This window comes from Panthera leo, chromosome C1 (genome assembly GCF_018350215.1).
Source record: "Panthera leo isolate Ple1 chromosome C1, P.leo_Ple1_pat1.1, whole genome shotgun sequence".
NCBI classification, from domain to species: Eukaryota; Metazoa; Chordata; class Mammalia; order Carnivora; family Felidae; genus Panthera; species Panthera leo.
The window spans coordinates 206,108,473-206,252,341 of NC_056686.1; the positions used below are offsets into that span (position 1 = coordinate 206,108,473).

Genomic DNA, 143,869 nt, shown 5'->3' on the forward strand with positions numbered 1-143,869 from the left:
AGAGGGTAGGAAAGCCACCAAGTCAAATGCTTCAGGTTTATCGTCACTCCGCCGTGTTCTTCTTGGCAGATACCTTGAGTAGGTCCCGCCCTCTTTTGGGGAAAGTTCTGGAGTGCCAAGCCTTTTTGGTCCATCCATAAGTAGATTATATCCATTATCTCCAGGGACCACAAATTGGCTTTAAAAGCATCACTACATACATAGTACCAAGAGTGGTCTTCCCTATCGTCTTTTCTGGACATGCTGAAGGATTCATACAGACACGTCAACACCTCGCTCCATATGTGACGTTATTCCAGAACGAGACGAATGTCTCTGCGGTGACCTGCGTCTCTGCCTTAGAGTTGTAATCATCTATCCAGATGATGTATATACCAGTGCATACTATTCAAGTGTTACTTCCTCACACTGTAGACGCCAGATTTTCTTTAGAAAACGAGCGTGAAGCATGCATCTCGTGTGTGTGATTATGCAAAATGCTTCCTGATGGCTCTTGCATTCTGAGCCGTAGTCTTTGGGAATACACAAGACTTACTGAAGATATCAGACGACGTATGTTAGGAAGCCAACAAGGTCTTTCTCTCCAATCATAATGGTTATCTGGTTAAGGGCCAACTGAACTAAAATGGGTCGGATGGGGCAGCTCCTGGGTTTCTCTTTTGAGTTGTCAAATATGAGATACTTCAACAAGGCAGGCTGATGGTTATCGTTGCTACACCGGAAAGAAAATGGAATCCAGCTGAACCCTGATACTGGCTGGCAGTTACAATCACCATGAAAAACGCAGACTACGTCAGCGCGCAGGTGAGACCGGGTACCTCCGAAAGAACCGAGACGTTCACGTGAGGGCTAGCCTTTGATTTGATCAGTGCGGGTTCTTAGGCTCGCCTTCCCCACTCTGGGTCCTGGTAGAAAAGGGTTGGCATCATTCCTGGCTGGTGCATTCCACGTTTGTCTGGTTTTTGCCACCATTTCCTCCCTACTCATATCCACCCTACTTTGGAATTCTGAAGATTCAAACAATCAAACGATGGCCACACCCCCGGCTGCTCAGCATATCCAGTGCTGACACTGATGAATTACCCAAGGCATAGATGTGACATTGAGGGGGCCTGATTTATAGCTGGGTAGGAGGAGATACCCTCGTATTCGAGAGGCCTTCAGGTTGGTCCGAAACTTGAGGCCACACTGGTGTCCTATGTTCCCAGCCTCCGGACTCCTACAGAATATGCTGAACTCCCTGGTTGATATTAATTCATTAATTTATTAATGAATTTATTTATTTAGAGAGACAGAGCATGAGCAGGGGAGGGGCAAAGAGAGAAGGAGGCACCGAATCCAAAGCAGGCTCCAGGCTCTGAGCTGTCAGCACAGAGCCCGACACGGGGCTCAAACTCACAAACTATGAGATCGTGACCTGACCTGAAGTCAGGTACTCAACCGACTGAGCCACCCAGGTGCCCCTCCCTGGGAGATACTTAAATTTCAACGTCAACCAGAGAACTGTTAGCCCTGGTGCCCCTGATGAACAGCAGTCTTTGGTTCTATAGCTTTTAGTTGTAAACTCCCCATGCAATCCTGTGACCATGCATAGACTGAGCATAAGTACAGAGTCCCTAGATAAATGTATATGTTGGGAAAGGGAACTAAACCTCTAGGCTGGTGATTCAAAATTTGGGGCAGGGAGCAGGAAGGGCGATGGAGAACAGATGGAGAACCTAGACCTCGAGTGAGTTGGGACAGGCAAAGTTTGAGAGTTCACCCCTGCCCACGGAAACATGGCCGCAGACCTGCCTGAGTGCTGGGACTGACTTACAGGAGGAGAGGAGATACAATCAAAAGTCCTGAGTGCCGGCCTGGTTCCTCCTCCTACAAGCCATGTGACTTTGGGCAAGATGCTTAACCTCATTGTGCCTCAGTTTCCTCACCAGTAAGATGGAAATAATTCTTATGTTTCCTTAAGATGCTGCCAGGATTTAAAAGTCACTACTGAATAATTACAGCTCTTCTCACTATTAGTAGTAAATTTTCATTTGTGTGAACGTTATTACAAAAGCAGCTTGGGACGCCTGGGTGGCTCAGTCGGTTGAGCGTCTGACTTCGGCTCAGGTCATGATCTCGCCATTCCCGAGTTCGAGCCTCACGGCAGGCTCTATGCCAGCAGCTCAGAGCCTGGAGCCTGTTTCAGATTCTGCGTCTCCTTCTCTCTCTGTCCCTCCCCTGCTAGCACTCTGTCTCACTCTCTCTCAAAAATAAATATCAAAAAAAATTTTTTTAGAAAGCAACCTTGCATACTCACGGACCTAAATACTTTTTCCAAAGCGTGTTAAAACGTGACTCCCATGTTTCAAAGCAAGGGAGAGAGCTGAGCAGGAAGGCAAGGTAGCTTGATGGCCCCAGCATGCCACAGGCCAGGGGAGGCACACGGAACTCGAGAAAGAAGTGAATGGTGCAGAACGGTGATCTGCACACACAAGCGGGGGGCATGGGTGACCAGATGGTCCCAAGGCTCCGTAGGGGGAATCATGTGAATGCACACGGGTGCAGAAATTGTCACCTGAGAAAATGACAGCAAGCTGCCTCCTACATTCAGAATCCCGTGTGAGACAATACTTCCTCTTCTGCTGCCGAAAGAGCTCAAGAACTTTATTTCCTTCTTATTTCTGTCCTTAACAAACACTTTGCCATCATAAATATCCAGCTTCATACTGGCTCTTCTCTAGTATGGGTCAGTATTCTAAAAGCAGTGTTAATGGGTAATAGATGCTAGCTGTTAATCTTATCTTTAAAGCAAAACATTCTGCCCTTTTGATCTAGAATTGCAAACAATTGGCAGGAATTCACTCAGCAGCGGAGGTTTTCTGTGCAGGTCTATCCTCTCGTTCTTTTCTTTTTAATTTTTTTTTTTTAAATGTTCATTTATTTATTTTAAGAGAGAGAGAGTGGGGGAGGGGCAGAGAGAGAGAGAATCCCAAGCAGGCTCTGTGCTGTCAGCGCAGAGCCTGATGTGGGGTTCGAACCCACACACTGTGAGATCATGACCTGAGCCGAAGTCAAGAGTGGGACACTTAACTGACTGAGCCACCCAGGCGCCCCACTCCCCGCCTCTTTATTTTCTTAATCCACATTCTTTTCCTCTCACTTGTTTCCTCTCTGGTTGAGACGAAACATATTTTAGAAAATACTGAGGTTGCTGCCGATGTTGTGTACAAGTCATTATCCCTCTTGTATAGATGAGGAAACCGAGGCTCAGAATGGTTAAGCTTGTGAAGGTCACCCGCCTTGTAAGGTGCAAAGCTGGAACTCAGATGGGCGATCTGAACCCTGAAGTCCGTGGTCTTTCCACTACGGTTGTCGTTCAGCACCCAGCACCCTAGCACCCAGACCTAGCTAAAGTCTTTAGCTACACTTTATCAAACTTTCCTTTATTCTCATCCTCTGCATTCCCACCTTACTGGGCTGCATTTATTCTGGCCAAACCTTGCAACATTTGTAAGAGTCTGAGGAGGGAAGGGGCGCCTGGGTGGCTCAGTCGGCTGAGCGTCCGACTTCGGAGCAGGTCACGATCCTGCAGTTTGTGGGTTCAAGCCCCGCGTCAGGCTCTGTGCTAACAGCTCAGAGCCTGGAGCCTGCTTCGGATTCTGTGTCTCCCTCTCTCTGCCCCTCCCCACTCACGCTCTGTCTCTCTCGCTCTCAAGAATAAATAAACATTAAAAATAAATAAATAAATAAATAAATCATTAAAAAAAAAAAAAAAGAGTCTGAAGAGGGTTCTCTGTCCTGCACACAGTGTTCATACTTCTGTCTCCAGCCTGACGTTTAGAGTCACCACCCTCAACACGGGTTGGGGTCCTACTGATTAGACAAAAGTCCTCCCGAGACCATGGGAGCTGTTAGAATTCTAGACCCCTCTCACTAGAGCCAGGGGGCCTCAAACTTGGGTGCACACAGAATCGCCAAGGAGCATGTTAAAGATAGGCACGCCCAGCCCTGCCCAGAGAAATGCTGATCCAGAAGATCTCTTCAAGGGCTTCTAATGAGATAGGTGCAAGCGTAGATTCTACCACAGGGCTTTGATTTAATAAGTAACCTCACCACTTCTTAACTCTGCAACCTTGAACTGATTACCTAACTTCTCTGTGCCTTTTCCTCACCTATAAATGGAGATACTATTAACATGCAAAGTTTTGTAGTGAGAATTAATCACAACAATAATACCTAAGGGGCGCCTGGGTGGCTCAGTCGGTTAAGTGTCTGGCTTCCCCTCAAGTCATGATCTCACGGTTTGTGGGTTGGGGCCCCGCATCGGGTTCTGTGCTGATGGCTCAGAGCCTGGAGCCTGCTTCCAATTCTGTGTCTCCCTCTCTCTCTGCCCCTCCCCCCACTCACACTCTCTCCGTCTCTCTCAAAAATAAAGATTAAAAAAAAAAATTTAATAATACCTAAAAATTATTTACATGGTGCCTATACGTAGTAAGTGCTTAAGGAAATTGAACTGCTTTTGTTGATACCAAAGTTTGTGAACCTTTGTCGGAGGCAAAAACAAAGATCTCACTCGGACTGTTGTCTCCCTTGAGGCCAGTAGAGGAGCTGTAAATGGAGGTGATACGGAGGTGATATGTAAATGGAGGTGCACAACTCATATTTTGTTGTGAGAAGTAACCAGCAGGAAACCAGTACCCCAGCAAAAGCAGTAATAAAGCATAATTGGAAACTAGGAGGAGTTCCATGGTGGATAAAACCAGGGACCAGCAATGGAGAATAAGGGGGAATCTACTTAGAAGGGGCCTAAAGGAAGGGGCGTTGAATCTGAAGGCTGAAAGGGATTGGGAGACTTGGATTGGAGTCAGCCAGGTGACCAGGATGGGAGAGGACAGGTGAGTGGTTGGCAGAGTGGAAGGAAGGAGGGTGAGTCGGAAGCATATGGGGAGCAGAGCACTCCAGAAGATCTTGGTTCCAGGTGGGGCAAGTCTTGTCGGCTCTGCTAAAGACTTGGAATGTTTTAAGGAAAAGAACCTCCTTCCTTCTTTTAGCTTTCTGAGCAAACCGGCACTCGTGAGCTCCCCTTATTAAGGAATGCATGAACAGAACACTTGTTCAATACTCCCTTCTCTCCTCTCTGAATCCTATGTTCCATGGTGTCATTTAAGCACCTGGGTGGCTCAGTCGGGTAAGCATCTGACTTCAGCTCAGGTCATGATCTCACAATTTGTCAGCTCGAGCCCTGCTTTGGGTAAACATAAGCCCTGCTTCAGGTGAGCCCTGCTTCTCTCTCTCTCTCTCTGCCCTTTGCTCACTGTGCCCCCCCACCCCTCAAATAAATGGTGTCATCTTTCTCAGGTCATGGCAGCGTGGTATCTGCCTACCTGAGCCCCCCAACACAAGAAATCGTTTTCCTTGGAATGTGGTGGATTAGGAGTGTTCCACATTTTCCGTTGCTCCCATTTAATAACTACTGAACATTTGCCTAGATAGTCCTCTGGCGTTAAACCTATATACTTTCAGGCAAAAGGAAAAGTCTGAATGTTAACTCAGAGCTGCATTTCTGGTAACATGAAGCTCCCAGAGCAGTAAGTAACCTCTTCTATCCCTGCCAGACTTAAAGACTAGATCCTAACAGTTTTGTGAGAGGTGTAGGAAGGTTTTCAAGGAAGACCAGAAAACTGAGCTATTTGTAGGCCCAGACATGGCAGGGGAGACCCCCTGTGTTCAGTCTGAGTAATAGCTACCAGAATGAACTTTTTTCCTCCCATCTAAAGGTGTTAAGTGGGAAAATGTCCTTTATGCACCAGGCCCATTCTTAGGAACTTATTTATTCTATAATCAGTGGCCACCTTTCCCAATACAACTTAATTAACAAGAAGTCAGCTTAGATTCAGTGGAGCTAGGAAGTAGGACCAGTAAGCAGCGTCTTTCAACATCACTGAGCCTTAGTGTTATCATCTCTAAAAACAGAAAGTTTGGGAGCGCCTGGGTGGCTCAGCTGGTTAAGTGTCTGACTCAGTTTTGGCTCAGGTCATGATCTCATGGTTCGTGGGTTCGAGCCCCATGTCGGGCTCCTTGCTGACAGTGCAGAGCCTGCTTGGGATTCTCTCTCTCTGCCTCTCCCCTGCTCACTCTCTTTCTCTCTCTCAAATAAATAAACATTAAAAAAAAACAAAACAAAACAGAAAGTTTGGACAGTACACAGCCCAGGGGCCTTTTCGATTCTATAATCCCAGGAGACTGGGATCAGAACCGGGGACTGGCTTCTGGCCTTGCCTTTGGCTTGGGTGGTCGAGTCACTGACCATCACCAGGTTCCAGGGTCACAGAAGAGGCACGGGAGAGGATTCAGGGCTCTCTTGGGCACTTTTCAGCTACTTTAGCTCGTAACTTTCAAAACTTCCACCCAACTTCACAGGCTTGAAAGAGTCACCATATCACCTCATCCAAGCCCATAGCCTCCCCCAAGCTCGGCCCTCCCATTACACTGTGGGCGGTAGAAAAGATATGGGTCCAAAAGACCAGTCAGGAACCAGGGGAGAATGATTCTGACCTGAAGCCATGGGGTGCCACCTGGGCTTTTCAAACAGCACCTCATCAAAGCAGGGCTGGGAACTGGGTTTGGCATGTGCCCGACCCTGTCTTTGCCTTGACAAGGATACCCAGATTCCCCCTGCTGGGATGAGGGACCTCTAAGTGCCTTGCAGCCCTCCGGAACTTACCAGTCTTCGAAATTCCGTCTTCTGGCCCAGCTTGACATATCAAAATAGGTCAAATTTACTGGACATTGAGTATGTGGCAGGCAGTGTATGTGTTACTTCGTATGCATTGACTCATTTAATCTTCACCACGAGACTCTCTAGAGGTCACTACTCTCCCCACTTCACAGAGAGAGCAAATCCGAATCCAGAGGTTAAATGGCTGCTCAGGGGCCACACAGCTCCTAAGGGTCATTCCAGTAGCTGCTGTACAGCGGGTGCCCGACGAACACAGGCTCAGTGAATCAGTGTCCAGTGAAGGCTTGTATGAATCAAAATAGAACTCACTTCAAGATCCCACTGAGAAACATTCCCAGGCTGCAGATTCTTCTAGCACTTTCCCTTCCTTTCTAGACATTAGGAGACTCTAGGTCAGCAGCTCTATCCCTGGCCCTTGGGGCGATTTTCCCCTCCTTGACTACAGGGCACTCTTTGCTTCCCTTGGGAAGTCAGCCTTACCCACATCCCCAATCCTGCTCATTCAGACCTTCTTGTAAGTTCCTTCTTTAACTGGTAACAAGAGCCGAAGAGACTGGGCCAGAGAACTGGTATTGCCCAGTATCAGCCTTTCTTAAAAGCCGTGCACCAGGAACTCCAATGGGATCAGGCCACACACCCCAACTCCACCCTGCAGTGAGCTTTGCCTCAAGGGGCACATCCCACACAGCGCTCTCTCCTCCTCCATCAACGTCCCCAAAGTAGGTTCAATCCCTGCTTCATCTGCATCATTTCTAATTGAAGGGAGGCAGAAAAAAGGAACTAATATTTTTTTATCTACTGTGGATACTAGGCTATCCTGCTTTAAGTACCTTAATGTTTACATACACGATATCATTGTACTCATGTGACAGGTAACGAAAGCAATGAGTGCCCAGAATGTTTGCGTAAGTTGCAAGTGTTAACTTGGCCCGTGAGTAGCCGCACTGGAATTCAAACCCAGATAAATGTGGAGCCAAAGTCCATGCTCTTTCTACCCTACGCTGTCCTGAAGGCATTCGTTAGCACTTTCTGTTGGCCTCCTCTGGGGGTCCTGCAATCAACATTTGGGCAGGAAGTGGGAGGGTGTTTTAGAAGCAGAAAATCTGGAATTTGAGGACCTTTTCTACAGAGCCCTTAAAAAGTTTAAATCAGGGGCGCCTGGCTGGCTCAGTCGGTTAAGTGTTCTGCTCAGGTCACGATCTTGCAGTTTGTGGGTTCGAGCCCCGCGTCAGGCTCTCTGCTGTCAGCACAGAGCCCGCTTCGGATCCTCTGTCCCCCACTCTTTCTCTGCCCCTCCTGCCCTCTCTCTCTCCAAAATAAATAAAATATTTTTTAAAAGGTTAAATCAAATAACCCAGGTGAAGAATTTAGCACCTTGGTCAGAAAAAAAATAGGCACTCACTGCGTATAAGCGATCCTTCCCCTCAAACCAGAACCGAGAACGGTGAAGAAAATACCCAAATGAATACGTAAATGAACAAATGATTCAATATTTATCCTCTTTGAAACCGGTTCTTCAATACTCTACCTCTTAATCTGTGTTGAAATAATCAATCGGCTCTAAGTAATAACCCAATTTTCCTAAAGTTCACCAGAGATACATAGAAAAATATAACAAGATATATTTCTTTCATTGAATTAACTCTAAGATAGCCCATGATGCCAGAAGAAAGCGGCTGCAAGGCTTACACGAGGCTCACACCCTTCCTTTTGTGTTCCTTTCAACATTCGATTTCCAGGCACGAAGTGCAAACTGGCATCAGTTCTATAATGGTATTTTATGTTGTGGGATGTATATGCCCCTGTGGATCCTGCTGTGACTCGCTTTGGAGACCTAGGCCATAGGTGTAAATAAATTATGCACTTAATTAGAAGCTTCCACTGCGTTCATTAGGAATGAGATGAATATTTTCAGTAGGAGGGGCAAGGGCATTTGAAATGATTATGGGAGCACAGACACAACTTTGCAACTAGGGAGAATTTTCCTAAATGTGCAATTGCATTCTCAACACAGTTAGGTGCTTAATTGGGTACTAGCCTTAGTTAATACATTTCAATACATTAAACATCAGATTGGTTTTTTTTTTTTTTCTTTTTGAAGCTACTTTTGTCTACTTATTGCTTTTGGAAATCAGAAAAGTGTACGAAGGCTTCTTCTTACCCTCTACCCCAATACATCACTAAAGTTTTAAATGGTTCATAGTTACACAAGTGTAATTGACTTGATATTTATAAACAATGTTTCAAGTTGTTCTAAGAAAACTGGTAAGGAGCCCAGTGAAAAAAGTATACCTCGCATTACCAGATACCAGCCACAAATTTGACTTCACTGCATAATAAGGACTTTGAAAGTTTTTACCATAATTAAATATGGAGATTTGAGATTTTTAGTTTTTTTAATGTTTATTTTCAAGAAAGTGCATTTCTTTTTTTTTTTTTTTCAATTTTTTTTAATGTTTATGTTCAAGAGAGAGAGAGAGACAGAGAGCAAGCAGGGGAGGGGCAGAGAGAGAGGCAGACAAGCAGGCTCCAGGCTCTGAGCTGTCAGCACAGAGCTGGACACAGGGCTTGAATTCACAAACCCACAAGATCATGACCTGAGTTGAAGTCGGACACCCAACCGACTGAGCCACATATCATATCATAGTATCATATCATATCATATCGTATCATATAAGTATACAGACCTCTATTTACCACAGCAACAAAAACGGGGGCGGGAGGGGAAATCACTTGGGAATAAATTTAACATGAAGTGTTTTAAAACCTTATTGGAGAAAAAAAATTTTTTTCCTGAAAGACACAAGAGAAGATTTGAACAAAAGGACACACATACTCTGTTTTGCATAGGATTACTCAACATTATAAAAATGTCAGTTCCAATAAAAATACCAAGACATTGTTTATGGAGCAGGACAAGTAGAAATAAAGTTTATATGTAAAATAAACATGCAAGGACAGTTAAGAAACATTTAAAAAAAACATTTAAAAAACAGAGACACTTCTCTGTCTCTCAGAAACTTAAAAAAAAATTGTTTTAAATAAATAAATAAAAGAAGAAAACATAGAGGTTTCTCTTTAACCTGTGTATAGGGAAGGGATTTCTTTTTTTTCTTTTTTTTAATGTTTTCATTTATTTTTGAGAAAGAGACAGAGCACGAGCAGGAGAGGGGCAGAGAGAGGGGGAGACACAGAATCTGAAACAGGCTCCAGGCTCTGAGCTGTCAGCACAGAGCCAGACTCCGGGCTCGGACCCAGAAACCGTGAGATCATGGCCCGAGCCGAAGTCGGACACCCAACCAGCTGAGCCACCAAGGCGTCCCAAGGGATTTCCAAAAAGAGCTAGAGTCGATCAAAGAAAAGATTGATAAATTTGACAAATAAGTATTTTTTTTTTAAATGTTATGACAGGAAACAAAAAACCACCACTAGTCAAAGTCAAAAGACAAATGAAAAACGGGAAAAAATATTTGCAACATATGCCATAGATAAAGGGCTAGTTCTCTGACATACAAAGGACTCAGGTTTAAGAAGGAAAAGATCAAAACACTTGATAGAAAAATGAGCAAATGGCATAAACACACACGTGCGCACACAGAAGCTTAAGTGACCCTTAAACATATGAAAAGATGTTCAACTTCACTCAGAACATGAGAGATGCAGATTAAAATTACAGAGATGCCATTGCTCACCTGTTAGGTTAACAAGAATTAAACAAAACTTAAGGAGCGTAACAGTGTAACAAAAATGAAGCCGTATAAAAAGAGCGTTTCTGATATTAGAAGAAATTAACATTCAGATGCTCGTGTGAGCCCCTGAAAGCATCACGCACTCTGTGCACTGTGTCCCCGAAACCTACGGGATTTGGAGGCCCTGTGTGTCAGAGGTTATGTTTTCATGGAGCTTTGTAGTCTGATGGGAGAGAGAACTATTTCCCATTATTCACATCAGTAAATAAATGAAGCGGATAGTTTCCGATGACGATAAATACAAAGAAAATCAGGATAATGTGACTCAGGGTTGGATTAGGGTGCAGCCTGTGAGTCTTGGTGGACAGAAAATTTAAGGAGTCAAGGCCAAGTTAAGTATCAATCCTGCACTTGCCCGGCCCTGGGGGTGAGTGTCTCTCACATTGTTTAATGACACCAGAAAGGGACTGAAGGCCAACAAGCTTCCATTTCATTTAAATTATAATTGGAAACAGGGAACCAAGATTAAAAAGCCCACAGGCACAGTCTGGAGCAGCTGTGACATTGCATGCATCCCAGGAACCAAAGAGTGCTTATCAGTCAGTAACGATCAAGGAACCGGGGAGCCTTCCAGATCTAAAATGGTATATTTGCGGGCCACCTGACTGGCTCAATCGGTTAAGCATCCAACTCTTGATTTCGGCTCAGGTCATGATCTTCTGGTGGCGAAACTGACCTCTGCAGCTCAGCATGGGGCTCCGTGCTGACCATTAAGCCTGCTTAAGATTCTCTCTTTCCCTCTGTCCCTCCCTTGCTTGTGCTTGCTTGCGAGAGCATGGAAGGAAGGAAGGAAGGAAGGAAGGAAGGAAGGAAGGAAGGAAGGAAGAGAAGAGAAAAAGAAAAGAAAAGAAAGAAAAGAAAAGAAAGAAAAGCAAAGCAAAGCAAAGCAAAGCAAAGCAAAGAAAAGAAAAGAAAAGAAAAGAAAAGAAAAGAAAAGAAAAAACAAACAGTATATTTGGAATGGCTATTCCACAATGGGATAATTAAACACCCGCAGCTCCCTCTTCTCCAACTGAGGCCTCTGAGAAAATAGTCCGGAGAAGTCCCCACCCCCACTCCTTCCCTAGGGCTGACATTCCAGCAGGCATAGGGATTACACAGCAGTAATAATGCTGTCATTTCCACATTTCACCAGTTTCCTTCTTCTGTGGATATCCGCATATAATAGAAGTCTAGCAAGATGTAAAAATGTAGTGTCTCAAGCATTCCTAATTAACAGATCATTTGGCACCTCTGTGAATCCAAATATAAAATGGTTCCAAAGTCAACACAACAAAGACACAGAGAAACTATAGGTAACTCACATACCTATGCTCGGAAACCATAAGGACTTACCAGGAATTAGAAATTCTGTATCTATAATTAGAAAACTATAGGTAGGACCGAAAGCTATCTGCCTTAACAGTCTTTGGCGGCAACGGTGTCAGCCGTTTGGAAGCCATATCAGATGACAAACAAAAGAACAGAGGCCATTCAGATTGAACGAGTAAGGAAAACCAAGTCAAGTGGATTTGTAGGTATAAAGATACTGAAGTATCTATTGACTCAGGAGAGAGGAACTTTAGAAAGCAGTGACACTCTTTGAGAGACAGAAATAATTTTGTCTTCTACAGCAGCTAGACAGTTAAGTAACATATTATGGAAACAAACAAGCAAAGAGTAACAAGGAGTGAAGAATGACAGACGCAGGGGAAGGAAGGGAATTGAGTCCTGGTTCCTCCACGTACCAGGTCAGGCAAGTTCTCTGAGCTTGAATGTATCAGAAGCTCACTAAACTGTAGTTTTCCTTCACTGTAAATGGTAGATCCAGCCTCATTCATTCATTGGGTGAAAGAAAGAAAAAACAAATGCATGTGGAGAAGTGGAATGTTAGCTTGGCGTTTGATCGGTTCTGGATTTGCTGGGTTCTTTTCCTAGTACAGGTTGAGACCAGGGTTCCAAGGCATCTACTTAGCTCAACAACTGATCTTTGTAATCATTCTGAGCTATATGGCGGTTCCACCCTTCCAGGTGCTTGGGGCAAACCTTGGAATCGGTTTTGACTTGCTGATTTCCGCTGTACCTCACACCCTGGGCATGAATAGTCACGCTGGCTCTTCCATCAAAGTATGTCCAGAAGATGACCACTTCTCACCCTCTCTGCCATCACTACTCCTGGCCAGGCTGCAATCATGTCTCCTGGGTTACCCCCACAGCCTCTCCAGGGGGCATCCTGCTTCTACTCTTGCCTCTGCAAGGTATGCACAGCAGGGCAGAGGGACCTTCCTAACGTGCAAGTCAGATAATGTCACCCCAATACTCACAGCCTTTGCATGGCTCCCCCCTTCACTCTTAAAAGCCAAGGTCCTTCCAATGGCTTACCAGGTTCTACATGATCCAGCCCCCAGTGAGGTCTCATACTCTGTGCTAAAACTCTTGCCTTCCCTCACTCTCTTGTAGCCACTCTGGTCTCCTTGTTTTTCCTCAGACGCATCAAGCTCACTCCTGTCTTGGAGCATTTTTGTGGAGCTATTCTCTTTGCAGGGGACCTCTTTCCTTGATTTTCACTGTTATCTTCTTCACCTCTTCCAAATTCTTTGAACACGTATCACCCCAATCTCTCTATTCGGCAAACTGGCCCCACTCACGGTAGCCTGCTTTTTCTTTTCTCCATAGCACTCATAACCTTCTGACACACTACATAATTTGTCTTTTTCCTAGACTTATGGCGTATTGCCCTCCTCCCTGTGCAAGAATGAGAACGCCACAAGAATGAGGATCTGTTTTGTTCATTGATGTTCTTTTACGAATCTCAAACGGTACCTATATATCAGTTCTTGATAATCTTTCAATGAATGGTGTTACATCAACAAAAGCACTATAAACGAAATAATACACATCATCTACATCAATGCTTGGAAGCTGAAAATTTCCACAACTCAGAAGTTTCCGTGCCCTAATCATGGTACCCAACTTGCATCTACATAATGGGCAGAAATGTGGAAAAAATTGAGCACCCTTAAATATGGCCAAAATAAGAATCTAATATGCTTAGTCCAGACTGGGTTAGTTCAAACCAAATTCAATGTGGCCAAAAGGAAACGGTCAAATAAAAACTTGTAGAGGAGGTAGGGGGTTGGTGGCCTTGGTGGACAGAAACATGGAGGAAGTCTGAAGTGGATAATGAGGACCGTGACCCATTGGCTATAGGCTCTTAGAGTACCCTTATGGAAAAATCACTTGCTTCTGAAGAAGCTCACCGGTAGGGTATCGCCTTGTGTTCACATCACTTCTCTTGCTTGGAGATGGTGGGGAAGGGCCGTGCTCTGCCCTTTGGCTCCCGGATGAGTTGAGTCCAGTGGGTGGCCCTCTGCTCAGGTTACCATTGCCATGTAACAAACCATTCCACAGCTTAGCAGCTTGAAACAGCCATTTTATTTTGTTTGAAATTTGGGTGGGTCAGAAATTCAGGAAGGGCTCACCTGGGCAGCTTGGGGCCTCACCCGGGGCCTCTCCTCTCACAGCTGTGGGCTGGATCTGCAGGCATCTGAAAGCTCAACTGGGCTGAACATCCAAGATGGCGCACTCACAGCAAGGTCAGTGCAGCTGCTGACCAGAACCCCTCAGGCGGCTGGTTTGCCACAGAGAACCAGGTAGATGCTGCTTGGCATTTTCTGATCTAGCCTAAGACATTGCGGAGCCACTTCTGACATATTTTCTTTTTAATGTTTATCCTTGAGAGAGAGAGAGAGAGAGAGAGAGAGAGATGGGGAGGGGCAGAGATAGAGGGAGACAGAGGATCCAAAGCGGGCTCTGTGCTAACAGCAGAGAGTCCGATGCAGGGCTCGAACTCACGAACTATGAGCTCGTGACCTGAGCTGAAGTCAGACGCTCAGCCGACTGAGCCACCCAGATGCCCCTGCCATATTCTATTAGTGGGTCACTAAGTTTGGCCCAGATTCAAGGGGAGGGAGCATAACTCCCACTGCTCGATAAGAGAATTTACAGAAATATTTAAAACCCCTACACCCATCAACCACGAAGCTGTGAAGTAGGCTGTCTTAAAGGAGGCCTTAGGATGATCAGACACCCAGAACGAGTGCTTGAGGTTTCAGGAAGACAAGCACATCGCATCGCACCCCTTGTGTGTATATCCACTATAACCTCACTACCCTTTTTCCCATCTGCTCCTTTCAGCCTGTGGAAACTGAACAGTGGCTAGGTAGATGGGATGGGGTGGGTACAGGTGAGGGTGGTGGAGGGAACAGCCATCCCCCACCACAAACTCACGAGGATGATTCACACACGTTCCTTTTCATTTTTGCACGTAATTCCCCAATTGTACACACACGGGCATTCCTTTGCTAAGTGCCTACTATGCGCCTGACACTGAGCTCAAGACTACTGTATGAGCAACTTCCTCGTCCCAACAGAAACGAGGAGGAAAGCAAGAACTGTGGGGGCGGATAGGAGTAAGCAAGAACACAGACATTGGGGGAGGAATGACGGGACCTGGACTTAGAACCTGGGCTTCTACTGAGTGAAGAGCTGTGAGGGTTTTGTGCACAGGAATGGCATGATAAAACTTGTCACCTTTTAACAAGTGTGTTGGGAACAGGCCGACAGGGGCCGGGGCAGGAGCAGGGAGACTGGTTAGGAGGCTACTGGAATCATCCAGATGACCCTGGACTGAACCATGGCAATAGCAGCTCAGTGATGCAAAGGGACCATGTTGGGATACATTCTGAAGGTACAGCCCATAAGCTTGTACCGAGGTTTGCGTTTGCAAACTTGCCCATGTTTCCAGCACACATGTGCAACTTGGGATCCATCTGATAGATTAATAGCTGATAGAACTCCAGAAGCAAGATATTAGATGTCGTTATCTGTTACAGACTTCCACTTGAACTCTAGGCTGTGGGAAGATATGCCACATTGCCCTGCTGATGCTGTAAAGAAATTTCCATTACTCCTTCTCCAGAATGTCAAATTCAGGATCTAAGATGTCTTCAAATCTGAAAGAGCCAGATGGGGTAAGACAAAAGGAGCCTGGGCTTTGAGGTCAGACACACTGGGCTGCAACCTTCAGTTTTGCACCCGGGTTTGCCTTGGGGCATCGTCCCAGGCCCCACTTTATACCACAGATGATGACCCCGAAGGTGGTCCCAGAATGTGCTTTTCGGCTTTCATGAGAAACCGTACGGGCCAGTATGTAATGAGGCTCCTGAGGGATGGTTTGTATGCCCAGTGCAAAGATTTAGAGAGAGATCTCAGGTATGGCCAAGGAGACTCAGGGCCTCAAGAATGAAGGAGAGGAAGGTCGGAAACCAAGTACTTGAACTACCCGCCTGAGAATGCTTTTGACGTAACGGTAAGCTAGGTGAAGTCTAAAGAGGCCAGAAAGGAAAACGGGCTGGTGTCTCTACTTTCCCAGTGCGAAGAGATCAGTCGACTCCCCAGCACCCGTGACGTCAGCTTGTCGTGATGGCATTACAGTCATCCCAGCCGACCTCTCTTCCTCTGTGTCTTTGGCTGCTAAGCAGCCTTCAGTGGTGATGTGGGTTCTAACTAGAAAGAAGTCCTAAAGAAACTTGGTCTGCTTGGCAGACAGAATTCTCATTGTAAACAAACTGAAATTCCACATATTAATTAAGCCACTAAGATACACGTTTTTATTCCCTATTCAAAGGGGGAAAAAAATCAAATGTTGGCAATGGTGTGAGATTAGCAATAGGAATAAAATAACGGGGCGCCTGGATGGCTCAGTCGTGTCCGACTCTTGATCTCTGCTCAGGTCATGGGCTCACGGTTCATGGGATCGAGCCCCAAGTTGGGCTCCACGCTGACAGCTCAGAGCCTGCTTGGGATTCTCTCTCTGCCCCTCCTCCTCTCTCTCTCTCTCTCAAAATAAACAAACTTAAAAAAAAAGAAGCATAAAAAGCTTAAAATCTACATCTTCTTTCGGGGCACATGGGTGCCTCAGTCAGGGTTAAGTGTCCAACTCTCGGTTTCCACTCAGGTCATGATTTCTGTCTCGCGGGTTTGAGCCCCACGTCAGGCTCTGTGCTGACAGTGCGGAGCCTGCTCGGGATTCCCTCTCTTTCCCTCTCTCTTTCTGCCTCTCTCCCCCATGCTGTCTCTCTCTCTCTCAAAATAGGTGAACTTAAAAGAATATATATGCATCTTCTTTGACCTAGTAATTCCTACTTTTAAGCATTTATCCTGAGAAAATACTTGCAAAAGTGGGCAAAAACGAGCATACAAGCGTGCTGAGGTTAGTATTTTTTTTTTTTAATGTTTTATTTTTTGAGAGTGAGCCAGTGGGGGTGGGGGGGAGGGTAGGATGTAGGAAGCAGGCTCCGAGCTGTCAGCACAGAATCCAGGCAGGGCTCACCTTCAGGAACCACGAGATCATGACCTGAGCTGAAGTCAGATGCTCAACTGACAGAGCCACCCAGGTGCCTGAAAGTCTTTAAATAGCGTATTCATGAAAATTATATTCTAAACATCCATAACCTAACTTCAGCATGGTAAACGTTGGTAAAATAGCCGCATGATGGAACAAGGGGATACTGCAGCCCAGGCTGGACTATGTTCCACTGCACACACGCGCTCCCCGCCCCCCACCTCAGTGGGCTAGAACAAGGATTTATTCTTCCCTCATAAAATGGCTCCACGGGACGTTCTCCGTCAACACGTACTTCTGAGACCGCCGTGGGCCACCCACGGGGGCTGAGCCGCTTACCTGCAGTTCCCTGCTTCTGCAAGCACTTTGCCGGCTGAGGCAGGTCACGCGGCCTCACCTAGGCCGCAGTCGCGGGGCGCGTCCCACGCGTCCCACGGCCCAGAGCGCCTGTCCACCCCAACTGTGCAGCAAGTAAAAAGGCTAACGTGGGACTCCGCTTTTGATACAATAAGCTGTCCGTAATACAGTACAGCAGGTGGGAAAATGGCATGGCCCCTTAAAAATGGGTGCCCCGGTCAGTGAAGGGTCGGGACTCTTGACTTGGGCTCAGATCACGATCTTGCGTTCGTGAGTTCGAGCCCCGCGTCGGACTCTGTGCTGATGGCCTAGAGGCTGCCTGGGATTCTGTCTCCCTCTCTCTCTCTGCCCCTCCCCCGCCTGCTCGCATGCACGCACTCTCGCTCTCAAGATAAATAAACTTAAAACAACAACAACAACACTGGAAAGACGTGCAGCATAAGGTTGACAGTATTTTCTTTGGGCGGTGGTAGGACAGAGGCTTTTAAAAAAAATCTCTGTTAGACTTTTTGGTGTTATCTGTTTATTTTCCTTTTCTGTTTATTCCTTTCTATTATATATTATTTTATTACATATTATTTATTCAATAAAGGTATATACTGCTTTGAAAAAAGCACAGTAAATGAATGCCTTGCTGGTTTCTCGATCAACTCATCAGTTCTCTTGGGTCTGAACCACGCTGTTCCTTCGCAAAACTGAGCTGTTGACGTGGAGAACTAGGGCACGGAGGCCGGTGTCTCCAGGGAGTCTAGACATGCTGAGCGATCTGACTTCAAGGCCGCACACACTTCAAAAGAGATGATGATACCTAACCCCTAACGCTTACCTGACACACTCATTACACGCTAGCACATCAGAGCACGCGGTATGGAGGAGGCAAGGGCTTTCAAGTCACATAGACAGACAGGATCTTCTCGCTTTCCTCATCTGTAAAGCAGGGACAATAACGCCCTGTAGGAATGTTGGCAGATCAGAGAGCGTAACGTAGGCAGAGCTCCCCGCACGCACGCGCAGTGCGCTAGTAAGTAGCATTATTGCCCTATGTCCAGACCAACTATAACAAAAGCTGAATTAAGCAACAGGGTAACAAGCAAGGAACATTTTATTGTGTATGCATAGTCTCAAAAATAACACAAAAAAACAGAACCCACAAACAGGAGCAAAGGACAAAGTTTTCTAACTCTCTGGGACACACAGGGCACCATGTCTTATAGAAACGTAGCTAGTACAAGACAAAATGTACTAATCAACATTGCCCTTTGCTTCCCCAGTCAAAAAGGCTATAGAGTAAAACACTTTAAATTGTATTCTAATATAAATTTGTTGCACAATTAAACCTCAATTTACTCAAAGAGTTACTGTATAGTAAACTACAGAAAATAGAGTAGGCATTCAAATAATCTGCTCACAATTAACAATTAAGCAATAGACACTCGAATAAATACAGCATGTATTACTTATTTGTTAAACCTCACACTGATAATGAGCAGATGCTTTATCATTAATAGTAACTGGTTCCTTACATTTTAGGAGACACCAGATCCAGTAACGGAAGTAGAAAGTAATTTAATGAAAACTCATTTTAGAAAATATTTCCTTGGGTCTGAGTCACTATGGTATTTATTACATATTCAGGCCAGTTTCAACAGTTTAAAAATGTAGGTACTAGCAAACTGAATTCTTTAGGGACAGAACCAAGTGACGCATTCGAGAGCACTATTTTTTGTTTACGTCCTCCAGGCAGCAGGACAGAAGCAGGACATAGTAAACAGAGATTTACAGCGTACTGAATAACGTTTCCGGCTAATGCTACGCCGGTGTTTCTATCATTTGCGTTCAACAGGGCAATTTTAGAACACATCTAGAATGAAGAATTGACATTTCCTTATCACTTACATAACTAGATCTAAACGTGAGGATTTTCTCTAACATTCTGTACTTTTGAATCCCATTTGTAGAAATTAGCGTGAGTATTCAGGAATGGAAAAACCATAAACTGTTACTTGAAGAACTATTTTAAATGACCTGTTTAAGAGCAACGCAGTCAAAATAAGGCAATAACTAGAAGTCTAGCGGTATTTTCCTTATGTGCCCAGTCAGCAGAATTGAGAAAATAATTTTTGCCCACCTCTATAAAAATATTACCCCATTTGCACCCTAGTAAGTAGTAGAGACGAGACAAGCCTGCCATGTGTGTTTTTAAAAAGGAAAGTGATTAACAGACTCTGATGGAGACAGAAGTCAATCGAAACATTCCTTCCTTTTCTGGATACCCCTCTCTAGTTCTTTGTTATATATGCTTTTCCTCCTTGGCGTATATTAGCTTAACCCCTTAGCAGGTGCTCTCACAACCTTATATTCTCTATAGAACACTGGGTTTTCCATTAAGAATTTTTTACAGTTAAAAAAAAAAAAAAGGCTGAAAGCTATGGTGTGATATTGTGCTGTCTACCATGGACACGATAAAACCACATTGGACAGAAGTTAAAGGCAAACAGAACCACAGTTCAGTACTCTTTAACACGGCCAGAAACAGATCATATACTATTTTCCTTTCAGGACTTCATGAAATCCCCAGGATAGCACCTTTGTATGAGCTGGACCATTAACTGAACGAAATCTAACCTTCAGTGCTGCCCTTTAAGATCCCACCACTCAAGCTTTCTTCCAGGCTGTGTATCATATGTTTTGGAAAGAGCTTAAGAAATGTTATTAAGGTCATATAACACAAAAATTATAAGGAGCAACAAAATCCTTCAGTAGTATTTCTGAAGGCAAGTCAATTTTTAATGCAGATCATTCTAGATCATTCTAGAATCCTTTCCTTATTATTTGCGTCACTTGGCCATTAAGATATCTTAGTTTAACTGCCTGCCTTAAACATTATAGTCCCTCTCAGCCGTTGTGAAAAAACAGATTTAGTCCCTTCATGGTATGGCTCAGAACAACCACGCTGTCTTGATATCATCCCAACACAGTGACGCAGTAGTTTCTATCAGTATCCACCAGTAAGACTAACAAAAACACTGTTGCTCTCTACTTTAAAATCTGCCTTTCAGAAAAGTAGGCCTCTCTCCACTCGCACAGACCTGAACAGGTACGTGTACTACTGTAAAAACAAACAGTCCAAGAAATAAATACTGGAATATTAAAAGACAGGCTCCCCCTTCCCCACCTCTTCCCCACCTCTTCCCCATCCTGGTACTAAGTGGCCACAAACTTTTAAAATGCCATTTGACACGAGAGAATTCGCTGGTTGTTATGAACGTGATTTACAAGGTAGAAATGACTGTGCAGGACCTGGTGAACAATTGCTGCTCTGGGTTGCCCATTCCCTTCTATGAAATATTAACAGTATTCCTCACAGCAAAGAGTCAACACAGTTTAAAAAGCTCTGGAGTTCTTTTCTGCGGTGTATATCAAATTGCCACAATATCACAGGGGCTCATCTGGGAACTACAAACCGAACGCATGTGTCTTTTCGGAGGACTGCGCCGTTCCGTGGAACAGAACGATCGCTTCCCTTCGCAGTCATGCTGGTAGCTGGGTGGGTTTTCCATTTTCCATTGGTCGTTTCTGACTGTAGTCAGGGAGTCAGGCGGCTCGTGTGACTCCCACTGTTAACAGCACCATAAATACGTTTTGTCCTCAGAGCACGTCTGGGGGAAAGGGAAGAAGGTGGGCTGCCCGGGTTAATCTAGAAATTTCACAGCTCGCTTAGTAACAACCGTGAAGGTTGGCCGCGGCATACGGTCTGGGAAGAGGAAGCAACGAATGTGCCAAACACCGAGGGCAGATAACGGCCCTACCTGCCCAGAACAGGGATCCTTCAGAAGTCTGTCCATAACTAAGTGCACAGGATCCTCCCACGCGGACAGTAAGGAAGGAGGGGCCCTCTGGGCTCGTGAGTTCCTGCTGCGCCCCTCAAGACGGAGAGAGCATGTTCTCCTCCCCCTGCTCCCTGCTCTGACGACAGAGCCACCGAAGCCGACAGAGCCACCGAAGCCCGCGGAGGGCCCGCGAGCCTGACGGAAGGGGGCTTGCACCCGGAACTGCTTTAACAAAGCTCTAAGCATTGGCGCCCTTTTGTTCAATAGTTTTTCCTCTGAAACTCGCATTTGCCCGGTCGCTCCTTCAGCACACACGAGCTCCCTGTTCACGAGGGAGCCTTACCGAGGTCACTTCGTCCCCACAGGTCGTGCCACAAGTGCCCCCAAACACAGGTGACATGTTTTTCTTTTTTAAAAAAATGTTGCTTTGTCGTTTTGGCGGCTACTGGCCATTCCCGTGACGGGGACGGTGGCGCCATGGGGAACGGCTGCATTTGGTGAAGGGCGCCTCTGGGAAGGTGCAGGCCTCACCCGGCTCCCGGATCAACACGGAGAAAACCCAGTTGCCAGACTGCAGCCCACCACAGGCGTCATGTCCCAAATCTGCAAGAGAGAGAAGACGCCAGCGAGGCAGCGCTCGTCACGGGCTCCCGAAGCAGAGCTCACACTGCAAGCGGCTGTTAAACTGGGAAAGGGGTCAAAGGAACTCACTCTCTCGTTCTTCTGCTATGAAACCTTCTCAAGATCTACAGTGACAAAAGCACACAAACCGTTCACTAAGATGTGAAAAAAGCTTGTAAGCGCTCTCCTGTCACCTGAAGATTCCATCACAATGTTTGCTAGACATTTATTTTCATTTTTAATAAAAAGCCGACTGGGGAAAGCCCCTATTTTGAAGAATTAAGAGATAAAGCGTGTCATGATTTCACAACTCCAGAGCGGCACTGAGTCTAAAATGCTAGCTTTTAGTATCTGTGTTACCGACCGAGGGATCGTAAGAAACAACGTGTGGTTATTTCTTACAAGTAGGAAACCTTCTGTCCAGGATCCCAGGACCACCAGCAAGGGAAGGACGACCGGCGGCAGGGGTCGGCTAAGGGGTCGGCTAAGGCGCAGACGAGCTACGAGGCAGGAACCCTGGGCAGATGGCCACACTGGGTGCCAGGCCCCACCAGCTACCCCGAGGACGGATGTGGTACAGGGAAACACCACTGGAAGGAGCCACCACCAAGGGCCTGGGGACTCACAAACATGCGACTTGTTATTCAGGGTTTTCAACCCCTGCAGGTAGCATGGCTGCTTGTAAAAAGGGAAGGCGAGCCGGCCGACCAGAAATGGGACGGACTAGAAGTCTTCCGTCCACGGCACGACCACGGAGCCATGTGCACGCACACGCTCGTCGGGACAACCAGGCAGGTTACCTTTACGATGCGGTCGGTCCCACAGGTCACCATCAGTCCCCTGGCAACGTCCATGGACATGTGGGTAATGTTATGCTTTCCTTCATGGAAGGTTGCTAGAGAAGTCCGACTGACCAAGAGAAAAGAGACCACTGAAAGCTCAGCTGTTTCTAGAGCTAAGGAAAGAGTCTTCTTAGCAACATAAAGGAAACACAATGATAGTGTCCACATTTGTTCCTCAAAATGTGCCTACAGTGAAGTTTATAATTAAAGGATGACAGAAGGCACGATCAGCTGCAAGACTGTTCTATAGAAGGTTTGGCAGAACTCCCCAGATAATGGATATGTATTGTTTTAGTGGGAAGGCTTATATATTCCTAGGCACTAAAAAAGCACTTTTAATAACGGCAGAGGAACTAGGGGCACCTCGGTTGGGCGTCTGACTTCAGCTCAGGTCAGGATCTCACGGTGCGTGGGTTCAAGCCCCGCGTGGGGCTCTGTGCCGACCGCTCGGAGCCTGGAGCCTGCTTTGGACTCTGTGTCTCCCTCCCTCTTTGCCCCTCCCCCACTCACGCTCTGTCGTCATCTCTCAAAAATGAATATACGTTAAAATTTGTTGTTATTTTTTAAATAACGCAGAGGGACTACACTGCATGAGATCCTGTCCTGTGGGTAAGACCCTGGCAGGGAGGCTGCAGGGGTCGAAGCTTCTCTGCAACTGGGAGCAGCCCTCGGGCGCTGGCTCTCACTCTGCCCCTGTGCCCGCAGCCTCAGTCTCCTTGGGAACGAACTGACCCCAGCAATGCTGCACTCGCCTTTCAACTTGGGGCTCTGCCACGGTTTGCCAGTCTAGAACTTTCTAAGACGATTCAAAGGTAAGGGAAAGAAGATTAAATTTCCAAGCACAGGAGAGCAAAGCTTGCAGCACGGGATGGACCGGCTCAGCCACCGCATTAGTGCGCGCGTGGCCTTGACCCTGCGCACCGCCCTGCGTGGTGCGGGGACTCGAGAACGTCCCTCTGCTCAACTGCTCAACTCCCACGGTGTTTGGGAGAAATCTGCCTAGGGTCGTAGGGCGAGGGCCGACGGGCTTCCTCAGAAACTCTTCACGGAGCTGGGAAGGGGCGAACATCTCTCAGGCTGCTTCCCCCTGCAGGTGCACAGTAAGACAGAGACACGCGAACACTCACTCCTCGTCTTTGATGGAGTCGTAGCAGGAATCGCACACGCGGACTTGGAACTCGAAGCCCATGACGGGGTAGCTGGAGCGCTTGCTGCTGCACTTGCCGCAGACAGCCTGCCCGCACTTCCTGCAGTGATGCTTGGGGCGGGGTGGGGGGGGGGGGACCGGGAGGAGGAAAAGGAGGAGGTTAACGTTTGCTTCCGCTTCGGGGCTCCCGGTTTCCCTTCGGGGGAGGGGGATGGGAGCGGGGTAGACGGGCCAATCTCAACACTTGTCAAGGAATTCCAAATCTCCTTGCTTTACTGGTCAAATACAGCTTTCGCCTCAGTCATATCATCTGTCTGGATGTCAACAAACGACATTACTAAAACCAACTTCGAGTTCGTTTAGGAGCTTAAACGACTAGAGGTTTCAGAGGAAAAACAAAATCTACTCCTACATCAGTCAGAGAAAAGCTTTCAAATAAGGTAACGTGCCCTCATTAAGAAATAAATATCCATAATCATATGTTTTACTACTTCTTTTAATCTTCCAAACTGTGATTCTGGAAATAAGGCTCGAGAACATTCAAAACAGACCAGTTATTATTAACTTCGACATACTCTCTTCCTACTAAAAGCTTAGTGACCTGTACCTTTCCTCTCTCCATTCATAAGATGGAAATTAATGTCTTCACGTTTCCTGTAGAAGGAGGGGTTATCTATCTCCCCCATCAGTTACAACACACTAGTTACCACCAGACACTTGTTGTAGGAAACAGGCCAAAGATGGAATTCAGATTCCATTTCAAAGCATCAGAATGTTATCCAAGTGCTAAGATCACCCCTGTGTTACCTGCCAGTCTCATAATAGACCTTGCGGCAGCGTAGTTTTCTAAGTAAAATTAAAGAAAGTTCATTAATACACACAAACTTCAGGCCAATCCCTCATAGAGGTGCAAAGAAATAAAATCGGCATTCTTTTTTACTTACCTGCACAAATTCATATTCAATCTTAGTGCACTACCTTCGAGGTTGCTGTAGAAATATGGTTTTTTTGGTAGAACTTTAGAATTACATGAATACTCAGTGATAAGAGCATCTTTGAAAGCTATAGGCTATTCAGGACATGTTTCTTTAATTAGGAAAAAAAAAAAAAGTACCAGAAACATGTTTAGTAAAAATGTTCCGGGTACACTTATATGGGACAATTTATGACTAATTTAAATTCCTAGTGTCAGAGTATTCCAATGAGGGCCAAACTGTCACATGTCTTTAACAAACCGCAGAAGCATAAGGCTTCCAGTCATATGACCTGCTTCATTCTAATTCTGTGCGTGGCTCGCATGGGATGCTGACGTAACAAGCAATTCTCCTAGACTGAAGGATCTCTCGTGTAGCTACAAGTAGGCACTCAGTGTTTTCTTGGGCATTCCTGATTTTCCAACGCAGGATAAAGCGACAGCACAGCTGGCCCCAGGAAAGGTCCCACTCGCTGTGAGTTACACAGAGACCGTGATATCAAAAACACAGGGGTTCGCAGCGTTTACAGGAAGAAGCAGGATTCCAAACAAAATGACTGACTAATACCACAAATAACAAGATGCACGATTAACCTAGCGACATCTCAACGTTGGCTACTCACCTGTCTCAACCCCAGCGTCTTTGTGTCCCACATCTGTTTTATGTTCCAGAAAAAGGGCTGCTCGCATTTCTGACAAGAATCACTCTCTAACCACTGAGGAGCCTGGGGGAGGAGAAAGTCAAAGCCACCATTAGAGCATCTCCATGTTGACTAGGATTTCTCAGGTTACTGATACAACAGTTCTAGACCTTGCTGGTGCTGGCCAACAAGGAATTTAAAAAAAATTCCTCAATACATCATAGCGGTTGCCATATTCAATACTACCTGTGTTCAGTAATCTTTATCATCTTGGCAATGTTTACAGGACTGTCCGGTTTTTAATCTGTAGACAGGAAGGGGTAATTCAGTTTTCATTGGGAACTCCTAAGGGATGTCTTCGTAGATTTCTGTGCCAGAGTTGCTGAATATCGAAATCCGGTTGAGTGAAAACCCACTTCTTACAGAATCTGGGGGATGACCACCTGGGAAGTCTTGTGGGGTCACATCTCCCGGGGGCAGCTCCTGTCAGGCAGATTTGCCAGCCGGCCCCTCCGGCTCCCGTGAGCGGCTACCCTCCCTCGGGCACACGCACCGTCGGCACACCTCCGCCCCAGCACCGTGCTCTCTGGACTGTAATCCTATATGCACGTCTCGTTTCTCCCCACGAGCCTGTCATTCACTGCTCTTACTCGTCCTGATGTATGGATAGCCTGTCCCAGAGCAGGTCCCCAATGAATTGTTATTAAAACGGGACGATTAACAGTCTTGATGTCACTTGAACCAGAACTTAGAAAGTACTGCTCTAGACAAACCATTAGATTGCACCCGATTACAAGATGAAACTGTTAAAAGCCATTTATGAACCTCAATCACTTGTCATTACATATGTGCGATACAAAGAGGAGAGAACACGAATTTCTGTCAGGCCAAAGACTGCGAAGAAATGATTCTTTCTTGATCTTGAAAGTGCACACTCCAGAAAAATACACCTGGTGAGAGGAGACCATGATGGGAGAACGGCGGCCACCGCATTGCACCGGCCCCACCGACCCTTCTAAAACCGTCAGTAAGACGGAGAGCCTCCAAGATTGAAGCCGGGACTTCGGGGGGCTAAGAACAAGTGCCTCTGCGTCCTTCTTTTGCTTCCTATTGCTTCAGGACTTTGGGCTTTCCTGTTTCTTACTTTAGATACGTCGTGAGAAACAACTTCTGCAAAGGACTTTCTGGGGGATGGGGAGCACCACAAATAGCACAAAGTGGGCTCGGACAGAAGAGAGGTTTCTCTGGATAACCGGAGAAATACTGGAAAGAAGGGAAGGCGAAGAAAAGGGTGACAGAGACATGCACCCACGTGGGAAGGAGGACGGCCTTGCTACAGAATTACCTCTTCCGCTTCTGTGATCAACAGAAGTGGCGGGGGGGTGGGGTGGGTATGGTGGCTGGGGAAGGCTGCTCGGGAACAAGGCCCCTGAGGGAGGACACGGCGGGTCGTGCCACCCACGGCATGGCGATGTCTGTCCGCGGGGAGGGGAAGCAGGTGCCGCTGCCTGGGCTCGGGTCCGGGACGCACGCGGCACCACACACCCGTGGAAGAAAGCTCAGGGTGTCTTGACAGCAGCAATATCCAATATCCCAGCAGGAGCACCCGCCTCGTGAGGTGGGGGAGGGGGGCGAGTCCACGCGTGGGAAGCGTGTGCATGGGGCCTGGCGTCCCAAGTGCCCCAGGAGTCCGGGCGGGGCACCAAGTATTTCTTGTGCCTGACGCCACCTGATTTTCAACACAACCCGAGGAGACACGCGGCAGCGACACCCCCACGGTGCGAGCAAAGAGACCGTGGCTCTGGCGGCAAAGCGGCCGTAGGGGACTAGTGCGTAGCCGGCCGTCTAGGAGACCCTAGCTCGCCGGCCGCACTCGACACAGCATCCCCGAATGGGTCTTCTCTCTTTGAACGTGAGGCTCTCCGCACGTGGTTCTGGGGCGTGGCCACACTCCAGCCGAGCCCTTACCCTCAGGAACATACAATTCCGTCTAGGGGCTTAGGAAAGAACATTCCTTGACTGAGCTGGGGTGGGGAGAGGGGCTCCAGGGAAGAAAGGTACGCTTTCCGCAACTTCAGATGACACACAAAAGACAACATCAGAAGTAAACAGGCTTTCTGGAGCGTTTTGTTGTAAGAAGCACCCGCAACTTTCTTTCTTTTAATAGGATACAGTGCTATGCTCCAAGCTATCAGGAACCATCCTGTTCTGTGCTTATTCTCTAAAGGGAATTTTTTTTTTTCTTTCCTGAGAAGAGCAGAAGAGAACGCCAATCAAGCACTGTTTCGCTCTTCCTTACATACTGTCCCATCTGCCTGTGCCGCACAAAAGGGGCGACGTAACGAGAATAATCCCCCGCACAGCTATTACCAACTGTTGCAATAATCTGCATGGTACTAATGTGCACCATATTGAACAGCCCGCGATCTACTAGTTTAAAATAAGGTTCTCTCTTGAAGTGGGTTCATTCTAATTATTACTTACTCATTTATATTGCAGGTCAACTTCCAAAAAGGAGCCCCGCTAATTATGAGCTAGCAAGGGGGCAAATTTGCTTTCAGCCTGCCCCAATCAGTATTTCCCAGTGACTCAGTAAGAAATTCCAAGCAGCGTGGGGCTAGAGAATCTGGGACTAATTCTGTGTGCCCTTGCCTAAGGAAGACCTATAAATTGTACAAACCCTAACTCCCAGGCCAGAACCTTCTGTATCTGTGGGCTGTTTCCCTTTGCAATATACTCAGCTGGTTTAAAAAAAAAAAAAAAAAAAAAGAGAGAGACAGAGACAGAGACACTACTAAAAACAATGCATCTTTTTGACCCAATTTGCTTCCCCACCAACACTGTCAACTACTGAGAGAGAGAAGCTTGCAGAGCGTGACGTGGAACCCGCCAGCACGCATGTGATCGGGGGGAATCTTCCACAAATGACTGAAAAGAGACGCGCCTACAAAGGAAGCATCCTGGGCGATGTGTTTTCTTTCCCTAGACGTACAAATGAACTCCACAATCGTGTACCCTTGAAGGGGGGAATCCTGCTTTTATTTTGTTAACTACTTTTTTCTAAAAGAATTTGCCAAGAATGAGAATAGTGGACTGAAATCCAAGCGGATGAGCTCTTAGAAGACGCTCCAGCAGCACTGGCCCCAGGCGTCGCCCTCCCACGCGACCCCGGGAACACAGCCTCTGAGCGGTCTGTGTGCTCAGAATAAGACTGAAATACAACGGGCCAAGAGTCCAGGAAATTGAGCAGTATGCTAGGTGTTTGCTCTTGATGCCTGCGAGAGCAGCTACTGGAAAACACAGTTAAAATAAATCTTTGCAAGGAAAACTGTATGTAATATTACGCCAACGTGATAGATAATTAATAACAAGTCAGCTTAAGCCTTACCAAAATATTTTGCCGACTCTTAAGATTTTCTGTTTGGTCTCACAAGTTTACTAAAAAAGGTGACAATCACTACTTCACGTTACGAACTTCGTTTTATTATTTACGGGGGTAGTCTGTTTCCTTCAGGAGATTCCAAGCTTCTTGCAGGCAAGAAGACATCGAGAGCATGGCAGCCGTGAAGTCTGGAAACGAGTCACGTCGTGACTGTTTTTTTAATAAACTGAACCCCCCGGATTACGTCTTCTGTGGCACGTGTGGTACAAGTCACGCGCAGAATCTGGTGGGACGGTGGCATCCCAACCAACGGGGCCCAGCACGCGGGCCTCCGCGCTGGATACAGGACAGCGCCCTGAGCAAACCACGTGACCTCACGCCACGCAGTAGGCAGTGCCACGCAGGAGCGGCAAGCCCTTGTTTCCAGGCATCGGAGCCACCCTCGAGGGGCTCAGTAAATGTTTCTGAAGTTGAAACGGAGTCCTCGGTCCCTCAACTCTAAAATCTTCTCTTTTGAGTCAACAAAAAGTCAGCTCTTCTGCTACTTACATCCCAGGTTGGAAAAGACAGGTAATACCCACGCTGGCAGACGTGAGAATGGAAATCCTGCCTGGAAGTCATCTGACAACATCCATAAAAAGCATGGAGAACGTACACATCTCCTGTCCCGCAGGGTCTACTTTCAGAAATTTGTCTGAAAGAAATAGCTGAACAATCATACAATGACGAGGTCATGAATGCTCACTGCAGCATTGTTTAAAATAGAAAAAAAAAAGACAGAGGTGCCCACAGGTGAGAGGACAGACTGGCGGTTGCCAGAGGAGGTGGTGGAGGGAGGGTGCGACGGGTGACGGGGGTCAAAAGGTACCGACTTCCAGGTTGTCAAAGAAGCAAGTCCTGGGGGCGTGAGGTACAGCCAGGAGGCTGAAACCGCGCTGGGTACTTCGAAGTCACTGACAGGGTGACTCGCGAAAGTTCTCATCACAAGAAACAAAGATTTGCAACTGCGGTGGCGGATGCTAACCGGACTCACTGCGGTGATCGTTCCCGGTATGTGCGAATGCCCAATCACTACACTGTACCCCTGAAGCTAATACAGTGATATACATTGACTATTTCTCAATTAAAAAAAAAAAAAAAAAAGACAAAAAAAAGACAGCGAGTTTGTTTAGACAATCAGAGTATCCGTCCAAAGAACCAGAAGCGGCTTTACAAGGTGTCATCGGATGACTCTACTTCACGGAAGAGTGAACAGACAGAGAAACGACGACACTCCTCTAAACGAGGCCCCACAACTCGTTAGCCACGCAAACCAATCAGAACTCAGGTCTGCTGAAAAGAACACTACGTGGACACCACCCGGTAGAAAATAAAAGCAGAGAACAGTGACATACTTCCCAGGGAGACGAAAAGCACCTTGCTGCATCCCTCTCCCAGCATCCGCTGACAGGGACGCTGTGGGGCCCACTTCGCGCCCAGCGGCACCGGGGACCGTCTCCAGGCTGAAAACAGCCTTCGTGCAGTCTGCGGGCAGTGCCGGTCGCCGTGGAAGCCCTCTAACGGGCAGGGGTGCAGTGCCAAGTGACACCCTGGAGCCCGTCAGGCGACAACCAACGAGCATGAGGGCGCAGAGCGGGGCTGTGCTAGTCGGCACTGACAGCCGGCAGGGTGGGAACCCAAGAAGCCAGGTTGTGGGGGGGGCCCCTCCACACCAGCCTCGTCTTGCTCGTTCCCTTACCTCCTCTCTGCTAACGTCCATGTTCCACACTGCGATTCCGCCATCCGACGAACAGGAGACGAGCTGCCTTGTGAGCTGAAGGTAACACAGGGACTGCACCCTGTCACTGCAAACAACACACATCGGTCACTTGTCTCGACGTGGAAAAACACAGGCTCAAATCTCGCCCCTTGTTGGAACCAGCAACCGGCATTCTGCCACTTTCAGGTACGGTAATGTGGCCTCTGGCATACACTTTAGTCAGATGATGTGTAATGACTCTGTAACTTACTATACGGCATCAGAGTTTCTACGAAAGAAACACTACTTTCAAATCAGTCATTCAGCATCGCAGGCCACAGAGAAGACGATGGCTACAGCCCTCTGGGCCAATCCCTGTGGTCCATTCCTTTTCGGGTACGCAAGATTCACCTACTTGTTCATAACGAAGAGCAAGGAGGGGTGACGTCCTTACTGGAACGCAACCCGGAAACAATCTCCTGATCTACAGACTTGTGTGAAGGATCGTTCCTCGGCTACTTTGCAACCTGACTCTGCTTACAGTGGACAGCAACAGCCTACCCAAGAGCGAGGAAAGGAAAGGCCAATGTCCTCTTCCTCTGAACACTAGAAGGCAAGAACCTGAGTAATGCGACATCATGGCTCAGGTGACAGGGCCTGTGTCAAACCACACCCGCACATTACTTTTCAGAATAACCAAACCGGTTAGGCATCCAGTTCCAGACTGGCTTAGCATGGCATTCCGTGCAAGCTTCCCCGGCCAAAGTTCTCACCCGCAGTCCTTAACCCACCTGTGCCCTAAGCAGATATTTCAAGAGGATGACTCCTTGGGACAGACAGGTGGCAAGTGCTCTTTGGACAAAGAAGGAAGAAGACTCTGGGCTCTTTTTTTTGGGGGGGGGGGGGGCGTCTATAATACCAGACACGCAGGGCTAACAGAAAAGCAGTCCAAGTTAAAGGTGGACAGAGTGAGCCCCAGCATATGGCTGCCTTCACAGACGGGAGTTTGGAAAACAGAGTATCAGAATACTAATACTGCCCCGCCTCCCCCACACTCAGATTCTTTCCCCACCCCCACCAACAGTCACGCACTGGTGGCCCTGCAGCAGCAGTGTGCGGCCTTTCCTGCCTCCGATGTCCCACATGATGATGCTGTTGTCAGAGGCTCCCGAGAAGAGTAACCGCTGAATAGGGTCCCACCAGAGGCAGGCGATGCTACCTACGGTGAGAAAGAGGAGAGGTTAAGTACAGCCCTGCACCTGCGCATACACGCTCAACAGCCAGACCGAACCAGGCCCGGCTGAGCCCCTGAGTAAAACTGTATCTTTGTTGTGCGAAAGGGCCTTCAACACTTTATCACGAGTCACGGAGAAGACACGGCACACGTATCACCCAGAGTTATGAGACAGTGATCTGCAGGTGGACATCAAACTACTTTGAACACAAAGATGTTTAAGGAATTTTTCTTCGTTCTGTACCAAAAAAAAAAAAAAAAAAAAAAAAAAAAAGATACATATTTATGAAGGGTTAGTTCAGAAAAAGCTTTTGAGGGGAAAAAATAAAAGCGGACAATATTCAATGACAAGAGACAGTGAAGATTACTGTGGTCAACTTAGGGAAGATAAATATCTAGATTATTCCAGGTTGCCGGGGCCTTGCAGGTGTCTTACCTCAAGATGCATATGTGTAAGGAAATTAAGTTAAGGGTCTCAGAAAACAAAATGGTCTGCACACAATTATGCCTTCTATCTTGGCTAAACTTGACAAATTTGATACCCTTGAGAAATCTTTCTACAGTTTTCTCTTTCAACAGATTTCTCTCTCGGTGGTTCTATTGATCACTGCTTGCCTAGAAAAAGTTGTCAATAAAACCGAGCCAGTCACCCAAGTTAACACTTCTGGCAGGTGTAGAGAAAACCGATGAAGTCACATTCAAAAGCAAACAACGGAAACTAGTTTCTCACAGAGACTTAGCATAAGGGAAAAAAAGAAGCGTTCTGCAAAACTGGCTTCAGGGAACAACTGTGCATAACTCCTGACCCTATTTAATGCTGTGCCCTGTACACTTCACTGGAGGCCTGACAGCAGATAAACATGGTCCTTCGCTATAAACACTACTAAGCAGTCCCCAGAACCCCGTCTGTCCTTAGCAACCCAGAGAACACTCAGGAGCCTGGGGACCATGAGACCATTAGTCATAAACACAAGTGGTTTCCTTAGGGGCTGTGCCTTCCTGCCCGAATACGTTCTAACTTACTTACCCCCCTTTGCTCTACAAGATCCCCGATCTGACAGACTCGTTTTCACTCAAATAGATTCTCTAGAAAGCACAGAGTATAGAGTGTATTGAACGTAGGATACCTAAAACACTATTTTCATAAGTAAGTTCATCATTAGTTCTTTCAACAAATCCCCCATTCTTCCATCGAAACCAGACGGTGCTCAAGTGTCTAATTTGTTACCCAAAATGGCCAAGTGAGTTTTAGAACTCTTCCTAGAGCCTGACCAACTCACCGCACTGGAGAAATGATAAAATCCCACCCATTCTTTCCCCTCCGTCGCTAACCAAGCAGAAGCAGAACAGCCCAGACATCTCTCCTAATTGTATTGTCTACCAGCTCTTGTTCAGTGTCCTAGAAACTGACAAATTAAAAAAAAAAAAAAAATACAACATTCTTCCAAAGGTCTTACCATTTGTAAGAATTTTAAAAGATCTTCTGAAAATAATTTAATTTAAAAAGACAAAATAGACAGTATTATCCACATGAACCATCTGGACAGGGTTTTGACGACACGGAACCCAGCCCAAGAGCCTACTTACAGTTAGCCTTCACTCTTTTAGATCTATATCCCCCATCTGGCTAATCAAACCGGAACCGACAGGTCATAGGAGCTGATCATTCATGAAGCCCCAGGGCCGAGAACTAAATCCGGATGCCCAGATTAGGTGAAGAACCCGTGGGTGATCACACAGCCTACCTTCATGTCCTTTGAGGGTTGTAATAACTGAACAGGAGTTCTGTTCAAGCTTCAGCAGGGTGATCTGCCCAGAGTAATCGCCAACAAAAGCATACTGAGTATCGTAATCATATCTGTGGAGAAGCAGTCAAGGATATATAACACAATCCATCCGAAAGTTGTAAAATTGAAAAATGTGCCCTTTAAGGAAGTAAGCACAAGCCTAAAACTATGAGACAAAGAAATACCCAACTGAAATTCGGGCAACACATATTTAAAAAAAAAAAAAAAAAAAAAAAAAGGCTTTTCAAGGCGGAATTCTTGGGAAAATTAATACTCATTCATTTGACAAGAATTCACTGAGTACCTGTTACTATTCCAGCCAATACTCTAGGGTATTGAAAAAAAAAAGGTAAGAGCTGACAGAGAAGACAGACATGAAAACAGGTAGTCATAATCAAACTGTAATTAAGTACAAAAAGGAAAACACTCAATAATGAAAACAGCAAGAAAGAACTGGAACAAAATGGCTATTTATGAAATATCTCTGGAAATAATGCAAAACTGGTAGCAAATACAGACGCGAACCCATCTTTCTTTTGGCCTGGATGAGACAGCTTGAGGTGCAGAGGATGACTCATTTTAAGTTGCCGTGGAGGGTTTTAATCATCCAAAATGCAGTTATTTGAACAGCAGTAAATTTAAATTTTAAAAATACACGAACCATTGACAGCAACTCACTACTTTCTCGGTCACTTAATGGCCATAGAAACTGGTGGCCGAGCAGCCGTTTAAAACACATCAGGCTGCCCATTGCTTCAGTGCCAAAACACAGGTCAAGAAGAACACCACAGCCTGGGCTGTGCCTTTGTGCTTCTGCACCATTTTCTCTCAATCCATATGAGAAGCCTACCCATGACAGAAACACTTCCTTAGCACAGGACGAATCAAAGTATTTTTCCCTTATCTGAATCTCAAATGTATGGTACTGCTTTGAATGCTTATTGTAAAGACCTCATGCTGTGCATTCATTTGTAGCAAACATTTTTCATAAAGGCTTTCCGTGGAAAAAAGGGATTTACCGCGCCAGACATCCAACTCTGGAAAAGGAACTACTCTGGGGGTATTTGCCTGTTGACAGCCTTGAGCGCACCGTCCCTGAGATACACCGCTGCCACGGGTCGCCTTTAAGGGCAAATTCTACAGGAAACAAGTTCCAGACAGTAGTAGAAAACTGTGAAAGCAGCAATTTGTTAGCGTTCTGAGGACCCTAAGGCATCTCTGAGAATATTAAATGGATTATGAACCCCCTCCACATACACGCCGAGCAACTATAAAACTCCTTTAAGTCCATTTATGAACTCCAGGGTCACAAATCCTTATTATATTCTTTCAGGGTCTGCAAATGATCGAATAAAAGATCGACCCCCTTTTTGTTTTTCTTTATTCAACAAAAAGGTCTTTATTCTCACCTTGAAATGCAAAGGAATGAGGGGGTGAGGGGGGTTGATTAAGGAGGTTTAGGTTTCCAAGGTTTTGTATTAAAAACAGACAGTACTTCCCGGCAGAGAACGGCAATTCATCTGATAATGATTTTTAGTAAACCAACCAACTCTATACCAAAGAAACGCGGACACAGAACTTCTTGGATTTTATGTGAAGTACGCAGGAATCGCTCAATCCCTGGATCTCAACCGCCAATTCACGATCAGATTCGAAAGGAACGGCCGCGACAAGAAGGCGCCGGGCAGGGGAAGGGCCGGCCCGCTGAAGGATACTGTAAACACGAAGCCCAGGAAGTGAAGAAGTGCCTCCCGAGCATGTTCCCGCTGCGGGTGCACATCCAGCTGACGCACTTGTCGTGGCCGGTGCTGATCACCCACTCGGCAGCCACGCTGAAGATAATCGCAGACACTCGGTTCTGATGAGCTGCGGGAACACAAAGGGAAGTCTGCGCCCTTCACGAAGAAACGTGACCTTCCGAATCCCAACGGAGGCGCGCGCCTTCTCGAGCCGGCTGGCCTGGGGGCTCACGGTCTCAATTACCCTACCACGGAAACGCCCGGGGTTCCGCGAGCCAGCTTTCGGATGACCTTCCCAGCCCCAGCTCAGCACCACACGCTTTCTTTCCGTGGCCCAGCTGCCCTGTGTCCCTACTTGGGTGGACGATGGGAAGCACAGCTCACTGAAGACTGATGCTCAAGAGGGATTCCAACAACAGATCAAAGAACAGACTTTTTTTTTTTTTTTTTTTTTGGCTGTACTCGAGAGAACAAACATTTTTCCTTTGCTATTAATTATCAGTCCCATATGGAATGCGGTAGTCTTTTCTTAAAGGAACAATTTTTTTTTTATAGTCTATCACTTTAGTACTTTGACCTTTTAGAAAACACTGACATTGTGAGCAGGAGAAGTTCAATTTTCTGAAATTAAAAAATAGTACAAGCATTTTGATTCTGGAATATTTTCTGTTTGTCTGAAACTTTTTGTTATTTATAAAGACAAAGTGTGGAGTTCTGTATTCCAAAATAACAGCTGAGAAAAAGGAAGGCATTCTATCATGTGACCTGTCAAATACTTTCGTTTCCAGGTTGATTGCAAGCCACACTAGGGCAGTAACCTGTCTAGTCTACTTCATCTAGTATAGGACCTGGCATGCAGCAGGTGTTTAATAAATGCCCAGTCTGATGAATGAAGTTAGAGGCTGGACAGAGAAACTGTTTGACCTTGCTCTCAGCTGTACAGGCTGCTTCAAAAGAATTGAGGGACTCTTTCTCATACATTAATTCGAAAACACTACAACTCTATGAGTATATGGGCAAAATCATCAACAGACATTCATAAAAGATCACAAATGATCAACACTAAATAAAGCTTAAGTAACTTTTAAACTGAGAACTTTTTGACTATCAAACTGGCAAAAAACATTTGTAAGAGCAACGTTGTACAGATTTGATGAGCAGATACTTTCAGCTACTCGTGGGATTGTAAAAATTCACACTATTGCTGGGAAGAAGTTTATAAAAGAAATCTAGAGCATTAAAAAACTTGTTAATGTTTGAGCCAGCTACTCCATTTTTAGGCATCTGTCTTAAATAGAAGTAACCCAGGGCTAGGGGATTAGAGTCAGAATAACAGTCAAGACACACACACACATACACACACACGCACACATACCTGTGTATGTGTGTGTGCGCGTGTGAATGTTTCATACGCTTACCTATGTATATATACACTGTCATACAGGTCAGTGTGTGTTAGCGAAAAATGGAAGCACTACCCATGCTCCAAAATAGAAGAATGGGTAAATTAAATCCGATCATGCACCCAATGGAACAGTATAGAAAATTTTGAACGGGGATAAGCAGGAAAGGATGGCAAATATCTCTAAGACTTAATAGCCTCCTGTATAATTGGGGAAACACCACTAAAAAGTTCACGTGAAACCTAATTTTGATCATAAGAGGCAGTGTTCTAGTTCTGTGTGTGTCTATCTACACACATATATATGTAAGTATGTGTGTGTATCATAATTACCTGGGTAAGTCTTGATAAAGTTCATTTTATTAAAATCTTCAGAAACATGAAATTCCTAAAAGTAAACACATGCAATAAGAAAACAGTCATGGTTTTAAAAACAGGAACTTAACTTTCAAAACAAAGGAAAATCCAAACCTAGCTATGGCCAGAGGTGGGACTCAAGATTAACTCTAGAAGAATACTATGGAACTGCTTCTTTCATCAGGCTTGTCCTCAAGCCACTAGTTCTTTTGGGGACCAGACCGAATACGGAAGGTGCTGCGGACCAGCACAGTACTTTTCTGCAGTTCTCCCTCTGCGAGTGAGAGCTTTGTATTCCTTCTCCCTCCACTGCAGAGGAGGGCTTGTTAATTTTGCAGTCCTGGTTAGGCTGAGCATTCCTCAAGATGACGTCCGTAAAGCAAAATTACAAAGACCCATTATGAACAGAGTTCTCAGCTACACTGAAAATATGGCATTGGGTACCTCAGCAATGTAAGGGGGAAATTACGTATATTTCATACAGAACACGTACAAAAAAAAAAGGAAGTGTAGAGGTTGTGGGTGGTTTGCTTTTTTAAAATACCCTGTATCTTCCTAATTTTTTATAGACAGGGCAATACTTTATAAATAGGAAAAAATAAAAGTATATACTTGTTAATGAAAAAATCAGCTTCAGCATAAAACGAAGACACAACTCTAAAGAAAAAGCACTATGAATTCTATTGATCGATGCTAAGTGATAAGTTCTTAAGACTCTAAGTAACATGGACATTGTGAATTGTTGACAAAAAGAAAAAAAAACTCACAAAGGAATACTGATCCCTTGCTCTCCATCTTGGTATTGGAAAGTACAAAAATGTACCAGTATATATTACCATATATATGTGTGTGTGTGTGTTCATATATGTACTATAATATATATTATATATCCTCAGATGTAAGATAATATATATAATATACAGTATATATGCCCAGTATAAATGTACTAGTATATATCACTGTATATATACTCATCTGTATTGGGTGGAAAATCTACAGATCATGTGCTAATGAACAGTAAACCAGATTCACATTGCCCCTTTGCACTGAAGAGCTGTGTGTTTTTTCTATGTTGTTCTATAATCTACCCCTGAACCGGGAGCCACAAGAAGGGTCCCTGGAGAAATCAATGCGCAACCACTGCCACCACTGGAGAAATTATTTGTGCTTCGTGGCTTCTGGTTACACACGTGCATGCACATTGGCACGGCATTCCTATAAAATTTTCAGGAGAGAAACGAGAACATTTGCATTTACGGCTCCGTGAGGCATTCACCGCAGCCCCAGACTGACGGGCGAGGAGCTGAGCAAGCCTGACCCTGCCCGCCGCTGAGTGAACTGCTTGGGCAGGGGGCCTGTCCTTTCCACCGGCTTCTTCCTCCCTGGCTCTTCCACACACTCGAGGCCTCTTATCTTTTCGCTTCAAAACCAAAACAATCAAAAAAACCAACAAAACTGTTTTCAACAATCCTCCGACTTTCTTCGGCCCCTTCTCTGAGATCAGCCCACACTGGCTGCCCTCGGGCCCTCCAGCTGCTCTCTCCTGGTCGTTCTTCCACCCACCGCCCGCACGGCGCTGCCACTACTGCAGAGAAAGGGCTTTCCCTTCCTGGGATGTCCCCAGGGTCATCTTCCAGGCCTGACCTCATCCTCTCTCTGCTGCACCTGACAGTTACTCACCCCCACGTGAATTTCCCTGCCTCTCTGGCTTCCACGGCCACAGCGTCCTCGCTGGCTGTCCTCCGGCTCTGCCCATTCCGCCTCCGTCTCCCCCATGGGCTCGGAGCCCTCTGATTTCCCCTCCTGCTATTCCCAGGGAATGTGACCTTGGCCCTCGGCTCTTCTCAACCCACCTGTTGGAGCCGCCCGGCCACTGTTAGCAGTTTCCGCTGACACCTATGTTCAGAGAACTCCCAATTCCAGACCAAACCCTTGAGGTTCAGGCCCACGGACCCAACTGTCAAAATGGACCTCATCAACTTCCCCTCTGTATCAGCATCTTTTCTTAGAGGGCAGCTGACCGCTCACCACCACCATCCTGGCTAAAAACCTGGAAGCCATTTTCACACAGCTCTGTTAAGCACCCACATCCCACCAGACATCAAGCCTGCTGCCCAGACAGTTCTCGAAGCCATCACCTCTTCTCCAGCACTGCCCCCAGTGTTTCGCAGCCTCACGTTGGGGTCCTGAAGTAGCCTCTTAGCCGGGCCGGCTCAGTTTCACCCTTGTCCCCCTGAACTCCACATACAGGCACGCTAAGCTCACAAAAATAGAAACCTGACGAGTCTATGCTCCCCGGCTTATTGCTCTTCAACGGCTCCCCTTCGTGCAGTGATGACCTAATGTACTTGACCCTGAGGTTCGCTGTCGAGAGAGGTCACTGAGAGGACATGACCACCAGCTGGCCGGTGAACTGGGGCCCTGGCAATCAGCAGTCAGAGGCCCCTCACCCTTTTCCCTGGTCTCTGGTAAGCGTGTGTCACTTGGCCTCCCCTGTTCCCAGAGGCTGTCCCAAGGACACAGCCTTGATGGCGACGTGCTGTTGGGACCATCTGGACAGTATACGTGACTGAACCCAGTGAAGGCCACTATTTAAAACTTTTAAGATTCGGGGTGGGGGGGGGCAGAGACTTCCTCATCTTGCAGCCATTTAAGACAAGCCTTGTACGTAGCCCCCTGGCTTCTTAAACCTGCTCCCCACCGCTCTGGAATGGCTCACCTCTTTCTTCGATCTCTCCCTACCTTCTGCTCATTCTCTCCCCAGGTAAACACAGCCATTCTTACAGCTGAAAAAAAAAAACACCCTCGATGCTGAGGACTACAGCCGAGGCTCCCAATGGGCTCCAGGCTTGCATATCTGATGCTAACTTGGCATGGGCGGCCACTGCTTATCCCCCTGGTCTCTCAACTGTACGGCTGGGTTCCTCGTTGTCCTCTCTCCCTCCAAATGTCCCCTCCCCACACGCCCCCAAGCCTTTGTCTTCTCAGTAAGTGATACCACTGTGTACCCAGTGACTCGAGCCAGAAACCTGGCTATCACCAGCCTCCTCCTCTTCTTCCCCTCCCCACAACCGACCTTTCCCAGACACACCTCAAATCCACCCACTTCTGTCCACTGTCCCTGTCACCGTCCTCTCTCCCAGGGTCACAGCCTGACCGTCCAGCTTCCATTCCTGCTGCCCCCCCAAACTGATCCATTCTCCACCAAGCAGCCACAGGGATCATTTGAGCGCATAAATGATATCCTGTCACTTGCCTGCTGAAAGCCCCGCAGAGCTTCCCACAGAGTCGACAACAAAACTTAAAACTTTATCCAGAACCACCAGGCCCGACACGACCCGGCCTCAGACTGCTTCTCCCATCGCCCCCCAGCCCCTCCCTGGTGCTGAGCATATTGTTATCACACCCAAGGATGAAATCGTGGATGTTCTCACTGGCTCCAAGGTGGTGTCAAAAATATCAATCCAGCAAGCTAAACCCAGAGCAAACAGAAGGAAGAAAATAATAAAATTAGAGTTGAAATAAATAAACGGACAATAGGAAAAACAAAAGAAAAAAAAAAAAAAACAAAACACTGAAACCAAAACCGGTTCTTTGAAAAGACCAAGGAAATGGACACCCATTCAGCTGGAGCCAGGAAGAAACAGCGAGGACTCCAACCACTAAATCCAGCAACGGAAGGGGGACACGACTGCCAGCCTTGCAGAAGAAGCACAAAGGCTCGTGAAGGGCTGCTATGCCCACGTGACAGAATCCCATTCCACCATAAAAGGAATGAGCGCTAATTCAAACCGCAACACAGATGAACCTTGGAAACATGCTGAGTGAAAGAAGCCAGACACGAAAGGCAACGCATCCTATGTGACTGTTTACATAAAATGTCTAAAACAGGCAAATCTCTGCACTCGGAAAGCAGATTTGTGATTACCAGGAGCTGGGAGAAGGAGGCGTGGGAGTGACTGCTAACGGGTACGGGTTTCTTTGGTGGGGGTGGTGAGAATGTTCTGGAATTAGAGAAGGTTAATGGTTGTATAATCTTGTGAATATACTACAAAACCAGTGAATTACATACTTTAAACTGGCGAAATTTCATGCGAATTATACCTCCATTAAGAAAATACACATACATACACCCACGCAATTAGAATCGTAAAAATACCTACAATCTATACTAACTTGAAATTTTGAATATCTAGCCCTTCGCCACAGGTAGTTTGAGAAGCGCTGCCTTAAACGGTCATATGAGCTGTTGGCTCAATGACCAGTCACCAACCTTGCCCTCTGTCCCTCTCCCCGGTTACACTTACATACACGTGCACGCGTGTGCACACAGGCCGTCATGCCCACCCCCCGCCTGGCCCCCTTCACGGTTCAAGGATGGGGCTGCTGTAGGCCTCACATTCACCTTAGGAAAGCTGTGCTTTGTGGCTTAGGCTGAACACCAAACTATCAATCATGAAAACATTCTGAGCTCCGTGACCAGTTTAAAAATAAGCACTAATTAAAATTAATCCATTTTTAGGCCTAATACCCATACTGAAGTAAAAAAAATCTTTGATGCCAAACAATCAGGCATCCGTCGTTCTTTATTCCAACCGTCCAACGGGCGTGAACGCTGGGGGGGGGGGGGGCAATGTAACGCATGCACTCAGGAAGCGACCTACCATGACGGCTCCATTATCCTGGCCCACAAATATCCGTCTGCTGTCGTGATGGTAAGCCATAGCAGAGCAAGGAGCTGCCAGAAAGACAAAGACCATATTAAAGGCAAAGCTACGCATTCTAAGTCATTGTTCAAAACACGTTATTTAAAAAGCATACACGATTTAGGTTTAAAAAAGAGGGCAAGAATGTTCTGTAGAAAATAACGATGTAAACGGAAAAGTTAATGGTTATTAACCATTATTGAAGTTCCTATTGAAGTTCTTTCTGCTGCTGCAGTTTAAAATTCCAACTCAGGGGCGCCTGGGTGGCTCAGTCGGTTGAGCGGCCGGCTTCGGCTCAGGTCATGATCTCACAGTCCATGAGTTCGAGCCCCGCGTCGGGCTCTGTGCTGACCGCTCAGAGCCTGGAGCCTGTTTCAGATTCTGTGTCTCCCTCTCTCTGCCCCTCCCCCGTGCATGCTCTGTCTCTGTCTCAAAAATAAATAAACGTTAAAAAAAAAAATTTTTTTTAATAAAAAAATAAATAAATAAATAAAATTCCAACTCAAAAAAATCTCCTCAATTGTTTTTGCATCTCTGAACGGAGCAAGCAGGCATGCGGATTCATCTGGCTGGAATGCCCACCTGTAGGCTACGAAGTCCGCAGACTGGTGCTCGGTGCTCGGAGTGAGAAATCTGTTCCCTAAACTCAGCAGGCCGTCCTGCCCCACCCCCCTTCCCCATCACAGGTAACAGAGTGGCTGGAATCATGGAAAAGGGGTTCCCAGCGCCAGAATTCCGATTCCACAGCATATGTGAGCCAAGTTACGAAAGCCACTTTGGGATTATGTTTTCTCTTCCGACGGTCAAAAAAAAAAAAAAAAAGGCGGGGAGGGGGGGTCCCTTTGCGATGACACACACGGCCTCAGTTTGGAGTACTGCAGTGGTAAGGTGCACAGTGGTGTTATATGACTGGGCTAGCACCTGCTTCTTCTCACATCCACAGCCCTTTCCAGGTTCTACCTATCTGTCTTCCTTCTTTCCTTCCTTCCTCCCTCCCTCCCTTCCTCCCTTCTCCCTTCCTTCTCATTCCAGAGAATGAGTCACAGAGAGGAGAAACTCCAAATCATCTCCTTCTGCTAAAAATCAGAATTAAAATGATTTGTGAAATGGAACACTTGAAATGTTTGGGTTCGCTGCAGCCTAAAGAATTTCAATTGACCATGCGAGAACCACCATGAGGGAATACGTACCGTGAAACTTGAGCTTACTTTGAGGTAACCCTTCTTACAAAAAAGTAAAAGAAAAAAAAATCTTATCAATGGCATTACCATTTGAAAATGGTTTAATTTAAGGTTCTCTCTCTAGAAAGGGCTGACATTTTCCACTGAAGGACAAAAGTAAACTCGAACACTGGACTGCACCTGAAGGCAAAGACATAGATGGCTGCATGATGAGATGATGGGAAGAGGCTTTTTCAAGTGCAGAGAACTACCCAGCTGGAAGGCAGGTGTTACCGCAGTGTGCACACAGACTGAAGTCCGTACCCCTCATCCACCACACTGAACTGGGGGACTAGAAAGAATGACCAAGTTTAGGGCCACCTGGGTGGCTCAGTCAGCTGGGCATCCGACTCTTGGTTTCGAATCAGGTCACAATCTTGTGGTTTCGTGAGCAAGAGCCCCACGTCAGGCCCCGTGCTGGTGGCGTGGGGCCAGCTTGGGATTCTCTCTCTCCCTCTCTGCCAGTCCCCAACTCATGCTGTGCCTGTCTCTCTCAGACAAATAAAAGTTTTTAAAAAATTAAAAAAAAAAAAAAAAAGAACAATCGAGTTTAAGAATTATAACCCCAAAGGTATATGTATCTTAGTGTAATGTACCGTAAAACCTTGGTTTGCGAGCATAATTCATTCTGGAAACGTGCTTATAATCCAAAGCACTCAGATATCAAAGCGAATTTCAAGAACCATCGGCTCAGTTGTGATGTGATGTCTGGCATCACCTACTGTTGTACTGCAAGATATCGCTTGTTTATCAAGTTAAAATTCATGAGATGTGGCGCCTGGGTGGCTCAGTCGGCTGAGTGTCCGACTTCAGCTCAGGTCATGATCTCAGGGCTCATGAGTTCGAGCCTCATGTCGGGCTCTGTGCTGACAGCTCAGAGCCTGGAGCCTGTTTTGGATTCTGTGTCTCCCTCTCTCTCTCTGCTCCTCCCCTGCTTGCTCTCTCTCTCTCTCTCTCTCTCTCAAAAATAAGTAAACATTAAAAAAAATTTTAAAAACTCATGAGAAATGTTTGCTCATCTTACAGAACACTCACAGAACAAGGTATCTGCAATCCAAGGTTTCACCGTGCTCTTCAATAACCATCATAAAATTATCTTTGGCAAACCAAACACGTGTTGATGATTTCAGATTCACTGTCGTCATTTTTGCTTACTTCTAGGTTGGAACAAAATCTTAACACTTTAGTTTTAAGCTTCTTTCGATTCTTTTTATGTCCAACCCCCCCATAACAAACTGTCCATAAATATGTAAAATCCTCCCTCGTGTAAAATTTACAACGTGCTGAGTAGTTTTATGAGGCTAGAGAATTCTTACATTTAAAAAAGGAAGAAAAAAAGCTTCCCTATTTGTTTGGCATCTAAAGATGTCCTGGCTTTTTTCTTTTTTAATTTTTTTTCAAGTTTTATTTTTGAGAGAGACACAGAGAGACAGAGAGAGAGAGAGAGAGAGAGAGAGAGCGAGCAGGGGAGGGGCAGAGAGAGAGGGAGACACAGAATCCGAAACAGGCTCCAGGCTCCAAGCTGTCAGCACAGAGCCAACGCAGGGCTCAAACTCACGAACCATGAGATCATGACCTGAGCTGAAGTGGAACGCTTAACCAACTGAGCCACCCAGGCGCCCCTGTCCTGGCTTTTTTCTAGAAGGGAAGGTTCTAGTGAGATAAGCAATTAAAAAAAAAAAAAAGTTTGGATATTCACACGGTTTTATAAACACGCAAAACACATACATCTTTAACTCAGTGGCCTTTTAAAAAGGCATCGCTGCCATCCAAACTCATATGCTTCCAACTCTAGTTTTGTAAATAAAGGTATTTTTGGGTTTTCCCTTCATTTATGCATTGTTTATGGTTGCTTTCATGCCACAGCGGCAGAGCTGAGCAGCTGCCACAGAGGCTGTGTGGCCTTCAATGTCTGGATGTTAGCTGGCTGGCCCTTTGCAGGAAAAGTCAGTGCCCACCCCGTGACTGCGGTGGGTGGCATCGCTCTGGAGCCAGATGGCAGGGACTGGAATCCCAACCACAAGCCACGGGCTTAACCCCTCTGGCATCGGTTCCCTCGCTGACCAAACGGTGAAAAGACCCCTCCCTTGCAGAGCTGTGCGATTTCACAGAAAGGTCCTACCCGAAAAAATGAGGCACGAGTCACCTGGCAGATGTGGACACGAGGAGGGACCGTTTTTCCCTTGGCTAGAGCAGATTCTGAAAGTCCCTTTTGCTCGGTGAGGTAAAGTGACAGAGCGACTCGAGTGCACAGAGCGGCACGCTAAGGGGCGGCTTCCTTCACTCTGTCAGGCCCCAAGAAAGAGTTTCACCTGGTGGATGGCCTCTCGCGCGTCCTCGACCAGACAACCCGCAGACGGTGTTCAGAACCAACTGCCACTTGTCACATTTTGAAACCCGTTTGGGAACAAAAGTCATCGCGAAACAGTCATGTCTCGGCATTCATTCGCCCTGTTTTCTGCCGGCGGTGTTCTCACAGTTTCACCAGGGACGCAGTTCCAGTGGAGCACAACACAGAAGCATCCGGAAGCACTAAGCTGAATGTGTTTGGGTGCAAACATGGGGGTGGCAGCCACCGACAACGGAGAGGCTGGGCCTGTTCTCACCAGCTGTCACTGGTCTTTCCAGCCGCAGCATTCTGGGAGCTACTTTCCAGGGGGGACACTTAAGCCAGGTTAGCAAGGGATGGCAACAGAGAGAGCCCACGCCACGGGCCCGAGACCTAAAAGCCAAGAAAGAGCGCACACTTCCACTGCCAGGTTTGGGGAGAGAAATTACAAAGCTGTACTAAATATCTGGGATGCACACAAACCGAGGAGTAAGTGAGCAAAATACAGGACAAAGTCTCTATTCCAAGGAGCACGAACGACTCCAAGGTTGAGGACTTGGGGACGTGAAGCTGTGCCCAAAATGTGAAGTGGAGGTGTGGGGGAGAGGAGGGGACGGGAGGGAGGAATAAGAGTGGCAGCATTCACAAGACTGTCCACGAGGATGACAAATGTTCCCCGGCACTGGCAGGACCTCCTCGGGCTGTGGCTACTGCCGGCCGTCAGGGCCATCACTGGGCCACTGCAGGTGAGGAGTTACCCATCTGAGAGACGCCTCTACCCTGCTCCAACACCCCCCCCCCCCCCCCAGAAAATTTCCCAGACGGGCTCCACGAGTACATCTGCCAAGCCATCGGTCATCACCGCTGAGAGGGGACAGGCAAGGTGACGCACGCTCCCTATGTGTGCGGACGCGGGCAACAGTCAGTCCATAGTCCTCAATTATGATTAGCTTTTCGCGGAGTCTTCTAAGGTGCTACGTCTCATAAAGTCTTATGGTTCCTTTTGTAATGGTTATCTTTGTCCCGGTATCTTCGCTTTCAGTGACTAACCACCAAGACAGAGGAGGTGCGCAGCCTGCCCAAGCTGTCCCGGGCAGGCAGAAAAAAGGAAACTCCTGACGGACTACTAATTGTTTCTGAGCACGACTGCAGGACCCGAATGCACGCGCGCGTGCGCGCGCGCGCGCACACACACACACACACACACACACACACACACACACACTGCAAGAGACAAAGGAGGAAGCGCAGCCAAGGAAAGAGGCCCTCGGAAGGATGACCCCGACTGATTACTCGGAATCAGTGTCTAACACGCCCCACTGGCTCTGGGCTAACTCTTAAGCTGTGAACGCAGTCAACAGCGTGTACAGCGAGTGGCAAGGACCTTACAGCGGTGTTCAGACGTAACACAGCATCAAGCAGGCCCCAAAGCCTTTTTTCTTTTCCTAGGGGGTCCTCTGAATACTGGAACCCTTAACCGAGGAAAATGCCTCATTAAGGAATTAGCAGCCAAGGATGGCTTCTATGTGGCCGTTTGGGACGGCAGGATCCAAGCCCAGCTTGGGCCCGGGTGGCACCCAGGCCTCTGCTGCGGGGCTTCCTTTTCAAGAAAGGATGAAGAGAAGGAGTGTGGGGGGGGGGGGGGGGGAGGAAGGCAGTGCTGCTGACATCTGCACAAAGGGCTGGAACTTAAGTGTAATTTTAAGTCACTGCATCCCAGGGTGATTTCAAAATCCCAGTGCAAAGGCTGTATCTTCTAGATTGAGTTTTTGAACACATTTAACTCCTGAGAAAGTTCTCTGCGTAGAAAGGGTTGTACTTTGGACCCAATCTCTCAGTAGTACTGGAAGTTTGTGAAAAGACCGGGCCGGAGGCTGGTTATGAAGGCAGGGGGGTGCACAGAGCTCGTTTTTAGTGCCAGGATCAGCTATTACCAAGTACACGGTCACTAATAATGCAAGTTGGCAAAATAAAAACAGAGGAAAACCTGGGGGTGGTGGGCATGCCCTTCCCCCCACCTCTCCTTTCTTTTTTCAGTTTTGCTCAACTCAGCTTCAGTTAAGCCAGCAGACCCAACTTCCTTTGCAAAAGAAAAGAAGTCTTCCCGCGATTTAGCATCGTCTGTTGGGGTATGAGGCAACTAAGAAATTCATTTTGAAATCTAGTAGCACTGTTTAAAAAAATTTTTTAATGTTTATATATTTTGAGAAGGGGGGGGGGAGTGAGGGAGGGGGAGGGGGAGAAGGAGAGGAGGATCCCAAGCAGGCTCTGTGCTATCAGCGCGAGCCTGATATGGGGCATGAACTGTGAGATCGTGACCTGAGCTGAGATCAAGCGTTAGGTGCTTCACCGACTGAGCCACCCGGGGGCCCCTAGTAGTACCTTTTAATCAGGCATTTTGAAATTTGATTCATCGGGGGCGCCTGGCTGGCTCAATTGGTTGAGCATCAAACTCCCGCGTTCGGCTCGGGTCATGATCCTAGGGTCATGGATGGAGCTCTGCACTGGGCACGGAGCCCACTTAAGGTGCTCTCCCTCTCTCTTCCCCCTCCCCCCACCCCCCCATTCCCTGGCACGCTCTCTCCCTCTCAAAAATAAAAATTATATTTGAAATTTGAATCATCAAAGCATTAGACACACTTTTCTTGCTCTCAAAAAAATAAGTATTTGAAATATGAATCATCAAAGGCATTAGGCACACTTTCCTCAAGTGGAACAGCTCAGCTACTCACAGGCCATTGTGTGGTAAATGCTGGGCCAGTACTGACCGCTGTCTCTTTTCAGCCATACTCGAATGGTTCTGTGGAGAAAAGAACGAAAGAGTACTTTTTAGTAATTTTATCTTCTTTTGTGCTCCAGGGAAATGTAATTATTTATTTTATTTTCAGTAGTATTTCCCAAATGACCTCATAAGGTTAATCAGGTGGACAAACTAGAGAAATACACCAGGACCCACAAGTACAGCACATAATACATTATATGTAGTCCATACACTATTCACACATACACACACACACACACACACACACACACACGTGATCTACAGTTACATATATATGACCACATATGGCAAGTTATGTAGTAGCTCACAGTCAGGATTTCAAGTGAGTTTAATAATACATAAAATCTCATTATATGAGGATACACCAAGAAAACGGGAGAACTATGCACTGCTTTTCTTAGTAAAAAACAAACTGTGCAAATTTGGTTGCTTGCCATCTGGGCCAAATGAGGACAGCAGAAGATACAGACGGAACGACAATGCTTCTGGAGTAGCGGGACAGATGCGCATGGGAAGCAGAGCCCACAGCAGTGCTCATTTCTGATAAGTCCCAGCCTTCCTGCCCCCGGGGGGAAATCACCCCACGCCAGGTCTCTGGGCCTCTCCTTTCATCAGAACACACACAGGGAGATGAGGAAATCCTGTACACAGGCAGGAAAATGACAAATGACCAGAATAGCCAAAGATTGGTATTTTGGCTCATGTCAGAAGAACAATAAGGAACACTAAGACCCTTCCTCCTCCACTCACGGAACCTCCTCCAAGCTCCAGGCCTCTTCCTCTTCAGAACCCCTGGGACACTCGTGCCTCCTCCCGCACAGGCACGCTCTGCCTCTGCAGTGAGTCCCAGCCATCCCACTGTCCCTTCCTGTGAGCTCTGTCCCAATCCCTCTCCTATTTCTAACAGCAGCACCGACTCTGGCACACAGCTGGCACTCATTAAATGTTTTCACCTTAAACTAAAATACAGAAGGCTAAATGTTGACACGACGGGTCTCCATCTTGTTTGAAGTTCAAGGCAAGTACGACTGGTCTATGAGGATAAAAATCAGAACAGTGTTGCTTCTTGGGGAGGAAGATAGAATGTAAAGGGACACACAGGAACTTTCAGGGCAATGGCAGGGCTCTGGGGAGTTGGTTACACGAGTGTATCAATTTGTCAGGACTTGTCCAGCTGCAATTAAGACCTGTACAGATTCCTGCGTGTGATTAGATCACAATAAAGGAAGACTTAGACGTTGACCTTCACTCATCCAAATAAATAAGATGACCCAGTAGCACAGTGGGCAAATGACTACTTTGTAGAAGAGCTGAACACAGGCCTCGGGGTAGGAACAGCCATGTGTACAACATGCCCTGTCTTCCGGCCACTGCCAACTGGTCACAATGGAACCTTTGCCAACCTTCTCCACATCCCGCCCCGATCACAACTGGCTAGACCAGAAATGGGCGTCTGACCCTAGCTGAACCAATCAGCTCCTCCCTTGGGAAATCAGAAACAAGGAGCGAGAAAAACAGATCACTGTCTCCAGTAGTTGAAATGGCTGTTTCCGGTCATATGTTTTGCGATTTGGATTGCAGAATGTATGAAGTCAACTTATTAAAAGGAGAAACGAGCTGCAGACGGTCCAGGTGAAAGTCCCTCATGCCCAAAGCAGAGCTATTTCCCGAGACTGGGGTTTTGCGAGGCAGACACCCCAGCATCCTTACCAGAAACACCCTCATCAAGCAGCCTAAGTCAGTCTGACTTATTTCTGTTGTTTGCAATCAAGCAAGTACCATATACCGTGTCTGAAGAGACACCAAGAAGAATATCAAACACCATCTGTTCAGCTGAGCGCCATTAAACGAGGTTCACAAGGCAAGATAACCAGGCAGACTTTCTTTTGAGGTACCTGTATTGTGAAAAGAAGCTCTAAAGTGTCCAAGTTCACATCCAAAATTAAAAGAGAGGGGAGAACAGACTAAAGCATGTAGAAACAGACCTTTAATTTTTACAGTTTGTAATTCCACATGTTAAACCAAAATTTAACACTCTTCAAGGTAACATTTAGACTTCTCTGTTATGGGGTCCTTGGTTGCTGTTCATGATTACCCGACCTTCTTCTTTCCCAAACCTCAGAAGTTAAAAATTTTTCATAATACAGACCTTTGTAGTTTGGAGCCATTTAAATCAAGTTATGAAAAATAGCTAATGGCATAGAAAGTGTTCACGTTATAATGTTAAGTGAAAGCCCTCTACAAAACCAATAACGGCAGTATGATACCAATTTTGTTGGAAGATACCATCTGATCAAACCTCTAGATTCAACTACCAATTTACAGGAAATACAGAGGAACATAAACACCACCCCACGGGTGCATTCAGCAAAACTCAAGACCACAGGCAAGGCTACAGACAATGACCCAGTTCCTTCTACAAAAAATTTGCATGGGGAAAAAAATAGAGATAGAGGATCAGGCTATAATTAAAGCGGTTTTAAGAGATATATCTAGGGGCACCTGGGTGGCTCAGTCGGTTAAGCGTCCGACTTCAGCTCAGGTCACGATCTCACGGTCCGTGGGTTCGAGCCCCGCGTCGGGCTCTGGGCTGATGGCTCGGAGCCTGGAGCCTGCTTCCGATTCTGTGTCTCCCTCTCTCTCTGCCCCTCCCCCGTTCATGCTCTGCCTCTGTCTCAAAAATAAATAAATGTTAAAAAAAAAAAAAAAAAGATATATCTAGCAATCCCAATGCATAGACCTATCTGGATCCTCGCTCAAACAAACTGTTAAACACACGTGTATTGTCGTGAAACTGAAAATCTGAACACTGACTAGATATTTGACGGTATTAAAATACCGTTCATTTCTTTAGGTGTAATAACGGTGTTGCAGATTTTTGCTTATTTGCTTTTTTAAGAAGTAAGCAGTGATTCCAAAATGTGACGCTGGCCCTTGCTCTCTGTTATCAGTACACCCACCACAGCCTGGCTCCGTCAGCTCCTCTCATCACCTGGTGGCTTCTTCCCTCCGACACGGTGGGCCCGCCCCGGGGCAGGTGCACCAGCGGCTGCAACTCCCAAGGAGCCACGCATTCCGTTGCCCCATGCTGAGAGCCCACCAGCAGTTGGCGGTCTCGAATCAGGGGTCCGTGTGACACTCAGTGCCTATGACTTCCCAACCCAGACCTCCATCCCAACGAGCTGCCGTCCTCAAGGGCCCCAAGTACCCCGAGCTCCAGTTAGGCCCTCAGCCCTCCACCCTCGCCACTCTACCAAGAACTCCCCTCTCCAGATGGTCTATCTGGGCATACCGCAGCACGGGTGCCATCTCAGCATGACACAGCCTGTCACACACTACAGAAGGCTTTACGGATACATTTCGTTACTTACGTTCAACATGAGGGATGAAGCCAAGGGAGCTGTAAGAAGTTAAAGGCCAACGCCTTGAGAAGCCTTAAATCTACCCCAGGGTCCTACTCCAGTTCCAAAGACAGGATATAGGAAAAGGCAAGGCACAGGGAGATCAGAGTGTCGCACAGCGCCCCGTCAAGTTCACAGGCCTTCATTCACGCGGATCACAAAGGGGTTAAACCTGCCAGGTTTTTTAAGGGCCTAAAGAAGAACAGAGTACAGACACATTCTAAAACCCTTCAAATCAACTCCAAAAGTTGTGGGTCATAGACACACTGGCATCTCAAAGAAGGAAGGACTCAGTGCCACAGGCTCTTCCTCGGGTCCTCTCGTGAGAAGAGCGATACTCAAAGGCAGAAAAGGCGGCCGGAGAAGGGGAAACCCTAAAGGTTATCTCTTCCAGCCAATCATCTAACCTGGAAAGGTCTAATTTTAAGTCTGCAAAGCTCAGAATGATATTCAAAATAGCCCAAGGTCAAAATGAAACCTACCTAGACACCGGCATTTTTTGAAACACAGTATCATTTCCCTTAGAGGACAAACATTAGTACTGTACTTTGGCTTGCACCCAGCTGACACACTGGGAAACTGGCAAGACTTAAATCATCTCATGGGATGTTTCGGTTGAAAATCGATCATATCCGGGCTGCGAGAAGCCCATCCTTTCTTGGGAATCAAGTTCCAAAATCGGCACTTGACCTTGACAAGGTCTCTTTGTAGTCACACCTTCTATCTGGAACCCTGCCTCTTCTCTTTTCAAGCCAATCTCTTTCCCTTCCTTCCACAACAACGCTAAAATCTCTCACTTCCAAGATGAAATCAAGACAGTGCTAGGTTTAACCCCTAACACTCCCAAGAACCTATGCATTAAACAAAGTTGTATAATTTCTACTAAATAATATAGGAATGTGTTTTGTATGGTGTTTAGAATAGGTCTCATTTGGTTTAAAGAATGACTGCAAAAACAGGCTTAAGTTGGGCTGTTTATTTAAAAAGTCAACAAATGGGGCACGTGGGTGGCTCAGTCAGTTAAGCGTCCGACTTCAGCTCAGGTCACGATCTCACAGCCCGTGGGTTCAAGCCCTGTGTCGGGCTCTGCGCTGACAGCTCAGAACCTGGAGCCTGCTTCGGATTCTGTGTGTCCCTCTCTCTCTGCCCCTCCCCCACTCGTACTCTGCCCCCCTCTCTCTCAAAAGTAAATAAAACATTAAAAAAAAATTTAGGGGCGTCTGGGTGGCTCAGTCAGTTGGGCGTCCGACTTCAGCTCGGGTCATGATCTCACAGTCTGTGAGTTCGAGCCCCGCGTTGGGCTCTGTGCTGACAGCCCAGAGCTTGGAGCCTGCTTCGGATTCTCTGTCTCCCTCTCTCTCCGCCCCTCCCCTGCTCATGCTCTGTCTCTCTCTGTCTCAAAAATAAATAAAAATATTAAAAAAAATTTTTTTTAATTAAAAAAAAGTCAACAAATTCCACAGGCTGAGAACATTTACTATTAAATAAATTGGGGGGAAAATCTATTCAATAAGTTCTAAGCAACACAATACAGTTTGTGACATTTATAGGAGAAAACTATTAAAAACTCCAGGATGTTATTAAGAGACCATATAATCACAGAGTATCAAGATCAGATGGTTTTATTTCTACAAAACCACAATATTGCCTGCCTAGACGAATGTCTAAGCTGCTTTCTCTACTGAGTTAAGATACAACAGCTTAACTTTTCCTTTAATATTTTGACAAGTTTACACCCACGCACCTCAACTCATTTTCTGTTTTGCTTGCTGCTTATTCTAGCCATTTTTCTAGAGGATGGATTTTCTTTGAGATTCCAAGACCATGTCAATCTGAAAAAAAAAAGTCTTGCCTTACAACCGAAATCTTAGAAACTGGTTGATCTTTGCGAGGCTCTATTTTTAAGCTATTTTAAAACAATAGCTTGATAGTTTTCCGAAAGGTACTTGGAAAGGAAATGTGTCATTTCTTTCAGGGTCTGCATACAATTTTTTTCAGACTTCTCCCCGCTAAGATTACCTACCTCTACCTCCTCCGGCCTCCTAGTTAGAGCAGCCGGGACTTACATACAGCTGCGGCATTTTCCGCGCATAGATGAGAAAAGGTATTTCTATGTGAGACGGTAACGTTAGGTACGCATCGCCACGCTGCCTGCACGCTGCTACCCACGCCTTATTTGTCCGCCGGTCTTCAGCAAGGTGGATGGTCCGCTTATTTTCTAGACAAACGAAAAGCCAACGCTGGCCTGTACTTTCTTGTTTTAAAGGTTTCGAACTGAAACGTGTTTAAAAATGCGGGGGTGAGCAAACGGACAACTGAAAACAATAATAAAACGCCATCGCTAGGGTTCTCATAATTTTGTGTCAGCACCGCAAATCAGAACCAGCTCTTTGGCAAGAATTTGTTCCATATGGTGAGCAAAAACATTTCCCGCCTAACACTGCTGGTTCTGCTACCAACAGTCATGACAACAACAAAGTGATTGAGACACTCCATGCTTGGCAACTGATTCTGAAGACATCAGTTCATAGGAAAAAAAGAATTACGCATTTAAAAAAAGTTACTCCGAGCGCTATTCAAAGGAGTAAAAACTGGGGGGGGATGTTAAATAATGAAATGGGCTCCAGGCATATTAATTCAACGGCTTACGCCGTCATTACAAATAGTTATGAAAACCATGGGTTCGTGATAAGCTACTTGAATTAACAGGCTGGTGTAGCCATTAAAAATAGTTGCCAAGACCATGAATCCATGAGAAAAGGTTTATGAAATGTTAGTTTTTTTTTTTTAAAAGCATAATGTAAAATGACAGAGCTAACTTCCGTAACCGGGCTGAGCAGGACCAGTAGGAGAGGAGAAGGAACGCACCTGTGACACAGCCGAGACCTATGGCTCCCTGTTGGGGTGGGGGGTGGTCCTGGAGCCCTGACATCCAGAGAACTGCGGGGTCCCCCACCTCCAATCAATAAGCAGAAGAACAAGCCAACAATCAAACAAGGAGGAGGTATCTTGTGTGACGTCAAGACAGCTATCTAAATGTGAAGACTTTTCACTCGGCAAGAATGTGTCTGTCAAATCATTCCCAACAAGCGCAAACCAGGCTGAAGGGTAAAACAGGCCTCAGATTAGAAGCTCCAGTGCCAAGGGCGGGCACTAGAATCAGAGCAATCTCCAGCAGGGTGCAGACCCTTCTCTTTCTTTCGTAAGGCAGATCCTAAGAGGCTCTGGTCATCCCTCACGGGAGGTTCTCCCTCGGAGATTCATACTGTCCTCAACAGGAACTCACGCCACGGGCGAGGGCCTGACGTCTGGAGCGTGTCATGCCCCCACGGGGTCTAGTCAAGGATCTGATGCATCCAGGAGGCCAGTGCAGAGGGTCAAGGACGCCCAGAGCTCATAAGGAGACTCGGACCGGGACACAGGGTTAGAGACACTGGGCGAACAGAGAATGTCACGCCCCGGGAGCGGTGAGCAGGGGGCACAGCCCCACAAAGGAATCAGATGCAGAAAGGCAGAGAAGAGAAGACACCCAAAGGCCCGGGGGCACCGGGCCTGAAAGAGACATGGCAATAAAAAACCATGCCTCCTGATCAACACGTGGCCCTGCCTGACCTCTTCTAAGTTCACAGTAGTGAACTGTAGCGGCAGACAAAGCTGCTTCCTGTATTCTAGACACACATTCGGATTCGAGAAAGACGACGTCGGTCGAGAACGTGATGCCACATCCTCATGGCAAAGATGACAGCCAGGACCTCCATTTTATACTTAGGGAGACGGAAGGAAGGAGAGTCCAGGCCCTAAAATCAAACAAACCAACGTCAATTTCTTTGGCCGTTTTGTCCAATTCCATTGCTCTTATGTCAGAGGATGATGAAAATTCGCATTTCAAAACATTACAAAAGTAAATAATTCAAAGCGAAGAGGCTTTACGTGATAAATAACAAGTAAAACAAGTAAAAAAAAAAAAAAAAAAAAAGCTTTTCAGAGAATTCCACATTTTGTGCTCCGTAACCCCTAAACAATAAGGAAACATGAAGCGTTACTTTTTTTCCTCCAAACAAATCCAGACTGTGGAAAAGTCTACATCTAATTTCAAAGCTCTCATTTAGTTCAAAGAAACACTGACTTCTGTGCTAAACAGGAGCAGTATTCTTACAAAGTCTCTCTCGATTAAGACATATTCTGTGTATTTTATTATATACTGTATTTTTACAGAATAAGCTAGAAAGAAAAAATGTTAAGAAAGTCATAAGGAAAATAATTTATAGTTTATACCATAAACTATATGTACCATAAACATATAAAATAATTTATAATTTATACCATACTATAGAAAATCCACATATAAGTGGCCCTGCACAGTTCAAAGTCATGTTGTTCTGTTCCAGGAAGGGTCAACTGTACTTGCTGTTTTAAGCCACTGAATTTTAAAGTGGTTTGTTTCATAGCAATAACCAAATGATACAATTCTACCTGTTCCACAAATAGAATACCTTTAAGAATACTGAGGATTCTGACCTTAAAAATTAAAAAAAAAAAAAAAAAAAAAAAAAGCATTTGGCATTTACTGAGTACCAAGGATTTAAATGTACTGAATAAACAAATAAGTCCACTTCAACTTTTAATTGAAATACAGGATCTTCACTTTACACAGATCTTAATCTGAATCCCAAGAAACTAAAGAAGTTACTGTAAAAGCTAAATCAAGTTATTTCTCTTAATTAAATATCAGCCAATATTGTTCATCCTATTAAGGATCATAATTCTGCATGTTCTTTTACCTTACTATAGCAGATACATGAAACGCAGACTAAAAACCACAAGTCTGGTTAAGAATGAAGTACTTATTCCAGGAAGACTTAGTCTGTGATCTTCTCCAAGATATGCCTGCCTGATGATCAGAATGGGTAAAGAGGCTCCTTTTATCACTTCTGGTCCCTTTGATTCCCTCAAAGAGTGATAAAAAGCAAGTTAAACATATAGTTTAGGAAATCAAGTCGATAAAGCCTCCTCTGCTTAAGCTGGACTAGAGGAGGAAGGCAGACAGAGTCAAAGCATGGTTTTTCCTTGTGAAAAGCACGTATCTCAAACCAGAAGGCATCTTGTGGGAGTGGTGATTAATTTCATTTTTTAACCTGAAACTCCATGAGAACGCACATCTGGATCCAATACATTTTATTTTCCAGTACGATTACCTTGAAAATCATGCCTACACTTTTGATAAATAGATTCAAAGAGCACACGAGGGCTTTGGCAAAATCACAAGGCCAAATTCTGTCTCGCTTGACACAGCAGCATTTATAAAACGAGATCTTTTTTGAAAACTCTCAAAAAACACCCTAATCATCCCCAAACAGCTAAATGAAAGCAATTCAACCATCTTTATATTATAAACTGATATACCAGCATTATTCAGTTAACCAATTAAACACAAAATACAGACGATAGCATATGTTACAAATTAAGTGCAAGGCCTGATTCTTTTAAACGCTTACAATAGCACGTTTGAGGAAATCTGATTTTCCGGTCACTCGTAAGGCTGCTGATACTATTTCATATCTTGATAAACCACCAAGCATCTCTGTTACCATCAGCAAAGGATATTTTTTCCTACTCTGACTACCTTCAGGGGCTACAGACATAACGGGTAATTCTGGTAGCCTCCATGCTTTCTATAACATGAGGATGTTAGCCTGCAAGAGGAAGAAAAGGATGTGGTCATCAATGCAATCTGCTTTTATCAAATAAAGAGCAGTTTCCTTTCAGCCAAGTCTCTTGAACTCTGCCCTCTTCATTCCTGCCACAGAAAGAAGCTTTTCTCCTTTGGTAACAAAAGGGGAAAACACTAGATTTTTATTGAATTGACCATCTAAACGGAAAGGCAGGGAAATCGGCCTCTTTTCACTGAGGCTAATTAGATTGGCTGAGAAAAATTTAAATTTCCATCTCCTTTCCCAGGGAAGGAATTCAACTGCCCACGATGATGATTCCTGATTTTGTCACAGGAGGGAGGCCCCTTGTGTGGCATCTCCCCGGGCTCCTGAGGGAAGAACGCTTCTCCAGAAGCCAGATGGCTGCTTTTCTGCTTTTCTACCTGCAGGTATTTTCTTTTTCACTTGAGGAACCATTCCTGCTGTTACCTGTTCACTATTAGCATCGAGATGATTTCTTGTGACCTCTGTGCTATCAAGAAGACTAAAAGCCATCAGAACCTCTAGGAACAGGAGCAATCCAGGCAGGATGCAGTCAATTTAGGGGCTGTGCAAAGCTTTCTTAACTTCCAAAAAAAAAAAAAAAAAAAAAGTTCAAACTCTATCCCCAGCCTAGTCTTGAAACACAAGGTTAAACTCACCCCAGAGAAGCACAGTTTGAGGAAGTAGGAAGAGTAGCCTGGTTTCCAATTCTGTTCCATGCTTTATTCCTACCAGGTCTGTTTAGTGATTCACTCATACTAACATCTGAGAGACCACGGCATGCCTGCTTTCCTTCTGTGAGTCTAGAATTTTGTCAAGTGCTACGGCCAGCCCCCCATAAAAGCAGTGGGTCTTGAGTCTCTAATGAGCTTCCTGGTAGACAGTATTTTACAGATGTGGACATAACACAGGAGCACTTCCTGTGTGACTCCCCAGGGCAAGGACTCATGGAAGGTGACTCTGAGTTCCTCTGGACTTCAACCATTCCTTTCCTTTCACCGATTCCGTTTTGTGTCCTTTGTAATAAATCACGGCCATGAGGACAACCATCTCCTAGTGAATCATCGAACCGAGGGGGTGATCTTGGGGCCCCCAAACACAGCAGGGCAAAGATTTTATGAGGAAAAACTAATGACTGACATGACTTGTAAATGACCAAATACGGAAATGATGAGAAGGCACAACTCAAAGACTGTTACAAGAACTTAGGTTTGTAAGTCACTCCGAAAATGGTATTGCTTTATTTATACAGGAAAAACTATTTTATTGAGACACACACACACACACACACACACACACACACACACACAGAGTAAGCAGATATCTTTAGCTTTTGATGAGATTAAAGTAATTAAATGGGAAATAACAGCCAACATATATATGGTGCTTTCTCTGTGCTGGGCACTGTTCAGTGTACTTTGCATACTAATTCATCTAAATCTCACAAAACCGTGAGGCAGATACTATTCCCATTTTGCAGATGAGAAAACTATGGCACAGAAAGAATAAGTAACCTGCACCAGGTCACACGGCTGGGATTCAAACTCTGGCATTCTGGATCCAGAATCTGTTCTTAACTATGCTATAAAAAGAAAATGAGCATCACAAAGAAGGGCCACTCTAACGAGAGAGGAATAAATGCTTCTTCCCTTCTCACTTCTTGCTTTTATTTTCTAACACAAATCAAAGAGTCTACTTTTAGGCACTGCATGAAAACAAAAACACAGCAGTTAACGCCCTGGTTATCTGTACAGGCTAACAACTTCCGGCTATGCCAGGTTTTCTCCTAAGCATAACACTTAAAAATCAAGTGGTTTATTCGAAATTGTTTCTGCATGAACAGTTAGTAAAGATACACTCTTTCCCTCAAACCATCTTTTCAGTCTTAGAAATGCCTAAAAGGAAATACACATATTAAGTAAACAGCTGGCATAACAATAATAAGAAAAGAAGATGCCACAAAAAATATGCTACGAGTTGGTTTTCTGTCATTGTTATCGTTTCCCAGCCTAAGCGCAACATCCTAAAATATTTCACAACACAGGAGCTCTGCCTTTGTTTGACTTAGGCCAAGCAAAATTTCTTCTCCAGGAAATCAATCGTGGCCTCCGGGCCCCTGATGCAACAATAGCATAAGCACGCTCATCCTCAAACTGTTTCCCAAAATTGAAGACCTCAGGACCACAGCCCTAACTTATTTCTAAGGTTTTATCATAAAGGTTTTTTTCTGTTTTTAATTCTATCCTCCAACTGACTCTACATTTTTGATGCAGTCCCCAGCAAAACAGTTCAAACGGCCAGTGTGTCCAGGGAATGGGTTTTCGCTGTCTCACCACATTGCAGTTCTATTCTGAAAGCAGTCTCGTCTTCTGTTTCCACTCTCAGGAAAATGACTGCTGTAGCTCAAGCCCTTCAACTTACCGCTCAGGTTATTGCTTTTATTTTTACAGTTTCCCCGACTAGAGAGACAATCATACTTTATTCACTGAGGAATTTTTCTTTGTAAAGTCCACGCATGTATCATTCTTCTGTTTTGCATGCTCAAAAACTGCCCGTTCCAAAGTGCAGGCAACTGGAAACTGAAGAGTTTAGGGTAATTACCACTGTAACAAAATCTACATGAATGCATACAAAAGAGTAGGGCCGTTTTCTGTTAACCCTTTGCGGCCCAGTAACCCCGAAGGTTTCTGCCAAAACCATGACCGGCGGGTGACCCCAGCATGATGCAATTAAGCTCGGTATCCCACACCGGTTTAATACTCTGAGCGGATTGTTCGCATTAGCTTTGTCATATACACAGTTTGGTTTCAATGGGAAATAAACTCGTGCATGTAACAAATGACTCCAGGCAAATGTATCCCAGAAACTGACATAAAAGAGGACAGACAAGGTATAAACGGTGTTCCCTCCCAGTGGGCCTACACAAGCAAGCACCGTGACCCGGAACTTGCAGAACCGGGGTTCTCAAAGTGGGGTTCCTGGGCCAGCAGCAAAAACAGCACTGGGAACGTGGAAGTGAGGCAAACTCTCGGGCCCCAGCGCAGCCTTGCTGAAGCGGAATCTCTGGGGCAGGGCCCAGCTATCTGTGTTTTAACAAGGCCTCCATTTGGTTCTGATACATGCTCAAGTTTGAGAACCACTGTCTAGAGAGAGCAGATAAGTAAGTACATTAAGCCGAAACCAGGGTATCTCAGCCACGGCACCGAGGACATCTGGAGCCGGTAATTCTTTCTGCGAGGTGCTGCCTCGTGCATTACAAGGTGTGGCGTGTCATCTCTGGCCTCTACCCACCGGATGCCAGCAATACCCTCCTACAGTCGTGACAACTGAAACGTCTCCAGATATTGCCAAATGTGCCCTGGCCGGCAAAGTCACCCCTCACTGAGAACCAGTTTTCGAAACTGTCAAAGGCCCTCCGCGGTAGGGTGCATACCCTATGTGTTCTAGGAGGCTCCCAGCAGGGCCTGGGGTAGCACCTGCAAGGGACATGCACTGCTGTTTCCCCGGCAAAACAAATGGACACTCACACGGCATGGGATAAATCGAGATTACAAACGGTCTCATCTATTCAAGTGGTAGCACCAGTGAGTTTTCGGGCCCAGTTTACAAACAGAAACCACTTTTGACTTTTAAATTTTTTTTTTTTCAACGTTTTTTATTTATGTTTGGGACAGAGAGAGACAGAGCATGAACGGGGGAGGGGCAGAGAGAGAGGGAGACACAGAATCGGAAACAGGCTCCAGGCTCCGAGCCATCAGCCCAGAGCCTGACGCGGGGCTCGAACTCACGGACCGCGAGATCGTGACCTGGCTGAAGTCGGACGCTTAACCGACTGCGCCACCCAGGCGCCCCCACTTTTGACTTTTAGAATGTACTGAATTTTGGAGCTCCTGATGAGGGAAGTGACTGTACTACCCACCTCAAGGGGAGATGTGAGGACTGGATGCCGCCGAATACATGGGTTCAATTCTGTACCAACCGAGAGAGGAACTTTTTTTTTTTTAATTTAAATTTTCGTTCAGTAACACACAGCACAACAATGGCTTCAGGAGTAGAATTCAGTGATTCATCACTCACATACAACACCCAGTGCCCATCACAAGCCCATCTAGCCCACCTCCCATCCCTCTCCCTCCATCAATCCTTGTGGTTGCTTTCCCTCTCCCCCTCCCCACCCAGAGAGAAGGAACTTTTAAAAGGTTAGCTATTGTTATTTCCAATGTACAAATTCTGATCGCGTCTCTTGCTTTGAAGTCTTTGATGGTTCCTCACTAGCTACGAACTAAGGTCAAATTCCTAACAGTGGCATACAAAGAAGGCCCTTCCAAAACGGGACACTAGGACCGTCCGGCTCTCAGTACTCTCTCCTGCCATGGCCACTCATCCCCACTTTGCTCCGGTCACCTAGAAGTGACGGTGGTTCTTTATTCCCTCCTGTTCTTTCCATCTGCCTGGAACAGGGATGTGTGTCCTCCTCCCTTCACACAGCCCACTTCTCTATCCAGTGACATCTCCCCTAGGAGACTTTCCTTGAACTCTGGCCCTCAGGGACACTCTTTCCTCTGTGTCTCCCCAACACCCTAGAAGCCGAGAGCACAGGGCATCTCTTCAACCAGTCTGTCTACTCCTTTGGAAGCAGAGATTTTGGCATTACTGGTCTCTCTACACTACAGGTCCAGCACACAGTAAGTGTCTAATAAATGCTTGTTTGATAAATAAGGGCGGTCAGTGTTCTGTTTCCTCCATATGCTGGTTTCATCGGGTCAAGGGCCATAAAAATCAATGAATCAGAAGTTAGGAGGGCAAGTGCTGTGGCTTTTGATCCCTGTTGTATTCCCCAGAGCCTGGCACTCAATAGGTACAGTATTTCTAAATATATGAATGCATGAGTGAATAAATGATTGAACAGTAAGACACCTATTTATGACAATGTAAAGACAGACCCCCACATCCAACAACAACAAAAACCCATAGCCACGTGCTTTCATAAATCTCATAAAGGCACCTGCTAAGAAACGTCCTACCTTCAAGAAAGCTCCATGGCCTGAAACACAAATTAGAAACACAAGGCTCTAACGACCTTCACCTGGTCCGGTCATCAGCAAAGGCCTTGCTGTGTCCGAGTCAAAAAAAAAAAAAAAAGAGCTGATCTAAGGCTCCCCCCAGAACATTTCAATCCCAGAGCAGCTAAGTAATCACTTTCCATAAAACATTTATTAGCACTGCTCCTGGCCAGTAATCTCAAATATTCAGCAATTTACCCAACATGCATGAGTCATGGATAAGATATTTTACTGAATAAGATAGCTAAGTTTTATGAAATGTTGTCTGCATCTAAGTTGATCATGACGCAAATATCATTCTTGTGCCCTTTGCCTTTTTTTCACATTCCCTTCGTCTCCCTGTGGCTCATATCCCCCTCTCCCATTCCCTGCCTGCCTCTGCACACCAACACCCAGGTCTTTTGCAATCACTCCCCACCTCCTCTGAGGTTGGCTACATTATACAAGCCAGGAGAGGCTATTGCCTGCTCATAATAACCAGACTCGAAAAGCAAAATACAAAGGTCAACTAGGCAACCCAGGAGGCTTCAAGTTTTCCGTGCCCAGAACAGGCCCTCAGATGTTGCTTACTTCAAAAGAAAGGACCACAAAAAGCTGTCAGCTCTAAGCAAAGAACAGTACCTTCCATTTCCAGAAAGCCTTTTGGCTTCTGGAATATCACCATTTAAGAGCACTCATTGTAGCAAGGAAACACAATTTCACTCAGCAAACATCCGTCATTTCTTCCAAATTCCTATTGTAAAGCCACAAACCTAAACTTTCAGGGTTTTAAAAACACTAAAGTTTTAAAACAAACCGTATCTCTCCAATCCAATCGCACTGCCCTGGGCAGACCAAAAAGGTAAGAGTCCTGGGTTGCATTTCTGGCTTCAGCAGTATCTCTGGGGCTTTCCTAGGGCCTCAACTTCCTCTTGGTAAAATGACAAAATCGCACCAGATCAGTGTTTCCCAAATGTGTGAAGGGCATTCTTCAATGCCAGTTGTCTTAGTACAAGAATGAGATGACTTCAGGTGCACACAGGATAACATACTCTACTCATTAGTTTAATTTTTTATGGCAGGTGATACTGGGTTTCTGCTAATAGTGGAGAACACATTTTTCTTTAAAATAAAAGCACCCAACCTTTTAAAAAATAAGTCTCTTTTAGGAAAAAAAAACAAAACTATGTAGTAAATAGAGTTCAGCGGGTCCCAGCAGCTGTGAAGCAGAAGGGAGACAGTGAGTGCTCCTGGAGGTTTGCTGAGAGAGGGGAATCCTTCGCAGCAGGACCCGCGGTCACCTGCCTCCAATACTCCTGGCTCAGAGGTTTGGAACTGACTGCGGAAGGCCAAGAAATCCCCCAGAGGTCGCGACGCTTTCGAGGGGCAAGCAAAACCCCACAAAGGAGAGGCAGGGACGGGGGTCCCGGGCTAGACAGGCGCGGTGGGGGTCACCGACGGGAGAGGCGCGACGGGAAGGGGGTACCCCTATGGAGGGGCGCGGCGGGAGGGAGTCGCCGACTGGAATGGGCACGGAGGGTCCGGGGTCCCGAGCTGGAAGGGGCGTGGACCCTGGGCTAGAATGGCGCGGTGGGGGTCACTGACTGAAGGGGCGCATTGGGACAGGGATCCTCGGTTGGAAGGGCGCTATGGGACCGCGAAAGGAGGTCCCCCGCTGGAGGGAGCGGTGAGACCGTGGTCCCGAACTAGAGGGGTGCAGTGAAGGTCCCAGACCGGAGGGGCGCGGCGAGGTCCCGGGGGCCGAGGACGCCCCCTCCCGGAGAGGGACGAGGCCGCCGACCCCACGATCCCCACACCCTGCCGCCGGCGGGAGTACGGGCCGCCCCCGTCGCGCCTCCGCCGGCGCACGACCCGCCGGCCCTACCTGTCCTCGCTGGCCGTGATGACGCCGTCCTCCTTGGGGATGAGAAGCGCGGCCGTGACGGCGTCCTGGTGCCCCTCGATCTTGCTCAGCAGCACCGGGCGGCTGCTCTGCGGCCTGGAGTGGATTTCGGCCGCCATGTTCGCACGACGGCGGCGGCGGCAGCGGCCTCCCGGGCGGGAAGCCCATCAGCTGACGGCCGGGCGGGCGGGGACGCGCCGGTTCCGCTCGGGCTCCCGGGGCCGCGTGGGCGCCGCGCCGCCGTAAGCTCCCGAGTGCTGCCGCCCGCGCCCGTATTGCCTGGGGAAGCCGCGCAGCCGAAAACTCCGAAGCCGGGAGAGAGCCCCGGAGGCCGTCTCCCAACAAGTGGGGAAGTGACAAAGGTTGAAAGGTAAAGGCATTCACCCAGGAGTGGATTGAGCCGTTGGAGGGGACGAGGAACTGTCCCCCAAACCAGAGCCTTCTGGAAATAATGATACTACGTCGTGCTTCTTCTTAGAAGCCATTGTTTGGAAGATTTCGAAGATGTGGCAAGCGTGAAAAAATACAGTGCCATTTTTAGAATCCTCGAAAGACAGTCGGTGACACTCATTGAGTGGTGACTCTATACCAGGCACTATCCCCATTTCCTGACACGGATTATCTTATTTAGTGCTGAAAACAACTTTAAGAGATGGAGAGATAGAGCTCTTGTGTTCTCTTTGTAGCCGTGAGAAAACTGGACCACGAAGAAGTTAAATCACTTGCTTTAGGGGCGCACGGCTATTAGAAAGAGAAAACTCCAGGAGATGGCGTGGTGCTGTGATCCAGATGTCAGTGCTGCCGGGAGCTGGCCCAGCGCTGACAGCTGCTTCCTGCGGAACATAAACACCAAACAATGCCACTCCATAATCATATATAAACACAGCCAAAACATGAAATTGTCCAAACCACACAAATGAACAAACATCCCTCTATGCTGGCTAACAAGAGTGACTCCTGTTTCTTTACCAGTTAGTTCCAGCTTTAGCCTCTGCCTAGTCTTCCTTCCTCTAGACAAGATTTAGTAAAAGCTCCAATCATAGAATTACCCCTATTTCCTGACAGAATCCAGTCCAGTCCAGAGGATAGCCCTTCTTCCTTAAGTCCTCCCTAAAATTACCGAACACAAACCTAAATCCTACAGTAAGTTCTATCACTAAGGCCGCATAATTCCCACGATATGCCTTCTCCTGCCAGTTAGCAACCAACCCAACGTGATCAAGTACAGGTGCGTTCCTGGTGGCTTTTGGCTAGAGCACATCAAGAGCTGCTAAGTTACAGTCATGATGGGGACCCAGAAAATCATTGACTCCCGAGACCTCCCCTCTCCAACCCACACTCCCCCCCATATTATTCTGACCCATGAACTGCAGACTTGCACTAGAGATGTACCGTACCCATGGCTATCCAGCACTTCCAATGTGGCTAGTCCAGACTGAGTTATGGTATGAGTTCAAAATACACACCGAATTTTAAAGACTTAGTACAAAACAAAACAAAATAAGGGATTTCATTAATAAATTTTATGTTGATTACATGTTGAAATGATAAAATTTAGATACATTCAGTTAGATATTTAAAAAGTTAATGTCACTATATTTAATACAGCTAATAGATTTTAAATCACATATGTGCTTCACCTGGTATTTCTATTGGACTGCGCTATACGAGTACTTTCTTACATGAAGTTAATAACATTTATTCATGGATTTATTTATTCAACAAACATGCATTGTATACCTACTAAGCACCATATTCTGACAAGATTAATAAGACATGGTTCTTGCAAGGCTTTTACAGTGTGATGACTAGACTGAACAACTTTTTTCAAACAACAAACATTTATTGAGTGCGTGCTATGACCCAGACACCAGTCTAAATGTAGCTGTGCTCCAAAGACACAAAGGTTGCTCTACCATTAGGACTTAGATTCCAATGAAAGAACCGGATGATAAACAACAGAAATAACTAGATGACATAGTATATCAGAAGATGTTAAGGGCTGTGAAAAAAATAAAACTGAACAGTGATAGGGGTGATAGAGGGTATGGCAATTTTAAACAGGATGGCATGGAACGTTCCAAGATATGTTGCATAGATCCACCTTCATAGAAGGAAGGCGGACCACAGATGCTCTCTAGCTTTCAGCTCCTTCAGGGTTTGCCTCAGCTGCAGAGAGCCACCGAGGCTTGACCATGCCCTTCACGGGGCAGCCCGAATTCTGTAACTAAATGAGAGAGGAGTATAGAGGGCTGGCTATTTCAGTCCAGTGTGGGACACACTGATAGGCAGAACTTGCTCCAGAGCTCTCTCATGGGTTGGATGAGAATTTGTTAGGCCTGTATTGCAGCCGACTTCTACCTAATCCTGTTACATCCGCCTCTCTTCATAGATGTGGATTCCTAATAAATATCCCGCACACCAATCTCTGTCTCAGTGTCTGCTTCCAGAGAATGCAACCCAAGGGAAGGCCTCACGGAGGGGGTGATGTTTGAGCCAAGAAGGAGAACAGGGAGTAAAACAGGCAGAAGTGTGGAAGAAGTCCTCTCCTGCAAAAGGGCACAGCAAGTGCTAAGGCCCTGAGGTGAGAGCATGCCTGGGAATTTCTAGGGCCGGCAAGGCAGCCAGTGTGGCTGGAGCAGAGTGAGTGAGGGGTACAGAGAGATGAGGAAGAAGGGCCACCGGACAGATAATGTCGCCCCTGGAGGCCATGGTCAGGAGTTTGGCTTTTACTTTAAGTGAGATGGGACGCCAGTGGAGGATTTTGAGTGCAGAAAACTACCTTGATCTGCCTTCAGTCTTAAAAGGCAAGGGTGTGAGTCGGGAAGCTAATCAAATAAGGCAGTCGAGAGACAGTGATGGCTTAGAACAGAGTGCAGGCGGTGAGAAGACAATAGAGTCTAGACATTTCTGGAAGGTGGAACCAATGAACTTTGTTGGATATGGGGTATGAAAGAAAGAGGAATCAGGAATGACACCGGGGTGTGTGGGATGACAAACTGAAGAAATTGAGTTGCCTTTTACCAATCTGGGGAAGATGTTTGGGCAAGAAAATGGGGAGTTCAGTTTTGGACGTATGAAGCTTGACATGTCCATTTGGAGTTGTTAGGAAACGATTATGTGCAGGAGTTTTGAATATACACAACTGGGTAGCAGAGAAGTCTGGACTGAACACATAACTTTGGGATTTGAAGGGACATAAATGAAGTGCATCAGGCAGCCCTGGGTGGGGTCTGTTTTCTGAGCCTGGGTCCTAGAACCAAGTAGTCCCATTAGCATATGTTTATTGAATAAACGAATCCATGAATGAATTTTAAAAACTGCTTAATACCTCAACTTCGTGAGTTAGTGGGAAAAGCTTCTTGAGACCCTACATTTTTCCTTTGTATATTACGTTCTCATTGTTGTATTTACTGAGAAACTCTCAAAGACCCGTCCTATTAACATAACATTATTTGCTCCAACTAGATTACTAGATTATTTCTCCCAGTAAATGGACTGTTACAGAAATAATAGTTCCTGTGGTTTCTTTTAACCCATGTATTTGACTAATGTTCAGTGAATTTTGTTCACATGCAGTGTAAATTATTGAAACACAAAGACCAATCATGATTTTCTCTCATCCCTTCTGAGAGAATTTGCTTCACCCAAAAATCCATCAGCTTGTCTTATGATACGTGCCAACCTCCATTTCCTCTCTCCCTCCCCAAGGAGAACGCTTTTATAGGCTATGATGAACCATTCAGACTTTCCCTCTTGAAAGGTTAAGAGACCCCAAACTGAGTTGTATGATCTGCCAAAGAAAAACAAGAGCTAGACAATAAAGACAGATTTTACTCAGGAACTATTGCAATAAGGGAAAAGAGACCTGTATATAGAATTCAGCTCAATTCCAAATACAGCATGGACCAGTGGGAATTTATACCCGGGGGGCTAGGAAGTGTCCATGAACATTAAACTAAGTGGAAACATCAAGGGTAAAGGCGAGGCTGGGTGGGGGAGGATTCTTGACAGGATTCTTCTGAAGGCAGGCCAGGGTGATCAGGTATAACGTGGGGATAGTGGCAGGTGATGAATTTGATTAGCTATCAAGGGTGATCAAGATAGTGAATGTGTGGAATTCTTCCTGAACTGACTCCGGATTCTTGCTGAAAGTGGGCTATGCAGGCCTAACGAAGACAATGAAGCCTAAGGTTGAAGCCTAGTTGAGAAGAGGGCTTAGGGGATCCTGACTATAGTTTGGTCAAGGGGAGAATCCTTATCACAGCCTAATATTAGGGATTCTTGAGTTAAGTAGTGGCATGCCTGGGTCTGTGTTTCAGGGAGATGAATGAAGGTGAAGAAAGGAAGGTGCAAGGCCTGGCAAGGAGATAAGGATAGCCATCAGGTAGCTGCTGTGGAAATAAACTGAAAAAGGACTTGGCTCCTGGACAAAAGAGGGTGTTTGTGGAAATAGAAATAACTGAAAACATCGGAGCCCAATCTGGGTTACTGGGGGGGGGGGGGGGGGGGGCAAGGGAGGGAGACACTGATGCCATTAACAAATAGAGAGACCACAGAAAGAGGTGCCTGCCCTTTGGGGATCTAGATGTTCAGCAGGCAACTCAAACTTGGAAATTCAGACAAGTCTTTTGTGAATTAATATTAGATTAACATTTATATTAACCATTTGGTAGGAAAGCAATATAATAATACTGCCAAAGAGAAGATAAGGGGGAAAAGACATAATTCCATTGTTCCATTTTGATGCATTTTTTTTCCCAATCCTTTTTTTTTTTTTTATGCTTTAAAAAGTTTGTACTGTTAGAAATTTAAATTTTGGTTAAGTCAAAATCCCTTAGTGGAGGGCTCCTGAAACGAAGGCTTTTGGAGACACGTTGGGCAAATATTTGTTCATAAATAGTGGCTGGATTGATGGTCTGTAACTCTTAGGACTAAATATATATTGACAAGGAATGGGTTTTTCTGAGACTTTAAGTGTCTTCTTCAAACTGAGAGTGAACCAGGTTTTTGACAAGGAATGGGTTTTTCTGAGACTTTAAGTGTCTTCAAACTGAGAGTGAACCAGGTTTTTGCGTTAATGAGAAAGGAAGGACCAAGAAAGCAACCGCCAGGGCGCAGCAGCTTCCACGAATTTTTGGAGCCAAATGCCCCTCAATCCGGGATCACCAGGGCAGGAACTAGAGCTCGCACATGCGCAGTAAACACTCAACGGCAGCCGCCCCGCCCCCTGCGTACTAGCCCCGCCCCGGTTTCGCTCTCCTCGTCCAAGTCCGGGGGTCTGTGTTACCGAGGCACCGGTCCGGCTTTTTTCCTTCCGCCCTCCGTTGAGTTTTTTTTTTCCCCCCCAGCAATGGCATCCGGCCTGGGGAGGCTGCTGTTGCGGGGGCCTCGCTGCCTCCTGGCCCCGGCCGCCCCCACTCTCGTCCCGCCTGTTCGGGGCGTGAAGAAGGGATTCCGCGCCGCCTTCCGCTTCCAGAAGGAGTTAGAGCGCTGGCGCCTTCTCCGGTGCCCGCCGCCGCCCGTGCGCCGGTAGGAGCCGCCTCGGAAGGGGTCGGGTTGGCGGTGGGGGACCGGGCGGCGGCGGCGGCGAGGAGGGTGGCTCCTCGATAAAGCGCGCCTGGCCTGAGCCTGGGACACGTGTGGTAGAGACACCGGTGGAACGTGGACGCGTGGACTGAATCCCAGGGAATGGATTTCTGCCTTGGGGCGCCGCGGCACTCTCCCTTCGATCCTATCAACCGCGAGTTGTGAGAAATGAGGCCTCCCGAGTGTAACCTCTATGCGGGCCTGGGGGGTTGTAGACCCTGTGTTGCAATGGCTGGGAATTCTTGGGTACGGATAAGAGGGATGAAAGCGTTCCACAGCGTTGCAAGAGCGAACTTAAGTGTATGCACAAGTCCACTTGCCAGAATAAAAGGAAAACAGTAACAGTTGAGCTTTAGGGGTTTTTTGGGTTTTTTTTTTTTTTTTTGCCCTAATTTATCTTGTTTGTTCTTAGCCTTGTTGCAATAGTGTCTGGCAGTAGCTTGGCAGAGAGGTCCAGTGGTCTGGTAGAGAAAGTCACAGGTAGCGCCACCTGAGATCTGCTGCACGTGAGGTCTCGGATCTTCTTGTCTCTGATAAGGTGTCTTTGACATGCAGTCGTGGCAGTGTGCACCTCAGTCTTTTGACTTCCATTTGTAGGTATTTGAGTTCCATATTATTGCTATTACAGCAGTGACTAGTTTGGAAGTTACTACTCCTTTGGAATTAAGTATGAAATTTCATAGCGGCTTTAATATTGCCCCCCCCCCCACCAAAGGTGAACCAATTTAAACATAGATCAGTAGGAAGAGAAGTTCATATTCTTCTGTTCTTTCAAAACAATGTTAAGTTCTTTTCCTAATAGGCAAAAAAATAGTTACCTCTTCTTAATTCACATTTCTTTGATTATTGTGAGGTTAGTCATGTTAAGCTTTTATAATTGGAAGAAACTAAGCATTATATAGGTTATATACATTTTATGACTTATAGCCAAAATCTTTAGCTTTTCCTGTTTTAAAAACAATTTTTTTAAGTTTACTTACTTATTTTGAGAGAGAGCGAGCAAGCAGGGTAGAGGCAGAGAGGGAGGGGAGAGAGAGAGAATCCCAGGCAGGCTTCAGATGTTTAACTAACTGAGCCACCCAGGCATCCCTCCTATCCTTTTTTACTTAAAAGAGTTTTATTTTGGTCTTAGTGTCTCTTTAGAAAGACCTTGTAGTCATTCCTGGGAATGATCACGAACTTTTAACCTACTTACTATGATAGTAGATTATTTAGTTGCTAATTTAAATGGGTGTTTGTAAAACTTGATAAGAGCTGAATATAATGTACTTATTGTTTATATCTTGAGCCTGTGAAATTATAATGTGTATTTCATACCTGGGTATAAAGCATAATTCTGTGGTTATAGGAGAAATGAGGACTCTAAAAGGTAGGGTAATGGCTCAGTCTCTGACGTTGAAGAACATCTTTAACATTGGCTCAAAGGGAAAATGAGTGCACTAGTGAATATAGCAAAGAACTGCAAGTACTCATCTGACTTAAGTTTTAACTTTTAGAAAAATCAAAGCCTTGTGTTAAAATGAAACTCAGTCCGTGGGGCGCCTGGGTGGCTCAGTCGGTTGAGCGTCCGACTTCAGCTCAGGTCATGATCTCACACTCCGTGAGTTCGAGCCCTGCATCTGGCTCTGTGCTGATAGCTTAGAGCCTGGAGCTCGCTTTGGGTTCTGTGTCCCCCCCTCTCTCTGCCCCTCCCCTGCTCATGCTCTCTCTCTGCCTCAAAAATAAATTTAAAAAAATTAAAAAAAAAATGAAACTCAGTCTTTTTAAATTTCCTTTACATAATCCGTCAAATTGCATCCCAATGAAAAGTTCTTGCATCATTGCAACATCTTATTGTTCTCTTTACCATCTCTTACTATCTTCTGTTCTATGTTTTCAGTTCAGAGAAGCCCAACTGGGATTACCATGCTGAAATAGAAGCGTTTGGACATCGGTTACGGGAGACCTTTTCCTTAGATCTTCTCAAAACTGCATTTGTTAATAGCTGCTATATTAAAAGTGAGGAGGCCAAGCGCCAAAACCTTGGAATAGAGAAAGAAGCTGTTCTTCTGAATCTTAAAGATAATCAAGAACTCTCTGAACAAGGGACATCTTTTTCAAAAACTTGCCTCACACAATGTCTCGAGGATGCATACCCAGACTTGCCCACCGAAGGCATTAAGAGTCTCGTTGACTTTCTCACTGGTGAGGAAGTGGTATGTCATGTGGCCAGAAACTTGGCCGTGGAGCAGTTAACACTGAGTGCAGAGTTTCCAGTTCCCCCGCCTGTTTTACAGCAGACTTTCTTCGCAGTAGTTGGAGCCTTGCTGCAGAGCAGTGGCCCTGAGAGGACTGCTCTTTTCATCAGGGTAGGTAATGCTTGATTGCAGAGGCTGGGACATACATGAGGTAGGCAGAAGAAGAAGAAGTTTAAAAAAAATTTTTTTTAGTGTTTATTTTTGAGAGAGAGCGCGAGTGGGGGAAGGGGCGGGGCGAGAGGGGGACACAGAACGCGAAGCAGGCTCCAGGCTCGGAGCTGTCAGCACAGAGCCTGACTCGGGGCTCAAACCCACGAACCGTGAGATCACGACCTGAGCTGAAGCTTGGAGCTTAACCAACTGAGCCACCCAGGCGCCCCTGAAAAGACTGTTTCGTGATTCGTTCCTTTGTTAAATGATCTTGGAAGCTTATATGTGAATTTTTCTCCCTACCAAATCCTGAGAAAGCCCTAAAGCTTATGGTAGTGTCTCATTATTGAGGACATCATCAGAGGTGCATATTCAGTGCTAGGTTGTGAGTTCCCAGGACTGCAAGCCTGTCTTCAGCTTTCCATCATTAGGTCCACAGGCAGTGCCTGCATGGTACATGTTCAGTAGGTGTTTAGTGAATGAACGACACCAGCTATTCGAAGGCCTGGGGTGGTTAGGGAGCTTCGTGCTGAGGCACCGGCTGCTGTTCCACTTTTACAAGTAGTAAAATCTTGGATTTCTGGGTCTCTGTGATGTATACCTAATTCCTTGTTAGCCGGTAGCTTAGCTAGTGAAAATACTTACGTAATTGGGATTCCTTGACTCCCCCTGTTCTTTTAGAATTTGACTGGGAGGATTTTTATCCCCTGCATTGGATGAATGCACGAGTTTTTGGTCACCTTTACATAATGGCAAATTCACACAATTACTTTAAGTCAAGAGACAGTCTTGATTCAGACATCTGAATGTCGGGGTCCTTGAAATCAGCATCCCTTAACTGTTGGGATATCACTTCGTTTTGATCACTTCGATACAGAAGAATACCTGCATTGGCCAACACTCAGGCTTTGTTCGTATCCGTCTTCCTCCTTCCCCAACTAGGGCCTGTAACAGGTGGGCCACCTCTCTGCCTTTGGGAAGCAGGTACATTAATGGCCCTTCTGGAGGGGGAGCTCAGAGAAGGAAAAAGGAGAACAGAAGAGTTTTACTTGACCTGGTGGCCGTCAGCTGGTCTAGTGCTTTCTGAGTCTGGTTGATGTTCAAAACAACTGCGGGGCATTGTGTCCCCTGCTGGAACCTTCCAGCCATCTTCCTTGACCTGGGTGTTGACTCTTTTTCCCACATCAGCTTCCGGTTTCCTGCATAGGATTCCCTTACAAATGATATCCCTTCTGTGAGTTCCACATTAGGTCTCGAGGATATTTATACCTTTGACATGAGTCGCAGGCTTCTGCTACTGGCAGCCTCTGCCAGCCTGTTGCCTGTAAGCAGAGAATGTGTGTTGGCAGCCAGGTGACTGTATGTTTCTCGTCTCAGATTTGGAGGCCACCGGACTCTTTGAAGTCCTCGCGGCTTGAGGTGAAAAGGAAATCCTCTCCTTTGCCCTCTCCTCTCCCAGTAAAATAGCTTTTTCTAAAGAAATCCTCACTGAGTCCTCCCTTGATTTCCATTCTCTTTGTCCCTTTAGCTTCTGTGGAGTCTTAGAACTGTCTAAACAAATTTTGGTCGCTTTGCTTTGATATTTCCACAAGGTAGTCCTGAGACCATTTTGGAAATTCATCTTTTCTGTGTCGTAGTGACTCTGTTGACAGTTCTATTTATAGATCCTGTTAAAGATAAGTAGGTCAAATATCTGTGTTTATTCCATTCATTTGTCCACCTAGGATCTGTTGTTTAGTGTGTGCGAAACACTTTGCTGAGCACTGGAGCCGGAGCAACATGGAATACGATCCTTGCCTCCAGGGTCCTAGTCAGCTCATTAGGCGGTTCGAGTGGCCGTTGCTCTCAAAGATGTGTTATAAAGGTGCAGAGGGAACTCGGGAGGCAACAGTCAGTTATAACAGGGTTAGGGAAAGTTCATGAAAGTGATGCTTGCCCCTAGGAAGGACATTCCAGGAAGAAACCTTGAGGACAAGCTTGTGTGTGGGGAAGCGTATTGAGGAGTACATAGTGGATGGTCTTGTTACGACTGCTCTAGAGAAACCTGGAGGAGTTTTGATAGATTTCCATGATCATAGGTGCATTTTAGAAGCATGTCTTCATACTGTCTCCCTGTTCTGGGGAGGTGAGATTGGAATGTTCAGCCTCCACTTCCACTGAAAGTTCTAATAATAAACTAATAAGACCAGGAACCTATCGGGAAAAAATAGGAGGCATAGGTAATCACCAGAAAAATCTAGATTTCTTTTTCTATTCCTACTAATATCTTAGGCATTCAGATTGTTTTTCCTTACCCTACCGTTGGGTTATTTTATATTGCAGATAATCCCAGGGATTCATATATAGGTGTAATTAACATATGTGTCTTGTAAGGCAACTCTATACATTAAAAAATTCAAAATCCCCAATAAGGACTTAGAAATTAAATTTTTTTTTTTAATTCCAGTGTTATTGTACAGTGTTATGTTGGTTTCAGGTGATAAATATTTTTTACTAATGAAGCTGAAATAGAGTTCTGGTGCTTGGGCAAGTGTTGTAATGAAATTGACTATTTTATGAACTAAGGTGTTTTTTAAATTTCTCCCCTCCTATCCCCATTTACCCATCTTTTATTATATACTGGGTTTTTTTTAATCTTTTTTTTTTAAAGTTTATTTTTTGAGAGAGAGCGTGAGCAGGGGAGGGGCAGAGAGACAGGGAAAGAAAGAATCTCAAGCAGACTTCGCACTGTCAGTGCAGAGCCTTATGCGAGGCTTGAAGCCATGAATCGTGACGACATGACCTGAGCCCGAAACCAAGACTTGGATGCTCAACCCACTAAGCTAGCCAGGTGCCCTATACTGTGTTTGTTAACATGAGTTACTTGCAGTATATTTTAATGAAAATTTATGTCCCCTTGTTTTCTGTCAATATTGATAGTTGTTTTATTGGCAAAATTAATTCTTTGTTCATAATTTTTCAATTTTCTTAGTCTCATAAATTGAAAATATCAGGTCTTAAATAGGTTCAAAAGACACTTAACGTGAAATTATTTAAATGATTTTTTTAAATCATAAATTTAGACAGTGAAGTACTACCCTCTAGAGGTTTTTTGGTTTTTTTAACATTTATTTATTTTTGAGAAACAGAAAGTGAGCAAGGGAGGGGCAGAGAGAGAGGGAGACACAGAATCCGAAGCAGGCTCCGGGCTGTCAGCACAGAGCCCGACGCAGGGCTTGAACCCACAAACTGTGAGATCGTGACCTGAGCCGAAGTCAGACGCTTAACCGACTAAGCCACCCGGGTGCTCTAGGAGAGAGGATCTTAAGCAGGCTCCACAACCAGTGCAGAGCCCAGGGCTTGATCTCAGTATCCTGAGATGATAACCTGAGCTGAAGCATCACTTAACAGCCACCAGCTGCCTCCCATAGTAGTTTCTTAAACGAGTTTCTGCTGGAAGTTTCTACCATCTATTCATTAATTCATTTGCTTTAAAAATCTTTTTCTTACTGATAAAGATATATTTCTAAGATAAGATTTCACCTTCAACTATTATTTTTATTTTTTTCTTCAAGTTTTTATTTAAATTCTATTAACATATAGTGTAATAGTAGTTTCAGGAGTAGAATTTAGTGACTTATTACTTACATATGACACCCAGTGTTCATCCTGGTGAGTGCCCTCCTTACTACCTGTCCCTCATTTAACCCATCTCCCCCACCTCCCCTCCAGCAACCGTCAGCTAGTTCTCTGTAGTTAAGAGTGTTTTATGGTTTGCTTCTTTGTCCCCCGTACGGTCTTCTCTTTTGTTTCTTAAATTCCACATATGAGGGAAATCATGTGGTATTTGTTTTTTTCTGACTCATTTCCCTTAGCATAATACACTCTAGCTCCATCCACGTTGTTGCAGATGGCAAGATTTTATTGTTTTTGACGTCTGAGTAATACTGCTTTGCAGATATATACCACATCTTCATCAATCTAGGGACACTTGGGCTCTCTCCATAGTTCGGCTGATGTCGATAGTGCTGCTGTAAACATCGGGGTGTCCCCCTTCACATCAGCAGTTTTGTATTCTTTGGGTAAATACCTAGTAGTACAATTACTGGGTCGTAGCGTAGTAATAGTTTTAATTTTTTCAGGACGCTCCACACTGTTTTCCAGAGCAGGTGCGCCAGTTTGCATTCCCACCAACAGTGTAAGAGGGTTCCTCTTTCTCCGCATCCTCACCGTCACCTGTTGCCTGAGTTGTCAATGTGAGCCATTCTGACAGGCGTGAGGTGGTATCTCATTGTGGTTTCGATTTGTATTTCCCTGATGATGGGTGATATGGAGCATCTTTTCATGTGACTGTTAGCCATCTGTATATATCTTTGGAAAAATGCTCATGTCTTCTGCCCATTTCTTAACTGGGTTATTTGTGTTTTGGGTATTGTTGGTAAGTTCTTTATAGATTTTGGATACTAACCCTTTATCAGATAAGTCATTTGCAAATATTTTCTCTTATTCTGAAGGTTGCCTTTTAGTTTTGTTGATTGTTTCCTTTGCTGTGCGGAAGCTTTTTATCTTTTTTGTTTTAATTTTTTTTAATGTTTATTTTTGAGAGAGAGAGCGTGCGTGCACGTACGTGCGCACGAGTGTACGAGTGAGTCGGGGAGGGTTAGAGACAGAGGGAGACACAGAATCTGAAGCAGGCTCCAGGCTCTGAGCTGTCAGCACAGAGCCTGTTGCGGTGCTTGAGCTCACGGACCTCAAGACCATGACCTGAGCTGAAGTCTGACACTTAACCGACTGAATCACCCGGGCGCCCCAGAAGCTTTTTATCTTGTGAGGTTCCAGTAGTTCATTTTTACTTTTGTTTCCCTTACCTCCAGAAATGTATCTAGTAAGAAGTCTCTATGGCCAGATTCAAAGAGGTTTCTGTCTGTGATCTTCTCTAGGATTTTGATTGTTTCCTGTACTTAACTTTTGTGTATAGTGTAAGAAAGTGGTCCCGTTTCATTCTTCTGCATGTTGCTGTCCAGTTTTCCCAACACCATTTGTTAAAGAGACTGTCTTTTTTCCATTGGATATTCTTTCCTGCTTTGTTGAAGATTAGTTGACCATATAGTTGTGGGCCCATTTCTGGGTTTTCTCTTCTATTCCATTGATACGTGTGTCTCTTTTTGTGTCAGTACCATATTGTCTTGATGACTACAGCTTTGTAATATAGCTTGAAGTCCGGAATTGTGATGCTTCCAGCTTTTTCTTTTTCAGAATTGCTTTGTTTTCGGGGGTCTTTTGTGGTTCCATACAAATTTTAAGATTATTTGTTCTAGCTCTGTGAAAAATGCTGGTGGTATTTCGATAGGAATCGCATTAAATGTGTACATTGCTTTGAGTAGCATAGACGTTTTAACAATGCTTGTTCTTCCCACCCATAGCATGGAATGTTTTTCCATTTTTTTGTGTCATCTTCAGTTTCTTTCATAAGTGTTCTATGGGTTTCAGAGTACAGATCTTTTACCTCTTTGGGTAGGTTTATTCCTAGATATCTGACGGTTTTCGGTATAATCTTAAATGGGATTGATTCCTTGATTTATCCTTCTGCTGTTTCATTATTGGTGTATAGAAATGTAACACTTCTCTATGTTGATTTTGTATCCTGTGACTACGGAATTCGTGTATCAGTTCTAGCAATTTTTTGGTGGAATCTATTGGGTTTTCTACATAGAGTATCATGTCGTCTGCGACAACTATGATTTTTGTAGTAAAACTTACGTGAAAAACTACACAGAAATGAAAAAGAATAGTACATTTTGTCTTTTTCAATTCCCAGTAAGTTTTTAAATTCTCTTAAAAGTGTACTTTGAATTATGGTCCTTATTTTCATCATACTAATTTCAATGTATAAATTATATTTTTATGCGCAGGACTTCTTAATTACTCAGATGACTGGAAAAGAACTCTTTGAGATTTGGAAGATAATAAATCCCATGGGGCTACTGGTAGAAGAACTGAAGAAAAGGAATGTTTCAGCTCCTGAATCTAGACTTACCAGGCAGTCTGGAAGCACCACAGCTTTGCCTGTGTTTTTTGTTGGCTTGTACTGGTTAGTAAAATTTTAATCTTAGCTTCATAACATTGATTGGAAGCCTTAAAAACTGACTTCACAATTCCTTAATATAATCTCTAATTGCATTGGAAGATTTCTAAAAAAATTTTTTTTAACGTTTATTTATTTTTGAGACAGAGAGAGCATGAACGGGGGAGGGTCAGAGAGAGAGGGAGACACAGAATCCAAAGCAGGCTCCAGGCTCTGAGCTGTCAGCACAGAGCCCGACGCGGGGCTCGAACTCACGAGCAGTGAGATCATGACCTGAGCCAAAGTCGGACGCTTAACCGACCGAGCCACCCAGGCGCCCCTGCATTAGAAGATTTTTAAAATCTCATTCCCACGATTATCTCTTTACTACTTCTTTTCCTGCTGGTTATTCTTAGGGGAAGCCAAGTAATCTGGGGTTTGCTAATAGTAGCTTTTGCTAACCAAGTATACGTTGTATACTTGGAGGTAAGAACTTCATCTTATTCTAACTATTTCTGTAGAAAAAGAAAACTTCTGATTCAAAAGTGTTACCGATTGAACCGTAATCCACACTTGTAACAGCTTCAGCTGAGCCTAGGACTGGAAAAGGAAGGGTTTAGTTGGCCATCAAAATATATAAATCAACCCACGTTGAACAGGTCTTAGTTTTGTTAGTAAACAGTTGACTTGCCTCACACTGATTGAATAAGCGACCTCAATTAAATTAGGTAAATGTTTTCCTAATCTTTATGTGACGAAGAATTTTCTAAGTTAAAGGCGATGGAAGACATCACAAAGGAGAAAATGGATAAGGTAAAAAGTTTCAACTTGAAGTGCACAGCACAATGATGAGATACTTCTGCTTATCAGATTGAAAAGTCTTAAACACGTCCTTTATCTGCAGTTCATATACTCCTGGCAGAAGAACAGAGTGGTGCAATATTTCGTAATTCTGACAAAACGCCAACAGTCTTTAAATTTTTCACGTTCTTTGATTTGGTGTTCTCACTTTTGGGTGTGTCTCCTTCTGGACATCAAAATGTGTAAACAAAGGTGTTCATTTGTGGTTTACCCTTTATCCCCCATACCTACAACAGTTCCTAAGACATAGTAGTCAGTAAACAGTTGTTGAGCTAATAGTTTTTAAATAAGGCAAAAAGTTAGTATAAACTTTGGTATCCAGCAAGAGGGAAATGACAGATACACATGATGGTATATAGTACAGCTAGGACAGGTGATGTTCTTAAAGGATTTTTAATGATACATGGAAGGTTTGAAGAATGATCTCTTATATTTAAACAAAAAAAGGAGTTTGCCCTGTTACTAAAATTGTTGTCATCAGGTAATAGAATTATTAATAATTATTATTATCTAGGACAAAATCTAGATTTTGCACAATGGTTTTTAAAAAAATGAACAGTGATACATTGCCACCATCATTGAGGTAGAAACATGATAAATAAACATTGTATAGTTGAAATTCACTTAGATGATTTTCTCTATCCTTTATTTTATACAAATATGCACTGTGTAATTATTATGGTAAAGTGTAACCTATATGATTAAGCTTTGTTTCATTCCAGAGTATTACCACAGCAAGTGTTTCTGAGCAAATTCCTTCCATATTGTTTTTCTTTTATCTGCACAGTTCTGCTTGTCTTTCTTTGATTTGAGTCTTCCTTAGCTTTCAGGCCAATTTATATTGAATCAAAGCTACTAAGTGGAGTTGCTGTTCATGAAATGTTCAGAGATGCTTCTTTTAGTTGGATAGGTCCAGTTTGGGGTCAGGAAATTTCCAGGAAGTAGTTAAAGATAATTGAGAAGTAGCACATCCATACCACACTTGTTCAGTGCACATCCTTTCCTCCCTTGCTGGATCATTTTTTACACTTTTGGAGAAGAGATTGCTAGTTATAGTAAGACGGATATCAGTAAAGCAGAATACCTATTTTTGTTGTAATTTGGTTTTAATAGAACACCAATAGCCTTAAGTGTTCACTGTGCTACTTCAGTATCCTTTGGGAATAAATCAAAGTGGATTATAATATATAAATTTTTTTTAGATCTTAGCAAGTTTTAAAGATCTAAAGCTCTTACTGTAAAATCTAGAACCGGGGTAGCTCAGTCAGTTGAGCGTCTGACTTCTGATTTTGGCTCAGGTCGTGATCTCATGGTTCATGAGATCAAGCTCTGTGGTTGGGATTCTGTTTCCCTCCCTCTCTCTGCCCCTCAACGTGTGCACACTCTCAAAATAAATAAAACTTTAAAAAGTATATATATAGAACTACTATTTTATTTGTTTTAAAGTTTAGATGAGAAACCAGAAAGGCACAATTTAGTTCCGTAAAATTTTTCCTCACATTACAGGTTCAAGATAAATTAAAAATAATGTCAATTTTCCATGAAGAGTCTTTTTTTTGTTTTTGAGAAAAAGGGCACAAGTCAGCAAGGGGCAGAGAGAGAATCCCAGGAGGAGAAGAGAGAGAGGGAGAGGGAAAAGTGGGGCTCACCCAGAACGGGCTCATGTTCACCCAAAGCAGGGCTCGAGCTCACGAACCATGAGATCATGACCTGAGCCGAAGTCAGATGCTTAACGACTGAGCCACCAGGTGCCCTCCATGAATTTAGTTTTAATAGTTTTGAGTTTTAGTAGGAAGATTTTTATATATTCTTTCATCACTAACAATAACAACAGAACAAAACCATATTTACCTAGATGCACCTTGGTTTTTGATTTGAAAAATATTGGGTGCACCTGGGTGACTCAGTCAGTTAAGCATCTGACTTTGGTTCAGGTCATGATCTCGGGGCTCGTGAGTTCAAGCCCTGCGTCAGGCTCTATGCTGACAGCTCAGAGCCTAGAGCCTGCTTCAGATTCTGTGTCTTCCTCTCTCAGTGCCCCCATCCCTGTTCGTGCTGTGTCTCTCTCTGTCTCTCTGTCTCTCTCTCTCAAATAAACATTTAAAAAAATTGAAAAAAAATATTGGACCTACTAAGTTGTTGATATTTCTATGGAAATGTAAATATTTCTTTTCTAACTACTGTATATAAGGAATTCGCACAAAACCCTACTATTCAAAAGATACTACATACAAAGCTCTTGTGTTGCTCCTGATAGATATTCTTGCCAAAATAAGGTTTAGAAACCGTAACAGGCTTGTGGCCCATGTCTTATGATGCGCGGATAATTTCAGACCACTCTCGGTGTTTTGTCTAGTGATAGAAAGCTGATTGCGGAGGGACCTGGGGAGACCGTGCTGGCTGCGGAAGAAGAAGCTGCTCGCGTGGCGCTCCGGAAGCTCTACGGGTTCACGGAGAACCGCCGGCCCTGGGACTATTCCACACCCGGAGGGAATTTCAGAGCAGAGAAGCTACCCGGCTACCTGGCCAAGCATGTGGCAGCCTGAGATCTGCGAGCCAGGCAGTGAGACACAGGTCAGAGATGCTCACAGCTGGACATTGTTCAGATTGTAAAGAAATAGGTCTTATTCCTCATCACGAGTTCCTAAAATTAAACAAATATTCATCAGGTCAGTGATTCTTTTTTTTTTTTTTTTTCATTTTTGTTTTGTCAAAAGTCTTTTTAGATGTCTTCCAGTAAATTTTTTCTGAAGTCTTTGATTTTATTACTGTATCTCACATGTATAGTTAGGCGTATTTGATTCCTTTCCGGCTTCATCATAATTTGGGTATGTGTTTCATGCGAACTTTAATGCCAATAAAAAAGTCATTCTCTAAAGACTTCATTGTAGTTTACGTTGATATACCCAGGTTGGTGAACTTTGCCCCTCAAATACTATTTTAGCTAAAATAGTAATCATTCTTAACCTTTAGAAATGTAAAGTGCAGATGATCACAGTTGGGTATTTACATGGTCCTTAGATTCTGTCAAGGTTTAAAATTTTGTATACTAAACGAATTCATCTCATAGTTCTTGAATTTCTATAAAACAAATGGCAGAAAAGGTTAACTTTTCAAAAGCAGTTTAAAATACGCTAATTGAAAAAGTATACGTTTATCAATGCCAACGGAAAAATAAAGTATGTGTTTATCAACTTAGTGTCCCAGAATCACAGTCCTGGCTGCTGTGCACCAAGCATGTTGTAAGTATTTTACCGTAACATTCAGCTTGTGGAGGGCAGAGCTCAGCGTGTCTCCTTCCGGTTCTTCGGTCCTTCGTGTTTGATTCAGTGACCCTCCAACCGCACATTCCCTTCGTTTGTTTCTAACTTTTGGCAGCAGTGATAATTTTTGGTTTCAGTCAGTCAGTAGTCAGTCCCAGGGGTTAACAAGAAAAGTGGGACTGGGGAGTTGAGAATAGAAATGTTAAAACTGACAGCACTTTTACCGTGAAATCTTTTTTTTTAGTTGAAATATTTTTATTTTATGTTCAAAGAGCTGGCATTAAGATAGACACAATGGATGACCCATCTCGTGAAGTCCACTTAATCCAGCTTCATGCAGCCTGGGTCCTTTGCGTCTTGATGGAGACCCCGGTGGCACATCCTCAGGCCGTAATTCCGGGTCAGATCATGCCCGTTGGAGCAGAAGTGGCGAGAACAAGAACCCTGGCTGAATTTCCTCGGCTCCCGTAGAACCGCTGGTTGACCCGCCTTGCTTTCTCGGTGGCAAAAGACTTGCCATAAAATCTTTCTATTAAGGAAGATAAAGGGCCTTTGGAACCTCTTTCCCGAGACCGGTCAGGACAGTGGGACTTTTGTCATATGTAGGAGGGCTTACAGCTGTCACAGGAAAAGTAGAGACTGTTTTTAGAGAGGAAAGTCTCAGAATTACCTAATTGGCTGCATTGGTCGGTCAAAAGTAAAGTATTTCACCTTTCTTTTGAGAGTTCACTCCAGCTCCTAACACTTGAACGCCGGGATAGAGGGCCAAACCTAGTGGTAAAGTGCCACACTTGGGTGTGTCATCCACAAGTAAACACGATTTGTACGTATCTCATGGACACCAGAGAAGAAGAGATCATAGAAAAGGTTCTGAGAAGAAGAGACTGTAAATGTCCTCCAATCACTTAACTCATCCAGTATATGCAAAATGTCAGATTTAGCTAGAGTATTACTTTTTTTATGAATACTTTTTAAAAATTAATGTTCTTTTTAAACGTTTGTTTGTGTATGTATGCATGTATTTATTTATTTAAATAATCTCCACGCCCAACATGGGTTCGAACTCATGACCCCAAGATCAAGAGTCACTTGCATCCTCGGAATGAGTCAGCCAGGGGCCCCAGCTGAAGTATTATTCTAATTTTATTTGGGGTGAACATTTTTCCAAAAGGTCTTTAGAGAATTCGGTTGTAAACTCGGTAGTCCTTCATTTCCCTCGCAAGTAGTGCTGATAATCCCAGATTTCTCCTGCTCAGGGCGTCTTGCAGGAGCTTATCCTACAGGGTTGGAGGGAACTCTCCTCACCCTTAGATTTTCAAGCTTCTGAACCTTGAATGCTTCTAGATTTACATGTGGAGGAAATCTAGGTCTAGTTCATAAAAACTTTGCAAGGACAGAGATCCAAATCTCTTATGAAGAATGTGACTTCAACACATTTCTAAGTAAAGTCTTCCCCGATTTAAGTTGTATTTAAAAACATTTTTTTAATGTTTATTTTTTTATTTTTGAGAGAGACAGTGCGAGCAGGGGAGGGGCAGAGAGAGAGAGGGAGACACAGAATCTGAGGCGGGCTCCAGTCTCTTGAGCTGTCAGCACAGAGCCCAGTGCAGGGCTCAGACTCGGGAACAGCGAGATCATGATCTGAGCCGAAGTCAGACGCTTAACCGACTGACCCACCCAGGCGCCCCAAAGTTGTACTTTTAAAAAACACCCACTAAACTATGATGGGCTGGAATGTAGAAAGTAAAATACTAACATACTTTTGCAGCTTCCTATGAAAGAGCTTGAAACTTGTAGCTAACCTGTAGATAAACTTTAATTTGCCATGTAAGAACCAATACTGCGTACATTTGACATGTGGGCAGGAGGAACACGGGGGTGTGAGGATGTTGTCAAAGGCGTGTGTGTGACCAAAAGCATACAGGGGCCACTTGGAGGACTGCCTTTTTGGCCACTGTCTAATTGACACTGAGAAGAGCATCCTTATGATCACACGGAAGTCAGAACAACACCATAAGCACTGATGCTTAAGGTTGGCCTGGCACCAGAGAAAGACATTAAAGCCATTCACGTTGCAGTTCTGACCTCCTTTTCCACCATTTCCCGCTTGCCAGTTCCCTGAGCCCAAAGCATAAAATTGAGCCAAAAACGTACGACTGATGTCTACAGACCCAATTACATAAGCTTTATCCTTTCTGAGTCCATAATGTTTTTATGATAGGCATATATAAAACAGGGAATATTATTCTCAAAGTGTTTCATGTGGTCTTAAGAAAGTAAACTATTACTAGAAACGAATTTCCAAGTAAGAGTAGAACAAACGGGGGCAATTTTTGTTTGTGTTCAGCATTTTTTAGATTTTGGCCACAAGGTGGTGTGGTAATCCCACCTGACAGTTAAGTAGTGTGCAAAGTGCCATTGGAGGGAACAGTTATTTCCTCCATACACAGGAAGGAGGGATGTATAGGGCAGAGGATTATAGTGAAACATGACTTTTCAAGGTCGCATGGAGCTCTAATATTCTGTGGGCCTGACTGCAAGAAGCTAGCTCGCCTTGGCCCTCAGGATGTGAAGCTAAGAATTTGATACATGAGCAATTCACCTATGCTGCCAAGGAATGAATGTTTGAGCTTTTTTTTTTATAAATAAAAAGATTTTTTTTTAATGTTTATTTATTTTTGACAGAGAGAGAGAGACAGAGCATGAGCAGGGGAGGGGCAGAGAGAGAGGGAGACACAGAATCCGAAGCAGGCTCCAGGCTCTGGGCTGTCCGCACAGAGCCAACACAGGGCTCCAGCTCACGAACCTCAAAATTGTGACCTGAGCTGAAGCCGGACTCCCAGCCGACTGAGCCAGCCACGTGCCCCTGAGCTTTTTTACATTTACTGAAAAGAGAGAAAATTGTAGGGCTGACATAGACAACACTTTTAAAGATTTTTATTGGCCCCTTCTTCCTATTCTTTTCTTGTGTGTGTGTGTGTGTGTGTGTGTGTGTGTGTGTGTGTGTGTGTGAACAATGCTCTGCAGGGTCAGGGACTCTTACTGTGCATCTTGACACTTCATAAAACTGGGTGTGGACATTCTTCCCATATGGGGGACCAGCTCCCAACTCTCCCCTGCTGAGGGGCGCCCCCTGAGGAGCCTCCAGCAGGGGGCACGCTGCTACCCTCTGTATCCCTAAGCCCACTTAATCATCTCCTCCCTTCAACTGACCCTCGTGTCATCTCTCCAAACCTCCGTTTGTAAAGCCCCTCTACCACCATCCCCCAGGACCCAGAGCTGTGGCTTACAACTTCGGCTGGCTATCAGAGCGCTGGGAAGCCAGGGCTGTCTCTGTAGGAGACCAAGAACGATTGTTACATTAAATCCCATCTTGCAAACCAGGAACAATTTTTTTTTTTCCAGGAGAAAATTCACACAATCAAAAATTGTAATCACGAGCGCACGTGCTCCTGAAAAAAAGACAGCCATTTCGACGTTGGGAGTGTCTGTGCTTTTCCGCTAACACGCATTCGTTCTTGTTCAGGTATCCGGCTGCCGGTTAGGGCTCGCTCGTAACAGTTCTAAGAAAAATTTCTGGAAGGAGAGCAACTGAGAAGATTAAAAACATTAACCTATTCCCCCTTCAATTGAGGAAGAACTCCATTATTTGTTTGCAGGATACCTTTTTACCACATCTGTTGTACATTAAAATTGCAGGATGAACTAATGAGTTTGTTCTAATGAGTTTTGCAGAAGAGATGAGTCATGAGATCATTGACCTGCTAGAAGAAGAATCTCTCTAACCGGAGAAATTGCCTGACTTCCTGAAGATACTTCCTCTACGCAAGTTATTGATCAGTGTCTCCCCAGCAAGACAACGTATCAGTCAGGGCCAGAGAGATTTATCAGTAGGCAATATAGTTAATAAGACAAATACAGTAATAAAAAAATTCGCAGCTCATCCTCAGATTAACTAACCTGACAACGATGTCCGTGGGGCTTCTGACAACCTGCCTCTAAGACTCCGTTGTGGGTGCTGGGATTGCTTCCTTGTCTACGAAGGACGAGCACAAAGTGTTGCCACTCTACGCTTGGTGGCTGGGGTTAGAAACTTCAGATGAAGGACGGATAGCACTGAGAAATGTAAAAACTCACTTCTGTTTTGTTCCCTCGCATTCAATAATTCATCTGCAAACACTAATAATGTACCTGTGACCATATAAAACAGTGATTTCTCATTTTGCAAACTTCTCCCTTGAATCACAACTGCATCATTTTTCTTCAAGATTTGGGAGAGGGTCAAAGGGGCGGTTGGGGAATCTCAGAAGAAATGGGACTTTAGAGCCAGTGGTGTCCTCCACTCTTGGGTGGCCGGATGTGGACTCTCGGTAGGACACAGGGTCTTCCAGCAGTCACGGGAGGACAAGGACACAGAAGTCATCCCCCCAAGTAGTTAACTCCATCTACGCCTCTCCCTGGGGCAGCCACCCCCAACCAGTCCTAGAAAGGCATTTGCTACTCTGCTGTGACACCCAGTCCCAATGTGTGGGTGTCTTTCCCCACACCACCAACACTCGGACTACAATTCATCTGAATTCTAACACCATCTACAGAGACAGAGTGTCACATCTCATGGGTTAAGGGCTCAGGCCCACAAGGCTGCCTCCCCACCCCCCAACTTCAGGTGCCAATTCCTGCCCAGGTTGTCACCTGTGCTTCTGACTCAGTGGCTGTAAATCAGAGGTCCCCACGACTCCCTCACTGGGTTCTATTAGCTTGCTAGAGCAACTCACTGAACTCAGAGAAACATGTTACTAGTGATCGCTGGTTTATAAGAGGATGTCAGTCAGGAACAGCCAGATGGAAGAGATACATAGGGCAAGGTCTGGGGCAGGGTGAGGAGCTCCTGTGCCTTCTCCAGTGCTCCACTCTGGCAAATCTCCAAGGGCGCATTAACCCAGAAGCTCTCTCAACCTGTCCTTTGGATTTTTCCGGAGGCTTCATTACAAAGACACATTTAATTAAATCATTTGGCCATTGGCCATTTGATTCAACCTCCAGCCCTTCTCCCCTCCCCAGAGGCCATTGGGGTGGGGCTGAAAGTGTCAGCCCTCCAATCTGTTTGGGTCTCCTAGCAACCAGCCTTCATCCTGCAGCCCTCAAGGCTCCCAGGTGTCTCTTTATACCTCGGCCAACCCACCTGATCTAGTCCTGGCTGGCAGTCCAGATTCCTGAAGGTCTGCCTTCTGTGGAAATATACACTTTGTGTAGGTTAGGGCTTAGAATTAGCTAGATGCCTTGTAACCCCAAGAGCTCCCTCCCAGGACCCAGGCCCTCTGGGTGCTTTCCTAGTTTGGCCCAAAGTTACCTTATTAACTAACATAGCAAAAGACACCTTTGTAGCTTTCTATCACTTTGTAAATTGCAAGGGTTTGGAAGTTCTGTGCCAGAAATGGGCATGAAAACCAAATACACATCTCTTATGATAAATCACAATATCACAGCAAACGTGATCTTTTGTGACAGGTCTGCAATTTTTTGTGGCAATCTCTGTATCTTAAATTTATTCCAGTTTTCGTCAAATAAAGGAGTTTTCATAAATTTTATCTTTTTGAAGACAGGGCCTATAGACTCATTGACTGAAGTGTATCAAAAGATACAAGTTGATTTATAGAAAAGTAATAACTTGAGAAGAACTTTTTCCCCAGTCCAGAGATTATAAACCGTTCTAGAGGCTGCTAGAGTCAGAAAATGGGTGCTGACTGGTGAGAAAGGGCTAATGATGAGTAAGCCGGTAAAACCAAGTGAAAAAGAGAGAAGAAATATTGTCTAGGAACCTTGACATTATGACTTTTCCATGAGATTTTCCCAAGTTCTGTATCATAAATTTGAAACATTACCATCTCATACACTGAAGAGGCATTCAGAAATGGGACCGGATACTTTGAAATTGAATATGCCCAGTGAAATGTGACCAATTTCTATTTTGGGGGAGCAGCCTATCTGTAACACCTAACAGGGCCACTCTACCAGCCGGTATTCAGAAAGCAAACTCTCCCGATCCTTTCTGGAACGAGTACTCCTGGACCCAAGAGCCAGGGATCCAGTCTGGGTCCTGCAGCTACTTTTATACTTCTCTCGTGGACTAATGTCCACCCGGTCCTATTTGTGTATCTTGTAAGTACAGTTGCACCAATGAGGAACTTGACCTAGTAGGAGTCACGCTCTCCCTTCCACGATGGCTTATCAGGGACAGGACACATTTATCTCTGTACCCCTTAGTACCTCGCACCCAGGAGGTGCCCAAATGAATAAATGGAGTGTATGTAACTCTTGGATTTCTGCTAAAACTATTCCTATCTTCAACTACTCAAAATAGCGTAACAGAACGGGACGAGGAAACTAGAGAAGTAAAACGGGCTCTCAAAGGCATTAACACACTAGCATGTTTGCTAGGGTACAAGTAATCTGTGTCAACAGTTCAAAATAAATTTACTCTTAAATAAGGAAAGCAGTCCCCCCACCCTTTCCTTCCTCTCTTGGCTAACCAAAATATCCATACTTAAAGTACTTAAATAGTTGCAAACAGCAAAGCTCAGCCGACGTGACAAATAAGAGTGACAAATTGTTGGAGTGCTGAATGTGCGGTTTTGATGCATAAAGAATGATGATGGGCACCTGGGCGGCTCAGTCCGTTGAGCAACTGACTCCTGCTCTTGGCTCAGGTCACGATCTCGAGATCAAGCCCCGCGTTGGGCTCCGCGCTGGGTGTGGAGCCTGTTCAAGGTTCTCTCTCTCCCTCTCAAAAGAGAGATGAGTAGAGCTCACGGGTTTAAAAAAAAAAAAAAAAAAAAAGGAAAAAATGTTTTTAAGTCTAGATACATATTTTAAACCATTCTGATTTTAGAAACGTGATGAGTTCTCCAAAAACAAAAGACAAAAATACATCTTGCCATTTTAGAAAACAGACCCTCCAGCCCATCACCAGAAGTGAAACATGCACCCCTCACTCAGTTCCCAAGGATGTCGGCACCGGGCGTCTTCTTTGCACACTTGCTACAAAACCGGTCTTTACCTTGAATGCTGGGGACACGCCCCCGAGGGAGCCAGCACTGAGACCAGGGCTGGGACTGCCTTCATACTTACTCCCCTGCGGGGACTCAGGGTAGTGAAGCAGGGAACAGTGTCTGGCGTTAGAGGAAAGGAGTAGGAGAAGGCCAGGGGCTTTGGTTTTCTGCCGTTTGCCTGAGTGCAAAGGTTTAGAAGAGGTTTAAGTACTTTTAAAAGGCTCTGTTTCTTTTGTTGTATTTTCAATAACAGAGAAACGGCATTTTTTTTTTTTTTACTACTCATAACACTTTATTTTTACTTTGTACAAAATACAAAAATGCAAATCCAGAGAGTACAGACCAGTAGTGACAGGCACACTGCACAAGAGCAAACCTTGTCTAGCAAGACGTTAGTTTTTTAAACTTTATTTTAGTGAATACATGCATTATATAAAACAACAACAACAACAACAACAACAACACAAAGAGGCTAGAGATTTCACTATTTCTACCCCCAAAATAATGCTTACTATCAAGACTTTGGATGGGACCAAAACAAAAGAATTAAAAAGGCCGATAATATATATATTTTTTCATAAAAAAGTAAAAGCCACCATAAAACGTGTTGTGGGTTTTTTTTCCCCCATCACACTGATTACATTTCTTCTGAAATGCCACACGTGTAAACAAAACAAAACTCCTGAACTGGACAGTAAATACTCGGGAGGGTTAGCCTAGGTACCTGCTCAGTAGTTTAAAGCGTTTTTTAGACATTTTGAAGCCTTTCTATTCATTTGTCAGTACAGTGTTCCAGCCATCCTGCCCCTTTTTCCCTTTGATATATATCCCGGGACAAAAATGCTTGCATCATTGAGTCTCTGTTCCTAACAACTAGTTTTGAAAAAGGAAGAAATGTACAAAAATATTTAACAGAACTATGAAAGATGTAGGAAAGGAGTTTTCTTCGTCACAAAGTAGTCTTTGCTTTTGCATGGTTTCTTCTGTATACTCTTCACGGTTGGTTTATCTGCCCCATGAATAAGACAGCACCTATAGAATTAAGAGGAAACAGAGCGTGACTCTATAAAAACCATTTCATAAAATAAGATAGAAGGCGTGTAAAATAAGGGATAGTCCCTAGAGCTGTCCAACACAACTTTCTGCAGTGATGGAAATGGTCTATAGTTTCACTGTCCGATATGGTAGCTACTAGTCACAGTGGCTACTGAGCCCTTGAAATATGGCTTAGCTAAGAAACTGAATTTTAATCTATGTTTCTTTTTTTTATACATTTTTGAGAGAGACAGAGACAGAGCATGAGCAGGGGAGGGGCAGACAGAGAGGAAGACACAGGATCCAAAGCAGGCTCCAGGCTCTGAGTTGTCAGCACAGAGCCCGATGCAGGGCTCGAACCCATGAACAGGAGATCATGACCTAAGCCAAAGTCAGACGCCCAACCAACTGAGCCACCCAGATGCCCCTAAAAGATAATTCATTTTAATTAATTAAAAGTTAAATAGCCACGTGTGGCTAGAGGCTCCCATATTGGACTTTGGTTCAGGAGAACACTAATTATGACATTAAAGATGCACTGAGACAAAAGGATAAGGAACTATCTTGTGTTACTGATTAAAAAAGGGGTAAATGCTGAAATGTACTTGTTTCTACTCTGAACGAACATGAAGCCAACCTCTCCACAAAGATAATCTTCTCCTTTTTTTTTTAAAGCTTGAGAGAGAGAGAGAGAGAGAGAAAGAGAGGAGAAAGGGAGAAAGCACAAGCTGGGGAGGGGCAGAGAGAGAGGGCAAGAGAGAATCCCAAGTAGGCTCCACACAGAGCCTATGCAGAGACCAATGTGGGGCTTGAACTCAGAAACTGTGAGATCATGCCCTGAGTTGAAATTGAGTCAGACGCTTAACCAGCTGAGCCACCCGGGTGCCCCCTTTACTTAATCCTCATAATTGTACTAAGAGGTAAGCACTATTGTTACCCACAGTTTCAAGACAAAAGCTAAAGCACAGAGCCAACTCTGAGCCTGTGACTTACAAAGCCAAGATTTATCGAATTAACAATCCTCAGGCCGGAACAACAGAGAGGGCTCACAGAGGTTGACGACGTGGGTTTCTGATAAAACTGAACTACTACATTTATCAGAATATGGACCAAAAAATCAAAAGACATCAGAAACCCCCAAAAGGGCTGCAGAGCTCTATGTTAAAAACAAACCAACCAACGAATCTAAAATCAGCCTTCACAAGATTCCATCACACTCTGTAAACACGGCCTGGATTTTCTTATCTCTTTAAGGTGGGCGGTTCTATTCTTCAGTGTTTGCATAACACAAGGGAGTGGAATTAGAGCAGCAAGGTTGGATTTCACTAGGATTCTGGGGACCGTTCTGAATTTTAACAGCCGGTGAGCAACAGAAGGGAAGACTCACTTACCTGTGGGATTATGTCGGATGAAAAATAGAAAGGGTCTGTCTACTATGAACCAGGGAGGTGACGACCTTGCAATTAGAATTGCAGCTACGGGAAGAGAGAGAAAATGTGTTACACCCAGCGTGAGGCCAGCAGGGCAGCAGGCTGGCTGGATCTTCCATGCTGGAGTTCGGGGACACAATTCCCGTCCCTTGGGCTGGCCAGGTTAGGACAGGCCCAACGGTCACCATTTACGGAACACCTACCGTGGCCCAGGCCCTTTATACTTGGGTGTCTCATTCAGTCTACACAAGTACCATCGTCCTTAACAAATGTACTTACTCCGTAGGCTTTTTACGAGGATTAAGTGGCATAAAGACCATTATAAGCTCTTAGAACAGTGCCTGCCACTGAACGACACCTAATGCATATTGACTGTTATTATTAGCTGCTTTGTATTCATACCATCTGCCTTGCTGATGAAGGCCACTGGTCCTCTTAGCTCAGCCAAATCCCTTCTGTACACCCAGGCCCAGCTTAGCGTTCGACGGTTTTGTCTGTGACTTTTCCTTCGGCAGTTCTCCTTTGCGTGGTAACGGAGACCACTCACTCATCTGGGACCTGCGACCTCGTGTTGCTGTTCAACCCGTCGGGTGTAGACGCTGGACTTAGACAGCAAACCGTTTTAGGCCCAGAGTCCCAGTCATGCTTACTCTGCCAAACTTACCCATGGCGGCTTCAGTTTTTTTGTTTTTTAATGTTTACTTGTTTATTTTCAGAGAGAGAGCGAGTGCAGTGTGACGGGGGGAGGGACAGAGCAGGGGAGAGAGAGAATCCCGAGCGGGCTCCACACTGTCGGCGCAGAGCCTGATGTGGGGCTTGATCTCACGAACCGAGCTGAGATCTAGAGCTGGACGCTTAACTGACTGAGCCACCCAGGTGCCCCGTGGCCTGGGTTTAATAAGCTTGTCTCAAGGCCTCGCAGGAGGGCAGGTGCCGGGCATCACGGCACTGCTTTTTCTGCGATGGCCCGGTTCCCTTCCTCAAACCCCACAAAGCGCTAATGGCTTGGGCTTAATGTCACAAAGGAAACATCTCCACTTATGTTGGGGAAAATCCCCCAACCCAGGGTGACTGAAAAGCAGTCAACGGTTAGCCGGTTAGCAGGTCTTCTGGACTGAACCGTATCCCCTCGAAATCCATATGTTGAAGCCCTAACTCCCAAGGTATTGAAATCTGAATGAGGTCATGAAGGCGGGGCCCAAGTCCAATGGCGCTGGTGTCCTCATAAGAAGACAGGGAGACAGGAGGGATGTGCGTGTAAGATAAAAGGCCACGTGAGGACACAGGCAGAAAGCAGCCCTTGACCTTGGGCTTCCGGCCTCCAGAACTGTCAGACATAAACTTCTGCTGCTTAAGCCCCCCCAGTCTGTGGCCCCTTGCTATAGCAGCCCTGCTGACCGACCCAGCAGGGCTGGCCTCCTGGGCGTGTGACCGGGCCAGTCACACTCGCGAGAACCCCACACTCGGGTCAGGGCTCTGCTGCCCCGTCTTGAAATTCTTAGTAAGTTTTCAGTAAGGGCTCCATATTCACATTTTGCACGGGGCCGTGCAAATTAACGTAGCCAGTCCTGATAGTTACGCTAATTGGCAAAACTGGCCAATAACGGGCAGCATTCGGTTCTCACTTATCATCACCCAGAAGAGACAAAAGGCATCTTGAGAATTCTAAGTGCTGTTATTCTAGGTCTTTGTTTTTAATGCTATTTTAAAGGATTACAAATTAAGTGTTTATTCTAGAAAGGCCATAAAGTGTCTATTCGGAGCATAAACGGTACCTTTTAACGACCAGAAATATGTGACCCAGTTACAAGCCTACTAGGATATTCACTTTATGAGTTTGCAGAGTTTGGCCAGATCTGTTTACCCCATCTCAGATGGATAATGAGGGGGTACAGAAACCAACCTAAGATCGCTCTATTTTCTCCTTCATCATATAAACCATGAGGAGAAAGCAGATGTGGATGTTCTAATTATCAGAGGAGGCTGCACAGCCGTCCTGGGAATTCAACAGCTGCCTGATAATTCTTCACTTTGTCCTGGATCCACTTGGCTGCCTATTTCCCATGGCGAGTGGCTATTATTTTATGTTTCAATATGATGATTGGGTTTTCCTGCCAAGAAGAAGCCAGCATCTGCTTTAAGCTTCCCAAGGGCAGGGGTCGGCAAACCATTGTCCCCAGGCCAGGTCTGAGGAGTCGGATCCTGCCTTTATAAATACATAAAGCTTTACGGGAACACAGCCGCGCCCATGGGCTTGTATCCTCTGTCCTGCCTTCACACCACAATGGCAGCGTTGAGAAGTTGTGGCGGAGACAGGACCGCCCGCGAGGCAGAAAACACACACTACCTAGCTCTTTACCGAAAAAGCTTGTGGACTCTTGTCCCGGAGGAACTGCTTGCACCGAAGGGCTTTCCTTTACGAAACAGACTCTGAGCTTTGAGGGTGCAGGTCCTTAACCTGTCTAAATTCACCACTGTCACCTGGGGGGCAACCCACGGTGCCCGGATGAAAACGGGGTTTGCTCCGTATCTGCTCCGTTGATGGGCGGACCGCAGCACGCTCCCTCCCCCTGCACCCCAGCCGGTCCTGGCTCACGACCCAGTTCTTACTTGTTGCTGCCGAAGCTTTCGTTCCGTCTTCACTGACTTCAATTTTTGCTTTTTGCAAGATTTGAGAGACGTGAAGGTTTTCTGACCCTGTTTCCGGAAAATGAAACAAAAACAGCATTTATTTGATATGCGGGCCACCGGTTTGGCTGCGGAAGCGACTTCAAATCCATGGCAACTTCCAGTTCTTAAAAGGTGTCAGGAGAAGTGACCTCTTCCGGTCTGGTGACTGGAGGTTGTGGGATGACTATCGACCTGCAGTGAGTTTCAATCTCTGCCAAGCGAACTGTGGTTTCGCTTCGGAGGAGGGACTCCCCTTCCCTGGATGTGTTAGTGCCTCTGTCAATTCAACTCTGATCGCTAAGGATTGTGTAAAACATAAATAAATAAAAAGAGCAGAGCTTTAAAAAAGGAAGTCCAGTTTTCCAGAAGAAACGAGGCAACAATATTATTTTTCAGTACAGAACGTCAGATCCAGGGAAGATTGCAGAGGGGATTTACAGATGGGGAAACTGAGGCCCAGAGTGTTAAGAATTCTGTCCTCAAGTCTTACGGCTGGTTACTGGCAGAGTAAGTGCTCGCTCTTCACCACAAAAGCCACTCATCTCATGGCCATATCAGTGAGAAGAGTGTGGAGGGTAAGAAGGGTTTGGAACCCGACTCAGAACTGCAACTGTGCCTCTAGAACCTTCTAGTGAATTAACTTTCCTTCTCAGCAGATTCTTATCGCTCCAGCGGTACCCACTGGCCGTAGCATTCGAGGAGAACACGAACGGAAGTTAATGCTAGCCTTGGTGGGACATGGGTCTGGATGCAAAGGGAAAAAGTGCTTTCTGTGTCCCCTGGTTTTCACCTGCACGGATGCTGGGCTCTAATATGGCCGATGGGGAATGAGAGGGGGACATCTGCAGGGCGCATGTCACCTGCGAGTTAAACATCACACCTCAGGGGAACTTCAGGCACCTGGTCCTCCTTCGAGCACCCGCAAACTCTCATGGCCACTACGTGGTATGTAGACCACAGAAGAGAACCCCGAAGGGGAAAACAATGAAACAAGGCTAACTTCACTGGGCTGAGGAATCCTGTTAAAATGATTCTGATTCAGGAGGCCTGGGTGAGACCCAAGATTGTGCCCTTGAAACGAGCTCCCAGGTGATGCTCATGCTGCTGGACTGAGGGCCAGAGTCCGGATGCCCGAGGACGAAAGAGCGTCAAAATATCCCTGTGGCTGCAAGTTCGCCAGGGACACAGTGTGGATGGAGCCCTAGGACGGGTACACAGGTGCTCGCCTGCAGGCCATCGAGATTGGTAATGAGCTTGTCGAGGGGGAAAACAGGAAAGGAGTACAAATAATGTTTAAGCCGTGACTTTTCTCTGGAAGGAGGCTGCTGTGCTCCAAATTAAAAAGACCAAGAACCGACTATTGAATATCACTGTGGGAAAAGGTGCATATATTGGCAAACGAGGTGATACGACACCAGCTGTGTCCTAGATGCTCTGGCAAAGAAAGCTTCTCATCAGACCCTTTGAATTCACATGATCTCGGATTAATGGGCATTAACACACCTGGATATGGTGCATGCCTGTTATTGTTTGATGGAAGCAAGTATCTGAGAGTTCAAAAACCTTGATTTTTGCAAACACCGGGGAATCGTTTGCATTTGGAAGAGAAAGACTACTATCTAACTAAGTGCTAAATTTTTAAGTAATGAAGACAATACATGAAGTGCTTGTTTAACGGTGTCAACTCACTCGGGCTTCACCTGAAACGTGCACGTGAAACGTGGGGACAGGTGATTTATGCTGATCTAAATGACGGAGGATGAGCAGCATCATTTGGTGACAAATCAGACTAAATCTGGGAGGGTTTCAGGGCAACACACTCCTAATTTTGACCTTTTCTTTCTGAACGAATCAGAGACCCAGTTTGTAACAGTCTTCAAGTTTCAGAATGGGGTTTAAATCGAACATACTTGTTATTTTCGAAAAATTTGCTTTTGATGGATCAAACATCTCGGTGATGCCGAGCACTTTCAGCGGCTCCTTCAGATCTGTTTGTGCCACCGCCGTGAACCTAGCAGGAAAGGAGAAAATAGGGGGAAATCTTTATACCGTAAATGACGTAAGAGGGTAGAACCCGTGCCGGTGGGGAGACGTTGACAAAGCGATTCCTTTGTAAGTATGCTCTGAACACCAGTCTAAACTGTGTCTGAAGTTGTACTTCCAAGATTTAAGTTAGAGGACAGGTCATCTCTCGAGCACTTTGCTAGCAAAATGAGGACACCGTGACAGAAAAGGGGGTGGTCACCCCCTCGTGTGCGACGGGCTTCCCCATTCCGGTACCTAGGCAGATCTGCTGAAGCACCCTCCCTTATGCTGATGGGTGGGGGGGTATCTGGAATACCCCCCCAAATATCTCCACTTTCCCCCCATTGCCAACCGAAGAGCCATCATCATGGCTGCTGTAAGAACCACCGTCCTTAGCGGGATTGGTCAAAAGAGAGGAGACACATTCCTGCTCACTCTTGTTGAGATTATGAAAGCATCTTACCGTTAAGACTGGGACAAACATTAGGAATAGGTGAGAACGTATGCTACGGGTGTTGGGGCGTAACCTTGGGTTTCTTGGATACTTGCGATCTATCTGGCTTTCCAGCCGTACACATGTAAATGTCAGTTAGTACACCTATCGTCAGAGGATGTTTTACCAGGTTTTATCCCATCTGGGGGAAGAGCAAAGGGTAGGTGGGCAGATGGACTCTAATGATAATTTACCATTATCGTTGTGCTTTACCTATTACGTCATTCTGTAATGTACACTTACCATCTTATTCATTTACATCAAGCACTGCCGACATGAAGGCTCATTTCACACACGTACACACACACACACACACAGACACACACACACGCACACACTCCTGGGAGGATGGCTAATACTTACTATGAATGGGCTTCTCTGATTACTTAACTCAGTGACTAGAGAAGTAAAAGCTTTTAGAACTGGAAGGTAGCTTCACCACCCCGAGACGTGGGTGCTTAAAAGCCCTGGACACTGGTGGCACAATCACAGTCAGGGGACGTTCGCTGCCTCTTTCATGGGTCTGGGTAAAGCATTCTCGGAGCGACAGAAATTCAGGATTTGGGCAGAATTTAGGATGACTCTTCCCTTGCTTTCAAGTCATAACAGTTCAAATTCCACCAATATTACACTTTCAGGGTATAGTAATAAAAAAAAACTACCATAGATGCTAATATAAGAATTCTGCCTGAATGGTTTCAAAATATTCCCTTACCACCTAGCTTTCGGACCTTGGCCTTCAGAAGCTTCTAGCTAAAACTTAAGAAGACTAACATGAAACTCCTCATCAAAACGCTACGAACCTTTACCGTGCCGTTACACACGTATTTTTCGGTCTTGGGGACAAAACTAAATATGTTAAAAGCTCTCAAAATGGCATAAGGAGCTTGAGGTCAGAGGTCAGGCTGCCTTCTTTTCTTCCCCACTGTCACTGTCGTTATCCTGCCGTATGAGGCACAGGGATTGGAAAAAAAAAAAAAAAAAAAAAAAAGAAGAAGAAAGAAAAGCAAAAAGCTTCTCCAAAAGCAGACCCTTGTATTCTCTCCAGGCAATTTCTGCAAAATAAATCAGGCCTCACGACGCGCCATGTCTTAGCCCCACGTTGTCTGGCACCTGACGCAACCGCCACCAGGGACCGAGCGCTCTTACTTGGGCAAGATGACCTGCACCCTCTTGGGCACCATCGTGCTCATCCAGCTGTCTATGGTCTTGGTGCTGATGTGAGGGATGATGGCCGTCAGCGGGGTGGAGCTCTCCGTGGGCAGCGCGATCAGCATGCTGATGCTTTCCCCGTGGTAGGGCAGTTCGATGAAGTTGTACCATAAATCGTTGGGGGTGCTTGTAGACCCTAAAGAAATCAGAGGCAGGTTCAGTGCATCCCCTGATGACTTCTGAGAGGGGCAGGAGCGAGTGCTGATCACGTGGTGCCTCAGAGGGCAGAGAGCGATTCAGTTTGGAAACTTCTCTTTTCCAAATATAGTTTCCTTAGAAAGACAAAGATAAGGACCGTTATTTCTTCTTTCTCCTGGTAAATAATTCTCTTTCTTCAGTTGAGATCTGTCTTAACAGAATGCCTTGGGGCGTCACCAAAAATTCTGTTGAGTGGAATTTAACTGGATCATGAGGCGCTTAGAATACAGTACTTTGCAAGAAGCTGACCCCTGTCATGTGAGTAAGAGAATGAATTTGGGCTGCCTGAGAACGGTTCTTTTGGCTGAGCCTACGTGAGCATGTGAAGAGGAAGGAGAAAGGGATGAACGGCTCCATTGTGTAGGAGCCACACCAACCACCCCAACCCAACCCACGCCAACCCCCAACTACCCCAACACATTTACAATCTACAGCGTGCCCCGAGGTAGGGCACGCAGTCCCATTTTACACCCGGGGGCTGCGCTTACAGAAATTATCTTGCCAAGGGACACGTGGGCTAAGTAAGCAGTGGAGCCCCAGGACTCAGGCTCAGTATGTCTCATGCCAACAATGACCTTTGTAGTTCACTAACGCGACTCCCTATTCACTCTTCACCCATTCTGGTCATTGTCCTTACGGCTGTTCGGTACCTTATGGTATTTGTACTCACAAATAAAAGCCCGAGAGCGATTTAGACCAGCGCTTCTCAAAATGTTGGTCTACAGAGCACCCATCCTGCGGGACGCTCAGTAGACAGATTCCACACGCCACCGAATCGATTCTTCCTACGGATTCATAATAGACGCCAGTACCGTAAAGGCTCTGAGTCATTCTGAAGGAAAGAAAGCTGTTTGGCCTTCCGCAGGTTTCCCAAGCGAATTTGATCCTAGAACCCTCTCATCTCATGTGAAATATTCAAAATATTCAGCAACTGATCAGCACAACTGTGTGCAGACCGGCTGGAGCTGATGAAAGCACATTCACAGGGCACCCGGGAGGGGTCAGTCGGTTCAGCATCTGATCTCAGCTCAGGTCATGATCTCGTGGTGTGTGAGTTCAAGCCCTGTATCGGGCTCTGTGCTGTCAGCTGAGAGCCTGCTTGGGATTCTCTCTCTCTCTCTCTCTCTCTCTCTCTCTCTCTCTCTCTGCCCTGTCCTGCTTGCATGCTGTCAAAATAAATAAACTTGAAAAAGAAAAAAAAAGCTTTTAAAAAAGAAAGCGCACCCATGAAGGGTGCCAGCTGGAAGCCCAGCTCGGGGGGTACACGGTCCAGAGAGGCCCCGGCCTCCCCGGGAAAGAATATTCCACACAGCATGCCATAGGATCCCGGGAAAACTTCCCATTAGGCATGTGATGCCAGTTATAAAAATTAACTAGGTGAACGGAAAGCCAGCATTTCTAGATTTCTGGCAGATTTCAGACATGTTTTACTAAACACTTCAGCCTTTTTAAGAACGCGGTGACCTTGGTGAGGCACTTAACCTCTGTGTGCCTCTCGGTATGGAGAACGGAGATACCACGGATATTAAAAGTGTGTACCTCACAGGGTCGCCGTGACGGTTAAATGAGGAAAAATATGTAAGGTGCTTGACAGGACGTGGTCTGTGGTGGGTGCCCACTGAACGCTGGCTCTCTCTACCTCCTCCCCCTTCTCTAAATGACCTAGAAGGACAACGTGTTTAAGAAAAAGAGAGGAAGCGAGCTTCTCTCATGATTTTCACTTGTCTTCTCTTTGGGGACGACCTCCGCCAGTCACTGCATGTGAGCCAGGGATCTTGGATAAGCCAGTTCTCCACGGGTGGAGGTCGGGGGGCGGGGGGGCGAGAGGCACAGCCAACTTTCTTTGTCTTCGTTACATAACGAACACTTCTAGCCATAGAATACGATAAAGAATAGCAAAGTTCTTAGAATACGTGACATGACAGGATGACATTTGAGTTTCTCCCTCTGGAAGAAAGCTGGGGGCAACTCGTGGAGCGCTCGGTACACCCGGTCCCCGTCCCGCTCCGTTTGCCCGAGGGCCGTTCGGCAACCTTGTGCGGCCTGGCCGGCTGGGACAGGCGGGGACTGTCACTCAAGCCCGGTTCTGTCTGGGGAATGCCTGAGAATCAAAGAGGGGATTTTTTTCACTTTCCTTTTACCTTGTGTAATAAGATGGTCTGGGCAGAAACCAGAAAATCAATGGGAGAGTCAGGACAAACATCACTTCCTAATGAGCCTTTTAATCTTCAAAGACAAGAGGAGGCCCCTGCCTGGCAAAGCTGTTTGAGAAATTCTACGACTTGGGAAGCGGTTAGGAAGTGGTTGCTCCAGGGCATGAAATAAGGACCTGGAGGCAGCCGTTAAGCACTTCTAGACATGTTTACCGTCCTGATGGGAGGCAGCGGGGTCATGAATAATGAAAAGTGACGAGCCTGGGTGTTTTTGAGCCGGGAGACAGCTGCCACCTTCAGCAGTGAATCCGGTCGCCACCGAACACGTCATTAACTGATCAGTAATACGAATAACCACTAACCACTTTGTACCCAGTCGCGCACATCTGCCTGATGACTCATTTCTCCCTGGCCCCACTTCTGCTTCTGATCGCAGGCGCCGATGGCACAGCGTTGGCTCGGATGCCCCTGGCCACACCTCTTCCGTTCTTCTTTGCTCCGTGGCTTGAGGAGACAGGGGACAAAAATAACATCTTGCCCTCCACCTGATCAGTAAAAGACAGCTTTCTCAGCATCGGCCCACAGAGGACAAGGGCTGAGGTTAAGCGCACGAGACCTGGAGTTCTAGGACCTGGGTTCAGATCCTGACTCGGAGACACTAGCTCTGGGACTCGGGCAAGTGGCTTAACTCCAAGTCTTAGTGTCTTTATCTGTAAAATGGGATAACCGTGCCTGGCTTGCAGAGTTGCTGGGAAAATTAGACGAGACAATACACACAGCACAGTGCTCAGCACAGAGGCTTGCACGTCGTAAAAACTTGCATCTGCTGATGGAAGCAGCTTCGCAAAGTACTTCTCGACCGTTCGGTCACCGTTCAGTCGAAACACAGCACGGGTCCACCAAGAGACATCACACCTGCTGCAGAGGACACAGCTCCAGGGCAGAGTGAATCAAGCAAGGAAGGGGTATTTGGGAGCCTTGCGTCACAGCAGGGAGCCTGTCATTGTCCCAGATACCTTTCCGTTAAAATGTCTCGCCCAGGCTCTCCGTTCCTTAACTTCTGGGAAGTCGACTGAGCATTCTTTAATGGGGATGATACCGGAGTACGTAAAAATGTGAATGGAGCAGTTCCTCCTTCTAAACAGGAGGAAATAGATGAAATGGAAGCATTTCCTCCTTCTAAACAGGAGGAAATAGATGAAAAGGGAAGACAAGTCTTTTCTCTTGGATGAATAGGGATCAACAAATCCTTTAATGAGAGGTAACAGGCAAAGGACCAAGTATTAGAAACATGGAGAAGATTTAGAACATCCTGTCAGTGGTACTTTAGGGATGATCTAGATTTTCTGGAAAGGTCCCTAAAGTACTCTGATCCCTTCTTTAAATCCTACAAAAGGAGGAAGTAACTAGGCTCACTAAAACGTTAAGAACTCTTCTCGGCCTCTAAATTCAGAGGGAATATTTTAAATATTGAATATCAGGAAAACTTTATACATGAAAACCCATCCAGTTATCTTCTACTACAAGTAGCTTTATGGATTCCTGAGCTCTTGAGGAACCGTTTCAGCTACACTTCAGTCGAAACCGAAATGTACATTTGGAAACAACAAAAACACACCCACTGCACATAGTGGTCCATATTCTAGCTGAAATGCAAAGGGGGTTTGGGAAGAGCTGATGGGGAAGAAGGTGTGGTTTAAGCAAGTTAGGTGAGTACAGGTGCCATTTGTTGGGCTAAAGAAGACGGCAGGAGAACCAGATGGGTGAGGGCAATAATATAATTCATCTATGGAACTAAAACTTAATAGACAACCACGTAGGTAGGTATGAGTAGAAGCTGGAAATATACTGTGTACATATATATATATATATATATATATATATATCTCCACACATATATACATATATATTTGGAAGTTTTTGTGGTCTTTTTTTTTTTTCCAAAATAAAGTCTTTAATGTCTAAATTCATAATCGTAAAATCAAAAATTTGTAAGAACTTTTGACTCAGCAATTCCTATCCGAGGAAATTACCTTCACAAATTCTGACTAGTTCTAAAGATTTAAGTACAAGAATGCTCACTGAGGTGTTTATTACAGGAAAAAAAAAGTAAATGGCGACCCATAGGATATTATAATGAATTTACGCCATGGAATATTCTGCAGCTGATAAAAGGATCAAGTAAATCCACATGAATTCACATAGTTTTCCATGATTTACTGTCTAATGTATGAAGCATATTACAGTGTAATCCTCCATATGCAAAAAAGTTTCATAGACATATTTTGTATATGCATAGAAAAGGTCTCAAATAATACACCTACCACTTAATAGGGTTTTTTATGCTGGGAAATGGGATTATAGGAGAACATTTACTTTCTGCCTCATTATGTTTTATTTGTAGATTTTGCAATGAGCACGAAATATACTTCCTTTAAAAAAAGACTGCGAGGCCTTTTTTTGACTTTTAAATTAGAAGAATTTCTATCCTCAAAGTGCTTACACTTTATGGGACATAGTCAGAAGGGTTTCCCCCTCCTAGTTTCCACCCCGTCTCCGTAATGTTACTAAATGAATCTTCTCAGAGATCTTGATGGCATCTTGTCGGGGGCAGGTCAGGAAGACAGAGGGTTGGAATGGCAACGCTTCCACAAGGTGACCGAGGCGGCTTGGTGAGGCCCAGCACACGTGTGACAGGTGGCTGCAGAGGTCGCGTGAGTGGGCAGGAAGGCCTCTGAGCTCACTGGTGGCCTGTCTCAGCCTCAACCGCCACGTGTGAGCGCTGGCCGGTCGTGCTGGCCAGACTGACGACAGGCAGAAAGTGGGTGACCAACTAAGCGGTCTGCGGTCGTGAAAACAAACACCAGCTGTGCTTTAATCAGATGCCACAAGACACAAGACAAATCTGCCCTGTCGTACTGCAAAAAGCCACCGTGCTGGCCAAGGAGGGAAACCAGGGCAACACAGGGCCATCCTTGTGCCGTGGCAGGGCCCAGGACGGGAGCCAGGTTCCAATCCCAGGTTCCTCCACAGCAGCCCCATCTTTGGCACAGGGAGCGGGGCAAGACGGATGGCAGCCGTTTTCCAGGGTTTGGTGTGAGGGAACGAGAACCGTGGAGAGAAGGCTGACTTCCACCTTCTGTCCTGAATTCAGGGCAGGTCAGTAAGGGTCCGACAGGAAGGAGGCAGGACACCAGGCTGGGTCACAGGAGCACTTCTAAAGCATGGGCAGAGTGCAGCGAAACGGCTAGGCACAGTCCCTTGTGCTACAAACAGTGGGGCACCATCACCAGCCGTAGGCTGGCAGGGGCGAGGGAAGCATGGTGACCCAGGGAGAAAGCCCCCCTGAGCACACCTGCTGACAGGAGCCGAGACCTCTCTTGAAGGGATGCAGGAGCCCCGGGGACCGCAGGGAGGGCCGGGAAGTCAAGGCCCCAACTCGCCTCAGCTGCGAGCTCCCCCCACAGCCAACTGGATGGGAGGCAAGGGAGCCCACACATGCAGCCTCCTGGGGGGGGGGTGCTCGGGAAGGTGGAGGGAAGACAGCCAGCTCACCTTGGTTCGACAGCGTTCCAGTCTTTGACAGGAAAAGTACATTTACGCACTGCTTTCTGTAATGTGCACACGTGTGCTCTTAGACAAATCGGTTCTTAATGGAAAAGCTACTCGCATATGCAACTCCCTCTCTAGGAACCTACTATATACTCAAGAAAACACGTTACACTCCCGCAAACACAAACACAGTAGTGTTTCATAGGAATGTCTATAGGATCCTTGCGTTTTAACCTTTAACTACTGACATTTATTTTCCAGCAACAGAGATATACAGTAATTGAGGCCCTTCACTTTTCCTTTTTTAATTTATTTTGAGAGAGAGCAAGCGGGGTAGGGGCAGAGAGAGAGAGAGAGAGAGAGAGAGAATCCCAAGCAGACTCCACACCGTCAACGCAGAGCCCAATGTGGGGCTCGATCTCACAAATCGCAAGATCATGAACTAAGCAGAAACCAAGAGTCAGACGTTTAACTGACTGAGCCACCCAGGCCCCCCCTCTTTTTTTTTTTTTATTAGAACAGAGAATGTGTATAAAGATTGACCTAAAAGAAAATGGCTTTGCTTCAGAGAAGAGTTGGTAGCTATGTTAGTGTTCCGATGAAGTCTTCCTGGCAACACAAGCCGGGAGCAGGGAGGGCTGGGGGGCCGACAGGAAGGAGGGAATGACTTTTGGGAAAAAAGAGCCTTTTATTATTCTCAGTTGCTGAGCACGTTATCTTTCTGCAGGGCTTTCAAATACATATTATCTTTAAAAAAAAAAAAACACATTTGAGTGAATGCCAAAATTTTACCTAGAAGCTGAATGATAAGAAGGAAAGTGACTTTATTTATTGCCTTCTTCACCTAAGTCATTCCTTAATTTAGAGAATTACGCAGCTGGCACAATACTGAGCGGTGCCTGAAGCGAGCGTATGCAAAGGCGATACCTGGGGCCCGCATGTTCAGGTACGGATCGGAGGCATAAAGGCTAAGTTGCAGAGAAAAAAGATGAATTTAAATTGGCTCACAAACGCTTCAGGCTTAGAAACCAGGCTTAGAAAACAATCACCAGGCTTCATTTATCAGTGCTGCGGCAATGACGACAGGGCTCGGTCATTGTTGTCCTGACTGTAAAATTGATACAGGCTTGGGCGCCTGGGTGGCTCAGTCGGTGGAGCCTCTGACTTCGGCTCAGGTCGGGATCTCACCGCTTGCGGGTTCGAGCCCCGCACCGGGCTCTGTGCTGACAGCTCGGAGCCTGGAGCCTGCTTCGGATTCTGTGTCTCCCTCTCTCTCTCTCCCCCTCCCCCACTCACGTGCGCGCTCTCTCTCTCTCTCTCTCTCTCCAAAATAAACAAATATTAAAAAAAAAATTAAAACTGATACAGGCTTGTTTTAAAAAGTTTCAAATTCAAATAAAGAAAAATAATCACTTGAACTACTACCACTGTTGACATTTTATTGAACATCCTGCAAGACATGTCTCTACAGATGGATGGGTCTATAGAAAGCATTTTACGTAAATGTGATGAATCAACATCTGTTGTACTAGAACTTGTTTTCTGAAATCAGCAACATATTGTATCATCTTTCCACTTCTGTAAAGCTGTTTATCATGTACGTTCCACTATATGTACATATCTGGCTTTTATTTATTTGCTGAGGTGAGATTATCTTCAGAGTAGAAGTTCCTCAATGCAACATGGTCTTCTAGGAAGTCCCCCGCCCCACATCTCTTTCTGCCCACAGTGACCAGGGCACCCATGTCTTCCCCCCGCCCCCCCATCATCCCCCGCCATGAGAGCCACCACTGGGCTTTGTCAATCTTTGCAATTTTTGCTAATCGGGTAAGTGGAAAAGAAATCTAATTTTTACTTGTATTTCTAATTTGGTAACGTAAGATGGTGATGACTTCGTAATGTTTTCATGCGCTTTATGCCTCTTCCCATCTCGTATTTTGTGACCTGTCCTCTGAACGTTCAACCTAAGAGCCTGTATATTATATATTCATTCATAACCCTTGTAAATAATACAAAACCTTACCAGGAACTTTAAAAACATCCTGCCCTCCTCTCTCCCACCCTTTTAGAAAAATAAAAGTCAGATTTGCTCTCGGACTAAGTGAAAGCACTCTCAGGGCCCTGCCAAGCATACACTTACCGCATCGGAACACGGAGAGCTGGGCCAACATGGGCACTTGGTAGGACTTCCCATCAGCTGTCACAAACGTGCGTTTCTTTGTGTTCTCAGGTTGGAACCTCGATTTCCACAAACCCTTAAAATACACGGCATTGACCAGGACCAGTCTGGTGAGCGCACCATCGATGAGATTTGGGGAGAGCAGATTGTCGATCATACCTGAGAAGTCATGGAACAAGCAAGGGAAAAATTCAGGATTGGCAGTCTATTTGAGGGCAAAAGGCAGTGTGGGATCACAGACAGTGAAAAATCAAAGGAATTTTTAAAAGACTTTAAAAAGGAACTATTTACAACACCCTTTTTGTACCTTCTCATGTTCTTCTCGCTAAAAATGAAAGCTGAACAGTTAAGGCTAAAATCAGAGAATCCATAAAGACTTTCAATATCCTTTATTTGGAGGTTACCAGACTTTTCCTTAAGAAATTCTTTTATAACGAATTCCCCATGAGCCACACGGTTTAGAAAATTTTACTCGCCTAAATGATTAATTAACGATGAATTTCTCTCTGTTTGCTAATAACTGGCGTGAATGACTGCCAAGGAGGGTTTTCGATGGGCACAAGATAGGCACAAGATATGCAGTTGTTGTCTGAACCACTGGGTAGATTTAATGCCGGTCAAAAACCAACTCTTCGACCTGTGCGATCTTATTGAGGGTAAAGGCTGAATTTCTCCCTAAAGTTTTAGAAATGATGGGCATTTGGAATCCCCGATACCACAAGGCCTCACAGCTACTTTAAAGAAGGGCTGGAGGGGCGCCTGGGTGGCTCAGTCAGTTAAGCGTCTGACTTCGGCTCAGGTCGTGATCTCACAGTTCATGAGTCCGAACCCCAAGTTGGGCTCTGCGCTGACAGCACTGGAGCCTACTTGGAATTCTCTCCCTCTCTCTCTGCCCCTCCCCTGCTCACACTCTCTCAAAAATGAATAAATTTAAAAAAAGAAAAAAAGGGCTGGATCTAAAAATCAGTGTCTACATTTATGAGTTACGGACTGAACTAGGTGTAATATTACAGAGAAGCAAGGACATAGCGTCTGTTCTAGAAGGCCTCACAGTCTTGAGGGAAAATTCACTCCACAAAATGTAGAAGACCATCCGTCTTGATTGTGTTAGGAGTGAAGGAGCAGACGACCGTTCTAGTTTCAGAACATTCTTTGAGGCCACGAGGATCCTTCCTGAGTGCTATCTGTACTTGATGGTTTGGGTTTTTGTTAACGTACCTTTTGCTCCGTCTCTGAAGATCCAGCTGTGTGTTTACGAGGGGTCACTGATACCCAAAGTGATGAAAAATTAGTTCAGAAATTCACTGTAGCTTTTGGCCTTAGCATATTTAAAAAATACATGGTGCCGTAATGTAAATGCTAGTTGTAATTCTTTAAATGGTGAGAGTAAAATCAATAGTTTCTGAAGAAGCAAGAAGGTCTAATTCAGCAGAGAGAGCTTTAAGTCTGTCTGTCTATCTATCTATTTACTGGGGGGAGGGGAGAGAGTGAGGGAGACAGAAGATCCAAAGCAGGCTCTGTGCCAACAGTAGAGAGCCCAATGAGGGGCTCGAACTCACGAACCACGAGATCACGACCTGAGCCAGAGTCGGATGCTTAACCAACGGAGCCACCCGGGTGTCCCGAGAGCTTTAAGTCCTTTTAGATGATGTTCAAGAAGATGCGGATGTGCAATAAACGAATGTTTGGATAAGTCGTGGTAAAGACGCGCACCCAGAGGTTTCCCAGAGCCCAGAGGGCTCCGTAAGTTTCATCACGACTCCTTTCTTACACAAGGGGGAACCAACGCTAAGTCAGGACCTGAAGGAAGATACACAGGCCATGAACGGCCATCATTCGACGCAAGGGTGGCCTCCGTCTTGTGGGAAGGAAGTTAGAGCTCTGTGCTTCAGCCACTGCAAGCACCTTAGAGCTCCTGGCAGTGAGGGCTGTGTCTTGCCTTTGCTGGGAACATCACCCAGTCCAACCCCTTTGTGCCTTTAAGACACAGCTCCCTCTCTACCTGTAATAAATGTCCTCTGACCCTCCTCCCCGACTCCCAGGAGTTTCCATAAAGCTCAACACTCGCTGCTGCCATACCCGAGGTATTTTGTGCCGGCCAAATTTAACGTGTCTCTCTCCCCGAGCTGAACCACCGAGTGCGCCAGAGCAAGGACCCTGTCGTTCACTTTTGAAACATCAAGCCTGGCTCAGGGCACCCGGGTGGCTCAGTCGGTGGACAATCAGACCCTGGCTCAGGTCATGATCTCGCAGTCTGTGGGTTCAGGCCCTGCGTCGGGCTCTGCACTGACGATACAGAGCCTGCTTGGGATTCTCTCGCTCCCTGCCCCTCTCCCACTTGCACGTGCTCTCTCTCACTCTCGAAACAACAAATAAATTTTGTTAAAAGAATCGAGCCTAGCTCTGTGTTTGGCACACGATCAGTGCTCAATACGTGTCTAAAGAAGTCCCCTCAGCCCTTTTTGTGGTCATTATGGTAAATAAAGCCTCTGATTGCCACCTGTAGGACTAAGATACAATACGGGGGCATGAAGAAATATTAAGCAACGATAAAAAGGTAAGGAACGCATGGTTAGAAGGAGGCCCACGAGGGGCTTGCCATCGCTAACTGCACACGGTGAACGTGCATCACCCGGCCACCCACCCATGCACCTACTCGGCCACACAGCCACCCACCTACCCACCCCCCCATCCGTCGATGCACCACCCCTCCATCCGCTCTTGGATGCCCACCTGCCACGTGCCAAGTGCTCTTCTAGGTAAGAAAACAAACAAAAATGAGCTCCGCCTTCAAAAAGCTATGGAGAAGAGAGAGGTGGATGGAGGCTGGCAGAAATGGCTCGGAAAAGTGTACGCAACAGGAAGAAACACCTCGAAGTAGAAGTGAGGCCATATGAGAGGGGGATCGGATCCGGTCAGCGAGGTTAGGCACGGGTTCCTTGAAGAAGCTGACCTAGTGATAGCTATAGAAACAGCTTACGCTTGTTGAACGTTTGTTAAGTGCGAGGCACTCGGCTAAATGCTTTGTGCGTATTACTTACGTTTCCACAAAAACCTTAGTGTCGATGTAACTGTTTTAGTAGATATCACCGTCGTATCTCCATTTTACAGATGAGGACTCTGAGGCACAGGGAGGTTAAGTAGCTTGCCCAAGGTTGCACAGCTAGTAAGTGGCAGAACTGACATTCAAACTCGGCGCCTTGCTTTTAACTATCATGCCGTGCACGTGACAAGTGTGAAAATGGACAGGCGTTAACAAGGGACAGGCGGGGAGCACAGTATCCCAGGTGGCCGGATGCAGCGGTGGGGGCTGTGACAGGAGAGAGCACGGTGAGCTGGGGGCTGGACGGGAAGGAAGCGTGCATGGCTGGAGCACAGAGCCTGTGGAAGAGAGGCTGGAGAGGTGGGCAGGGCGGCCCTGGCGGGGTCAGCACCCTATCACAGCGGAAAGAACCTTCCCGTCTGGCTCTCCCACTCCACAGGGGGTAGCAATCGTCACCTCTATGGGACGGACTGGGCAGTCTTCCGCACATGGAATGTTCGATCTCCAGGATTCTGGGTTCTCCCAGGTAGGTAAGTGCCTCTCAGTGAGGCAGATCACCCCAGGGGCCATTTGGAAATTTGTAGGAGAGTTTTCAGTGGACTGACACGTGGCCCGAGAGGTTACTTGCCCTGCAATGTTCAAAACAGTCCCACACGCTGAAGAAATGTCCTGCTTCCCGTATAGCTTTCAGACGCCCCACTGGATAGTCACACTGGCCAGAAACTGGCTTACCATCATCTGGGCCCAGAACCTCACTCTTCTTCCCCTGTAAACACAAAGTTATCTGTTTCGTGGCACATTTTTAACGTGCACCGAATTTTCCGGGTAGGTGACTATGGTGCAAAGCAAAGCGAGTGGAAGCTGTTCTTGTTTTGTTCTGAAATTTACCAAGAGTACCGCCCCGTTTTAGGAAAGAACTCGCTTCGGAAACACAGGAGGGCAGCTCGTGGTTTTCACATCACCAGCACCCCACGCCTGTCTCTGCCTGTTTTCGTAGCCGTCCATTCACAATTATTCTAAGAATACGACTGCTTCGCTGTTATGTGCTCGGGTGTACTTGTACCCAAGGGCTCACCTGCTGAACCACATACATAAATGAGTTTTGTTTTTCCTTGTATTACAGTTTGGCATTGTATTAATTTTTAGAAGTGTCTGTGTACTTGTGCATAGGTTATACAAGCTACGAATCTCGCGGCAGGATGGTGAAGTGAAGAGTCAAAATCTTTGTTTACCAAGAGGTCGGCCAGGTTGAAAAAGCACTGCTGGGGCTCACCACGCCCCCCCCTCCCCAGAGGCAGTGAGCAACTGAGTCAACATGTGTCCAAGGAGCTTGAACACTGTTAGGCAGCACGCTGATGTGCCTTCCCATGACCAGTCCAGTTGGTAAAGAAGAAGGCTGGCAGGAGCCACTCACAGGCCACGGTCATCCAGCCACCTGGCTCTGAGTGCCAGCAACTTCCTGCCACTGTTCTTAGGCCTCTGGGCCCAGAAAGAACCACCAGACCCTTCACATTTGCAGGTGTCCTGATCGTTTTGCGGTTTTAGGAAGGGAGCCCGGATTGCACTGTCCAAGAGCCTCCTGAGAAGGAATGCTGTGGATTTATCAAAACCAGTTCTGGTTCCTCCACCCTCGGGGCACTCCCGGCCCATCTCTTTGCGAGTCTGTCCCACGCCCTCGGACATTCACGTATACAAGTCTGGTCATGGGTGGTGGAGGCAGACTGGGGGAGCATTCGTTTTAATGCAGAATGTTCGGCCCCTCCCTCGGAGATTCTGATACAGGAAGTGGGGGGTCCAGTGACCTGCATTCTAAACAAATGCCCTGGGTAATTCTGACGCAGGCACCCTAGGAACCACACGTTGGGAAACAGGACCCAAGAAGCCAGAGTTTCCTCACGTTCTGTCTTTGGGCCACAATGGAGTCGTTGGGACTACTGAGACTTTCCCGCTTCCACTCTTGCGACCTTAACTCTCCCTCCTATGAAAACCAGGTTCCCCAATCTAGATTTGCAGCCTTAATTTCCTGCTGATCTGGACCCATCTCTACTCCAGAACATTTCCACCTAGACCTCCAGTTTACAAATTAACAGGTTTAAAACACCCACGTTAGACATTTCCTCGGCTTAATGAGAGGAGAAATGCATGCAAACAAGCAATCATTATACAGCGTGGAAAGTGCTATAATGAAGGGGCTAGAAAACGCAGACTCGTATGCCAATGGTAAGCAGAGACGAGGCACCGACTTCCTGGAGGCGACGGCAGCGAGAGAGAGAGAAGCAAGGGAAGCAAGGAGAGAGATGAGTCTCGAACCTCGCAGGGGGAGAGGGGCATTCCAGGCAAAGGGAACAACAGATGCAAAAGTGGGAAGGACTGAGCGACTGAACCTTCAGAACAGGCCAGGGCCTGCGGGCGAGGCCTCTGGAGAGGCGACGCAGAGGGGACAGAGGAGAGTCCGTGGGGCTGGACTCTGCTCTGTTGCCCCTGCCACAGGGAGAAAGACCCCAGAGGGTACCGTGAGTCGTGGCCCCAAGAAAGGGAAAGGAAGGTAGACGGAGTCAGAGCACCTCCTAAGAGAGGAAAGACAGACCAGCCGGCTGGGTCCAGGCGTTTCGCGATGGGAGGACCATGGGCCAGGCAGACACCAGTTAGAATCTTAGGAGCCCAACGCACGCTTTCACTCACAAAGTATAAAATGGCACCCAGTGGTTCCCAGGGAATTGAGGCCACTCACCCCTGGTTTCGTTTCTAACCCACACGTTGATGGAGTCACAGGCAGAGGCTGGATCTTCAAAGTCCACGTTCTGGACGTCGCACTGAAACACGTCCTTGTTCCTCGTAACGAAAGGCACTTCCATTTTAGAGCCGTTCTTCACAAACACTGCATTGGCCACCGTCACGATGTCTTTATTCTTCTTGGAGACGATGGCCTTGTTGATCTTCTTTAACACTTTACCGACTCCTGGAGGGGAAGTGGGAAGATGTAGCCACGTTTCCACAAGACTTTAGACAAGCTACGTTTTTGTTTAAGATCTCTTTCTTTGTATGGCAACCAACAACAGTACAGACAAGACAAGCCTCAGCAGCAAGAGACTACGTCTTTTGCTTTCTCAGTGGCCGTGTGTTAAGAAAAGGGGAAGGAGGGTAAAATTATTATTAGTGGTTCTTAAAAATCAGTGGTGCTTCCACCATCAAAACAGCGTATTTGAGGCATCTCAACACCTTCCCCACATACACTTGGTCCTCCTGGGAGACTTTTCTGGTGCCAGGTCAATAGGAAGACTGGCCAGTTCTTCTTTATGTAGCCATGGGGGAATAAATCCAAGGAATCTTCCACCATGGGGGAATAAATCCAAGGGATCTTACTAATTCATTCTCTTTTTCTTTCTTGACTATCTTTAGTGCTATTTCCTTTCCTGCCAAAGATTTAACAATGCGATCTCGTTTTTCTATTTTGGAAAAAAAAAATGAATAAAATAAGCATTAGAAAGACTATAAAAAATTGTCATGTGCCACCATCCAAGAATAGTGTGATTTTTACTTGATATCAAGCTCAAAAAGCAAGGGGATTAATTTTGTGGCAATGTAAGCTTTATCTTACACGAGCCATTCATACAGGCTCCATTTGGTTTCAGAACATGGAAAAGAAGGAAGTAAATTATAAGGATGAAATGTGCGAGCTCTAGAGTGAGCTCAAATTACAGAGCCTTGGGTTCCTCGCTTGGGGTCCTTTCAAAATGACACTGTCCTAAAACAGCCTGCAGGGTCACGGTGACAGTGTCCTGGAGAGCTGATGTGTCACACGCTCAGAGGGTCTCTTCTCCAGATCCCTTACATAAGGGTAGGGGAAGTCTGCCATGGTGCACAAGGAGGCAACCCTCTGGCTCCTTGTTTGGCCTCTCATGACCCCACCCTGCGCGCTGTTCTGTGGGGCAGGCCCGGCGGGAGTGAGCAGGCCTACTTCATCGGTAAGGGAAGAGCAGAGGCCAAGTCCCAGAGCCCGTCCCTTCTGGCCACACTGTCTCCTGCACACGCCCCGATCTCCGGCCAGGAAAAGATGGGTGTAGATTTCACTCCACTGCCCCAAACCGTTCTGTCTCTGTCCTCACTAAGAGGACACCTGAGTTCTCAGGGGCTGAGCCCGAACTAGGGCCTGGAAAACCACTCAGGCTCCCCTGAAAGAGTTCGTCCTGCCACCGAAATCACGTTCTATAACACAACTAACTGCTAGTGATTTGGGAGAAGGAGAGGGTGGGGGAAGGACACCACCGGCAGGCAACATCGGCAAGAACTTGAGAAATATCGCTTAAAACGAATGTGGCTCAGCATTAACACAAACGACAAAAATCCAGTCGCTGCCTTGGAAGGGTACTGGCTGACAGGGTCTGGATGGCCCTGGTTAACGGCCATAAATTCAAGCAGGGATTCGCCACGAAGCTATAAATCACCAAGAGTTTGCTGAACTTCCAAGCAAGCGGCGGAACTGGGAGCGTTCCAAGTATTAAGCCCTGCCATGCTTCCGACAGGTGATCAGACTGCAGACTCATGCAAAATTGAAGGCCATGTAAATAGAGCAGGGTGTCCCAGCATTTGGTGCTGGCAGCCCGGAGGCTACATTGAACACAACAGCCAACTGAGGGCGGAGGGGGGCGGGGGGGGGGGGGGGGGGGGGGACGGAGGGAGGCACGGAGCGCTTGACCCCTGACCCCAGCTTGCCTTCCTCTCCGAGTCTCAGGCGTCAATGCAGTCAAGAGTCCTAGAACTTTATGGCTGACAGGAGTGGAAGAACAGGGAAAGGGACGCTCCCTCGTTCTCCAAAATAGTAAGGAAGACTTCCACGTGCAAAGCGACTGGCGCGAGGTCGTGGTGCACGGTGACCTAGAAGGGCTCCGGGGCCCCTTCTGCTCCCTCACACACGGCCCCCGCCCCAGAGGCTGGTGGAGGGTGGGCTCTGGGGGAGGATATGCGAACTGGAGCGACAAGGCCACAGGCCTGGGAGACAGAGACGCTTACGTCGATGTGGGTAATTCAAAGCAATTCAAACCTTTTCCATCGGGCTTTACTGACAAAAATTCCTTCCGTTTTTTTTTTATTCTGAAATACTGACAGATTCAGAGGAAGTTGCAAAACAATGGACGGGGTGGTCCCACGGGCCTTTTCGATCAGTCTCCCCCAGTGGTAGCAGCCTGTGTGGCTGTGGCACAGCATCACGACCTGGAAACTGCCGTGGGTACAGCGCGCCCAGCCCATGCACACCACACGCGTTTTACGTTCCCGGCACCTGTGTGTGTGTGTGTGTCGCTCTGTGCACGGCTGTCACTCACTGAGATTCATGTGGTCACCAGCACAGTTAAGACCCAGAAAGGTGCCATCGCTACGAGGCTCCCCCGTGCTGCCCTCCACGGCCACAGCCACCCACTTCCCCAGCTCAAGGCACCGTGAGGTTTAGCCCAAGGCACCGTGGAGGTGGGGCAGGTGGGAAGCTTTCTTTTTAGAGATGAAGTACACTAGGGCACGGAGAGATCACGTGACTGACCCAAAGCCCCAGGGCTAGAGAAGAGCCCAGAATACAGTTCCCCTAACTTCTAGCACTGCTAACATCCGTCCTTTAGAGGAGACAGCCCTAAGTCCCAGAACGGTACCAGCGAAACCCCTCCAGATGCACGACTCCCTCGAGGGCCACCCCCCCCCCCCCACCACAGCCGGGAGTGCACGCACCGTTCACGCCGTATCTCATCACCGTGGTGAGCTGCTTCTTAGTCCTGCCGTCGGCTCCCAGCTGAAGCATCCCCAGGACGGACGCAATCCCATGGGGGGACACGACCACGTTGTCAAGAGGCCGGGATTTGATAATCTGATTGAAAACCTGGATTCCTGTGTCGGAGCCTAGTTCCTCCAGAGATAGGGGGTTGAACTGGGAGCACACAGAGGGCAAAGTCACTGTGGCCACAAGAAAGAAGGGAAAATGCCAGTTCATGGTTCCTTCCGGCAAGGACAACCTGAAAAATAAGATCAAAACGATATGTGACTTCCTAAGTGATCACTTTTGGGGGGACTACTTTGTATTCAACCAGGTAGGATTTATTACACTCCGTATAACTGAGTGCCCTGTTAATTTACCTGAAATACGAGAGTGTAGATGAAATCAGTTGCTGCTGTATTTTGTTAGGGGGAGGAGGGGCGGGGGGAGGGAGGGAGCCCCCATCTGGCAGGTTCCCAACCAGGTGCCAGACACCAATCGGACAACCACCCTTCATCCAACGGACGCAGTATTTAATCAAGAACTACCGCATGCCAGGCCCTTTTTGAAGCACTGGGCAAACAACTAGAAACGACGGACGAGACCCCGGCCTTCCTGGAGTTTCCTTTCCAGAGGGGAGACAGAAAAGAAACCAGTAGGCGGTAACTTCAGAGAGGGATCAGGGCCATGGTGATAAAACACAGTGTGCACGCAAACAGAGGACAAGTTGGGGACGACAGGAGATGGGTCACGGAAGACACCTCAGCTGAGGGGACGCGTGTGTGGGGAGTCCTGAATGAGACAGAAGCATGCCCCACCCCCCACCAGCACACGGCCATGCAGGAGAGACTTCAGGGGGGACGTGAGGAGGAAGAGGGCCCACATCCCCAAAGGCCCATAGACCCTAGTATCTATGGCTCTTGGATTTCATTCTACGGTCACAAGAGGTGATGGGCATTGAGGAGGGCACCTGTTGGGATGAGCACCGGGTGTTGTATGGAGACCAATTTGACAATAAATTTTATATTAAAAAAAAAAAAGTCACAAGAAACCACGGGAGGGCTTAAAAAAGGGAGTGAATCCCTTGGGTCACTATGATTACTTTATAACCATATGTCCTTGGTTTTAATTTTTTAAATTTTTATTATTATTATTGTTTGTTTTTTACCATAAGCATGTTATTTTTTAAAGGATTGCTAATTAAAATAAATTTATGGGGCACCTGGGTAGCTCAGTGGGTTAAGTGTCCAACTCTTGATCTTGGCTTAGGTCATGATCTCACGGTTTGTAAGATCGAACCCCACGTCGGGCTCTGTGCTGACAGAGCCTGCTTGGGATTCTCTCTCTCCCTCTCTCTGTCCCTCCCCTGCTCACGTTCTCTCTCTCTCTCTCTCTCTCTCAAAATAAAAAAAATTTAGAAATAAAAACAAATTTCAGTGACACCCTTAAATCTACAATAAGGCAGAACAATTGGTAAATATATCAATTGTGAGAATGGCACTGTTTACACAGATACTCTCAATTACAGCGATTTGTTGGAAATACGAGTTCTTCCTGGATTACCACTCACTGAGCTCCCTGTGGCTGTGACAAGTAAGAGGTAGGAAATTTACATGTGTTTATGGAAAAGCAAATACTTTCATTTTAAATGAGGACTTAACAGAGGAAGTCGGCCAAACAAAAGCAGAATTTGGGATGTGGCTAATTTGATTCCTGCCTTGGAGACCCAAGCTTGCCGAGAAGCCAGTTTGTCCTCCTGTCACGTGCATTTACGTGTGAGAGGTTGGGGATGTCTGCAGAGAACAAGAAAGAGAGGGGGGCCTTTTAGGAGATGGAGGCCTTGGAGTGGAGGGGAATAAGGTCTGTGTGCTCCTGAAAGAGGGTCCCTGGAGCATTAGGCAGAGCTGGCATTGGGTGTTTCCCGGTCTTCCTTTGGACGCATCTGTCCTTGCTTCCCACTCCAGGACATAGTAGATGTTCAATACATACATGTGGGGTTAAACCTGATGGCTTATATACTTTCTATTTTTGCTAACTGTTTTTTATTGCATCAAAATAATGTCTACTGAATGTGCCTGCGACGGTGATCGTGTTTAGTCCTGAGCCTGTGAGCTCCGAACACTTTCCAAGGAGAGTGAAATTCACTGGGCTGGGGACAGGCCTGCCATCAAAAGCAGACTTCGGCACCTGCACCCCCAAACCTCACCCAGGCCCACGAGGTGAACCACTAAGACCATCATTTGAGGGGATGTTGCAATTTTCTCATATATTGTGAAACAATCATGTTTTTAAAAATTTAGAACACTTGAGAGTTTCTCCAGGGCTTAATTGTAAAATAATTGTGTTAAGACAGCCTGTCTAAATTCAAAACATGTAAGTGACCTACATACGCTCCTACTTGGGGCTTTCCTATGGCCAGCGTGGCCTATTTTGACTTTGGCACCTAGGACTGGCTCTAATGCCATGACAATCCCCTGAGTTTCTCTCAGCCTGTTGGACGCTGGAGAGCTTCCAGATGCTGACTACGGAGGCTTTACTCATTTCATCTAAAAATTAGACACTGTGTCCTCCTGTCCTCCCTCCCTGCCTTCTTTCTGGAAATAAATCTCCTCTTTATTTTTTTAATTGTTTTTTTAATTTTATTTTTGAGAGAGAGAGAGAGAGAGAGAGAGAGAGGAAGCAGGGGAGGGGCACAGAGAGAGGGAGACGCAGAATCTGAAGCAGGCTCCAGGCTCTGAGCTGTCAGCACAGAGCCTGACGTGGGGCTCGAACCCACAAACCACAAGATCGTGACCTGAGCCGAAGTCAGACGCTTAACCGACTGAGCCACCCAGGTGCCCCAAAAATCTCTTTGAAACTTAATATACCGCAAAGCCTTTACAAGTACACCATGATCTGTACACTCTTTGTCACAAATGGTCAAATCTCGTAACTGGCACCAACTTCATCAATCTCAATTGTTGACTCTTCCGTTATAGTCTATTCTGACGTTACCTTCAGTATGCCTAATCTCTACTCCCCAAGCCTCCCAAAGAAATCCTCCTGGATTGGCAAAGGCTTGAATAAATATTTGAATCTGCACACTCATCAAGGACCTCAAATTGCTTTTGCCTCTGGTAGCTTAAAGTTGATTCACCAGCATATTACAATTTATGTAGACGGCTGTAAAACAGGTAGAAAGGATCAGTAAGAGAGAAAAATATTTAACAGCTCCAATGCCTTGGAGTCAGCAAGGATAGTCTCCCAAATAAATAGCCATCTTATTTGGCAGAATTTTGCTTGGTTATGACTTTCTGCTAGAAGAAGAGCTTCATTATGAAGTGGGGGACGGCTGCCATGAGTGTTTTTCTTGGGTTTCTGGGATCTGGGGCGTTTTTGAGAGATGTCTATGTGCGGTTTCATAACAGTGTCCTGGGACAGTGTCAGAGCTGTGCAGGCCTTGGAATAAGAGCTATTTTTGATTGATGTTCTGGGCATAACTTCTTCTTGGCCTCAGTTTCTGAGGCTAAATGCTCCCTCGTTTAAGCTCACCTGGCTTACGTACACGTCTGAGACTGAGTGTTCACTCCTCTCCAAAGTTCAGTAGCCAGGAGAGGAGGTGCTGACCCATAAATCACTTTGGCTTATAAAATTCTTAGCTGATAGAGATTCATGTCCAAATAGACCATCTTTTACATGAACTAACCGCTGAACTTAATCAGGCTGTAAAATGCTTACTCTCTATGACAAGCAGCGTCTCCTTATGGAAAGAACACAGTAACCTCCTGTTTATTTGTAAGAGAAATTACACTGGAAGCTTTCAAGTAAGGGAGAAAGAATAAAGCTGCTGCCCAAATGTATTACATAGCATCGGTATGGAAGGTCAGAAATCTGTTTAAATGTTCCCATTTCTTGAGTACTCTTTTCATAACACTAAAAACAAAACAACACAACACAACAAAAAAACCAAGAGTCTGGTTTAGGCCATCTTAGAGGGAGATCATAAACCTATAAATAAAGCCAACAGCCCAGCCATATCATTTCAAATGTGGGCTTCTCTTTTCCCACCTACTTCTAGTTTGTCTTACTCCAAAATTTTCCTTTCCAGGGTCAGGGATGTTTTGAAAGTACAGTAAAACCGTGGATAGTGAATAACTGGTTCTGCGAGAGTTCCACAAGACGAGCAAACATTTCTAATAAATTGTAACTTGATAAACGAGCCACGTCTCGCAATCCGAGTAGTACGTGATGCTGAATGTCACGTGAGCACAGCTGAGCCAATGGTTCGCGAAATTTGCTTTGATATACGCGTGCCTTGGATTACAGGCATGTATCTGGAATGAATTATGGTCGCAAACCAAGGTTTTACTGCAATTGGGTACTGCTTTGAGCTTTAAGTGAGACCGAGCGAAGTAAATAATAAGCTGGTTTTGCAAATGCCGGACTCATTGTGCATCCGTACATGCAGCAAGGTCTCCCCGAGTAGGGGTGGACATCAGAGAAACTGACCGTCCACAGACGCCGTGGCTTCGACCATCACGTCCACACTGGCGATGCTCATATCTGCACCTCGATTCCCCAACCCCCTGCACAGTGTCAGTGCCATATTCTCATCTATTTGCTGCCTATGTTCACCTGACTGTTCAGAACATTATCTTGGCCTGAAAAATCCTCTGTAGGCGGATTATGGAGAAGCCACTGGGCGGTGAAGTCCACCAGCTTTCCTCTTAAAGGTCTTGGCCTTGGCCTTGCCCATGCTCATGTCTTTCTTCTCTTCCTTGCTCTCCACCTGGTGACAGCCATTGCCCCCACCCCCAACTCCTTCCGTGGCCTGTGGGAGGCTTCCCCTGATTGCCCCAGATGGGTCTGTTCTCCCCCTTCTCTGAATTTCACCAGGATTTCCTATCCGCACCTTTCATTTTGTTTTCCAAGTAGGCCCCCCACCCCCCACGAGACCGGAAGCTCACAGAAAGCAGGGCCACGGGCCTGCATGTCCGCAGGGTCTCACGTGGGGCCTTCCCGGCGGTAGTCACTAAGTCAAAGGTTGACTCGTGGGACTAACCCAGCTGTTCCAGTGTTTGGTGCGGAATAAAAGGCATTTTGAAAGTATTTTAAGCAACTGTGAGTTAGAAGGTATCACCTACAATCTAGATTTAGAGCTGTTCTCAGGAAAAAGGAAAATGAATAGGACCCTGGGCCCTCATTCCCATGGCGAGCATCTGGCCTATGTAGTGACCACCTCTACGGCCTGGGTGTCGGTTTCCTACGTGCCCAGCTGCATAGTCTACTGGTTCCCACTGGTCACTACCTCTTACATCACTTCTCCAGGCTGTAAAAAGCGCTTGTAGCCAGACCCCTGCAGTGAATGAGTGCTCCCTGATTAAGCAATGGCAGATTCACTCAGCCGGTCACAGAACACGAAGCTTATTTTCAATCTAACGGGTTTTTTTTTTTTTTTTTTTTGTTTTTTTGTTTGTTTTACAAAATAAAACCTACCTTACATATAATACCTGAGCAAAAGATAAATAAAATAGTATCTGTCAGCTCAAATGATAAATCATATGAGATCTGTCAGCTCTATTTAGCGTAACAAATAAGATGTACACAAACAGTTTCGGGGGAAAACGCTAGAAGACTCTTCTGGCTCCCATTCTTAGCCAGAGGATTCACATCTGTTTTAGGAGGCCCCAGGAGTATCTAATAAACGGCAAGCATTCCATCCCTTCTCATTCTCTAAAATATGTTTCAAGTGATATATTTTTGTAACAGGTAAGGATCAAAATCTTCAGGTCATGAAAGATTTCAAATATATGAAAAATAATGTAAATCCCTAGTACCCAACACCCAGAGAAAATGGTGATCAACTCATGGCTTATTTTATTTCTTCTAAAATCGACAACTGTTTTGAAGCCAATTCTGGACATCATCGTATTCAAAATACCTTCAACATATACTCCAGACCTAAGGAATATATGTGTATATATACACAGTACCATTGTCCCACTCAAAAATTAGTGACGATTATGTTAATATCTAGCCAGTGTTCAATTTTTTTTTATAGTTTATTTGAATCGGGATCTAAATAAACTCCACACATTACAACAGGTTGACAGATCTCTTGCCTTTTAAAAAAATCTTGGGGCGCCTGGGTGGCTCGGTCGGTTGGGCGTCCGACTTCGGCTCAGGTCATGATCTCACGGTCCGTGAGTTCGAGCCCCGCGTCAGGCTCTGTGCTGACCGCTCAGAGCCTGGAGCCTATTTCAGATTCTGTGTCTCCCTCTCTCTCTGCCCCTCCCCTGTTCATGCTCTGTCTCTCTCTGTCTCAAAAATAAATAAACGTTAAAAAAAAAAATTTTTTAAAATCTTAACCCCAGTTGCCTTATTTTTAACTTTTTCCTCTGAACTTTTTTTGTTGAAGAAACCGGGGGTCTTTGGTAGAGTCTCCCCACAGTCTCGATTTTGCTAACGGCATTCGTGTGACGCTGCTTAACAGGTTCCTCTGTCTTCTGTACTTCCTGTAAGTTTTGTAGTTAGACCTAGAGCAGGGGTCTGCAAACTCCTGCGCCTGAGCTGGCCACACGTTTTGTCTAGGGCTGCACTGAGCTCCTGCAGCAAGTTGAAAAGAGTTGCCCAGTCGCAACACGGACTGTTCGGCCAGCAAAGCCAGAAACATCTACCAGGCCCTTTACAGAAGGTTTGCCACTTCTACTCTAGAGGCTGATCAGTTTTTGTTTTTGTTTTTTTTTTTTTTTGCAAGAATGTCACACAGGGGTGTTGTAAGCAGGAGGAGAAAGTGGCCACATGGCTCTTTTTTGTGAGGTTAGAAGCTGCTGGTGATCATCGTCTAAGTGCATTGTTTCATTAGGGGTTGCCAAATGATGCTATTGTAGTGCTAACTTTATTAGTTGGGTACTTCTATAAAAAGACATTTTCCATTCCAAATTCGGTATCCTGAGGTTCAGCTTGTAGAGCAAAGGCAGGATGAAAGCTGGATTCACCCCTTAGATCGTTCTTTAAATGATGAATTGGTTACCCTGCATCTCAGAGCTGACCAGAGGAGGGGTCTTGTTTGTTTGCTTAGTATAACTGTGAACTTACGTTTCTCAACACATTCTAAGGATCTCGATCCACTGAAATTGTATTCTTTTTCTCTGATGCTCAAAATGAGCCTCGTCAGGTTGAGCACCTGAGCCTTTCATAGGACCTCACAGTCCCAACAGCTTCCTTGTTTTCTGCTTTGACGAGATACTGCGGGCCCATTCTGCACCCTTCCTGCCCCAGGTAGAATCAGCCACTTCTCAACGGAGCTCTGGTTCCTCTTGGTGAGCGAGAGTATTTAGAGACCATCTGAGTATCCTCACCGAATAAACTCCAAATTAACTGAGAATCCTGGGCAATATGGAAAATCCAGAATCTACTGACAGCACTCCCTGGACTATATCCAAATGTTAAAGTTCAAATTATGAAAGAGAGACCACTTACCTGTGAACTAGTTTGCCCCATGTGGCCACAGAGCCCATGGAGGAACACTGGGTGAGGAAAGATGGGGGGGAGAGCTGGGCATTTCAAGCGGGGCTGGGACAATCAAAACAGATCACCCTCTTGTGAAGGCAGTTAGTCTCCTGGATCAAACCCAACCTGATGGCTTGTGGGAACCAAACAATGCAAGTGCCTGGAGTGAACAAGTGGCATCCAGCATGACAAGGAGAGTCCCCCAGGGTATCTCAGGTGGAAAGGGGTAACCACCAGCCCCTCCTCTCCATGAACGCTGACATTTCTCAAGGAATGGGAAACTGCAGATGTCCTTCTGGTTTCTGTGTTTGTAGTTTCTTGATTCTTAGAACCAAGGCCCCTTATTGTTTTGCCTTTGGACCAACCATTTCTTCTACAAGGGCTATAGAGAAAAGCTGCACATCAGATTGTATGGAATTGTAGCATCTCCCGCCAGTTTTTCTGGACCGGGCTTCCCAGAGTCTTCCAAGAGCGAAGGAAAAGTGCTGGGCTGCCAGAGACGTCCACGTGGCCTTACGTAGGACTGTGCTGCCCAGCAGTCAGGCCCCAATGCTGCCCTCCAATACTCTGCCAACAGGCAAGGGTCTAACTCTTAAGGGTGTTTGGCAAGAGGTATTCTAGACACCTCAGGAGTTGGCCCACAGTGATTAGGGCTGTATCTGCAAAGTGACAGTGGCTGTCATGCACCAATAATTGAGGTTAAGGCTCAAATATGGTCCTATAAATGCAAGAGGATGATTCTGGCCTCTCAGACTTCTGCAAACATTATTGCAATAGATTCCATCAAAACCCGTCTTCATTTTCCTAATACCTACCACGTTCTCTTAAGATAGAAAATTAGATGAACAAGCAAAACCGTAGAGTGCATCTTGATACCCTTGGGAAGTACACAGAGTGTTAGCAGAATGAGTCAGCACCTTTACAACTTAAGGGAAGAAACAGGAAATGCCAACCGATCAAAGTGACAGAGCTTGGTGGTTTTAAAATGTTCTTTCAGGTTACTGAGGGAGGCTTACAGACCTCTTAGGATTTTCCCTTAAATTTTTATCAGACTTCAAAGTGCATGGTTGATCTATGACACTGATTAATTTAGCCAAAAGGAACCTAAAAACGCTCAGGAGCAAAATTCTCAGAGCTGAAATGCATGGCAACAATGTCTAAAAGGTTCCTTCAATGAAGAGACACACTTTGTTAAGTACACTCTGACATCCAAGTGCCTTTAGTATACGTATCATTCATTCTGAAATCCCTTTTGGGGTAAAAGGGGGCGGCCAGGAGGAAGAAGGCAACTGGGGCTTTGTTCGTTGTCTCTCCCTCAGAATACAAGATCATGAGACATTTATTCCGTTTTCCTCTAAGAGTCAGGGGAAATTCATCTAAGTTTCAAATTCCAATTTTATCATCCACTAACCAAGAGATCCAAGGCAAGTCACAATCTTTACCAATCTCCGCTTTCTCGTCTGCACTCTATTACAAATCAAATTCCAACGGCGGTCGTGGAAATTCCATGAACACGAACAGAGACAGACAGTAACTAGCACAGGGTCCACCTCAGAGTGGTACCCAGTGAATGTTTCTTCTTCCCTGGTCTTCCTCTTTGCTCAAGACCTGAGATAGTCTCTGGTTTTTATTTCAATGGCTACTTAAAAGAGTCTCAATGATCAAGCTTAAGAAAATGGGTCAAACACAATACTTCCACCTTGACGTAGCCCCGTCTGTATCTGTGAAACTTCCTTAGATTATTTTAAGACAGGGTAAGACCACGCTAAGTGTGTTTTCCATGTCTCCATAAGAGAATGAAGGGATTCGGTTGTGATGGGAGTAGAGGTGGGTACGTTCCAAAAAACGTTTAATGGTTCTGAGAGAGGTTTTTCGGTCTGTTGTCTTAGGTCACTAAATCCGTTTCACTTACGGTATCAAGTCCTACAGACTTTCTCAGTAACACATTTTTAAGATGCAACAGTTCAAATGGGTGATTTCCTAAATGACAACAAGGGCAGGCGGGCGGGGGGCGGGGGGGCCCAAGATGTTACAGTGATATTGACCAGTGTACTTCTCAATCTTTAAAACAAGGTAGCACCTTCTCTAGACATCAACAAGTATTACAGATACTTCACAACTAATTATACTTTTAGTAATTGTGAAAATACATGATAAAAACTACCATGAATCGATACACACTCTGAAAAAATGCAAATTCTTTTTATCTATAACGGCATCTGGACACATTTCAAAAAACCGTATTTTGAGGTATTATTTATTCAGTCTGTACTCAAGGCTCCATGGACGTGACTTTTCTGAACCCTGAGAATAACTCTGATGTTGTCTATAGGTCCCCAATTCATAGACGAGAAATCAATGCTCTCTGGGTTGTTGCTAGTAAAAAATGGATCAGTAGGTGTTGTTAGTGTAAATGGATTAAAGAAAAATAAAAAACTTCCTAAAAAAGCAATTTGGGTATGCATCATCTTAAAAACGTATATACCTGTCAGAATAGTGATACCCTTGTTATGGATCCATCCTACGGTAATAATCAAATAGATTTGGGCCTAAAAATGTTCACTGTGGAGTTATTTCTAGTGGAATTACTGCAGTATTCTTTGCAAGAAATAATCGCGGTAACAATGATCACTGCAACCTACCTTTTATCAGATTTGTGTGCTTTGTGGCTAATATTTGCACCTGTTACCCTCACAGGATTGCTGCTTTGAGTTGGAACCCATTTTCTTAGCAGGCCTTACGTGGCTTGGAGTTCACATACACCATTCCCTGACCCTGCTGGAGGCCAACAGCCACTAAATACTGATCCAGGAGTAGGAAAGTAGGAAAGGCAGAGACCACGTGAAGGTGAAGTTGATTCTCCAGAGCTCCCCATGGGATTGGGCTGCGGGGCTTCACCCCGATTGGCTGCTTCCTTTCTAATTCCCACCTCCCCGCCTGTCTTGCTGTTTCACCCCAGAGCACTTCCTCAATGAATCATTTTCACTTTCTCCTTGGCCCAGGGGCGACGTGTGGGAGAGCACAGGGTCAGTCCATGACATTCATCCAGCTGCTAAGAAACTATCTTGGAAGAAAATTTAAAGATATGGAAATACATTCTGGGTATATCCTCATTGAAAAAAAGGAAAACTGTGCTATGATAAGCTATGTAAAAATAATACACAGGCATAAAGACTAGAAAGATGGATATCAAGACATTAGCTACATAATCATTCTGATGGTGGGAATAGGAGGACAGTTTATTATCCTTTACAGTGTTCTGTATCTTTCAAAATTTCTACAGTGAACACATCACTTGAAACAAGCAGCCCTTTTTCTGTTTATAAAACCACGGCAGTGGGAACTTAGATCAGCTTAAATGTGTAGTAAGGGGGAGCAGAAACGAGCGCATGACAGTGGTTAAATCACAGGATCATAAAAGCCCGAATAAAAAATAGTAGTTATTGGAAAAGGAGAAATCGTTGAGGAACAACATAGTGGGATCCCTTTATACACACAGATGAGTGTTATACCCCATTCCAAGCCAGAGGCCATTTCACGAGGAGCCGTTTCAGTAAGCGATGGCTCCATTTTGACGAACCCGATTTGACACGTTTATATACAGCTAAGCCTACATATTAGATATTTAAAGGCAGGGACTACAGTTTATTAGTTTTCTTATTCCCTGTTTACCATAGTACCTGGTATATAGCAGGGACTGAGTATTCGTGAATTACATTGTCGTTCCATGGTAATTAGCTGCTCCTATCACTATTTTAAGGAGCAGCAGCAACTGTTATTGCTAACTTGAAAAAAAAAATCCAATTTGCTTAAAACTTATGGAGAGTACATTCGTAAGCGCTCAACGATAATTGCTGTCATTCCTTCAATGTCTACCAGACGCCAAGACAACGAACCTCGCATTTTATATATCCAACATCTAGCTGAATCCTCAACTTAGGTAGGCATTAGTATTTATACGTTACAGATAACAAAAATAGAAGCCCAGGAAAAGTAAACAACCTGCCCAGAGGGCACGTGGTGAAGACGTGTCTGAAAACCCACACACTTAGCCAATAGGTCATGCTGCCTCCTGCGGTGAAGTTCAAAGAGTCGCCCGAGGAAAATGTGGAGAAACGCTGCCTTCTTTCTAACTCTCTGTCCTGTGCTTGAGCCATCAGATACTGGGAGCAAACAAGTGACCACAGCTTTATAAGGCCCCAGAATTGAACAGAACGTTTGTTACTCTGGGGCTGTGGTTCTCCTCCGGGAGGGTGGTGACACTGCCCCCCAGGGGACATCTGGCAAGGTCGGGAGACATTTTTGGCGGTCACAACCGGGAGGGGGTGTTCCTGGTGCTGCGGGCTCAGGGATGTCGCTAGACGCCCTACCATGGGCAAGACCACTCGGCCCCACGCGGAAGCGCCTGGCCCCAAGCGTCAGGGCCTTGCCGGAACACTCCTTCCCACTCTCCTCCACGCTGCGTCACACAAGGACACCGCCGACCAGCCTTGATTTAGCATCAAGGCTTCGGCCTGCAGTCCCAGGCTGGTCCCTCTCAAAGCAACAACTGTACCGACACCGACGGTCGCAGCTGGTCTCCCCGGAATGGTCGACCCGAGTCTTTGCCACGTGGGAGAGGAGGGAATCCAGCAGGTTCCCTTCTGTGAATCCCAGAGGGGAAGCTTGGTGTGACGGGGGCCGAAGCTTGGGGCTGTCAGTCCACCTCATCAAATCAGGTTCACGGGTATAGCCCGTCGTGGGGCCAGGTCACCAGCACTTACTCCTCCACAGCCACCCTGGGCTGCGTGTCCTCGGGGCGCCCCTGACAGCCTTCCCACGAAGCGGCAGCAGGGAGCCGGGGCTGACATGACCGGGCTCTGCCCTCCCCACCTGCTGCCTGGCCTCGCACCCCCGCCCCCCACCCCACAGTCTTTTCTGCAAAGCCAAAGCCAGCTCTGGGATCCAGGTTCAGGGAACAGAACTACCAGGTCCAGAGGGAAGAACCAAAAACACCTGCACATACCCTGAACTATTCTTACGGCCACTGTACTTACTCCCTGGGAACTTTCTGAACTCGTTACCCCCGGGTACGTGCTTTGCACAGCAAAACCGAGCCCCGACTCCGACTTTCCTCCCCAACCTCATGAAAAGGGAGCGGGGCCCGACTGGGGGGAAAGGAGGCCCAGCAGGTGAAGGCTGAATCGGGTCTCCGGTGGCGCCCTGCGAAACGCCACCTACGGGAGGCCCGGGTCCCCCTGCGGAGATGTCCTCTTTTTCTCAGAAGGAGGTCCAGACTCTGAGGCTGTGAGGGCCCCTGCGTTGAGGGAGGATGTGGGCGCTCATCGGGCAGGACCTGGAAGACTGGGGCATCCTCATGTGGGTCAGCGGGGAGAAGGTTGAGGAAGCCCGTATTCACCTGTGTGGAGAGGACTCTAGGGTTCTGGGGCTCAAACTCACAACTCGGTTCTCCTGCAGGCAGGGTGGGATTTCCAAGGCTGCCATACAAGGGGCTGCGTGACAGCAGCTGCAGTTGGTCCACTCGCTCTTCAAGAACATCGATGGACACCAGCGTGACGGGCACGGTGCCGAGGTGAGGACGTGGCCACGACAGACTCTCCCCGAGCGGAGGGCCTGGAGCCAAGGTTCCCAACCGGGGCGCGTCTGAACTTCGGGGAACAGGCGGCAACGTCTGCAGACATTTTCCATCCCCGCTGGGCACGGGGGAAAAGCTACTGGCATCCAGAGGGCAGAGGCCAAGAGGGACACTGCTCAACACGCTCCAAGGCTCAGGAGAGCCAGCGCAAGGAGCTGTCTGCTCGAAATGCCAACACAGCTGAAGGGGAGCTCTGAGGAAGGGCCGCACGGTGTGGGGGGAGGGGGGGGGCCGTGGGAGGTGGGGAAGGGCCTCACAGGGGGACCTCACAGGTGAGGAAGGGCCACACAGTGGCGGTGGGGGGGACATGGGAGGTGGGGAAGGACCCCACGGGGGAGGGGGCATGGGAGATGGGGAAGGGCCGCATGGGCGGTTATGTGGGGTGGGGAAAGGCCTCACAGGGGGACCTCACAGGTGGGGAAGGGTCGCAGGAGGGGACGTGGGAGGTGGGGAAGGGCCGCATGGGGTGGAGTGACATGGGAGGTGGGGAAGGGCCTCACAGGGGGACCTCACAGGTGGGGAAGGGTCGCAGGAGGGGACATGGGAGGTGGGGAAGGGCCGCATGGGGTGGAGTGACATGGGAGGTGGGGAAGGGCCTCACAGGGGGACCTCACAGGTGGGGAAGGGCCGCACAGTGGGGGGGGGGGGGACATGGGAGGTGGGGAAGGACCCAACGGTGGGGCGGGGGAGGACATGGCAGGTGGGGAAGGGCCGCATGGGGGGTTATGCGAGGTGGGAAAAGGCCTCACTGGGGGACCTCACAGGTGGGGAAGGGCCGCACAGGGGATGTCAGAGAGTGAGCTGGACATAACGGGACAGGGAGTGGGGCAGGAAGGAGTATTCCAGACAGAAGATCTCAAGTGCAAAAAGGTCTTATGTTAGGAGGTATCATAAATGGTTCTGGAAACTGAGATTCTGGAAATACTGTTCTTTTCACACCATTACATCTTATAGTGTTTCTAAGACAAGGCCTGCCCTGGGGCCATAACCCGGACAACCGGCTCAACAGGACACAGACCGGAGGCCAAACCAGACAGGAGCTGGAAGAACCATCAGAACCATCAGAACCACTCTAATGTCCATCCTGTCCCACTGCCTTCTTTCTCCACAATCAGACCTCTGGGTTAGCAGAGGCCGGAATCAAAACCTTACTTGTTCCTAGACTCGAAACTAAAAGCGTGACTCAAAATAAGAAAAACTGACAAAGCAGACCTCTTCAAAATTAAAAATATTTGTTCTGCAAAAGACTCTGCAAAGACGATGGAAAGACAAGCTACACGCTGGTAGAAAATATTTGCAAACCACATATCTGACCAAGGACCCGTATCTAGAACATATAAAGAACTCTCGTGACGCAACAAAAAAAAAAAAAAATCAAACACTCCAATCAGAAAATGGACAAAGACATGGATACGCATGTCGTTGAAGACAATCTACAGATGCCAAATAAGTTCACGAAAAGGGGCTCAGTCCCATTTGCCATTAGGGACATGCAAATGAAACCCACAACGGGCCATCACCTCACACCTATCAGAATGGCCAAAATAAAAGCTAGCGATCATGCCAAATGCTAGCACACAGGCAGAGAACCTGGATAGTTCATACACTGCTGCTGGGTATGTAAAATGGTTCGGCCAACTCTGGAAAGTGGTTTGGCAGCTTCTTATAACACTAAATATGCGGGGCGCCTGGGTGGCTCAGTCGGTTAAGCGTCCGACTTCCGCTCAGGTCATGATTTCGCGGTCCGTGAGCTCGAGCCCCGCGTTGGGCTCTGTGCTGACAGCCTGGAGCCTGAATCCAAAGCAGGATTCTGTGTCTCCCTCTCTCTCTGCCCCTCCCCCACTCTCACACACACACACACACACACACACACACACACACACACTCTCTCTCTCTCTCTCTCAAAAGTAAATTGACATTAAATAAAAAAAAAATTCTTAAAATGACACAATTATGAAGATGGGGAACATAACAGCGATTGCCAGGAGTTAGGGTGGGTTGGTGTCGGTGGGTGACACGTAGGGTCCTTAGGATACAGCTCTGTGCTATCTTCCTGTGGTGGTCACACCAATCTACACGGGATAAGACCGCAGACAAGTAAGTGCGTGCGTGCACGCACACACACACACACACGCACGCACACACACACAAATGAGTGCCTGTAGAAACCTCAGCGAGGTGTATGGTTGTACCAAAGTCAATGTCCTAGCTGTGGTGTTTATTGTTGTGTATAGTTACGTGACGTGTTACCACTGGGGAAGCTAGGTAAAAGGTACGTGGGACCTCATTACGTCGTTATTTTTTTACCTGTATATGAATCTATAGCTATCTTAAAATAAAGAGTAAAAAACAAAAAACCGTATTGTCAAATTTTTGTCAGTAAACACATGCACCTTAAGACAGATTTTTTTTTAATGTTTTATTTATTTTTCACAGAGAGAGAGAGAGAGAGAAAGAGAGAGAGAGAGAGAGATGGAGTGTGAGTGGGGGAGGAGCAGAGAGAGAGGGAGACACAGAATCCGAGGCAGTCTCCAGGCTCTGAACTGTCAGCACAGGGCCCATTGCGGGGCTCGAACCCACAAGCCATGAGATCATGACCTGAACCAAAGTCGGTCGTTTAACTGACTGAGCCACCCAGGCACCCCAAGACAGATCTTTTTTAAACGTACTTAAATCATTTCCCAACACTGCAAGCACGCTAAAAAACCCAATATTCTAAAAAAAGATACCCAAACTATGTTTTTGCATAATTATGTCTCCTCATAACTCTTTGATTAGTCTTCTTGGCCTCTGCAGACTCCTGAGACAAACCACCCAAGTTCAAATCCCAGCTCCACTACCAATTCACTGTATGACTTCTGAGAAGTACTTCTCTTCACTGGGCCTCAGTTTCTTCATCTGTAAAATGGATTCATAAAACAGCAGTGTCGTCTTATGGGCTGCTGTGAAGAATAAAACAGGGCGATACATCTCAGGTCCTTTGGACAGTTCTTGAGCTCAACCACAGCTGTCTCTGTCGTTATTGCCACTCACTGCCATTATCACAGCAGCTCAAAAGTCCTCGGGTCTCTCCTCCGCCTCTTAAGGCCCACACGCCAACCTAGCTTCATAGTTCTCTCAACTGCAAAATATCCCCCAACCCCAATTTCTAAACATCAAAACAAATTTTAGGAGCTGATTTTCTATTTGCGTGTAGTCTTTTTTCAACTGTAGGCCATTTCCTTCATTTCTTTGCTGTAGGAGGAATTCAAAGGTCTACTAGGTGACTTTATCAGAGCTCACCAGCTGGTCACAAGTCCTCAGGAAAGGTGGCCTTGTGCTCCAGGGAGCAGCAGCCAGGGTCCACGTGGCCTCCACCGATGGCCCTGGTGATGGGGTCAGGAAATGACTGATGGGACTGTGTGACTTTGGAAATGGGTTCAGTTTCTAGCGACTTTCCTCGTGTTCTTTCCAAGACTGCCAGGCTCAAGAATAAGAAAAAAAGAAAAAAAATGTCTTCCTACCAGCTGAAACCAAAATAGGGTGGGATTAGACTAAAACAATTTTAAAACAATTTAAAAACCTGCCTCAGTGGTCGAGAGCCTCGATGGTCCAAGTCTGACTGTAAGCCAACTCTCATCTGTTATACTTGCTTAGATAGGAAAAAAAAAAATCTAATACAGAAAATGCTTGATGATTTCCCAAAGAAGCCATTTAGAAATAATTCTGAGCTACAGTGGAAAGCCTATTATGATGGTAAGCAGAGAGCAGAGGTAATACAGGAAAAATACCTTACATTTTTAGCAAGCAGAGCCGACTCAAATGGTTTCCTTTAAAAAAAAAAAAAAAGTTAAGTAGAAAGATACATTGAAGTCCCCTTATCCGTTTTCAGAGAAATTCTGAGATGGGAGGAACAAGTACATACTCATCCCTAAACTTGCTGTCCCTCCAGGTTCTATGACCCAGTTGGTACAAGTACCCCACCCACCCCCAAGAATCTGAGCCAAAAAGTCTGAGAGCCACCCATTATCTTTCTTTCCCCCATTTGCACCATCAACAAACTATCACTCTACCTCTGACACCGTTCCTGAATGGTCTACTCTCTCTACCTCCTTTGCTCCCAGAGTCAAGCCACCAACGTTCCGGAAAGAGGACATTAGTCCCTGGAAGAGAACACTGGGCTCTTATACCCACCTCACTGTCTGTACTACCCCAGTGACCTTGCGGACCAGAAGGGCTGACCAGGAACCTTGGCACCCAGACCAGTGTTAAACCCTCTAACGGCATCCCTCGTTCTTACGATGAAATACAGAGTCCCTCCCATGGCCTATGAGTTGGCCTGCCTTGTGTGGCCTTGGAATTTCTTCCAATTTCTTGGAATGAGTTGGCCTGCCTTATGCAGTTCACAGGAGCAGCCTGGCTCTTTCCAGCCTCTGTGCTCACGCTCCCCCCTGAATGGAACACTTGCCATCGTCCCCCTTCCTTGTGCCTGAGAGCGAGGGGCGGCCCGTCTGTCGCGTTCACCGCTCTCCTCCAGCATCCAACATGGCACACGGGACACGGAGGTGCTCAACGTGTCATCAAGTGTTGATGAAAAAAAAAAGCCGGGCTTTCAGCTATCAGCTTAACTCCCTTCAGGTACTAATGTATTTGGGGCAGTCATTTTTCTGAAACGAAATTCTAGACAAGGTTTCGCCACTTTGGCCCTATTGGCATTTTAAGCACAAAAATTCATGGTGGGAGAGACTGTCCAGTGTACTGTAGGATGTGGACCAGCGTCCCTGGCCTCTACCCACTGGATGCTGGTAACACCCCCTCCCCCTGAGTTGTGACAACCAAATGTCTGCAGACACTGACAAATGCTCGGGGGTGAAAGGGAGGATCATCCTGGTAGAGAACCACTGGTCCAGAGACAAATTAAAAAGAGGTGGTTAACTTTAATGCTGCCCACAAAATACCCAACCGATATTTTGTATCACATTGAGCAATAATAATGCATTTTAATAATTACCCAACCGCCACTGACATCATTTCAGTGGAAACATGCATTCCAGGAACATTCACGAACCACCAGGGAGGGGCTGGTGGGTCCGTCCCGAGAGTCAACTCAGCTTTCTGCATCGGTACTGTAGGTGACGTCTGAGGTCACATCAGTACTGTCTGATGGGAAGTGGCTGGTGGCGAATGGTGGGGAGGAATAGAGAGTGAGAGTTGGGGGAAGGATGGGGTTCCCTGTATCTGGTAAGAACTTCTGTCTGTATCTGGCACATGAAAACAGGAGAGGGAAACCAGAGAAATAAGAGACCACCTTCATGCTTGGGGTCTTTCCCCGAGACCACAGCCGACAGAACCCGCAGGCAGTCTTTTCGCGGTGTGGCAAAGCCCAGGAATGGAACGTGAAGGACTGAATCTCAACCCAGAACCAGCTCCCTGTCCACCGCCAACCCCTTTGACTAATGTGATGCTACTGACATCCTCGTTTTACCTGCCACACTGCAACAATATTTTCAATTATTGGTTAAACTGCAGATGCCCCATGAGTCATTTAAATAAATCTCACATGTATGAAACAGTCAATTGTGTTCTCAGAGCAATTCCCAGCTGTAAAAATAGAGCCACACAGAACATATTTTTTCTGCAGCTAATTGAAAATACTGCACATATAATGCATGATTTAAAGCACCCAGGAGGAATTCCAATTTGCATTCCCTATTTTAAAATGTACAATCAAGTGCTGTCTTAAAGCGCCCTGCACGTTTAAGTCAATATTGCTCGCCTGAAGCCCCAACCACTTCTAAATTTTCACGCTACAAATTGACGACTGAGGATTTTAATGCTCCGAGTGACTTTTAAAACAATGACTTTAATAGAGCTGCGTTTCCTGAGAAAGCACTCAGACTTGACTGGTTCAAACCTCACAGCCCAGACAAAATTCCCAAAATGGCAGCGAGATGCCCACCAGGAAGAAAGGACTGTGTGTAACATCCTTCGCTTGGGAACCCAAGCTGTGATCTCTTCAATGCCTACAGGACTGCTCTGGAGTTAGAAAGGAGGCCTCGATATTCTTGAGGGTTGATCAAATGGTGGTTGGCAGGGTATGTGGCAATAAAGAAAGGGGTTGTCAAAGTAACAGGTGTCAAAGAAGGAGTGCCCAGACTCTCAGGGTCTGGAGGAAGAGGGCTGCAGAACTCCCGATCATCTTCCACTTCGAATAGAGTTTTAGAAGTTGCACGAAATACTCACGCTACTTCCTACCCAACACACCACGGTTCCCTCGGTCCTGCACCCTAAGTAACACACAATGACAAGGGTGACCGGCAATGTGGCAACAGGCGAGTGATAACCAAACTGACGAGGAACTAAAAGCGTCAGAATTTAAAGTAACAATGGACGCTCGACATACAGTTACTGAAGGAATGAAGGTACCACTCGCAAAGTAGTGTTACTCCTTGGATATGCGAACCTTTAACCCCTCGCGTTCGTTCCACAAATTAGGAAACAGAATTGAGAAGTAATGAAAGGACTCCAAAATGATCTATTTTGATAACCTGTCACCAGGGGCTAATGTCTCATATTACCTGTAATGAGGACGTAGACATCCCCGCCACCGGAGGATAAAGGCATCTACTGTGTGGAACTGTGTTGACAATTTTTAGCCTCCTGTGCTGATGGTCCAGGAACTTCCCCACAGGCCATCTGGAACAGACCCAGGCTGAGTTCTAGGACTCGGGCCAGGCACCGTCCCGCGTGCTTTCATAAAAGACCGATCGACCAACCTTCCCATAGCCAGCGGGCTTCCCGCGGAGGTGCTGTTGCTGTGGGCAGTGGGCTAGGTGGCTAAAGGGCCAGCTTCTCATTCTTCCATCTCTTGGGAGTGTGGTGACCGTTAGCCTCTCTGATCTGCAACATTCCCGGGGCTCCTGATGGAATCCGAGCTTTTCCTCTGTGCTGAATGCTGGTGTCCCCCTAAGTGATGCCATCGGAGGTAGGGGGTGGGGGAGGGCTGGGGGACAACTGAAAAGTAAGCTTCTCTGACATCATGGAAATAGAATACGGCAACATGTGGTGACCCATCCTAGGTTTTTGCTTCTCCCTTGGGCACCGCTGGGTACTTATTTACAATCCTTTCTTCCCAGGGAAACAAGAGGGAAGGCAGGAAAGGGCTGAACTTGTATTGCGGAGCCTGAGAAGGGGAAGGGGACAGCCACGTGGCTCCCTCAGCCTCCCGACACGCCTCCAGGCCCAGGTGGGTTCACGGACAGAGTTCAGGAACGAAAGGCTCAGGGCAAAGAGGCAGGCAGCAACTTTCCTGCCCTCCCTCCAGATATATGAAAGACCGTATTAAAAATGGATTCAGTGGTGGATACAGAGCCGTTATCTTCCCTTTTTCATTAGAGGATGGTAGGGCTGCTTTGAGGTAAGTTTCAGTACCCCCAGAAGTGATCCTGGGATACCTGGGCACACTTTCATCCCTTCTTCTTCAGTTTCCCATCTAGTTCTGGTGAGTAAGCTCCCTCTTTACCCAGGCTCGGCTTAAGAGATCCAAAGAACCCCATCGGAGTCCCTCAAGCGGGGCGTTTTCAGCATAGATTACAAGCGAAATAGTTACACAGAGGAGGTTGAGAAAGGGTATGAGGGAATGGTTGCCTGGTCCCCACCTTTTAACTTCTGGGGGGGGGTGGAAATTAGAGGAGACTGATATCTTCAGAAATAAATACACATGTTATCTACAGGCACAGAATCTAGAAATACTTCTGAAGTGGAAGAAGGAACAAGGGATACGGAAGAGAAGATAACTAAGTTGGAGAAAGGCTCCTTTTGCTATGATCGCTGAAGTTTTGCTCACCTCTTTCAGTACGAGAGAGGTAAACAAATAAAATCTCCAAGCGATATTTTCAAAGAAGCCTCCTCTACATTTACGTGTTTATTTCTGGCAAGCAACCACCGAACCAGCAAAGTCCTGCAAAGCTTGGAAACCGTCTTAAGGGATGGGAAGTAGGATTTCAAGCTCGGCTTTAGCTGCCCAAATAGGTTCTTCCTTTAGCCCGACTCAATTCCTCTTGCCGAGCTCCCTACGAATGCCTTCTGAAGGGACGTGGCGGGGCGTGCATTCAGCTATTTCACGGAAGGAACCTGTGTTGGCGTTAGTACAACTGGGGGACAGGCCTATAGTCTAGTCCCGGGCCTGCCTACATCGGATAAATTGCGTATGCGCTCTGTGACTCAATGACAACCCCTGTCTTCCATCCCATACCTCCAAAGGTTGCTCTGAGGGTCATGTAAGACATCATCCTGGGCGATGACGGGACAATTCTCAGGCTCCACGCACTCTTCCCTCCTAAGACCAGGCCTTTAACTTTCCCCCATCCAAAGCTAAGGCCCAAGAACAAGGCTTTCTGGAATTAAAAGTCAATGACTTAATGAAAGCTCTCCTTCTTACCTCTGTCTAACTCCTGCTGTAAGATTTCGCAGGGAGGAAACTCTAGGGATGGAGGGGCTGAGCATCTTTCTGTCACGAAGGCACAGTTTATGGGGGGAGAACCATCTCCCAGTTTCTCAGAGCCAGTCACAGAGACCATGTCCATGAACAACGGAGGCTGGCGAGTGGCTGGCTGTGCGGGACACGGGTGGAGAGAAGGGCATTTAGAGACCTCCTACTGCGTCCACAGCCCTGTGAATGTGTCATCTCACCGAATCTCACACGAGCCCTCCCGGGTACAGCTGAGGTAACAGAGATGAAGAGAGACTGACTGATCTGCCCACAGCACCCAGTGAGAAACCGCGTGGATATGCCCGCAAGTCAGACGCGGCCGGAGGCTTCTGCCAGAGAGGACAGAGCTGTCACCTGCCTCTTCCTTGTCCAGTCCCTGGGGTCCTTTCGTTTCTGCAGGCAGAGCTCAGCACTGGCACGGATCCCATTCCCTTCTGCTCCCGCGTGGCGTTCCCAGCATTGCTGACGATGCTCTCCAACACTGGAAGGACACCCCTTCTTGCAGGATAAAGGGCTTCATTTCTTTGACTAAGTTCCAGGCACCACATGTGCTTGAGTAGATGGTTATCTCCCAAATAGGACAGACCTCCTCTTTTCCCAACGAGAAGGTCCCCGACACCTCCCCTTCCTGCCCACCCAAGGTTTGGTCAACCCGACTAAGCAAACTTTATGACCACTATGGGATATCACGTATACTGGGATTTAGAAATAGTACTTTTCTTTCCCTTCTCCCCTTCCACGAAGCAGTTTCACTCCGAGCCTTCCCAGACATCTTCTCCAAGCCTGTCATCACTCCGAGCTGTCTCACAACTTTCCCGATCACGTCATCTCCTTTTCCAAGTCCAAGTTGCCTACGATACAGCACTTTTCAAATCTGTGTGCCACGCTGTCACTGAAAAATCTATCTGAAGCCGTGAGAAGCCCTGCACAGGCCATTGGGACTGTTGCCTTCATAGGTGAAAAGATATACACGATTGCCACGGCATGTTACTGAGTGTGTGACTTTTTCATGAAACCCTCAACAGTCTCCATGAATTCACTTGACGGAGAGCGGCCCTCGCTCAGCAAACCCATTTCTTTTGCTTCCCCAACACAGAGCTGGGGCTACGTTTCCTAGCCTCTGCTGTAGGCAGGAGTGTCCATGAGACTGAAACACGGTCAACGAAATGGAAGCAGGACGGCTGTATGGCACTCTCAGACCTGGCCCATCAAAAGCCGCCATATGCAATCCTCCGTGATCTTTCTGCTTCCACCAGCTCGATGCTGACAAGTACCATGACTTTTTGGAAACCGCCTGCTAAATCATATGGAGCCAAAAGATGGAAAGAGGCTGGCTCCCTGAATCTCCAGGATTAGAACAGACATGCCCATCTTGGGATTGATACAAGTGGAAGTCTGTACCACGGTACACATTTGGGTTTATTTATTACGGCAATTAGCACTACCTTAATGAACACAGCATTCAAAATTTGGCAGTTGTGAAGTCATGACCTCAGAAATAATTACTAAACCTGTATTCTAATTCTGTGCCTTTTTCTAACCCTTTTGTATCATGCAACCTCTATGAATGTCCATAATAAATATAGACTGAGGGGATGGCAGGCTTATTTGTCCTTCTCCCTTTGTTCCCAAGACTCATTCATGAGTCTCATCCATCTAAGGCTTTTGGTGGACTCTGAATAATGAACTTATCATGACCTTTGTAAGTGGAAGATTTTGAAAGGACCCTAATATGTAGCAACGCCCGATTTCCCCAAAGAACAATTCTGGGGAAATTTTTCACTTCATATTCATGCACGCAGTTTTCAAATTAGAAAACATTTATTCACAAAGAAAAATTATACATTTCAGTGTCTTTTAATGACTTATTAAGGCATCACTTAGACACCATTTTTGCCTTGCATGCCCAACCCAGAAGAGACCAGGCCTGAATGCAGTTCTGTGTTCTCCAGCATCTTGTAGCCATGAGTATTCAATGAAAAGAAAAGTTGTGGGGTGCCTGGATGGCCTAGTCACTTAAGTGTCTGACTCTTGATTTTGGCTCAGGTAATGATCGCATAGTCATGGGATTAAGCCTGTGGAGCCTGCCTAAGATTCTCCCTCTCCCTCTGCCACTCCCCTGCACACGCTCACTCACTTGTGCTCTATAAAAAAACCCAAAAACCAAAAAAATAAAAAAAAAAATTTGAAGAAAACTTGTAAAGTTCCACACCTTTCCAAAGTCATCCACTAAAACTTTTTCTTTTTTTTTCTAAAGACAACTATTCTCTCCTCCATGAAGGAATTACCTGCTTGGATTTAGCCATGGAGAGCACGGAAAGAGACGAAATGGCCAACTCTTATTATTGCTACAAATCAGTAAGTAGCAATTCCACAAAATTTAAAGCACAAAGGCTTTTGTAGAAGGTAGGGTGAAAGAAAAAAGCAAGGGCTGCATTACCCATGAGCGCTAGCTAAGACATTTGTGTTTATCAGCTACTTGACAACATTTCACATCGTGCATGGACATACCTCTCCCCCACACAGCCATTAGGAGCGACTGATATTTAAGAAACTTCTTTGCGTAAAGGGCATTAGCATTAGCGCTGCTGAGCCTCCCAGACTCCTTGAAAGCTGGGAGTCATTTCATGTGAGAGGAAATTGACACTCCAAGACTGTCCATCACTCGCCCTCATTCTCAAACCTCATGGAGTCTCCGGGGTCCTCATCTACAGAACAATCTTGGGCCACCAGCCTTTCAAGGCTGCCAAGAGAATGCAGGAGGGCAATGCATGTAAAGAGCTTCCACAGCCCACAACTTATGCTGCCACCGTGACCGCTCTGGTCGTCGGGGGTCACACACTGCTCTCCTAGAGTCCTTCCCCACGAGGAGGGAGGGGAGAGGGCATCTGTGCAGCCTTCCCCGTGATTCAGTCCACACCATCCCCTCCAGTCTGACCTCCCGGACATCTCATTCAGAGCACTCATTCTGGCAGTGAATTACTGACCCAGTGCAGTACTGAGGGTCCATCAGGATGATGGGTCTACTCCAGCGGAAGAAGAGTTTATCACTATGGTACTTGATGATAATAAAAAGCTAAGCGATTTTGAGGTATTTTTGCTACTGCATTGAAATCCTCTACAGAAAATGCACCCCCTTATTGGTTCCCCCCACTACAGTCTACCATGGCTCTTGAGCTGTTAAAGTATCACAGATACGCCCTTTCTACTGAAACATGTAAGATCCTCAAAGGTCAACTTGTCTTGCGGATACTTCTGTGTGCCTCAGAGGACCTGGCTGAAAAAACGAGTTCTTAAACCAAACGCACCCAAACATGATAGGACGGCCACTTTGAAGTCCTGTGTGGGGCAGATCCATCAAGAGTAAGTCTTGCGGATCTCTTGACTCTCTGGAAATAATCCTTTTTGGGAGGATGGGAGTGAACAACATAGAGGGAAGGAGACAGGAATCAGTCAAGTGACTCTAAGGAATGCACGGTGAAGTCAGTGCGGTGTTCTGGGCGCTAATCAAGGATGGGTGACAGGTGATGGCAGTTCTGGCTGCTGTACCCGGACTTGGTGACCGGAGAGGTGACAAATGATAGGAGCAGAGACACGAGTTCTCAACCTGTCTCAGCCCTGACCTTGCCAAGTGATTTAAGCCACTATTTCCTATGTCCCTGTCTGTGAAACAGGGACAATACTATCTTTCTATACAAGGAAGGGACTATCCTCACCAGCAACATTTCCTACCTTTGGAAATGAAGCCCAGAGAGGAAAAGTATTTTGTGGACAGAAAACTACTAACTGTACAGGCACCTGGGGGGCTGAATCGGTTAAGCATCCAACTCTGGATTTCGGCTCAGGTTAAGTAAGATCTCACAGCTCACAGATCTGAGCCCGACAGCGGGCTCTGCACTGACAGCATGGAGTCTGCATGGGATTCTCATTCTCTCTCTCTCTCTCTCTCTCTCTCTCTCCCTCTCCCTCTCTCCCTCTCTCCCTCTCTCCCTCTCTCCCTCTCTCCCTCCCTCCCTTTCTCCCTCCCTCCCTCCCTCTCTCTCTCAAAAGCCCTTCCCTTGCTCTCACCGCCCCCCCTCTCTCCCTCCCTCCCTCTCTCTCTCAAAAGCCCCTCCCTTGCTCTCACCGCCCCCCCCCCAAAATAAATACACTTAAAAAAAAAATACTAACTGTAGAGCTGGGGTTTAAACCCAGGTTCATCTGACTCCCAAGTTCACCCCGACCAGCAGCGCTCTGCCCTCTCCTCTGTGGGGCCGCCCTGCACTGTCGCTCAGCCACCCCTGTTTAGTCTCAGTCAGTCACTGAAACAATGTTTCAGAATCCAAGATCTCCACCGGGAGACGCGCAGACCTGGAGTGAATATCCCAGGGGCGAGATTCTCAGCAGAGTGCTGCACACACCCGAATCTCCCTTTTCTCACCTGCCGGCCAGGACTAATTTCTACCTTACAAGGGTGGTTGACATTCAAAAGGTCATGTATAAAATGTGCCCGACGTATCTGACCCACTGATGATACAAGCTCTTTCATTTCCTTCTTCCCTTTTGAGCTCCTCTGCAGCAGGTACTGTGGAAAGAACCCAGGAGAATAAGACAGACCAAAAAACCCTTGAGCGTTCCTAACGGGGCAGATGAGACACACAGAACTACAACACAAGGTACAGAGTGAGATAAAAAGCATGATTTTGCCATTGCACATGTGAAAATATATATATATTTATCCTACTCGAAAGAAATGTTAGGCTAATGAGTAACAGACACGCACGGGAACCACTGTATTTCCAGCACTTGCTAAATTCATTCACGGTTAGTATGATGAGCGCTTTGATATTCATGATATACCACTGTTCTGCACAAGGACAGGTTTACTATGAATACTTTGGCATTCTCTGGCCAATCCTCCAAATTGATATTTTAATTAAGTGTCATTAAGAAATGAACACAGGTTTGGCCTAAGACGATAGGGGTCTATGAGTAAATTAATTTCAAAGACGAGATCCACACCTTCAGGGAAAGGAAGGTTTATAATTAAGTCATCACACAGAATCCACCTCCCTGGCATCCCCTATCCCACGGTCCGAGCAACAGTTCAGGCGTGGGCAGGCGCTGAGTGCTGTCTAAAATCCCAAACGGCTCTTTGCCTGTAAAACCCGAAAGTCTCCTCTCAGTGGCAGCAGAAAATACATTTCCTATCCAGGAATGTTTGCCGAGGTTAGGTCCAACGGGCATCGAACCCTTCTGCATAGCGAGGGAATCAAAGCATAATTACGTGACCGTGTGTTTTAAATACATTCGGCGTGTGTTTCAAATGATTATTTCTAGGTATCTGCATATCAACGGGTGGCACTGCCCACCGGACTTTCTCACAGCCTAAAAGACAAGAACAAAAAGAAGGCTCTGGATGCTACACTCACGAAGGCCACAATATTAAACCAAATAATGTTTCCATGCTGTAGAGACATTTATTGACTCTTCATAACTAACATAAAAAAAAAAGCCCCCAACCTGACAGCGCTAGCCTGCGGTGTGCCCCCAGAAAGAACTGGTAACACAGCATTTATACATCCTCACACGGGGGGGTGGGTAGTTTATTTCACGCACCGGCCATCCTTTGCTGCATGGCCAGTACCGGAAGAGGTGGAAGCCTGCAGAATGCACAGATGACCAGCCGATAGCTAGGAGTACTGCCCGCCCAGAGCGTTACAGGTGTGGAAACCAAGCACACGAACTCAACAGGGCGAGTGAGTCATTCGCTCGATCAAAGACACCACGAGAACGTGTGTCCCACAGGAGTGAGGAGCTCACCTGGACTCCTGCGACGGAGGGGACCCCACCGCCACGTCATTTATGCTCTGGAAGTCAGCTCCGTTCTCGTCCCTGTGCTCAGCACCTGAAGTATACGGCCCACTTCGTCCCACAGGCTTCAGACGGGGGTACCTTCATGCCCAACTCACAAGTGAAGAACTGAGGCTCGGAGAAGTTTAGTGAGTCATCTGTGGCCTCCTGGCCTCTAGCTAGTGACTGACCGAATTGAGATTCAGACCAGTCTGTGGGCCTCCAAGCCCTTCCAAGCCCTTCATACTCTTAATCACTACACTGCACAAGGAGAGGAGGAGCGGAAGGGGAATGTATGCCATTTGGATGGGACAGATTTTTTTTTTTTTTTAACGTTTATTTATTTTTGAGACAGAGACAGAGCATGAATGGGGGAGGGTCAGAGAGAAGGAGACACAGAATCCGAAACAGGCTCCAGGCTCCGAGCTGTCAGCACAGAGCCCGACGTGGGGCCCGAACTCACGACTATGAGATTGTGACCTGAGCCGAAGTCGGCCGCTTAACCGACTGAGCCACCCAGGCGCCCCGTGGATAGGACAGATTTTGAACAAAAGGCATACGTGAAAAAAACAAAACCAAACAACCCATGAAACAGAAGTTAAATCTCAACCAGTGTCCTAAGTTCAATCTATACACATTTGTGGAGTTCAGTTAGGTATCTCTTAAAAGTCATGTCATACTTGTTCTTTGGTGATGTGGACTTTTATCCAGTTCAGCCTAAGTTATTCCCTCAGACTCTGGGTAATGCCCTCTACCTTTCTGAGCCAAAGGTCAGTACTAATTTTAGAGTTGGAGTCCCAGGGAAGAAACAAGTGTCTAAGGAATAAACTGGGTGGGGAGCAACAGCCAGAAAAATGTGAAATTTGTGAACACACAAATGCTAGCCTCTTCCCATCTGGTGAGTTTTGGTTGTGTTACTTAAGGATCCCATGCAGCCAAGCGGGAACATGGGTCCTTCTGCAAGGAGGCACGGTGTTTCATGAGAACTTCTTTTTGAGAAGTTATAACTATTGACGAGTTCTAAATCTCTGAAAATTCGTGGTATCAGCTCAAACGGCTCACATGTTTACACACCTGGGTTCAGACTCTGGCAGTGACACACACACACACACACACACGCGCGCGCGCACACAGGCTGCACGCCGGGCCATGGATACTTCTGCCGCCGTGGCACATGCCTTTCCCAACTGAGCCGGTGGAAAGAACACTAGTATCTGTCCTACAGGCAGGGATGAGGCCCCAGGAGGCCCCAGACGGCCTCTGCCGACTGAAAACAAATACTAATGGCAGTGGGGGTAACCTGCCTGTCCAGCACACCCCATCCAAGGCTCTTTCCCCTCCTGACCACAGGTCTGAACATGTCACTCAGACTCTGGCCAATCAGAGTATCCCATTCCCCTCACCACAGCCATTGGTCCAGAGAAAGGCACATGACCCAAACTGAGCCAATCAGAGTACCTCCCTAGGATTTTTTTTTTTTAATTTTTTTTTTTTTTACGTTTATTATTTATTTTTGAGACAGAGAGAGACAGAGCATGAAT

General features: G+C 46.3%; 3 protein-coding genes across 5 annotated transcripts in view; 1 reads left to right on the top strand and 2 right to left on the bottom strand.

The window, feature by feature from the left end:
* Positions 1-18,296: 18,296 nt before the first annotated feature.
* WDFY1 (WD repeat and FYVE domain containing 1) lies at positions 18,297-64,160 on the bottom strand. Of its 2 annotated transcripts, none has more exons than XM_042950303.1 (12): positions 63,964-64,160; positions 47,893-47,960; positions 41,570-41,643; positions 36,882-36,936; positions 35,123-35,273; positions 33,366-33,478; positions 31,479-31,605; positions 30,387-30,492; positions 25,249-25,350; positions 23,633-23,763; positions 22,464-22,572; positions 18,297-21,645 (listed from the first exon to the last, which is right to left on the bottom strand). In XM_042950303.1, the coding sequence occupies exons 1-12, from the start codon at positions 64,098-64,100 to the stop codon at positions 21,586-21,588; spliced, it is 1,233 nt and encodes a 410-aa protein (XP_042806237.1). In that variant the 5' UTR covers positions 64,101-64,160; the 3' UTR covers positions 18,297-21,585. The 2 variants fall into 2 exon arrangements, with proteins under 2 accessions (XP_042806237.1, XP_042806238.1); XM_042950304.1 differs by lacking the exon at positions 63,964-64,160 and adding an exon at positions 50,782-51,280.
* Positions 64,161-69,255: 5,095 nt separating this feature from the next.
* Positions 69,256-83,119, top strand: MRPL44 (mitochondrial ribosomal protein L44). Its single transcript, XM_042950305.1, has 4 exons — positions 69,256-69,513; positions 71,450-71,918; positions 77,849-78,027; positions 81,218-83,119. The coding sequence occupies exons 1-4, from the start codon at positions 69,335-69,337 to the stop codon at positions 81,405-81,407; spliced, it is 1,017 nt and encodes a 338-aa protein (XP_042806239.1). The 5' UTR covers positions 69,256-69,334; the 3' UTR covers positions 81,408-83,119.
* A 6,319-nt stretch (positions 83,120-89,438) lies between these two features.
* Positions 89,439-143,869, bottom strand: part of SERPINE2 (serpin family E member 2) — a 62,599-nt gene continuing 8,168 nt past the window's right edge. For both annotated transcript variants that reach the window (XM_042950307.1, XM_042950306.1), the window contains exons 2-9: positions 114,879-115,159; positions 111,895-112,122; positions 106,082-106,279; positions 97,976-98,174; positions 96,219-96,319; positions 94,249-94,335; positions 91,600-91,683; positions 89,439-90,205 (exon numbers count right to left, since the gene is read on the bottom strand). In XM_042950307.1, the coding sequence (XP_042806241.1) occupies positions 90,168-90,205; positions 91,600-91,683; positions 94,249-94,335; positions 96,219-96,319; positions 97,976-98,174; positions 106,082-106,279; positions 111,895-112,122; positions 114,879-115,137 (1,194 nt within the window). In that variant the 5' untranslated portion in view covers positions 115,138-115,159 and the 3' untranslated portion in view covers positions 89,439-90,167. The remainder of the gene's footprint in view (positions 90,206-91,599; positions 91,684-94,248; positions 94,336-96,218; positions 96,320-97,975; positions 98,175-106,081; positions 106,280-111,894; positions 112,123-114,878; positions 115,160-143,869) is intronic.

What these genes read in the sequence shown, in the direction of transcription:
- WDFY1 (XM_042950303.1), bottom strand. Translation starts at nt 64,100, where the DNA reads ATGGCGGCCGAAATCCACTCCAGGCCGCAGAGCAGCCGCCCGGTGCTG. An exon ending in ATCACGGCCAGCGAGGACAG is followed by an intron (nt 47,961 to 63,963) that starts GTAGGGCCGGCG and finishes TTTTCTCCACAG; the next exon opens with AACCATTCGAGTATGGCTGA. An exon ending in TGGACGTTAGCAGAGAGGAG is followed by an intron (nt 25,351 to 30,386) that starts GTAAGGGAACGA and finishes CTCCTCCCCCAG; the next exon opens with GCTCCTCAGTGGTTAGAGAG.
- MRPL44 (XM_042950305.1), top strand. Translation starts at nt 69,335, where the DNA reads ATGGCATCCGGCCTGGGGAGGCTGCTGTTGCGGGGGCCTCGCTGCCTC. An exon ending in CCGCCGCCGCCCGTGCGCCG is followed by an intron (nt 69,514 to 71,449) that starts GTAGGAGCCGCC and finishes CTATGTTTTCAG; the next exon opens with TTCAGAGAAGCCCAACTGGG. An exon ending in GGACTGCTCTTTTCATCAGG is followed by an intron (nt 71,919 to 77,848) that starts GTAGGTAATGCT and finishes TTTTATGCGCAG; the next exon opens with GACTTCTTAATTACTCAGAT.